Raw genomic sequence first — 144,179 nt, forward strand, 5'->3', positions numbered from 1 at the left:
TTTTGATTTTTGAAAGATGAAATTGAAATGCACATTAACTTAAAATTTGTTGAAATTGGAATTTGGTGAAATGTCAATTTGGAAAGATGAAATTAATTGAAATCAAAATTTAGGGATTTGAAGAATGAATTATTTTTTTAATTTTTTTTTTAAAAGGTGGTGACCTATAATATATTAGATATATTATGAAGAGGTTACATAATGTATACAAAAGAAAAATCAACTATCACTTGAATCTATTATAACCTACTAGATACAAAACTAGATGACCAACCTTCAAATTTGGATGAACACACTTTCTTGGTAATGAAGGTAAAGAAAATAATATTGTGACCCACTGATATATGATAATGTGCCCTTGCCCACCTTAATCAGACAGTACAAATTCTTACATGTGAGTAGGCTAAGCAAAAGATTTCATCTTTGTAGATGACATTGTCACTAATACACTTCTTGTATCGACAAACAAAAACAAAGAAAAAGCCCAAACCACAGGGGTTCATAAAGAATTTCTTGATTCTTGGGAGGAGGCAACATCCATTAGAAGCAGAAAGGAGGACTGAAATCCATGCGGTTCTACCAGAGCATGATCACAAAGCTCCTAAACTACAGTGAATTTTTCCACCACTATTGAAACCAATGGCTCCCCAATTTGAGTTGCATGTTGTTGAATCCATAGGAGGAAGAACTAAGGAGATGTGTAATTCAATCCATAAATGAAGGAGATAAAGACTGATCTTGCCACTGTGTTATACATGAAGTGGTACTTGTTCAAAAAACCACCCCACCAAATATCCCCTGCAAATAGGTCATAGCTATCCAACTGACTATTCAATTCCTCCCAAGTAAATAAAGTTGTATGCACAAAAGACCTCATTATCATCTTTGTGTAATCCTTTGATTGGGTAAGATCCATCACCATGGATGCTAGTCGTGAGGCAAATAGGATTGGGGTAGCCACCAAGTTAGCTACAATCCATTCTTCACCAAACATTATTCTCGCTGCCCACTCAATCTCTACACATGGCACTGCAATATCCTCAGACAGTCGTAGAGGATTGACATTTGTGTTTAACCCTCTACCATGAAGACTCTCTTGCTGTTGGATACAAAGAGCCATATTTTTTTCTTGAAGAAGGATTACTATACTTTGAAGAAAGAAAAACCAAACACAAAACCCTGGGGAAACATTATTGAAGTTTCAAATTTATATTTATTTGTAATGTTATTTTAATATAATGGGTGCTGGCCCTACCGAACTATTAACCTATCATATGCAAGTTCTTTCATGATAATATCATTTCTAGAAAAAAATTATGTCTGGTTTGCTTCATTTTCGAAGTTGGTGAAGTTGTATTTGTATGTGATAGGTTTCAATTTTGGTTTTGTTATTGGTTTATTCCCTACTGCACTGTTAAATTTTAAGGCATCATTGTTGGTAGGGCCCATGCAAGCAGATTTACAGAGTTAGTTTTGGTGAGCAACTTTGATTAATTGCTCAACTACGCAATGATTTGGATCGTCGAATAAATAGGAGGTGACCACTCAATACTATGGCTTACGAGGATGATAGATTGGGAAAACCCTTTCCTATGTGTCCTTTGACCTCTAGCATGCAAAATCTTATGTGTCCACTTAAGAAGAGACTGACATCAGCAGGGCCCATGCGCTGTGTGTGTAGCTGATGCTGTGAAGTTAAGGTGAATGAGCATCTTGATCTAACTACGCAACCGTGCGGTGATCTATTTATAATATTTCTACTTTTGAATATTTATAATATTTTTTAATTAATTGGGGTAGCCACCAGGTTAGCTACAATCCATTCTTCACCAAGAATTGTCCTTGTTGCCCACTCAATCTCTACACATGGCACTGCAATAACCTCAGATAGTCACAGAGGATGGACATTTGCATTTGGCCTTCTACCATGAAGACTCTCCTGCAATTGGGTACAAAGAGCCATATTTGTTGCTTGAAGAAGGATTATTGTACTTTTCAGAAAGAAAAACCAAACATGAAACCCTGGGGAAACATTATTGAAGTTTCAAATTTATATTTATTTTTAATGTTATTTTAATATAATGGGTGCTGGCCCTACCCAACTATTAACCTATCATATGCAAGTTCTTTCATGATAATATCATTTCTAGAAATAAATTATGTCTAGTTTGCTTCATTTTCAAAGTTAGTGAAGTTTTATTTGTATGAGATGGGTTTTAATTTTGGTTTTGTTATAGGCTTTTGCCCTACTATGCTATTAAAGTTTATGTCATTGTTGTTGGTAGGGCCCGTGCGGGAAGAGTTGCGGAGTTAGTTTTGGTGAGCAACTTTGATTAATTGCACTCCAACTAACTATTCAATTCCTCCCCAATAAATAAAGTTGTATGCACAAAAGACCTCATTATCATCTTTGTGTAATCCTTTGATTGGTTAAGATCCATCACCATGGATGCTAGTCATGAGGTGAATAGGATTGGGGTAGCCACCAGGTTAACTACAATCCATTCTTCACCAATAATTGTCCTTGGTGCCCACTCAATCTCTACACATGGCACTGCAATAACCTTGGACAGTCGCAGAGGATGGACACTTATGTTTGGCCCTCTACCATGAAGACTCTCCTGCAGTTGGATACAAAGAGCCATATTCATTACTTGAAGAAGGATTACTATACTTTGCAGAAAGAAAAACCAAACACGAAACCCTAGGGAAACATTATTGAAGTTTCAAATTTATATTTATTTTTAATGTTATTTTAATATAATGGGTGTTGGTCCTACCCAACTATTAACCTATCATATGAAATTTCTTTCATGATAATATCATTTCTATAAAAAATTTATGTATGGTTTGCTTCATTTTTGAAGTTGGTGAAGTTGTACTTGTATGAGATGTGTTTCAATTTTGGTTTTGTTATTGGCTTTTTCCCTACTGCACTGTTAAAGTTTATGTCATCTCTGTTGGTAGGGCTCATGCGGGAAGAGTTGTAGAGTTAGTTTTGGTGAGCAAGTTTGATTAATTGCGCTCCAACTGACTATTGAATTCCTCCCAAGTAAATAAAGTTGTATGCACAAAAGACCTCGTTATCATCTTTGTGTAATCCTTTGATTGGGTAAGATCCATCACCATGGATGCTATTCGTGAGGTGAATAAGATTGGGGTAGCCACTGGGTTAGCTACAATCCATTCTTCATGAATAATTGTCCTCGCTGCCCACTCAATCTCTACACATGGCACTGCAATAACCTCAGATAGTCACAGAGGATGGACATTTGCGTTTGACCCTCTACCATGAAGATTCTTTTGCAGTTGGATACAAAGTGCCATATTCGTTGCTTGAAGAAGGATTACTATACTTTGCAGAAAGAAAAATCAAACACGAAACCCTAGGGAAACATTAGTGAAGTTTCAAATTTTTATTTATTTGTAATGTTATTTTAATATAATGGGTGTTGGCCCTACCCATCTATTAACCTATCATATGCAAGTTCTTTCATGATAATATCATTTCTAGAAAAAATTTATGTCTGGCTTGCTTCATTTTCGAAGTTGGTGAAGTTGTATTTGTATGAGATGAGTTTCAATTTTGGTTTTGTTATTGACTTTTGCCCTGCTGCACTGTTAAAGTTTATGTCATCGTTGTTGGTAGGGCCCGTGCAGGCAGAGTTGTGGAGTTAGTTTTGGCGAGCAACTTTGATTAATTTTGTAATCCTTTGATTGGGTAAGATCCATCACCATGGATGCTAATCACGGGGCGAATAGGATTGGGGTAGCCATGGGGTTGGCTACAATCCATTCTTCACCAAGGATTGTCCTCGTTGCCCACTCAATCTCTACACATGACACTGCAATAACCTCAGATAGTCACAGAGGATGGACATTTGTGTTTGGCCCTCTACCATGAAGACTCTCCTACAATTGGATACAAAGAGCCATATTCATTGCTTGAAGAAGGATTACTATACTTTACAGAAAGAAAAAGCAAACACGAAACCCTGGGGAAACATTATTGAAGTTTCAAATTTTAAAAAACCTATTCGGGGAAGGAAAGCAATGTCTTTCCTACCACTCATGTGATACATCTCTGTTAATTTGATTTCCATGTCCTTTACCTTCCACATTAGTATGCCTGCTAGAGCCTTTAATAGAGTTCATTTAATACTTGAGATGAATTGAAGTCTATCAATTATGCAATTATCCCTATGGTAAGAGATATGCCTTAAGTTTTATATCCTTTGCAAGAATGGGAAGACTAATACTTGAATGATGGATAACCATGTGGCAACTTGTTTCATTCCCAAGATCCTATGGTGCCTCATATATTCCCAGAAAGATGAATACTCAACCTTTCATCATGTGGGAAAATTTTGAACTACAATAAGAAGCGTGTGAGCATACTGTTTATAGCAGGTGAACCTCACCTCGTACTCACATACCAACATTTGATTGCAAGGTCTAGATGTACTCCCTCCCTTCTTGTTGTAGTGCCATGCCAAGTTGGATGGGTCTTCATGATATGGTAAATGACTCGGCTCATGCTCTAGATTTATCCAAATGTAAAGATTCAATACCTACACTCACAACATGAAAATTGTTAGTGATAAAAAAATTTAAATTTTGGCCCTTTCCTCTTCCATCTGTTTCTTCAACTTTATGTGTTCCTGAATCTCCCTTGATGATAATATTATGCTTTCTGACTCATGTTCACACCCCATATTAGCCAAAATATCTGCCATGGCATTAGCTTCTCTATAGAAGTGATCAATCTGATAAGAATCTAGAAGGGTTAGCAATTCTTTGGCTTCCTGAATGATGTAGTCAATCTTCCAGTTGAGTTTTTGGGGTTTAATAAGTGCAGAGATTATATTCTGTGAATCCCCTTCTATGATAATATTCTTAACTTTCAGCTTAATAGCTAAATTGATACCAAATAAAAGGGCCCTTACCTCTGCCAAATTGTTAGTGCCATTTGGGATCCTTCATATCCTGCTATTATTGCATGCCCTTCCTGATCTTAGATGACACTCCCAATCCTTGAAATTCTCAGGCTCCCCCGAGCTGCTCCATCAAAATTTAGTTTCAAGAATTTTTGGGGGGATGTTTTCATCTTATTTCTTTTCTGTCAATCCTTTTTTCTGATTCCCACATCAAACTTCCCTTGAATGGGAGCTTTATGTACTTCCACTTGTTTAATATGTTATCATCCCATGATGAGAAGGAGGAGTTTAATCTTTTTTTCCTTGTTGTATAAGCATTGACTGATTCTGAGATTGTCATCTCTATTCTCTTCAAGATGATCGTAGACTTCCTATGCTCTAAACTGAAAATGTGTATATTCCTTTTCCACCTAATCTTCCATATGAGCATTGTTAGAGCCACCTCCCAAATAACTTCAAAAAGGGATTCTTTCTAATTCCTAGGTCAAGCATCAAATATTCCAAAGATGGAAGACTAAAGGGGGGATGACCATTCTAGTTTCTGCAATAATCAATGCCAACATTCTTGAGCCACTTGGCAACCTAACAACAAATAATCTGATATTTCTATTTCTTGGTTACACATGATTCATTTGAAAGGATAAGCGATTCTAAGCAGAGCTAGCCTATCACTAGTCAGTATTCTACCTTTAAGGGCTAGCCATGTAAAAGCAGCTACCTTTTGTAACCCATGGTCTTTCCAGCAGAAGGAGAATTTCCTTGATGAATGGGAGGGGTCCTGATTAGATAACTCTTTGTATCCTTCCTTAATAGTGTAATCTCTTGATTTTGAGGGAGTCCATATGATCATGTCTTTAGTGTATTTATAATAGAACATTATTTGCTTTAGTTCTACCTCAAGTTCCTTTATTTGCTGAAGCGAAGCAGGGAGATGTGAAAAGTCCTTCCATTGAGCTTAGCATTTACCATTTATATGTATGATAGCAAAGTACTCACTGACTGAATGACCCTAAACATATTGTATTATATTTTGTATGTCTTCTAATCCCCTGATATTATCCAATGGTGGATAGTTGTTCCAGGAATCTTCCCAAAATCTTGTTGCTCGTCCATCATGTAGGACCTAGGATAATTTTGGTAGCACAAGTGCTCTACATCTTATAAGGAAATTCCACATCTTGGAGCCATTGGGAAGGTCAAATAGTGTGAATATTCTTTCAAGTTCATGTGAATATAAATACTTATCTCTAATAATGGAATCCCAAATCGAGGTTGTGTCCTCGTATGGTTTCCATACCAGCTTAGTTCCCAAGGCAATATTTATATCTTCAAAGTTTGGTATACCGGCTCCCTCATACATCTTAGGAAAGCAAACCTTTTCCCAAGAAAGAAGATGGATTTTGTTTATTGGATCTCTATTCCCCTTCCAAAGAAATTTTTTAAGATGGGATTCAAGCTCATCCATGATCTTGAAAGGCATGGGAAGATCCAACATGATATAGTTGGGGATGAAGTCAATATCGTTTTGATCAACAAGATTCTTCTAGCTAATGAAAGCCAATTGTTTTTCTAGGAATCCATCTTATTTTTTTTTGTTGAGAGGATTGAATCCCAACACTAACCCCCATTCACCCCAAAGAACATAGGGATACCCAAATCTTTACAAGGTAGCTTTGTTGTTTTTTATCCTAAGATACTAGTCAACTTGTTTGAAAGAAATGGAGAACAACGAAAGATAAAAACTTTTGATGTAACTTCACTCACTATTTGGCTAGATACCTATGTCTATGACTGCAAAACTCTATTGATTTCCTTTGCTTCTCTAACTAATTCTTCCCCAAAGAGAATTGTGTCATTTGCAAACAGGCAATGTGTGACCACTACTTGTGTTTATGGAATATGAATCCTCTTCCAAACTGAATCATCCCTCCTTACAATTATCAATTTACTCAAATTTTATGCCATAATGATAAAGAGAGATGGAGATAGGGGATCTCCTTGTCTCACCCCTTGAGAAGAAGAAAAGAAACATATTGAGTTTCTATTCAAAAGGACCGACAACTTTGCCCCTGAAATGCATGAGAGGATCCAATTACTCCAAAGTTTGAAGAATCCAAACCTAATGAGGACTTGTTGTAAGAAATTCCAATTTACCCTGTCATATGCCTTCAACATATCAAGTTTAATCATCATTGCTTCAAGTTTGTGTGTCATGATTGAATGTATCAATTTGTGAACCTCTAATTCTCCCTTAGCTATTTCTCTACCTGGGACAAAGCCTCCCTACTGCTTGGAAATAATCTTTGGAATAACCTGAGCCAATCTGATTGAAATGACCTTTGAGATTATCTTATAGATCATGTTGCATAATGATATAGGCCTGAAATCAACAAAAGGTAGGGGATTGGACATCTTAGGGATTAAGACAATTAAAGTGGTGTTAAATTCTTTCAAGATCTTGCCATGTTTTCTTGATTCCTCCATCATTTTCCAGATATCTAAACCCATGAACTTCCAACATTTTTGAAAGAAAATTGCAGTAAATCCATCTGGTCCTAGAGCCTTATCTAGATGCATAGAAAATATTATTTCTCTTATCTCTTCTAAAGAGAAAGGTTTCATGAGAAACAAATTGTCCTGATTTGATATGAGGTGTGGGATATATTGCAGAATATCCTGGCTTTTTGAATAATGTTTTCATCCTCTGGGACCACATTTGTGAATAAATTTGAGAAAAAAGAGACCTCTTCTTGATGAATTTTGTCTTCATCTACAACAGTATCCGCAGACTCATTTCTGATTTGTGTTATAAGGCTGCTTGATCTCCTCATTTTTATGAAGGCATGAAAGTACTTTGTGTTTCTATCCCCTTCTTGAAGCCATGTCTCCCTAGAATTTTGTTTCCAAAATACTTCCTCTCTTGCCAAAACTTCTTGAAGCTGGGAATTGAGGATTGTTTGATGCTTGTATGAGTTCTCATCAATGCCAAACTGAATGATTTTCTCATTCAGGATTTTGATGTTATATTCAATTTACTTTTTGGTGTGAAAGATATTTTTGAAAATTGATATATTCCACTCCTTAATCTTTGTTTTCATCCATTGAAGCTTCCTACAAAACTGAAACATTCTACTACCATGAACAAAAGTTGCTGACATCCACCAATTCTGAAGTTGTGGTAGGAAGGTTACCTCCCTAAACCATATTTGTTGAAATCTGAACATTGGCATCCCCCTCCTCAAAATAGGGATCAATGGGATGTCAATTTGGAGTACAAAGTGATCAGAACCTGATAGAGATAGGATTTTATATTTAGGGACTCAAAACAAAGATGTCTAAACTGGACTAACAAAAAATCTATCAAGGTGATCTTCAATATGCATATGAGTTCCCCTATCTTCTATTGGTCGATGTAAAAGAATCATTAATTAGAGTACAATCCTTTTATGCACTATTACAAAAAAAGTCATTGAAAACTTGCATAGTCTTTTGCAGATGTGAGGTGCCTCCTAACTTGTCTTTTAATGAAATTACAACATTGAAGTCCCCTCCTATGACAAAAGGATCTTATGGAAAATTGATGAGTATTTGAGAAAGACTGTCCCAAACTGCCCTCTTACCTGCTATTGAAGTAGGTTCATAAATTGAAATGAGGTGGAAGGAACTTTTGACTGACACTATATTTATGTAAACATAGTTTGCCTTGGTTGAGATGAATTTTATCTTACCTATATTTGGTTTCCATAGGATATACAATCCTCCAGATGCTCCAATGGATTGAGATGATGAAAAATACCATTCTTTCCCCTTTAAATGGTTGGGCCTCCTCTTGAGTAGAAAATTTTGTTTCTTGGATCAAAATAATATCCACCCCACAATTCTCAACTTGAGATTTGATGAGACGTCATTTGTCAGGAGCATTTATGCCCCTAACATTCCATGTCACAATTCTCATTGTAAATTCGGAGAGCTCTCCACTCTCCTCAACCCTAGCCTTTCATCTAGTGTGGATTGCAACCCTGCTTTGATTTCATCTTTGGTCTTTTTTTCTATTCTTTTCTTTTTGGGAGGTCTACCCACTTTCCCTTTAGGTTTGGAAGCCAGAGTGATAATTTTTTTATCTTGTTTGGTAGATGGAAGACAACACTTGTGCATGGTCTTGCTAAATAGGGGCATTGAAAGTTTTCTAGACCTTTAGCACCTTTGTATGGCAATGAGAATTAATACCATTTCCCTCTAATAAGAGAGGTTACCTATGGAATCCATTTTTCAGCTCCTTCTACTTGGAAATGTTATCATAGATTTGTAATAAATCATCAATTTCTAGTGTAGAAGCTTCTTAGGATAGTTGTTCATCCAAAAACAAGGAGCATGCCTTATGAATCTGTTCTTCAATGATTTGCTCCTGATTGACAATGAAAGGTGAAGTTTTGAATAGAATTAGGAAATCTCTATTCATATCAAAATGAGAGGACCCCTACAACCCTAGACTACGTCAAGCAAGAAGGACACCATTTTTTGATTGCCAACCATTTGGCCAGACTTTGGAGTTCCTCCTATGAATGAGATGCAGCCTTGAGTGGAATGTATTACCTTCCTTGCAAGAGACTGATTTACATTTGTAATGTGAGGGAACATCATAGAAAGATCTGGATGTAAGATCAACATCCCTCCTTGTCTAATAAATTTACAAACAAGGATCCAATTGCTTGATCCACACCTATCTGAAGGTTAAAGATTGTTTTGAGCACTTCTCCCTATATAGATGATATTGAGGGAGTATTTACTTCTGATCCCAAAAGCTTACATTTTGTCTTCTGATTCTGGAAAATTTACTTGCTTACCCCTGTTAGAATTCATGATTGATGAATCCCACAAGCCCCTGCATGCAAATACCTACCACGTACAAGAGAAGAACCTACAAACAAGAGAGTGCAAGAATAATTAGAGAGAATTACAAGAAGAAATCAGAATTGAATTCTAACATGCCATAATGAATTATTACAATGAGATCAATCCTTTAATAAAGGAGTTCAAAACCCTAAAGCAAACCCTAAGGGGTGAATGCATGAAATAAAATAATTATTAAATGCCTAAAAAAGCTTCCTAAATTTAGCTTAAGTGAAAAAAGAAAAGGTGACTTAATTAATTAATCAATATGATTAAATTAATTAAGTAAATAAAACCTTTACTATAACACCCCCCCTTAAGATGAATTTAGGGAGTAGCCAAAAAGCTAAGTACATGAAAACAACTACATACAAAAAATGCAACTACATGCAACAATGCATATTTGGGTCTCGGCAACAAGGCCTGATGAGGCACCCAATCACAACAGGCATATCTCTGTAAAGTGGAGAAAGGGAGAAAACCCAGTGGGAAAAAACTCCTCTCCAAAAAGAGATGGAAAAAAGAAACTACAAGTGCATGTCTCAAAAGACTCTGTCAAGAACATGTGTATAACCAACCCCGCCATGAGTGATATTTGAGACTCCAAAGCCCCCCAAAATGATAGAACCCCCATGCCGATAGTCAAACCAATGTGTCTCCAATATGGAAGAAACAAAGGTTGCAGACAAAGAAGAGGATACCCCTAAATGGGAGGTGAAACTGGAAGGCCTGGATGATGCTCAAGGAGAATGCATGATGATGTTGTAATGGAATCCCCAATGATGGTGAGTCAATAGATGTGTTGAATCTGTCATCTAAGAGGGAATGCACATCCTCTAAAATATCCTCAACAACTAGAATAGGTGTCTCGATGCATGGAGATACAATGTCAGGCAATGGTGAAGAGGGACCCTGTTGAACAAAAGAAATCTCAACAGGAGGTAGAGGTGTAGAAGTCACAATACTAGTCTCGAGAACAACACACAACTTCAAGTGACCTAACTTCACCTCAAAATTCTCTCTTGAAGAAAGAGAGTGATTCTCCAACAGTGGAGATGGTCGACCAAAATGAGAGAAAGAGTACAAGTGGGAAGAATGATCAATTGTCCCTGTTGCAACAATATTGCCACTCACTCTCTCTAATGTGAACTAAATCTCAGGTGAACTCAATTGTCTTCCCTGTCCCATTGTGAGTAATTTGATAGATGGAGAGAAGGTTAGAGGATAAATATGGAACACATAATACATCATGAAATTTACCATCATCAATGTCAATAGAACATTTCCCACATACAGTCATAACAGTGTTGTTATCCATCAAAATGTGTGGTGTAGGAGAAGCCTGAAAAGATGAGAAAATATCCTAAGAAGATGACATATAATGTGAAGCACCTGAATCAGGTAACCATCTAGAATAAGGTGGACTAACTATGGCACATAATGCATGACCCTTACTTTTGTCCAGTCCATTTGTCTGAAATGAAGAAGAAGAAGACCTGTGAGAAGTAGAAGAAGAAGAAGGAATATCAATGTTGCTCTTTTGAAGAAGAGTTGTCAAATCTAAAACTTGTTTTGCATATCCATAAATCTTCTTCTCATAGCACTGAGACTCATCATGATTTGTCTTGTTGCAATAAGCATACTTAGGTATAGATTTTTCTTTGATTTTTCCCCTTTAGGAGGAGGTGGGCCAAAGGACTGTTGTGAACTAGAATCTTTCCCAAGCTCTTTGGTCTTCAGCATCTGTTTCTTCTTTTGTGGCTCTTGAGATGAATATATAGCCAAGGAATGGTTTTGTGATCCAGTGTGAGAGTCCAACAGGGATATTTTAGCCTTCTCACAAGTCAGACGATCACAAAACACCTCAAAAGTGGGCATGTACAAGAGAAAAAACTACAAACAAGAGAGTGAAATAATAATTGGAGACAATTGCAAGAAGAAATCAGAATTGAATTCTAAAATGCCAGAATCAATTATTACAATGAGATAAATGCTTTAATAAAGGAGATCAAAATCCTAAAGGAAACCCTAAGGGTTGAATGCATGAAATAAAATAATTATTAAATGCCTAAAAAAGATTCTTAAATTTAGCTTAAGTGAAAAAAGAAAAGGTGACTTAATTTTTTTTTGATGAATAGGCCTTCTCTATTAAGTATAAATATTAAATTACATTTTCACAAAAAAGGCCGGAGGATACAATATCACCCCGTGAGAGTCACACAGCCAGAAGTCGAAGTCAAAAAACAAAGCTATTCATCAAAACACTTCCTCAAGTGGCCAAAGTAGAGGCAGCTGAGGGAGGAGGATCTGGATCATCTTTCTTGCCCCATACATCACCAGGGTCAAGATTTGGGTCTGGCATGGACCACCCATCTTCACGATATTTTTCAACTTCTCCTTCCTCTCGCCTAGGAGGCAAAATTGCCAAAACTAGGCAAGGAAACTTGGAGGTGGTGGCAGAAGGCCACCCAAAGCCATCACCAGCAGGAGGAACCAAATTCATAGGAGTGGTAGAAGGCCACTCTGAGGTAGAGCCAAGATATGGAGGAGAAGCCAAGCAGCACCTCCACGCATCGTCTCTCCTGCTAGAGGAGTGGCAAGGACCCTGGGACCGCGAGGTCTGAGAACAGCGGGCGGAGGAACTGCGGCCATGACGATGGCCAAGGGGTGGAGTGCAGTCAATAGCGATAGAATTTGGCACCACTCTAGCAACCGCACAATGGGTGTTGCCCCAGTGCTGGAGGAGCTCCTGTAAGTGGCCCACCTCCACAACCACATTGTCAGCTTGTACCTGAATATGCATTAATACATTATTACAAATGAAAGATTTAGCATAAAGTGAGACATTAATATCTAAAGAGTTGTGAGTAAAAAGACCTGCATTTCTATCCTTCCAAAGAGTGAATAGGATCTCCATTCTAAAATAATGCCATATCTGGGAAAAATTGAAGGGGATTCTAGGCAAATCGCCAAGAAGAGCCATATGCCAAGAAAAGGACTCAGGCCTAAAAGGCCAAAAGAAATCATGGATCCAACTCCAGTACTATTGAGCTCTTCTATAGAACCAAAAAATGTGCATAAAATTTTCTAGGTGACCACAAAAAGAGCACCAAGGATCAAGAACCCCCAAATGCTTAAGTCTAGAACCCAAAGGCAGCCCTTGAAAAAACACATGCCAAGCAAAGTGTGCAATCTTGGGTTTGTTGGCAATTGACACTCATTGGATTCATATGTTGTCATTGATGGCAACAAGATTCTATTGAAGGCATATACCAGCATTTGGAGGCATACATCGGCGGATACCAACATTAGAGTATTCAGGGTCATCACCGGCACCGGCACTGGCATCCATCACTTTAGTGAAGCAGACATCAGTTTGGGATCCGAAATGTTTTATTTGTAAAAACATTTTATAATTATTGTATAGGTCTGACATTGAATATCTTTTTGTATCGTAAGCTTCCATAAGGCATCTTTTTTGTAAAGGGTATATAAGTCAGTCTATTAGGTCATTTTGTAACATGACAAGGTAGTAGAACAAGGTGATACGAAGGATATGTATGTAGGCCATTTGTATACGAGTGTAATATCATGCTATGATTAGTAGATGGTTTGTCAGGCATTCTTGGAGGAAAGGAGATACTGGTAGAAGGGTTTAGGGTTTATAAACTGGTACAAAATAGAGCTTGAACCGGAACTCTTTTGGAATTGCAAATGCATTTTGTGAGTTCACCAGTACTATTTTATCTTAGCAGAAGCTTGTAGTTAGTGAGACTCTTTTGTATTGAGCAGTGTGCTCTAGGCAGTATGCCTTCCTGCATGTGCAGGCCCCCATGCTATGTAATATATTTTATATGGCTAGTGAATTGATATCATGGGTCACAAATCCCACCATGGTTTTTCCTCTTTGAGGTTTTCCACGTATAAATTATGTGTATTATGGTGTTCATTCATGTGGCTGGTTTATTTACTTCATGTTATATGTTTCTTCATTTACCGGTTTATATGTGTATGTTATAAAAGGTTAAAATCTTGTATTACCAGTAGAACACTGATTCACCCCCCCCCTCTCTCAGTGTTCTTGGATTAATTGTATTCCAAAAATTGGTATCATATCTTGGTACCTTGGAGGAAGTTTAACATCTTGAGGAAGATCCTAAAACCAGAATCATTGAATATGGCTATGGAGAAGCAACTTGAGATGGCACTTGAGGATTATGATGTTGAAAGGATGAAGAACTTAAAACTGCAAGATGAATTGAATTCTGCTAATGAATTCATTCTTGTTCTGCAAGAAAGGTTATCATTTGCTCAAGCTAAGAGAATGGAACTTTTGCAAGACCAAGATGATGAAGAGAAAAATGTACTTAAGGAACAATATCAGAAACTGAGTCAAGGTAACATGCTCATGAAGAATGAAATGTAAGACCTGACTATGAGGTTATCAAAAGATATTGAGGATAGAAAGAAGAAGGAAGAAAATCTTGCTATATCTCTAAAGAGCAAATTTGAAGAATGTAGTACATTGACTAATGAGAATAATCTATTGAGAACTGATTTGGTACAATCCTGGAATAATAAACAAGAGATAGAGAGACAAATAATGACTTTGAGAGATGATCTAACTACTACAAGTGAGTATAAATAAAAATTCAAGATTAGTGTTGCACAGTTGGATGATTTATTGAAAAGACAAAGGCAAAGTGAAGATTCTAGAGGACTTATATTTGTACAAGGTGAAAGCTCCGGTACTGCAAATGAAGATCAGAAAACTAGTATGCAGAACTCATTAGATGAGAGGAAACCGGTAAGGCAATCTAATGCTTACAAATTCAATGGTATATGCTTTGTTTGTAATAAATTTAGGCACATGGCTAGACAATGTAGAAATAGAGAAAATCAAAACTATAATTCAGTTCCCGATCAATGTACAAATTGCAAGAAATATGGTCATAAGTCAGAAGATTGCAGAATGAATGTTAAATGTCATGCATGTGGAAAGTTTGGACATTTCAATAATCAATGTAGGTCAAGGAATGACACCGGATATGTCAAAGTAATTCAAAAGAACAATGTTACATGTTATGCATGTAACAAAATAGGTCATATTGCTAAGTACTGCATAAGCAAAACTACATCGGTTAGCAATGATAAAGAAAATGAGAAAGGAAAGCAGAAGGTAGATGAAATACAACAAGATCACACCAAAAGATGGGTTAGAAAATCTAAAGAACCAAGTGGAGATGCAACTACACCAGTAACTGCACCTATAACTCCACCGGTAGAACAAAGCATTACTGCACTGGCAGGACGTTCAACTAGTAACTAAGGCATACGCCTTAGGGGTTGGCAAATTCATTGCAAATATTTCATATTCCCCGGAAGAGATACTGAAGAGATCTGGAGAGTGGTATTGATCATTGATGAAGGTTTATCTGACATAAAACTCTAAAATCGACATCTAGTAGGGTACATTGCTAAGAATTTATGACAGTGATGAATTAGGGTTTACTCGCTGATAAAAAGGAAAAATGGACTCATTTTCACTCACCCAGCATTCAAGCAAACCAAAGTGAAGAAAAGACAAATCATAGGCGATCAAGAGTGAGCAAAGGCATTCCAAATAATTTTCAGCAGTCATTTGAGAAGTAATCAAAACCCCTCAATCGGCGATGGTTCTCCAGGTATTTCTTTGAAATGGCATGTGGATTATCATCTGCTCCTACTTTCATTGTGAATCCCATATTTTTTGAGGTTAAGGATAGGCTTAGGCCTATTTTCAAGGAAGTTCCCCAAATTGCTACGAAGGAAGACTCTATTGGCATGTTTTTGAAGGTTCCCGATGGCGTGGTTTATGTGGAAGATGTCAGGGCCTATATTCACTGCACCTTGGAGGATTTAGGCACTGAGTAAATCAAGGGAATGTACCAATCTATGATACTAGGTAGCTCCAGTATAATCAATCTAGAATATCAAATCATTGAGGATCTAGGGTTAGTCAAAATCTTGTATATACCAGAATTCAAGGATGAAGTGATCAGATATGTTCTGAGTAGGACCCATAATGAATTCATCTAGCTGGACCGGCCCCACATGATCACCAAAGAATCTATTCAGACGTTAATCGGCTTACCCAGAGTTGAACAGGAACCAGGTAAGAAGATCTCCAACACTGCAGTTGAGAAGCTCACTGATGCAACCCATGATGGAAGATCAATGAGGGTCAGCACCATTAAAGACATAGATGTGAAATTTTCTAGCATGATCATTCGATACAAGGTAACTCAATCAAGTTGATTGAACTCTGTTGCCAGTTCCTATATCCATGTTACACACCAAATGATTAAGAATAATGAAAAGTATGACTTGTGTGAATGGTCAAGGAGTGAATTAATGATTAATCTTGGCAAGATCAAAGGTGTTAAGAAAGGAACTTTCTGGTTTGGCAATCTTATTATCTGTTTGATGTTATATTTCATGAATGAGCTATCAGGTTTGGGAAAGAAACGTTGGGCTCATGACATACCGGTAGGTATGCATATCAAAGATGCAATCACCAGTATTGGTAGTAATAGGGATGAGAAGCTTTGGGGCTACTTCAAAACTTTTCAAGAGAACATGAGACTGAGGGAGAGAATCTCCAAACGCATTGTGGAGAAATACTCCACTGATATTTTCTTCATGGTAAAAATAGATGAGACGCTGATGGAAGTAGTGGAACCTAGAACTATATGGGTCACTGAATTGGGCTATGAAGTAGATGACAACATCTTGGAGCTATATGCTAAAATGTCGATTGATGCTCCTTTGGATGATAAGGCTAAACACTTTGGCACTGCAGAGGAGAAGGTTCTTGAGGTCAAAATTGGCTTCAACAAGAAAAGAAGAGAAAATAAAATAGACAAAATGACTGTATTTGTTCAGAATATAATTCATAGGATAGTTACAGAACTAGGTTCTTGATCTAAACTGGTAGATAAACCAGTAGCAGCTAGTGCTCCTAAGGTGCCTAAAACTTTCATTTCTTCTATCACTTCTGACTCTGATCCAGAGGATAATCAACTTCTTGCATTTAGAAGGTACAGAAGAAGAAAGCTGACAAGCCTCGAGTAGAGGAGAAGAAGGTGGAACCAAGGAGGAAGCTAATTAGAAAGGTAACAACTGCATCCACACCTCTAGCAAGGAAACCTACGTAGAAGAGGCAGCCTGCTCCATCCGCCCCTGCAACCCCCAGCAAGAAGAAAAAGAGTGTGATTGATGAAGCAATTGAATCTAGTAATGTTACCATCATCCCCCAAATGACTTGTGTAGAATTGATAGATGAGGAAACTAAAGATGGAATCTTGAAGAATGTGTCAAATTTCTATGAAGATTTAGATGATAATGAGCAAAGTGAAATGGAAGAAGCAATTTTGTTATATTTAGACATATATAAGAAGGCTTTGGTAGAGATTTTGAAGGAAATTCTTTTATCATTATATAATAAGTTAGATGCAAGGAGATTAGATGTAATAAGGAGGGATAGAGAAATTAAAGAAGTTGAACTTTTGAGTATGTGTGGCTCTATAAATAATGAGGAAATGAAAAGGTATATAGATGTTGCAAATAGAACAATCTTTAGCAGCAAAACCCAACAAATAGGCTTAATGATGGGTAGAGTCAATGAGATAATAAATGAGACCAGAGATGGTTGGGCTAAATTCTTCCAAAAGAATCCTAATTTTCTCACTTCTCAAGAGGAATTTTCTAAGGCAACTGCTCCCACCATTCCAGACAAATCTAAAGGGAAAGGAATTTTGGGAAGTTTAGATCAAATTTTGAATGAACCGGCAGATAGTCCTAAAACTGATGAAAGGGTACAGACTAAACCGGTAGAGACTACATTTGTACAGTCTTGGAAATGTAATATATATAATGTACAGGTTACATATAACATTATGGATAATACTCCACCAGTAGTAACAGATATTGCACCAAGTGGCAAAGCCACCGGTACAAAAGAAGATGAGAAAAGGGATACATCGGGAGAGGATAAGGAAGATAAGGAAATGGAGACTATACCAGCATTTGATTCCCCTGCAAAACTTTTGGCAACTGACACTTCTCAAGTTGAGAAGAAATCAATCACAGAGATGAGTCCCATAGAGCTAATGATGATGGCTACTCAAAAGCTAATGAAGCAAGGATCTGCAAACAAAGGAATAATAGACGAGTCAATAATAGTTTTACATAGATTGATTCCTTATCGTATGACTGAAAATAAAGGAAGCCCTTCTGGCAACCTTAAGGCATTGACAAGGCATATATCTAAAACTTTCACTCATTACAGTAGATTTCCGACAAGAAAGAACTTGAAACATTTACTCTGGCCAAGAAAGTCACTTTTGACCAGATTATTGAGACAGAGAAGAGGAAGGTTGAAGAGAGACTTGTACTCATTGAAAATTCTTTGAAATAGTGTACTAACATTTATAGGGTTTGTTGTAATATAGAGATTCTTACAAAAAATGTAGATAAGAGGTTAAAAGAATTACATGAAAAGATTGCTAATATTGCTAATTCTTTTGATGGACTAACTTCACTTACAACTTCCTTTGATGGAAAAAATTTGACTTTGGAGAACCAATTTTTTTCTTTTGAAAAGGAAAGAGACAAGATCATTCAGAGAGAAAGGAGTCTCAGAGGTTTGGTGAGTCTGAGATTGGATTCACTTGGTGTACATAAGAGGGAATGTATGGATATGCTTGTAAAGCCCACACCAGCAGAAGTCACTGAGAAAGAAACACTTGCACATTTACTGAGTGGACTTGTATCCATATCTAAAACATTCAAAACTAGTTGGGATACCTATGTACAGTTGCTAGAGAAAGATTATCCAGAAATCTTGAGATTGGTCAAGCTCTGGTAAAGTAATCTATAATTATTCTTTCAATTCTTTCACTGGTCTTTGGCATTGATGCCAAAGGGGGAGTATATGTATGTGAAAAATATGTATATATACATATATAATCCTAGGGATGGGATATCAGACAAATTATATTATAGACAGAGTCAATCAGCTTAGGGGGAGCATGTTTTAGTTGAACCGGCAGAGAATCCATTTTTCACATGAATGTTGCCATCAATGCCAAAGGGGGAGATTGTTGGCAATTGACAGTCACTGAATTCATATGTTGTCATTGATGGTAACAAGATTCTATTGAAGGCATATACCAACATTTGGAGGCATACACCGATGGATACTGGCGTTAGAGTATTCAGGGTCATCACTGGCACCGGCACTAGCATCCAGCACTTCAGTGAAGCTGACATCAGTTTTGTTTCCGAAAGGTTTTATTTGTAAAAACATTTTGTAATTATTGTATAGGTCCGACATTGAATATCTTTTTGTATTGTAATCCGACATAAGGCATATTGTTTGTAAAGGGTATATAAGTCAGTCTGTTAGGTCATTTTGTAACATGACAAGGTAGTAGAACAAGGTGATGTGAAGGATATGTATATAGGTCATTTGTATGTGAATGTAATATCATGCTATGATCAGTAGATGTTTTTTAAGGCATTCTTGGAGGAAAGGAGATACTAGTAGAAGGGTTCAGGGTTTATGAACCAGTATAGAATAGAGCTTTAACCTGAACTCTTTTTGGCATTGCAGATGCATTTTGTGAGTTCACTAGTACTGTTTTATCTTAGCAGAAGCTTGTAGTTAGTGAGACTCTTTTGTGTTGAGTAGTGTGCTCTAGGCAGTGTGCCTTCATGCATGTGCAAGCCCCCATGCTATGTAATATCTTTTATATGGCCAGTGAATTGATATTGTGGGTCACAAATCCCATTGTGGTTTTTCCTCTTTGAGATTTTCTACGTATAAATTCTATGTGTTATGGTGTTCATTCATGTGGCTGGTTTATTTACTTCATGTTATATGTTTCTTCATTTACCGGTTTATATGTGTATGTTATAAAAGGTTAAAATCTTGTATTACTGGCAGGAAACATTGATTCACCCCCCCCCTCTCAGTGTTCTTGGATTCATTGTATTCCAATAGGGTTCAGTGGTGGTGGACCAGACAACAAGAAACCTGAGTCTCCAGGAATTCTAATAAGACTGCAAGTGCCACCGCTGGTTGAGAATATGGACCATAGGAAAATGGGGAACCAGCCAGAGATAACCCATTTTCAGTTTGTAGCTGGTGAAAGGAGTCCAAAGATACCACTTCCAATATTTCCACCAAGGTCTGATAGACTGAATGGCATGGATATGTAACAAATGTGAGGGTAAGGCTGAAACCAGAAGATCCTAAGTCTATTGATCTAGTCGAGACAGATGAAACTAGACCTAGAGGTCATCCCATGACCGGAGGCTCATAGAAGCTCTGGAAAATAGATCCTTAGGTGTTTGAATGTCGTGTTTATGAAAACGCAGAGCACTAACACCCTGGATTTTGGCCAGTGGTAACCCTTGCACCTAAAAAAGAGGTGACCACTAGAGGTTGTGTTAATTCATGGAGATCCCATCATGAAAACCATCACCCACCCATCAAAACTAAGGGTTGATAGTTGTTGGCATTATGTGAACCAGCATGAAGACATAATGATATTGTATGTTGTCATTGATGTCAATATGTGATATGATGTGAACAGACACATGTGATAGGTGAGAAGAGAGAACCGGCATATGTATGAACCGGTATATATGCCAAAGTGAAGCGGCACATTTGGTCAAGATGAACCGGCATGTAGTTATGGGAATCGGCACATGGAAGCATTGTGTGACTACTGATTGATAGGTAGTTTCCACTTCAGGATTTCTAGTTGGACTACCTCAAGCCCATGTGACTCAATCGGTGATCTTTGTGTGATGAGTTAGTAGTATAATGAAGAATAGGTCGTGTTGCCATGTAAGCTCTGTGCGCGTGAAGGATCTTGCATGAAGAAGACTATTCCTATCTACTTCGGGAATGTATGAAGTTTGTCAAATGGTGATAATGCGTGATGGGTTATCAGCCGCCATGAAATCGGTGGATAATGGACGATGGAGAATGTCTTGAGATCGATTCAAGATTGGTGCATTTAATGCAGTATGATTCAACAGTCAGGATTGAACTGCTTGAATTGCTTAACCTAACAGGTTTAGGATTTAGGGTTTTTGCTACCGACCTGTCTGTTTCCTATAAGGTCAATGTTGTGTTTCTTTCTAAGGTTGTTGGCAAAAGTTGTGAGTGTGTATCCAAGGGAAGTGATACGTGATTCTTGCCAGACCAAAGGAGAGAAGAGATACCTGCAAAAGTGAATGTGCAGAAGGAGAAGAGGAGCCAAAACGGATCTGCATTAGCATTGAGTGCTATTACCAGATCATTGTAATTCCTATTGATCTTTAACCACTTCAACAGTTGTGAAATACCTTAACAGGGTAGCCTTAACTGGGCTTGATACAAATCCCCTAACAGGGTAGCTTTAACTGGCTTAATTCAAATCCCTTAACAGGGTAACTCGAAGTTAATGAGTTCTAAGAAGCTATAGAGCTCTGGAGATCCTTTAGCTATTGAGTTCTTAAAATCCTCTAACAAGGTAACCCTAACTGGGTTTAACCGTTAACCGGGTATTATAGCCAACCCTTAACCGAGTGATCCCTAACAGGATCGGTTCCTAGCAGAACCTATTGTAATGTCTTTAACCGGACAAGGCTCCTAACAGAGTGGACTTCTAAAGAGTTCAAACGAAACTTGTGGGTATTCATCCCCACTGTGGTTTTTCCTAGTTGGGTTTCCATGTGAAAAATATGTGTGTCATGTGTAATGCTTTTATCTTGTGATGCTTTGTTATTACCTATTGAGCATATGATGGTTCTATGTTTTATGCCTATCTATAAAACATATTGAACTAACTATTATGAATTTCTGATGTTAGTTTACCTATTCATGCATGAGAGTGTAATGGTACTATAGTATTGAGATAAGAGGAAAGCTTAGTGAGTGATCGATTTATGATTGTTTCAGTTATTCTGGGTATTGTCGGTTGCACTCTGTTTCAACCAGTATCCCTATTTGCCAGTCATTTGGAGTATTTGCTGTCAAACCAGTTTTGGATTGTATTTGTATTTGTACTAATTCACCCCCCCCCCCTCTCAGTACCAGTTTGGTACTAGTGGTTCATCATTGAGTTATCAACTAGTATCAGAGCACTCTAGGTCCTCTGTGTTGTAAGCTTAACCGCTTGAGGTAAAGATCCCAATCAAATGATGAAGAGGGAAGGTCCAAAGTTCAACAAGGAAAATTTCAGTATATGGAAAGATAGGATGAAGATATTCATCAGAAGAATGGGTGTTCAACACTAGAGTTATGTTGAGAATGTATATGTTGTCCCTACCGGTACTCTCACCAATGACCAAAAGAGAGAGATACAAGAAAATGGGCAAGTCATGGAAGCCCTCATTAGTAGTCTATCTGACATTGAGTTTATTGATGTTCAGGACAAGGCAAATCCCAAAGAGGTATGGGATGCTCTTGAAAATATCTATGGTGCTGATGAACATGTAAAACAGGCTAAGGAAGAAAGCCTAAGAGGGAAGTTTGAAGATATGCGGATGGTTGAAGGTGAGACCATTTAGCAGTATGGAATAAGAATCAAATCGGTTGTAGGAGAAATAAAGAGTGCAGGTGGGAAAATAGAAGATTCCACTGTGGTAAGTAAAGTCCTGAGATCCCTGTTATCAGTCTATGCAATAAGGCTTGCTGCTAATCAGGAGCTGAGATCAATAGAAAAGTCTAAAGTATCCTTGGACTCCATCATAGCCAAGTTAACAGCCTATGAGCTAAATAGTTTTGATGGTAGTGTTCAAAAGACTGAATCGGCATTTAAAGCCTCTACTATACCATCCAGAAAAGGATAAGAGGCTAGCACTAGTGGGGAACCTACTCAGAGAAGATAAATGAATGATGAGGAGATTTGGATGGCATTTGAAGCTCTCCTTGCTAGGAAGCTTCCTAAAGGAACCGGTAAATACAAAGGTAAGCTACCTTTGAAATGCTTTTCTTGTAACCAGATAGGACATATTGCTATAAACTGTCCTAATGGCGATAACAAGGACAAACCAAAAAGGTTTAGGAAATTCAAAGGAGAAAATCAGAGAAACTGTTTTGTGGCAGTTGATGAAGGTGTCATAGATAAGGAATCAGAAGATGAAGAGAATGAAGACATTGTGTTTGTTGCTATAAAGGAAGATGTGGCAGACAAGAAGGCTCTTGTCTCCCAGTTTGATAATTCCAATGAGTGGATCATTGACAGTGGTTGTTCTCACCATATGACTAGTGACTGGAGCAAGTTTCTATCCTTGGAGAAGTATGATGGTGGTGTGGTTCGCTTTGGCAATGATGCACCATGCAGGGTCAAAGGCAGAGGGTCCATCTCTCTAAATGGAAAGAGCAGTGCTGACAATGTGTATTGGGTTGATGGTCTCAGACACAACCTTCTAAGTGTTGCCCAGCTAAATGACAGTGGCCTCACTCTGGAATTCAAGAATGGAGTTTGCAGAATCAAAGGAAAAGATGGTAAATTGGTGGCCACTGGCATGCAGACCAAAGGTAACCTATTTCATCTGAATGCAAATATAAGTACATGTCTTATGGCTAAGCTTGATGCTAGCTAGATATCGCATAGGAGACTTTGTCATGTAAACTTTGATAACATTGTGAAGGCTAGTAAGATCAAGGTAGTTAGAGGGTTGCCAGTGCTAAGCAAACTGGATAATACCTTGTGTAGAGAGTGTCAATTGGGGAAAATGTCTTCCTCAACCTTTAAAGGTAAATATTTCACTTCTGACAACTTGCTTGATCTTGTGCATACTGATTTGTGTGGTCCTATGAAAACTAGAAGTGTGCAGGGTGATAGGTACTTCATGATTCTCACTGATGACAGCTCAAGAATGATGTGGGTCACATTCTTGAAAGACAAGTCTAAAGCTTTTGTGAAATTCAAAGCTTTCAGAGCATTAGTGGAGAAGGAAAGCGGTAAAAGGATCAAGTGTCTCAGAACTAATCAAGGAGGGGAATTCACTTCTAGTGAATTCAACAAGTACTGTGAAGAATTTGGCATCAAAAGGCAATTGTTAGCCCCCAGGACTCCATAGCAGAATGGCCTAGCAGAGAGGAATAACTAGACTATGGTTGAAGCAGCTAGAACCATGTTGATTCAAGGAAAGGTAGCTCACACCTTTTGGAGAGAAGCGGTGAGCACTGCAGTCTACACTATGAACCAGGTACTCATCAAGAAAGGTAAAGACAAAACTCCTTATGAGTATTGGACCGGTAAGACACCAGTGGTTAGCTACTTTAGGGTATTTGGTAGCAAATATTACATCAAGAGGAGTGAACATCAGAACAAATTTGAAGCCAAATGTGATGAGGGAATATTCCTAGGATATTCCACCAAGAGTGAAGCTTTCAAGTGTTACAACAATAGGACTCAGAGAATTATGGAAAGTATCAATGTAAGAGTTGATGAATCCTTTAAGAAAACTGAGAAAACTGGCAGTGAGCAAGCTATAAATGAATCGGTTGCAACCTTTTGGGAACCGGTTGTTAGTCAGCCAAGTACCAGTAACAGTGTTCCTGAACCGGTGAATGGTGATATTGATGAAGATGAGGATGAAGAGGAAAAGCAAGAAGAACCAGTCAAGACCATTCCTCGGTATGTCAAGTTGAATCATGATCCTAAGCAGATCATAGGAGATAAGGATGCATGAATCCTAAAGATCAGAGAAAACTCATCTATGATCTCTAAATTTGAGCCTAAATCATTCAAAGAGGCTCATAAAGATGAAGACTAGATCAAGGCAATGGAAGAGGAACTTGATCAAATAGAGAAAAATGGTACATGGTCCTTGGTACCCTGACCGGTGCATAAAAATGTCATTGGCACCAAATGGATGTTCAAAAACAAGCTGAATGAGGATGGCACAGTGATTAGGAATAAAGCCATATTGGTGTGCAAAGGATATACTCAAGAAGAAGGAGAAGACTATGGAGAAACCTTTGCTCCTGTAGCTAGATTGGAAGGAGTTTGTATGCTTTTTGCATATGCAACTTTTAAAGGGTTCAAAGTATATCAAATAGATGTAAAATCTGCATTCCTAAATGGTGTACTTGAAGAGGAGGTGTATATAGAGCAACCAGATGGGTTTTCCCTATCTGAAGACAGTGATATAGTGTGCAGGCTACACAAAGCCTTATATGGTCTAAAGCAAGCACCTAGGGCATGGTATGAGCGCCTACATTCCCATCTTGTGAAGATTGGATTTGAGAGAACAAGTGAAGATAGCAATATCTACTTGAAGTTTGAAGGAGATCAGATCCTGATCTGTGAGGTTTTTGTTGATGACATTATCTTTGGTGGCGATGACAAGATGAGTCATGAGTTTGTTGATGAGATGAAGAAAGAGTTTGAGATGTCACTCATAGGGGAAATTAAGTTCTTCATTAGACTCCAAATCTAGCAGATGAAAGATGGAATCTTTATCACTCAGTCCAAAGATTGTTTCAGTTATTCTGGGTGTTGCCGATTGCACTCTGTTCCAACCAGTATCCCTGTTTGCCAATCATTTGGAGTATTTGTTGTCAAACTGGTTTTGGACTGAATTTGTGTTTGTACTGATTCACCCCCCCCTCTTAGTACCAGTTTGGTACTAGTGGTTCATCATTGAGTTATCAATAGCTTCTCAAGCACACCAGATGCTTTTAACAACAAAAGTACCCTGGATCTGAATAGGGACTTTCATAATGAGCAGGGTTTGAAAACCAATCCCCTTCCAAGTTGGCCTATTGGCACAAAATCCTGAAGAAATGCAATGTTGAAGAAGGATTTTCCAAGACTCATCGCTAGATAAGGCTCTGATTATCCATATAGCACATAAGGCAAGCCCTTGTTTCTCGGTATAAATAAGGCCGAGCCCTCCGGACACCTCTAGAAGACAACAATACTCCCAAGTGACTCTGTGGAAACCCTTATGGTTAGACCTAGAGGCCCAAAGAAAAGCCCGCAGAAGTCTTTCCAACTTCATGTAAGAGGCCTTAAAAGGAGCCCAACATGAAGAGTAATAGACATGGGTGGTAGCCAAAACCTTTGAACAAATTTGGAATTTACAAGCCAAAGAGAGAGGCTTGGTATTCCAATAGGCCATGTTTTTCTCAATCCTGGCTAAAACGACATTCCAAATATTCACAAGTGAAGCTTGAAAGGAAAAGGGAATTCCCAAAAAGAAAAAAAATTTACAATGATGAAGCCATTTCCAGTCATATTGAAGAATCCAAGGTGAGGCACGAAGAAAAGACTACCCATAACATTTCGTCTTGTGCCATTGAATGACCGAACCAGAAGCCAAGCAAAAGTTGTCCAAACATTGAAGAGCACCCTGTATATTGTCTTCTTCCTCAATGAGAGTGAGGAATGAGTCATCCACAAAATGTCCATTGACAAGTTGAGAAGGTGACTCAGGCAGGGAGATACCACGTGCATGCCCAATAGAGATAGCATTAGCAAGTAAGTAACCAAACCCTTCCACCGCAAGAACATATAAAGCAGGAGCCAGAGGACATCCCTAGTGAATGGATCTGAAAAGGCCAAAAGCCTCAAACTATCGGTCATTAATGGTGATACAGGCCGAGGCATCCCCAAATAACATCTGGACAGACTGAATGAATCTGGGACCAAAGCCAAGGGCTTTGAGCATAGCCAAGATAAATGGCCACTCAATGCAATCATATGCCTTAGCGAAGTCAATCTTAAGAAAGATTGCCTATTGTTTAGAGCATCTGGCCCAATCCATCCCTTCCTAAACAACAATAATATTATCTAGAATAAACCTAGACATGATAAATCCAGTCTTCTCCAAACAAACAATAAGAGGCAGGAGATGACAAATCTTGAGAGCCAAGGCTTTGGCAATGATCTTATATGAGACATTGAGCAAGGTAATAGGCCACCAATTACAAATGTCCTTCGGGTCCCCAATCTTAGGGATAAATTTGATATTACCTTGGTTAAGCGTTGCTCCGAGGGATTGGTAATGAAAAGCTTCAAGGTAGAGCTTATGGAGGTTAGGACCAACACAAGGCCAAAGGGCTTTGTAGAATTCACAGGGGAAACCATCATGCCCAGGGGCTTTATCATTCGCTATAGAAAAAATGGCTTCCTTGAGATCATCAATGGTCAATAAGAGATCACAAAAGGTCTACTAAGACTTGGAGATCTGCTTGGGAACAATAGCTAAGCAATCTTGCAAAGCTTTGGCTCTGGTTGGAGAGTCTTTCTATGTTGTGAACACCTCATAATAACAGACAAAATCCTGCAAAATACCAGGCAACTCGATGAGAACAACATGCCCCTCTTTGATTTTATTGATCCCTATAGAGGTATGATGGGTGCACAAATCTAGGAAAAATTCTTTGGAGGCCCTATCGCCCACCTTGAGCCAATGTAACCTGGCTTTGATTTGAGCTCCTCTAGCAGAATAGCTATCTACAACTTGTTTCTGATGATGGAGATGGGCTAATTGAAGTTGCATGTTAGAATCAGCTTTTGTGGCAACATAGACATCTTTGGTGGTCACATCATACGATTGCCTACGGTACATGGCAAGCTGTCTACCATAAATGCACAAAAACCTTTCAGAGTGGGTAATGGTGTCATTCCACCACGCAATCCAACCAGTGTGATGATGAGGCCTTCACTCTAAATTCCAAACCCTTTGAATGTGGGCCATTGTGGTTTGATGATGTAGGAGAGACATGTTGAGGTAGAACTGCATCTTGGAAGGAAGTTGCCTAGCTAGTTTCCATTCAATGCTAAACTTTATGGAGAAGTGATCAGATAATGTCACATCAACAAGAGGAGTGATGGGCAGATCTTGATCTTCAGAAAAAGAAAAAAAAGATTGTGCAATTATCATAGCATGATCAAGCCTTTTAATAATTTTGTCAGAGCCAGTCTAAAATTAGACCAAGTGTGCCAAACCCCACCAAGGTGGCAACGATTAGTGTTGGGGTCAAAAAGACCCAACATATTACGCATATCGTACAAGGCTTCCCTCTCGCTAGTTGTCCATCAAAAAGGCAAAATTTTGTCCTTATCGGTCACAACCTCAACCATATTGAAGTCCCCACACATGACCCAAGTTGCAGGTGGTAGATTGTCAATAATCTAGGGCCATAGGTGTGATCTATCAAAAACATCATTGAAAGCATAAACATTAACAATCCCAATGGAATGATTATCAATTGATAGCAAAACCCATATAGTGCGCTACATGGGATCAAAACCGTGAGAAATAACTGCAGAGAGCCAACAAGGTGAGATGAGAGTAGCAACTCCACCTTGACTAGCTTCATGCTGGGAGGCAAAAAAAAGGCTATCCAGCCAAATAACACGGCATGCAGCAGTGAGCATGAAACCAGCAATTTTTCACTTCCTGAAGGTAGAGAACATCCATGCCTACAACACGTTGACAAACATCTCGAATAGAATACTTTCTGGTGAGGTCTGTGAGACCTCAAACATTCCATGAGATGTAATTTATAAAAAAAATTGCATATCATCCTCATCCCCAAGAGAGGAGAAGCTATTGCACAAAAAAATATGAACTGAGACCAGGAAGAGAGTCCCCACCAGAAATAACTTGTCATTTTTCCGAACCACCATTTCCAATCTCAACATGCCCAGAAGGGTTATGAGAACAATGCAGATAGTATGGAGCACAAATTGCAGACATAACCTGAGGAGTACGAACCTAAGGGGGTCAAGCGACACCCTCAAAAGAATCCTTCCCCTATTGGTTAGGGTTTGAAACTGAAGTGGGCAGTGTAGAGACTGCCTGGGTAGATGATGTCTACGTAGGAGGTTCCACTATCAGCTGGGAACTTGAACCGACAAGTGTTGTTTATGATAAAAATGGAAACAACAATATTGAAAGACTAAATAGATTCAACCATAAAACTCGATGTCTTTTTCATTAATACTCCAGAGAGAAGACAACAGAGGATCAGTAGAATTCTAGAGTGTAAGATTGCTGACCTTCCTACTACCTACCTTGGACTCCCCATGGGGATTGCCCCTCCTGATTCCTTCTGGAGTTCTCTAGTTGACAAATTTCACAAAAAACTTGCAGGTTGGAAAGGGGCCCTCTTAAGTCAAGCTGGTAAGCTCCTACTCCTTAAGGCTACTCTTCAAAGTATTCCTACTTATGCTCTTAGTCTCTTCAAAATTCCAGTCAAGTATGTTGAAGTGATTGAGAAAATTCAAAGAAGATTCGTATGGCCTGGGGTTAAGGAAAAGCAAAGAATGTCCTTGGTGGCTTGGGATCAGGTCTGTAGGTTGAAAAGTAAAGGTGGTCTTGGTCTCAGGAGGATTCATACTTTAAATGAATCTCTCTTGTCCAAACAAGCTTGCAGATGGTTTCATTCTAATTCTGAATGGTGCAAAATTTGGAGAAGTACTTTCTTCTGTCTTCTTCTCTCTCTTCTTTTCTTAATTCAGATTTCAGCATAAATGGATCCCATATTTGGAACCATGTTTCTAAATGTAAAGATGTGATTGCTAAAGGAGTGATATGGAAACTTGGAAATGGTAGAAAAGTTAGATTCTAGGAGGATCCTTGGCTTTTTGATAAAGCCCTAATGGACTCCTATGAATGGGCCTCCCATGCCCCTTCCTGTATTGGCTCTTTTGGCTCCTTAGTGGTAGATTACTGGGATGGGAACAATTGGCAGAACATTGATAGTATCCACCCTAGCCTTTCTAAGCTCAAGACCCATCTGTCTGCTATATGGCTGAATAATGAAGAGGACTCCCTAATTTGGAAACATGATCCCAAAGGTACTTTAACTGTGTCTTCGATGTATTGTGTCCTTTCCCCCCCCCCCCCTCCTATAAATCCTTTCTGGTCTAAAGTATGGATAAAAGGTCTCACTCCCAAAATCAATTTTTTCTTCTAGACTATCCTCCAAAATAAGATCCTTACCATTGACAACCTAAAAGGCAGAGGTTTTTCCCTTCCAAATAGGTGTGTGTTGTGCTTTTAAGAGGAAGAGTTTGTGGACCACCTTGCCCTCCATTGTTCCTTCTTAGCTTCTGTTTGGGAAAGTTTCCTCAAGACCTTTAGTTTAGCTTGGGTGTTTCCTAGTAACATCAGAGATTTGTTCTCCTCCTGGCAAATTCAATGGACTAACTCTTTTTTGAGATGTATGTGGTAGCTCTCTCTTCCTCACATTTTGTGGGATCTTTGGAAAGAAAGAAACAACCGAATCTTTAGGGATGTCTCCCTAAATCAAGATACTATTTTCCAGAAAATTCAAAGGGCTATCTAGGAAAATATGGGAATCATGGAGGTTTCTTGTTACTCAATGTAGCATCAGAATTAGGAATCATCAAAACAAGATAAGTAGATCAAAACATTAAACATGATAGCTCAATCATAAGAAAACTCATTGAAATGAACCTAATTCTAAAGCACATTCAATAGAGGTATGGAAACAAAGCATTCAAGAGTAAAATTATGCAAACCAGATGTAGAGTTGAATACTTCTTCCATGCGGCTCCATTGTTGTTCTTTCCTCTTCAATAGTTTTGTGGATCTCACCTACAAGTGCTCACACAATTGAAAGCAAAAAGGCTCAAGAGTACTAGAAACAAAGGTTCGGTAAATTGATAGAAAATTCAGACCAAGAATCAAGGTTATTAAGGATCAAGGAATCAAGGGATTCAAAGATCAAGGGTTTTGATTGAAGAAAATCATCCAATTTATAGAGAAATTGGAGAAATGAACAAATTAGCATGAAATGGATTCGAATAGAAATTCAAATCAAGAATAGCAAAGCTATGACATGTTGCTATGTAAAGAGGCTTGTGACAATTTTATGACAGATTTTATGACAAATTGCTATGTCAAGACAAATTCTATGACAAATTTCTATGTCAAGACAAGTTCTATGACAAATTGCTATGTCAAGACAAGACTCTATGACAAATTGCTATGTCAAGACAAGACTCTATGACAAATTGCTATGTCAAGAGTATGACACATGAAGCACAAAAATAGGGAGAACTAGAGACAAGTTAATTAGGTGGAATTTGAATTGGAAAATTAGAAAAATAGGAAATTGAATGAAAATAAGAAATGAGGAAAATAGGAACTTAGTGAATTAATTAATAATTTTTTCATTTATTAATTAATTCATTCACAAAGAGGAATAATTAGTCAATTAAATGATTATTTAATTGTAATGAGAAGACTTAGGATAAATAAGTAATTTATTAATCCTAAATGAAGAAAATGATAAGCAAGGTTAAATGATTAAATCATGAAACCTTGGAAGATGAATTAGAAATGCAAGGATGACAATTAGGTCTTGACAAAGGATAATTGATATCGATTTGATCATGATTTTGAATTGACAAATGAACAGTGTTGATAAATGATTTGATTGAGATTGGTTGACAAAAATCAATGACAAATTGACCAAATTGACATGATTGAAAAGGACAAGGATTGATGACGAATCGATCGCAATATGACAAGATTGACAAGGACAAAGATCGACCAAAATCATGACTGAATGTTGTCGACAAGACCAAATTCAAGGACGAGATGATTGAAGAATATAGAAGAATGACTCGATGTTCGCAAAATGATAAAAATCAAGTGCATGACATAGGAGAAATGTTAATGCAACGCAAAAAACCTAAAATGAGGCAATGCGCAATTGTTAAAGTATGACCTCGCAAGAGTTGACCATTTTTGGGTGTCTACATTTTGCCCCTCTTTGAGACAATGCGATTCTGAGCGTTGTTTCAAAGAACAATAACTAAATGCCCCAGACAATAATAATGACATATGCATGCCCCCTCGAGGAATTGGCCGGAAACATACGGAAAAGAGGCCAATTGATCGATAAAACTGATAGAAAATGATAGGAGCAAATAGATTGCCAAGACTGACAGAAGAAATGTTAGTAAGAAGAAATTAGACAGAGGACAGTTAGAGATGAAGAAAAACTTGCTTTCAGTAATGCACTTTGTAGGTGAGAACCTTTATTTTAATATAGCAAAATGGATGCGTAGCATCATGGCATGGAAGGCCAGAGCTGAAATGCAACCCTATTTGCGAAAGACAGACATAGCATAGACAAGCAACAATCACAATCAAAAGAAAGAGACCATGAGCCATCCTGGTCACTCTAAATCACTCAGTGACATCATCGAGCAACATAGGAACATGATCAAAGCCAAAGATAAATCAATAAAAAGATAAAATGCACAAATTCAATCAAATCAAACAAACATCTTGATCTTCATTGTCAAAAGTTGAAAGTGCTGATAGGATGATCATGCTGTCTGGTTTCAGGAAATGCGGTATCCCGTCTAAGACAGGACACAGTCTGGTTTCGAGTATACCACACCCTGTATAAGACCCATGATAGTAGAGACAAGGACAAATGATTTTGATGCTGATATTAGAGTGAGATGACAATTTGGATCAGTTTGAACGTTTGATTTTGATTGAAAGAGTTCATCTGGTTAAAGCATGATTTCATTAAAGCACAGTGTTTGATTGCGAGTCATTGGATGTATACTCAATGAGCTGTCGATGCATAAAGGAGTTATTTATTGACAAAGTGCAAAATGCCAAAGGAATTGTTTTTGGATTTTGATGTTTTGAAATATTTTTGTTAATTTTTTTCAGGACTTTATATGATTTTTAGAGATTTTTTCAGGACTTTATATGATTTTTTAGAGATTTTTTCAGTACTTTATATGATTTTTAGAGATTTTTGTTCAGGACAGTTTTCAATTTTTTATGATTATTTCAGGATATTTTTCAATTTTTATGATCTTTTTTCAGGACATTTTCAATTTTTATGACTTTTTTCAGGACATTTATTTGATTTTTATGGATTTATTTTGCCCCCAGTGTCTAGCAAGGCAAGGAATATGACAGGTGAATAAATAGGCTTGCTGAAATGTTGGTGGATAGAGGGAAGGCAAAGGTCTTTTATTATGGAGACAATGTGGATGCAATTTCCAAGAGCTATTGCGTGATGGGACAAGAGACTGGATATGACAATGTAAAGCAAGAACATGGCATGAGGGACATGTCAAGAGGTGTTTGAAACCATGTTTAAATTTTACGTTTTTTTGTCAGATCAAGATCAAGGAATGAAAAAGAGTGTATGGATAGTGATAAGATATGGATAGGATAAGCAAGACCAAGAATGGATAAGGGACATGGACTGAAGGTCGGGATTGGCTATGGGATAATGGTAGAAAATTGCAATAAGCCAGGGAATATGGATGAAAGGTTGTAATAAGCAAATGGATAAAGACCAAAAGCTATGATAGACTAAAAGCTGCAAACAAGATACATGATGCTCATGAAGATCGTCAGCCTTGTCAAGATCAAAGGTGGAAAGGGAAACTGGACATGAGAGACAATAGGATATGAAGGGTAATGACAGGGGTTCGATAGGATAATGGAACAATGAAGGACAAAAGGATATGAAGGAGGAAATCTGCCCCCAAGTGTGGTGTGCAAGAAGTTCATGGATTACACATGACGCCTGTTTGCCAGGTTTTCATCATGGTACTTGCCCAAGGCGCCTGTTTGCCAGGTTTTCACCAGTGGACGAATTATTTTTCTTTACTATTTTTTTCTTTGTCTTTTTTTTTTTCTTTTTGTATTTTGACTTTTTTCAATAGAAGACGGACACATGATAGGGGATGGAAGAAGGACTCAAGCGTCTTTTTATTTGGATACTAGCCTTGAAAAAAAATGGACCATGACCTTTAAAAGTATGCTCAAAGACGTTGGTAGGATAAGGACATGGACAATGAGATGAAACTAAGGCCAGGATTTATGCAAAGGATTGGATCAAAGGGATTGAAGGATGGAAAATATGCATTGGATAATGGATAGGGTATTGGAAGAATTGGGCTTGAGTGGATGAAAATGAAGGCAAGATCGACATTGGCACACACCTTGAGGGGTGATGGACTGATGGAGGAAAAGTGGGTGTTGGATATTGAGATTTTGATGGAGGAATAGCGTGGGATTTTGGGACATAAGGGCCCAAAATTGATGAAGGAGGTGATGGAGAAATAGACTTGGAATGTTTGGATGGAGGAATAGCAACTTTGGATGCCAAGTTGGATGTTTCTTTAGGCTTTTGTGCTTCAAGGAGCTTCTTAGGAATCCACATGGTTTTTGATTTTTCATGCTTTTGTGATTCCTTGGAGTGCATTGCTTGCACAAGGGATTTAGGAACCCATATATATTTTGACTTTTCTTTTTGAGCAATGGGCTTTTGTGGCCTTTCGGATTGTTCCTTTTCTTTATAGATCATATTGTTCTTTGTTTTGACATGTCGATTAGATTGGACATGTTGATCCTTGAATACATGTGGATTTCTAGACTTATGACTTTTATGCTTGGCATCCAAATTGCTTGGATGAGGGAAAGAATGTTGGTGTGGATGGGAATGATATGGAGGCCTATGGGATTGATGGAAGGTTCTCCAAGATGTGTGCCTTTGCTGATGTTGCATAGGAGATGGAGGGATATAGGGACCTAGAATGGATGGAAGCGATGATGGAGAAGGTGGACATTTGGATTTTGACTTTGAAGGGATACCAATGCCTTGAGTGTGAGCTCTGTAGCCATGACCATTAGTATACTCTTTAACATGAAGGGATTCTTGCTTATGGAGATCTACCCCTTTGCCTTTATCAATATTTTGACTAATAGGATACTCTTTTCTTTGGGAAGAAGACGAGAGTCCATTATGAGGTGGATGTGATATGAGAGAAATAAGGAGATCTTGAAGTGGATCGGATTGCACCAAAGTGGAAGAACCCATTATGCATGTAGGGGGTTCATGAACATCTTGCACTGACACGTTAGAATCATGAGGGGTATCAGGATCATGAGGGGGATTAGGATCATGTAGTGGACATGGCTCAATGACAGGCTCTTCAAGAGATAGAATGGGGGGAATAACGGGATCATCAAAAGAACTGAGACCTTGGAGTGGATATGCGGGATTAGGACGTGGAGATGGAGGGACAAGTGGATCTTGTGGAGGATCTGAAGCAATGATTTGATCTTGACAAGGAGGAAGATCATTGGAATCTTCTTTAAAGTTGCTTTGCTCTTGACTTTCAATGGGATCATCGGAAAGAATGGAAGGGGTATCTTGATCTTTCTGAGGAAGTGGAATATCAATGGGATTTGAAAGGACATTGTGTTCATGAAATGGAAGGGGATCATTTGGGATTGGATAGACTAAGATATCTTGATCTTGCTCGGGGAGTGGAATGTCAATAGGACTTTGGATAGGATGGACAAGAATAGGAGAATCATCATGAGTGTCTGGGAACATGGGATCCTGGTCAACAATTGGATGGGATGATATGGTTTTAGGATCTTGATGTTGATTTGCTTTAGGACTCATTTCTTCATGCTCTAAATTATCCTCTTGACATGGGGTTGGACTTTGGATATGCATGGGGGATTCAGACAAGGGATCAATGATTTGGCATGAAGGAAATGCACTTTGAACCTTTGTGATGGATTCTGGCAAGGAATCAATGCTTGAACATGAGGAAGAGGGACTTGGAATGGGGTCCTCTAAAACAGGTAATGGCAATAAAGTGCATGGTGGCATTGGGTCTTGTATTTCTGAAACATGAAAAGGATGTGCATCATGAATTGGATTATCATGGCAATCAATTATGGATAGCCCCTGGGTAATTGCATCCTCGGGTGTATTGTTTGATGAGGACAATATGGAAGGTTCTTTTGAAACTTCTAAAGGTGTAGGGATAGATGCCACTGGAGAATCAATTTGTTTACGAGGAGATGAGGCATTGCTAGACAAAATTGTATTATTTTGATCTTCTTCAAAGGACTCACTTGGTAGGTTCCTTAAGAAAATTGCAATAAAGCCACCTTTCTTTTTAGGTTTTGACATGGTTGTATTTGGAGTTTGAACTTGTTTGGCAAGAATTTGGTCTTGATCTGATGTCATGTTTTGATATTGGACTTGGTTTAATTGTTCTGACAGGTTTGACACTTGGCTTGGTGCATGTTGCAAGTTTTGTTGTTGAATGTTTGGTGGCAGTTGTTGACATTGATATGTTGATTGAACTTGTTGATATTCCACCATTGGTTGAACCATTTGTTGACATTGTATAGTGGGTTGGACATATTGTTGAAATTGGACCATTGATTGTGTTGGTTGAATATGTTGAACAATTGGTTGTGTCATTGGTTGTGATGGTTGAAAATGTGATTGATAGTAAACACCTTGTTCTTGTTGTGGAGGCACATAATGTTGAAATTGATGTTGTCTCCTTTCTTGTAATTGTTTCATCATCTCTATTTGCGAGAGGAGAGCTGGTATGTCTGATCGTTCAAGAAGAGATCTTACATCAATTGGCTCAATATTTGGATTTTGACCTAGAAATTTTTGAAACATTTTGGACATTTGAGATCTTATCTTCTCACTATTTTTCACTTTTTGCTCCAATATCTCCTTTTCTTGAGCTAGTTTCTCCTCTAGTTTTTTTATTTGGAGACTTGTTTCATCATGATAAGTTTGATTGATATTGCCTTGTTGTTGGGCTGGATAGAATCGTGATTGCATTGTCGGTTGATATGTCAAACTTTGTTGCATCATTGGTGCTTGGAACCTTGTTTCAATAGACATGTCACTTATGCAAATGCAATATTTTTTTTTTTTCAAGGATAATGTATGATATGCAACTAAATGCAAATTAAATAAATGAAAATGCAATCTATGTTTTTGGTTGTTTTAAAAGATTTTGACAAACTTTTGAAATGCAAATCTAAGAGATGGACCCTTAGGAAATTGAAATGATGTCTAGACCTCAAAGGACAAAAGGACTTAAATGACAAAGGACAAGATGACAAAAGGAAAAATGACAAAGTCTCCCCTATATGCTTGGAAAATATGGGAATCATGGAGGTTTCTTGTTACTCAATGTAGCATCAGAATTAGGAATCATCAAAACAAGATAAGTAGATCAAAACATTAAACATGATAGCTCAATCATAAGAAAACTCATTGAAATGAACCTAATTCTAAAGCACATTCAATAGAGGTATGGAAACAAAGCATTCAAGAGTAAAATTATGCAAACCAGATGTAGAGTTGAATACTTCTTCCATGCGGCTCCATTGTTGTTCTTTCCTCTTCAATAGTTTTGTGGATCTCACCTACAAGTGCTCACACAATTGAAAGCAAAAAGGCTCAAGAGTACTAGAAACGAAGGTTCGGTAAATTGATAGAAAATTCAGACCAAGAATCAAGGTTATTAAGGATCAAGGAATCAAGGGATTCAAAGATCAAGGGTTTTGATTGAAGAAAATCATCCAATTTATAGAGAAATTGGAGAAATGAACAAATTAGCATGAAATGGATTCGAATAGAAATTCAAATCAAGAATAGCAAAGCTATGACATGTTGCTATGTAAAGAGGCTTGTGACAATTTTATGACAGATTTTATGACAAATTGCTATGTCAAGACAAATTCTATGACAAATTTCTATGTCAAGACAAGTTCTATGACAAATTGCTATGTCAAGACAAGACTCTATGACAAATTGCTATGTCAAGACAAGACTCTATGACAAATTGCTATGTCAAGAGTATGACACATGAAGCACAAAAATAGGGAGAACTAGAGACAAGTTAATTAGGTGGAATTTGAATTGGAAAATTAGAAAAATAGGAAATTGAATGAAAATAAGAAATGAGGAAAATAGGAACTTAGTGAATTAATTAATAATTTTTTCATTTATTAATTAATTCATTCACAAAGAGGAATAATTAGTCAATTAAATGATTATTTAATTGTAATGAGAAGACTTAGGATAAATAAGTAATTTATTAATCCTAAATGAAGAAAATGATAAGCAAGGTTAAATGATTAAATCATGAAACCTTGGAAGATGAATTAGAAATGCAAGGATGACAATTAGGTCTTGACAAAGGATAATTGATATCGATTTGATCATGATTTTGAATTGACAAATGAACAGTGTTGATAAATGATTTGATTGAGATTGGTTGACAAAAATCAATGACAAATTGACCAAATTGACATGATTGAAAAGGACAAGGATTGATGACGAATCGATCGCAATATGACAAGATTGACAAGGACAAAGATCGACAAAAATCATGACTGAATGTTGTCGACAAGACCAAATTCGAGGACGAGATGATTGAAGAATATAGAAGAATGACTCGATGTTCGCAAAATGATAAAAATCAAGTGCGTGACATAGGAGAAATGTTAATGCGACGCAAAAAACCTAAAATGAGGCAATGCGCAATTGTTAAAGTATGACCTCGCAAGCGTTGACCATTTTTGGGTGTCTACACTCAAATAACTCCCTGGAGTCAAATATCTTAAGGGCTTGGAATATGAAGATCATTGATGGTCCTAATCTCAGCTACAATAAAAGGCTTGAAGCTAAATGGCAAACCCCTCCCCAAGGCTGGCTCAAAATAAATTTTGATGGTGCAGCTAAAGGCAACCCAGGTCCTTCAAGCTGTGGAGCTATTGTTAGAGATCATAGAGGAATCTACAAAGAGATGATTGTTGTCCCTATTGGAACCCAAACAAATCATAAATCGGAAGCTATGGCAACTCTTCAAGGCATTATCCTAGCCAAAAAATGGAATTGCCCCTATCTATGGATAGAAGGGGACTCAAATAATATAATAAAGTGCCTCAATGGGACTTCAAAACCCTCATGGTCAATTCACAACATAATCAATTCTGCTATTGACATCATTAGAACCTTTAAGAAATGCCATATCTCCCATATCTATCGGGAGGCCAACTGTTTTGCTAATTGGGCTGTCAATGTGGCGGTTAAAAATGAGACAATTACCATGTGGATGGGTGAGAGCGGACTCCCTGAAGATGTCAGACAAATCATAAGTGATAAACGATATAGAAGTACCCCAAAGACTCTTGATTGACAGGGTAATCATGAAAAGTACTCATGTAAGCACTTCGACTTATTTCTATAATGAGGAAATCACTCATTATAACATCAGTGCCATCAATACCTAATTTTTAATCAATCAGATCATTAAGGCCAACAACTCATATGCTTTATGGGTATTTGTTTTAGTTCCAAAAAGCTCTTTGTTTTACCAGCTCTGCAAGTTTCAAAATTTGGTTTTGAGAAGCGACATCATGGGCGGAAATAGGAGATGATATGAGCCAAGTAGTTGCAAGGAGTGGCAATAGAAGGAAGAGGTGTGGGGTATTTTGTAGAAGGGTGGTCTCTCGAACTTCATAAAGAGACTCCACGGCCATGATGGAATGGTAACTAGCCTCTTCTGCAAAAACTGGAAGAAGGGCATGCTAAAAATGGGTGACCAAATGGTGGAAATTGATGAAGATTTAATTGCTAAAGCTACGGGTCTCAACAGGGAAGGCTACAACTTCTACAGAGACAGGAAGGTCAGTAGGGAAGCCATTGAAAGGTACCCGATTACTGAGAAAGAGAAAAGATGACTGGTAAAGTTGAGCAAAGCCTATTACCCACCTAGGGCTTTTGCCAAACCCTGGCGGGAAATTCTCTTTGTTTTAATGCAATATATTACCCTAGATGGTAGGTTTACGAAAATCTATGGGTATCATTTTGTTCTGTTAAACCAATTTAGGCATAATGATAAGGTGAATTTTCCTTATTTCTTGCTTTTCTCAATGAATGCTTCCCTAAAAGCCTACAAAGAGAATCCTCTGGGTGATACCGCAATGCACCAAGGCCTTATGGTCCTCATTTATGACCATTTAAAGGCTAGTCAAATTAACCGGATGCAGCCCTCTGTGGACTCTGAGGAAGATATGTCTGATTCTACTTTTTCAGAGGAGGAGAAATCTGACAATGATTCCTCATCTGATAATGAGGATAGCTCTGATGATTTAGAGTATGAGAGTAGTAAGAAGAGGAAATCAAGACCCTCATCTTCTAAGGGCAAAAAACTTCAAAGCAAACCCTTGATCAGCATCTCTTCGGAAGAAGAGGATTCAGATTATTCTAAGGAGAAGAAGAACCCTAAAGGGTTGCTGAAGAAGAAAAGTAAAAACCAAGCCCAGACCCAGAAAAAACATAAGAAAAAAGAGGAGACTGGCAAGGAACCGGAAGCTGACAAGCAAGCTAGGACCCTGGAAGCCGAGCACAGCTTGGAAAAGGAGACATTGGAAGAAACTCTCAGGGCTGCCGACACTATCTCCGCCCTCCATATCCCTAAAGCTGAACAGGTAACCCCTAGAAAAGAGACTCCCCCCTATGGCCCTCCTCCCAAGGGCTTGAATGGTTTTATGAAAACAATGCAATGGCTCATTGATGGTTATAAGAAAGTTGTGGATGAGTATTAAAAACTATGCAACAGAGTCCTGATTCTGGAGACCATTAATATAGGAGAGGGGAATACAATGGTTGACTATATCAAGGATCTAAAAAACACTATTGCTAAAGTGGAAGACATCAAAGATGCTTTTAACCCCAGGTTTGATAAGATTGAAAAGGAGATGCTGGATCGAAAAAGCCTTGTGAAAACTAGTGAAAAAACACTCTCGAATACAATCACCAAAGTGGAAAAAATTGAGGAGTGCCTTAAGAATATTGTGGAGCAGAGCCTTAGTATTCTAAAAATCTTGGCCAATAATACTCATACCCTCATCAATAAGCTTGATGATGACAAGGAAATCCAGGAAATTGACCTGGATGCTAAAGGTACAGGGGAAGCTCAAGGTCCCAGAACCCGCACCAGAGGCAAGAGGAAGGAAAAGAAAATGAACAAGGATCTGGAAGAGCTAAAAGCTGTCGGGGCTACCTATGATGAGTTGGTGATAAAGGCAGAGGACCTGCTAAAGAAAATTGCAATGTAGCGTCTCCCCGGTTTCTTTGTTGTGTTTTGTTGTTCTTTTTGTTCGCTAGTCTTTTGGCCAGTCATTTTGTATGCGGACTTTTAATCCTTTTGCTGCTATTTTTCTTTCCATGATGTAATGGTTTCGGGTCCTTAAAACCTGTTTTTTATTCAATCAGAACAACAAAGGTCCACCATAACATATGAAGATTACTTAAGACAATGCAAATCAATAAAATCACAAAGATTATACCATCACATATCCAATAGGGTTTGGATCTCCATTCTTCCTATCTCCATTGATCTTGCTTGATATATTTGCTCTCAGACTTTATGTGTGCACAAGAGCTCAACAAATAATGGAAATTTGGTTACAAGTAGGCTTGATCGCATATGAAAGTTTGAATGCTAGTTGAGGAGTTAGGGTTGATAATGAAGGAAGCATCTCCTTATATAAAAGACACTATAATAAATGGAGGAATAAGATTGAGAGGTGTAAAAGATAAATGGTCGGCTAAGATTAGAGGGTAGGTAGAAGAAATAAGAAAATAATGAGAGGGTAGGTAGTGTAAGAATTAAGAGATGAATGACATGTGTCATGGGTAGAAAAGGCTAATGGATTAATTAAATAAATAAAGATTTATTTAAGTAATAGAGGAAGTGGGATCAATTGAATAAATAAGAGTATTTATTTAATTTAGGGGAAGGATAATTTAAATAAATAAATGTATTTATTTAATTGACAAATAAGGCTAGAACAGGATAAATGAATTTATTAAATAAATAAAGATTCATTTATTTAATAGAAGAATTAGGCTTAAAATAATTAAATAAAAAACTATTTATTTAATTAGACAGAGGAATTTTAGGTGTCTACATTTTGCCCCTCTTTGAGACAATGCAGCTTGTCGTGTTGTTTCAAAGAAGATAAGATGAACTGATACAAAGTTGCCTCGAGATGGGAATGATATGCCCCCTCGAGAGATTGGATGAAAAATGTCTGAAAAAATCGCAGACAATCTCTTGATAAGAAAGAATGGCTAGAAAGGAGCAACAAGATAGAATGGAGTGACAGAGTCATGGGATAAAGAAGACTGACTCGAGAGACTAGGGCTAGGGTAGTCTATAAGATAGACTACAAGGGAAAAGATCCTCATTGTCATCAACACACCTAAGAGATTAGAGTGTAGAGAGCAAAGAGCAATTAGCAGTCAGCAGCGATGGCATTGGTGCATAGATTCGATCGCATTCACCGATATCAGTAGATGTAGGAGAGCCAGTAAGTACCACAAAACCTCCTTGTACTTTGTTGCATAGTTTTTTGTCACAAATGCATGTTAGGTAGGGAAATAAATGCACTTTAGGTAGGTGGAAAAAAATGTCAAGTGGAGGGGAAAATGCCAAGACACGTCTGCATGGGTGCCAGGTACGTCTAGGTAGGCTAAGCGCATTTGTGAAGTATGAAAGCACATTTGTGTCATGAATGCACGTTTATGTCTTCAAGGTGGAATCAGCAGTTTTGTGATAAACATACATTGTTGATTGGATAAGCTACTGAGAGGATACACTCAAGCAGGTCCTCTAGGGAAGACTAGGATAGGACTAGGACTGACAATTCTATGATAGAACATACATTGCCAATCAAGAAACTACTCAAGAGGATACACTCAAGTAGAGGCCCTAGGATAGGATATAGCGAGACACTTTGTGATGAACAGGGAGTACCAAAAAAATTGACAATTCTGTGATAGAATATACGTTGTCAATTGGATCGGGCTGAAATTGACAATTCTATGATAGAACATACATTGTCAATTGGATAGGCTACTCAAGAGGATACACTCAAGTAGGTGCCCTAAAACATAGGATAAAAGTAGCACTTTGTGATGAACAAATAATGCTACTAGGATAGAGTGTCATATGATAGATATAAGAACTAAGGATAAAAAGTAGCACTTTATGATGAAAAGGGAGTACCACTAGGATTGACACAGTTGAGTTGCTTGACTATAAGAGGACCTACCTATGCTAGAGTCATGGGAGAGATTCCCTTCGACTCGGAGTTTATGACCATAGCTGACATTCAAGGATAGAGCAGCAATAGAGGCTATGGGCTTGTGATATATTATGTATGTGCCTGAGTTTTGGGTGAACATGGGATTGCTAACTACATTAGTTGAGAGATGGCACTCAGAGACATGTACGTTTCATTTGCCGATGGGTGAGATGACAGTCACCTTAGAGGATGTATATAGGATACTAAGGATATCGATCATTGGGGAGTTAGTTCCTTATGATCGAGATGGAGGTATGGATGCATTAAGACAAGTGTTTCAGGATCTAGGACTAGAGATGAGGGAAGGACATGTGGCGTGGGACACCATGGCAGCTACAGGATTGGCGCTACCAGCGATGCTGGCAGTAGTGATCAGTGGATTCCTCTGTCCGGATAGGGTGACATGAGGGTTGGAAGTGGGATGGGGGAGGACTGTGGAGACATTGGTGACTGAGCACACTAGGTTTGCATGGGGGTTGTGTCTATTGGAACACTTGTACTATAAGCTACATCAATTTGCATATCACGGATCAGTAGGATTGGGATGCAGAGTGACATTGTTGTAGGTATGGGCATATGAGAATCTGCCAGTTACATGTCTGATACACTTTAGAGGTAGGGGACATGGGCACAGCTATGTGCATCTATATGATATGATTACTTCTCAGCCACGGATTGGGAGGCTAGAGTATTGGCGCGGGGTGATTGATGAGATAGACAGTGTAGTATAGAGGCCTTACTTAGACTATGAGGAGTGGGAGGATGACACAGTGGAGCTGTCATATGTGTTCAGTAGTAGGTATCTAATCAGTCGGACACCATATATTATTAAGAGGCATTTGATAGACAGGGTATGCAGGTAGTTCAATAGCATACAGCAGATGCCATGGGGGTCGGGGATGTATGCACGGATCGTGAGGGATCAAGTGCATTTAGGGCCATTGTTGTCCTATGATCAGGCAGTGATAGAGCTTATAGAGATGGTTGCCATGCTTTGGGACATATGGGCAGATGTAGAGGATGCATGGATGGATGTAGAGTACACTGTATATTGGGGAGATCATTCATTTCCACGGCTGATGGATCCAAGAGAGTCGATAGAGGGAGACGGTGGAGGTGATGGAGATGATAGTGGGGATGGTGGAGGTAGATGTCAATGGTGGAGGTGGGGCATAGTGGTAGAGAGGAGAGTGGCTCATAGGAGAGAGGGTAGAGAGGAGAGACAGATGCATGTAGTGAGGGGTAGAGGCAGATTGCCATTACAGGTGCCAACAGCATAGGTTCTCAAATAGGTATAGGTTCCCAGATAGGTATAGGGATGGGGATAGGGATAGGAGTAGACATAGGGATAGGGTGAGGGGAGAGAGGAGGAGGATGAGCTACTATCCTTGAGGGAGATCTACTAGGGATAGCCAGATGAGATCTAGGATCTGGAGAGGGATATGGCTAGGCTTAGGAGACAGTTGAGGGACACTGAGCGGGAGAGAGATCAGGCTATTCAACACTATACAGAGGCTGAGACATCACTGAGGGCAGGCAGGCATGCAGCAGAGGTCACAGGGGTTGGATACACCTATGTTCTATGGGTGAGGGAGGAGATATGCTACTAGAGAGACCTATACTATGGCATTGTGCCACCAAATCAGTGGGCTAGGAGCTTCCGAAGACCATCGTGGATGACGACCACCACTGGAGGGAGAAACAAGAGACAGGCATCTAGAGGTGGGTTCATGGGTCCTCCACCACCACCAGATAGAGGGGGCAGGAGAGATGATCCTAGGGCGGGTCCTTCTAGGGCTCAAACTCTATTGAGGCCAGCCAGCTCTGAGGGAGGGAGTTCATCATAGCCTTAGAGGGCTCCCTATGTATCAGTTTGTACCATTTTGGATGATGACACATTTGGGTAATTGTAGCCATATGTATTTGACATCATTGTATCATGATACTTATAATTTTTGATATATATATATGAGATGATTCATCTTTGTGGAAGCTATATGCATGTGTACTTACGTGATGTTGCTTCTATGTGATGCATGTTTCTATGTGATGCTTATGATATGGATGCAAATATGTACATGATGAAATGCAATATTTTTATTTATTTATTTTATGTTTTATATGTCATGCATGATGCAAATGTGAATGTATGAAATGCAAAGGAATATGATAGTGCAAATAACTATTTACATGATGAGAATGTGAAATGTGCTAACATGTGTTGTGTGCAGGATGTGAGGCTATTGTGATATTTAAATGTATGTATGAAATGCTAACATGTGGTAATGCGGGTGCAAACTACATGAAATGCAAATATTTTTGGCCTGTCATTATACTCAGTCATGTGATAGTGGGCTACACAGACTCAAGAAGGACTATGGAGGTCAATCAAGAAAGGGGGATGGAAGATAGAAGATATGGAAGTGAAAGAGCTTCTTGTGCTATTATCATCATTGAGCTTTATTATGGCAAATAGGTTATGACAATCGAGGTATATGTTTGACCCAGAAAATCATTGTACCTATTTGCATGGAGATCAGACAGTCACAAACAAGGAATGCCCCAGTTCACACTAGACTCATAGTGTCCTCATATCCTTGGACAAGTCATAGCATTACTAAGAGACAATCCATAAGGAACAAAGAAAAATAGGTGACGATACCCCATCCTCGCCTTTCTAGTCAAAGACATCCTAGAGATAAAATTTATACTCAGAGACATCCCGAAAAAGCTAAAAGACATGTCACCAAAAGATTAAATCAAAAGAAAACCAAAACTCGACACCAACGTCCACTGTAGTCCTCAAGTTTAGTGTATCTTGTCACTTGTATAAGTCTATTTGATTGTGGTCATAATGTTTTCATTCACAAAAGGATAGATAGCACTGAACCATAATGTTGCCTGAATCTATTGAAAGATTTGATTTGTCGAAGCCCATTGTTGTTGTTGTGTCTCATTTAAAACTGACTGAATCCATGAAATTGATACTTTATTATAGAGAACACGGAACTTAATTATGGAACTGTCATGCAAGTGTTGCTTTATTGTGGATTGTGCATGGATAAACTGAAGAAAGATGGAAGAAATTGTACTCCTCGGAATGTGTGATGCTCTTAGTTCTATACCCATCACTAGACATAGGATTTTCCTTAGCCACATATAGGAGTTGATTTATTATGGATGGAAAGGGTGAAAAGGGGATTAATATGAATGGCTAACCAATCCTAGGTAGATCAATAACAAGCCATGATGGGAATGGGTAAGTTTATTATGGACAGATAGGTTGTGAGTATGTGCAAAGTGAAGGATGAGATTGAATCCTAAAGGAGCGAGGAGCAATGTCTCTACACATGGCATCGGTGACCTGGTTTTTACCATGGTACTTGCCCAGGGCGCCACCAAAGTGGTTCTCACCATTGGAGGAATTTATTTCTCTTTACTTTTTTCTTTTAAAAAAAAAAAAATTGTGTCACAAGGTGCCTGTTTGTCAAGTTTTCACCAAGTGATGATTTTTTATTTTTTATGATTTTTTTGTATTTTTTATATTTTTTTATTTATTTTTTTGTATTTTTGAATTAGGATATTCTAAAGAGCTATGTGTAAGACCTGAAAAAGGTGCATGATGTTGATAGGATCATCCAAAGGTTCGTCATCTATGGTTGAGAGCTGATATGCACCAGATCCATAGGTTGTTGTGATGATGTAAGGACCAAGCCAATTTGGTTTGAACTTGCCCTTCTTCTCTCTATCTTGCTGATTTTTGGGGTTTTCCTTGAGAACTAAGTCACCTAACTGAAATGTGTGAGGCTTTACCTTATGATTGTAACTGTGAATGGTTTGTTGTTGATAAGCCTTGAGATGATTAAAAGTAGTTTGTCTTCGTTCATCCAATAGTTCTAGTTCTTGTAAGCGAGAGACCTTGTAGTGTTCATCATTGATAATGTTATGCAAAGAGACTCGTAAAGATAGTAACTTGACCTCAACAAGAAAGATAGCTTTAGTGCCATAGACAAGTGAATAAGGTATGGCTCCTATAGGAGTACGAACACTTGTGCGAAAGCCCAAAGTACGGGATTAAGTTAGATATGCCAATTTCGACCATCGTCATCGACTGTCTTTTTTAGGATTTTAACAATGGTTTTATTACACACCTCAGCTTGACTATTACCTTGGGGGTAATATGGAGTGGAGAAATGATGGGTAATATGAAATCGATCACAAAGTTCACGAACATCCTAGTTTTTTAAGGGACGTCCATTGTCAATGATGATGGAAAGAGGAATACCATATCAGCAAATGATATAGTTGAGAATGAATGTAGCAATCTATTTTCCAGTGACTTATGTAAGAGGCATGACTTCAATCCATTTTGTGAAATACTTTGTGGCAGTGATAATGAATTTGTGGCCATTGGAAGAAGGAGGGTGAATCTTGCCTATGAGACCGAGTCCCCACTAACAAAAGGGCCAAGGAGTCACAATCAGTTAAGTTCTTGTGCTGGTGCATGAATAAGGTCTCCATGAATTTGACATTACTTACATTTCTTAACAAACTGATATGAGTATTTTTCCATATTGGGCCAATAATTTCTAGTCCTGATGAGTTTCTTGGCTAAGGTAGGACCACTAGAATGTGGACCACATATTCCTTCATGAACTTCACGTAACTCAATCTGAGCTTCGTCCCTTTCTAAACATCTAAGGAGAGTTCCATCTAGACCTCGATGGTATAGGATATCGGCTAAAATGACATATCGGGAAGATTGGTGAATGAAAGTGCGACATTTATTGTTGGATAAGTCAGGAGGAAGGGTGTTGTTATGAAGGTATGTGAAAATGGAACTGTATAACTAGGAATCAGGACCAACGACACATATCATCTCAGTAGGAGTGATCTCATACGAGGGAACCAAAAGGTTATCCACCAAGAACTCATAGCGGGTTTCATTCTACGGTAGATCGATCAGTGAAGCAATAGTAGCCATGGCATCTGCGGCTCGATTCTTCTCTCTTGGTATCTCCTCAAAGGTCAACTTTATGAAATGTTACTTGAAGTCATCTACCATTTTCTTGTAAGGCATTAATTTTTCATCCTTTATTTGGTAGTCATCGATTGCTTGACGAATTACTAGTTGAGAGTCCCCAAAAACATGAACTACAATCTGTAGTCTCGTTGTTAATGCCTTGTATTCTTCTATGTTATTAGTGCAAGGAAATGACAATCGGTATGATTTTGGAATGCAATCCCCTTGAGGTGTGATAAAGAGGATGCCAACTCTTGCACCGTGTTGGGTGTATGAGCCATCAAAGTACAGTTGCCAAGGCTTTGTGTGTGATACCGTCAAGATGGATTCATCTAGAAATTTTGAAGTTAAAGGAGTATTATCTATCATGGGTGCATCTGCTAACTAATCTATGATAGCTTGTCCCTTTATTTCTTTTGTGTCCACATATTCAATGTCAAATTCACTCAAGAGCATCACCCATTTGGCTAGTCTGCCAATAAGCATCGCCTTATTGAGAAGGTATTTCAATGGATCAATCCTTGCGACCAACTTAGTTTTATGAGTTAGCATGTAATGTTGTAATTTCTACGAAGCAAAAACCACGGCGAGACACACATGCTCAATTGGTGTGTAGTTTAGCTCATAATCAACCAAAGTACGACTAATGTAATATACTGCCTTTTCTTTGCCCTCAGCATCTTGTTGCACTAAGATTGCCCCCAATGTTGTTGATGTAGCTGAGATGTAGAGTAGAAAGGGTTGTTCTGGGACTGGTGGCATCATGACTGGTGGATTCAAAAGATAATCTTTGAGTATCTAAAAATCTTGTTGACAGTTATCATCCCATTTGAATTTGTTGTTTTTGTGTAGCAAGTGCTGAAAAAGGCTGACATTTACCTACAAGTTGTGTAATGAATCTTAGTATGGATTGGAGTCTTCCCTGTAAAGATCAGAGTTGACTGATATTTCTTGGTGGTGACATTTCGAGGATCACTTTAACTTTTGTTGGATTAGCTTCAATTCCTCTTTTTGAAACAATGAATCCCAGGAACTTCCCAAAGGTTACTCCAAAGACACATTTCTTGGGATTTAGTCTCACTTTGTATTTTTCCAACCGATCAAAAATGACTAAAAGGATGTCCAAATGTGTATCTCTATTAATTGATTTTCCCAAGAGATCGTCAACATAATCTTCTATAGTTATGTGCATGAGATCATGAAAGATAGTAGTCATGGCTCGTTTGTATGTAGCGCCTGCATTCTTTAGCCCGAAGGGAATGACATTCCAGCATAAAGTTCCCCTGGGACATGTAAATGTTGTTTTGTGCTTATCCTCGGATGCGATTTTTATTTGATTATAGCCAGAGAATCCATCCATCAAAGATAACATTGCATGACCTATTGTGAGATCTACGATCAGGTCGATGTTTGGCAATGGAAAGTCATCCTTAGGATAGGCCTTGTTGATCTCTCTAAAATTTCTGCATGTTCTGATGCTGCTATCCGGCTTATTGAATGGTACCAAGTTGGAGATCCATTCAAGATAATCAATTGGGCATATGAATCTGACATCTAACAATTTTTCAAGCTCTGCCTTGACTAATAATACCACTTGTGGATGCATCTTTCTTAATTTTTATTTCACTGGTTTTGCCCCCAGTTTAACTGTTAAATGATGCATTACTAAATCCGGATCCAGTCCAGGCATATCGGCATATGACCATGCAAAATTGATTTGTCACTTTGTGAAGAAACTTATGAACTTTGATCTTTCTCTCTCTATCAGAGATTGTGTCAAAAATATGTTGTGTGGAATCTCTTTTGTACCAATGTCTATTTTGATGGTCTCCTCTACTAACATGGATGATTTTTCTTCATATGATGCTGGGAGAATGTCGAGCCTTCCATCTTTGGGCATCTCGAAGAGTTTTTCACCCTCAGGTACATCCTTTATTTTTACTTTTTTGGGGTCAGACAGTGCAACAATGTGGTTTTCACCATAAAACCCATGATTTGTTTTTACTTTTACTTTTTTGCGACTAGAAGGCCCAACACCCTCACCAAAATATGTCATGTTGTTGAGTTCTATAGTGTATCCCACCTTATGGTCCCCAAGCGTAAGATCATCTCATATGCCTAAATAGTTAATAAAGGCTTCATCATTTTGGAATGTGTCGAATTGTAAAGGTCCTTCATGGTCCCAATCAATAAGTTGTTGGTGAACAAGGGGAAGGCCTTCAATGTTTTCAAAGTCAGCGGGTGTTAGGGTGCAGATACAGTTATATTCAGGTATGTCAAGGTAGTTGTCGAGGTCATCGTTGGCACTCTCCTCATCTATCTCAATTGTGAATGAGTCTAAATTGTCATCACTAAAGTCACATTTTGGAATGGGTGTCCTCATTCTTCGTGATTTTGACCTAGAACCTAAAGACAAAGACTATATGGGATCCTCAGGGGTTGTTTCTTGACCAACTCTAGATTTTCTATGAAATTCCTCTTCTATGGGTTCACCTAGTTCTTTGAATGTCTCAATGAGTTCATAGTCACTGGAAGATTTTTCTGAATCCCATTCCCATTCATTAGAGTCAGTGGAATAGTGACTCTCTTGTTGATCATTAGAAATCATGATTTGCAATGCTTCTTCTGATTTGTGAGTGTTTACTCTGGAAGAGATGAAACCAAGCCCTTTCGAGCACTGATTTTTAAATGTCAATTCTGGTTGCAAAGGTTGAGTGATACCTTCTTTTCTTAAGACAAGAGGACTTTTACCATCGTACCTAAACTTTTGTAGGATCTTGAATCGTTTGCCATATTTTTCACATGGTATCTTGATATGATCTTGTGTACCATCTTCAGGGTCTTTGTAAAACATTTTGTATAAGTCTTCTTCTTCCATTTCATTCCACTTTTGGAATATAGTAGGATCTCATTTTAGTGTAATGATCGATACCAGTTTAGAAGGATGTGGTCGTCCATATTCTTTTGGTGAACTCATAACTTGTCGCAAGTACATTGTTTGATTTAGAGTGTATTCACCCATGTCTTTGTCTTTATATTTCCCTTTAAGCTCACCTTTCTTTGATGTTGAAGGTTTCAATGATTCAGGATAAATATATGCAAAAGATGGGATAGCTTCTCTATTAACTGGAATTATTGTCTCTGGTTTTGGTTTCAAGTTATTGTGATATATAAATAAATTCAGATCACCATTAACAATTACTTCAACTCCATTATGAGAAAACTTAATGCATTGATGGTATGTAGATGGGACTGCTCTCATCTCATGAATCCATGGATGTCCTATAAATATGTTGTATGTGAGATCCAGGTCTAGGACTTGACAAACCACATCCTTTGTAACCGGCCCAACCTTGAGAGGTAAAGTGATTGTGCCCTTGGATGGACGCTCTTCATCATCATATGCCTTGATGGTAATTTTGTTTGTACCATTCATAGCTTTATCTGAATATCCCAATTGTATTATTGTGTTAAAAGTACATTTATTGAGACTAGCTCCTCCATCTATCAGGACTCATTTTATTCAATGTTTGTGTAGGAAGGCTTCAATGTGTAAAGGTGCATTATGTGGTTGGCTTACGGAGGCATCATCAGCTTTAGTGAATGTAAGGGAGTGTGCAACAGAAAGGTATCCCTCCATGGCTTGAAACTGGTCCACATTCAGATCAGTGGGGACAGTAATGTCTCTCAAAGTTTTGTCAAGAATGGCTTTATGTGTGGGGGATATGCGTAAAATCTCTAGGATGGATATAAGTGTGGGCATCCTCCCTAGCTGTTCTACCAGATCATACTCAGGTTTGGTTGATGAGGAAGTGGTGGTTTTAGCTGGAGAACCTTGCAAAGTGACCTTACCTCGACGGGTTGTGACATTACATTCGGAGGTAGATTCAAAAGAAGGTCTAATTCCTTTTAGGACAACTTTGGGTCTTTGGGTAGAATTTTTAGGCGTTTTGTCCTTTATGATAATGATAGAGACATAATTGTTCATCTAAATGTGATTAACAATTGAATCATAGTTATAGGATGCTCTGGTATAGTTAGTATGCTCATCTATGGCTTTGGCTTTTCATGGTTCCTTAAACATCTCATGTTCTTGATTGGATGAATGTCCTTCGATCTCAATGTCACCTCTATCAACAAGATCTTGTATGATGTTTTTCAGCCTGTTAGCACATATTTTTACAAAATATTTTTGTGCTATATATGGATGCTTTTTGTATATAGTTCCATCTATTGTTGGATTGTATGTACAGGATATATGTTGCAGTGTCTTCATGAAAAAGCATCACTTGGGCATATTCAAGGGAAATGTTAAGTATGATGGCATTCTCGCAATCCTCATGTTCACAATTAGTTTCATTGCAGAAGCACTTTCGGAAGATCAGCATAGAGTAGGGTTTTGAACATGTTCAGAGATGTCAATGGTGTGGGAGAAAAATTTCAGTATGGTTATTAAAAGTTGCATCCATGGAGAAGGGCTTCTTTAGCAAAAAATACGAAATTTTTTTTATCGGCATAAGTCATCTCGATAACATCGTCCAGGGAGAACAAAGTGTATTGATCGGAGTAACTCATGCCGATGGTGTTTCCTAAAAGGCATGAAAGGTGTGAAGAAGTGTGGCTTAGTGGTAATCCATCAAGGAGACTTACAGTGATGATATGATAAGAAGTCCGTGTCATCGGAGTAACATACACTATCGGCAATGATACCCGATGGGGTTATTAGTGGAACTCTTGCTGACAACCGATGGGGCAGTGTATTTATAGCGATGTCATCGGGTCATCGAGTCATCAGGAAGTACTAAATTATGTCACCCCAATACCAGATGGACAAAGTGGAGAAGGCAACTATATCAGAGAGACTTTCTTTGATAAAGTGGTACCAAGCAAGAAAGGGAGAAAGACTCATCAAGATAACATACATCATCGGGGACATGCGTATTGAGTTATCCCGATGCCTGATAAGGAAGATGAGCTTGTCACAGTCGAAGTGACTACATCGGGAAAACCTATGTCGATAGACCAAAGCAACCCGATAAGGAGAGTAAGGTGTAAAAAGACTCATCGAGATAGCTTACGCTACCAGAGAAACAATTTTAGAGTTGTGCCGATGCCCGATGGGTAGAATGCCATGAAGGGTGGATCTATCGGGGAGACTATAACTATCGGAAACAAGGAAAATATGCTACACCGATGCCCGATGAAGCAATCGGTAAAAGTTACGCCGATCAAAAAGAAAGTTAGATGTGATGGGACCATTGGATGAAGTATTAAGTGACTTATTCTGAAGTCCAATGGAGCGACTAGAGGGATAAACAGAAGGAGGTTTTATAGGAGAGACATACCCCAATTTAACATAAAGTAAAGTTGACTAATAGAAAGGAAAGGAGGATCCATCGAGATAAGTCAAGCCTTGAGGAAAAAAGGAAAATGGCCAGGGTGAGATCCGATGGACTAGTCGAAGTGACATATGTCGATAAACAAGACAAAAAGGTAATTGAAGGAACAAAAAATTTGGGTGGCACCAAGTAATTGAATTATTGGGTAGGGTTATGCCAACTAGCCATTAGAATGTCTGATACAATAGCCATTATTTAATGCTCACGCTCAGGTGGATTGGATCCGCACGAAGCAAATCTGATGAGTTTTTGATCATTATAGACTCTAGTCATTGCATATCTAGCATAAGGAAAGAGTTTTCATGCCAGAATTATTAACTGTTTCTTTAGTCGTCAACATTGAAGATGTAGACAACAAGCGTGGGTAATTTGAGAATTCAAGCATTTAATCATGGAGGCTTCTAATTCACTAGGGAAAAGAAAGGTCATAGATATTTCAGATACATAGTCTACTAAATAAAAAAAGACAAAGTCTATGGAGGGTGTGCAAAAGCAAAAGTTGAACTAGGACATGATTGACCAAATGGAGTCATCTAGTGCTAAGTCAAGGAGGTCTAAAACCTATTTTCTGCCCAAGGATCAATTGGAAGATAAGTACAAAGGGGTTGGAGATATCTAGACAACCATAAGGGGCCACGAATTGTTTCTATATCACTACTTGAGGCAGAACAAGGAGATGCCATTCTCGAACCCTTGGACGACAAATTTGGGCAGACTGGTGGTCCCAAAAAACATTTTGAATCTTAGATTATTAGAATTGCTTACCAGGAAGTACAACAAAGAAAAAAGATGCATCCAATTGCCCAATGGGGATCCATTCATACGGATATCTATCGGGTCTATTCAGGAGGTTTTTGGTGTGTGTTATGAGCCCTACATTTCCTTATCCTTTACAAACCTAGAAGGATAATATACCCAAAGGGACACCACTCACACGGTGTGGAATTTAGAAATTTACAAAAAGGAGAAGGGATGACTCATAGAGCAGGATGGTCCTCCTTTCGAAATTACTCTGTTCAGGCAATATTCGCAGTACACATATTGGGCATGCGTCCAGGTCTGTGGGGAAGAAGTTTCTAATGTTACAAGGATAGGCCCATTGGTGTTGGCTATAGACATTCAAATGCATGAGCCAAGGCCATTTGATTATGCAACTTACTTGAGAGAGAAGCTGCATGAAGGATTCATGAGTTTGCAAATAGAGCCTAACCCTACTTTCAAATTTTACTCATTGCTAATGCATATGGTTTTGTTTCATGGGTAGATGAAAGGTTTGTGGCCAGAAGAACTAAGGGTGACTCCCAGGAACAAAGATGGACAAGACCAGCCAGTTCAATTATGGGTATCCCTATGGGACTCGAGGTTTGACAAGTCACATTATGTGTTGTTTGAAGAATATTTTGTTAAGCCTTTGTATAGATTGTTTGGAGTGGAGTGTGATGGGTCTATCTCACCTAAGATCAAGAGATTCTTAAGACCCCATGATTTTGGGGACACCAGGGTCAACCACAATTGGGGTGACTGGTTTGTATGTTAGAATTTCACTTTTTGGGGGGTTTATGGTTTTGAGGGTGTTCCATATATGTCGCCTACATTAGTTCCTGATAGGAGTGCCTATTTAGAGATTGTTAGGCAACTTAGTATGTCAAATGCAAAACATTTGGGTGGTGCACACAAGCAGGTATTTATGCCTGGCACTTTGCATTTTGGAGATTTCACCATTGTATATACCAAGGCTTATGAGTGATAGAAAAGAAGTTGGTAGAGGAGTACAATTTGTATGGACACCAGGCTGGGACAAATTATGATCCAGAGGGATATATCCAACACTGCAGGCAGAGCCAGAACCTGGAGAATATTTGCATATACCCATGGAGGCTGAAGATTTATTTAGAAACAAGGAACGGGATGAGGTTGTTGTGCTTTTAGAAGAATTGAACCAAAAATTGGAAAAGTGGAAGTAGAGGCTTCAGGAACTAAAAGAAGAATGAGATTCTGAGAGTGGGTCTGATGAGAATATAGCTGTATCAACCCTTCGTACACCTAAATTAGAAGAAGTGGCAGAGAGCCATGAGCAAGCCATGGTGAGAATAAATGCCAACACAGATGTGAGAAAGGAAGAGCATGCAGCTTTCATTGCAGATGAAGTTTTTGTACAGTCTAAAGAGTTTAAGTCATTCTTGTACCATTACAAAGGGAAAAAGTTGAGGGAAAGCATCCCAAATGTTACCCCAGAAAATGAAGCAGAGATGATTAAAAAATTGAAAGAAGACATTGGTGCAGAAGTGGCCACAATGACACCACAGAGAGGGAGACAACTTCTCAGTGAGTAGGCATCATATTGTTCCCAGGATGGGACTTAAGTGCTTCTTTCATTTTTGACAGCTTGTTGCATTCTAATAGAAAGGATGTAAAATTAGACATACAGGGTGTTAATGACATTTTTATTGGATCGAGATATGACCCAAATGAAGAGGAAATATTGCTTTGGGCCCTATACCCTCCAAATAAAAGACCCAAGATCATAGATGTAGATAAGGCATTTGGGAAAATGATGAAGCTAAAAGTGGGAGAAGTTAATCCAATTATCACTGCAGATTTGGGGATTGACATTGCAAAAGTGAATAAGGCCCAAATGTAGTGGGTGTTAAAAGAGGGTCAAAAATATAATAATTTATATGAAGACCTTTTGAGAAGTCGTGGTCAAGAAGTACCATAGATAACTGATACTAGTTTGCAATGGAAAAAGAAATATGAAGACCAAATGAAAGAAAACATTAAGCTAAGAAAACAAATCAAGACTGCCAAGGTAGATGTTGCTTGTGTTTTGTTGACAAACAGGTTTGAGCATTTGTTGGAAGTTCTCAAAGAATTCTAGACAAATTGGCAAAAAACCTAGGATAATATGGCTTCTCATAAAAGAAGTTTGAAGAGGCTAAAGGCTCTATTGAAAGAGAAGAGTGGCGATGAGAAAATTATTGAGAAGATCCAAAGAAGGTTGAACAAGCATAAGGCATTTGGTGTAGACATTAAGCAGGAATTTACCGATTGTAAAGATATTGTTAGGTATGGTGTACCAGATATTTTGGATGATGCAAATCAGTTAAAGGACAAAGGGATTTGGATTGCAGAATGCCAAAATGTACTTAACACATCCCTTAATGTTACCTGGGTAGATGTTTTGGATTTGAAGGAGACGGGTGAGCAGATATAGATATCGGTTACCATGGAGATCATTGTTAGGGATACTATATTCAATGTTGGCACTCACAAGGACAACAAGTATTTGGAGCATATACAAAAGTGTGATACAATACTGGACGGCCATAACTAATTTTTATTATATTTTATGTCTAGTAGCTAAGCAGTTAGGTGTTAGGTTTTAGTTAAGTTTAGTTTAACAGGATTAAATGGTGTGTCCTTTCATTTGAATCCTTTGGCTTACATATATGTAGTGAGCCATTTTTGTATCATAAAGGAATGGAAAAAAATTATGCTGCTAGCTGGGCTGCAAGTGTTATGTTTTAGAAGGGTCTAATAGGAATGAGGATTTTATTATGTGCAAACTGAATATACTGGAGTATGTGTAAGTGCAGTTTTTGTGTACATTCTTATTCCAGGAGTTAATATAGAAGGTTTCATGTTTTTATCTTCAGATCATTGTGTGTAATTTTGTGTTTGATAAAATCATATGTCCTCTTGCTAAATCTTTTGGATTTGTTGTGATGTGCCATCACATGATGTTGTATTAAATGCAAAATTGGGTTTTATTGTTCATGCAACACATAATGAAACTTTCACAGTGATGGTCTTGTAACTATCTCTTGAATTGAGAGTGATTCTTGTCCACAAAGCTATTCATTAACTGTCAGATAAAGGCATTGTTCTGTTATTGATCTTTGCTGAATGAGTTTGTATGCATTAGGTCCTTATGAAAGAAACAAATCTTCTAATTTCTATAAGTACTACTCTTATTCATAATGGCTTAAATTCCTAATAGTAATGTTTTATATAACATAGCTATATTCACACTTATTTTATCAGTTTTAAAGGCATTCAATAAAAAGCATTTTTGTTAGCATAGTTGCAGGAAAACCTTTTGCCATCCCTACAACTGCTAATTCCCATAGTTTAAATTCACTCAAAACAAACCTCTTTTGTGCTTGAGACTATAAGGTACACCCACCTAGGTATAGTGGAGCCTAAAGTGCAAAGGGATTTGGTCTTCGACCATCCCTTTGCATTGGCCAAGGTTGATTGGATCAGCTGAGGATTAGGCAAGTCTTTGGCTTTTTAATTTGTGCTTTCGGGAACCAACAGATTGGCGACTCTACTAGGGAGTTGTCTTAGGAAATATTTAGAGTCTTTGGTGATTTGTTTCAGACTCTACTAGAGGAAAGAACCTAGAAGATTAATAAAAGATAGTGTTCCTCTTAGGAGGTGGTGACTCTACATTTAATACATGAATAATAGTTGGTATTTTGATAAAGTAAGAGAAACCCCTAGGCTTTTATCAATAAAATTAATGCAGGGGAGAAGGTCTCTACATAAGGGACAAGATAATCTTGTTCAGTTGAGTCCAAAGAAAAGATACAAAGAAAATAAATCAACAACAAGTATGGCATTCGGGGGTTATAAGAAGTTTCCTAGCATAAAGGATGGCTCTTCATCTGGTGATAAGTTTGAAAATCTGGAGGAAAATGTTTTTTATACCTTAAATGAAAAAGATAATAATGGTGGCCATGATGAAACCCTGACTGTTGAGGAACGGAAGTAAAGGCAGTGGGATGAAATCATACTTAAAATGGCTGACTTAAATGGAGATGAATCCAAAATGGCAAAGGCTCTTAGGAGGATAACCAGATTGGGTATTGCAAAAACTACGGTTACAAAGAGATACAATTCAAAGCCCTAGGTCATAAGGGATAGAAGACAAAAGTAAAGGTGAGGGAGGTAGGCCAGCAACTCCTAAATATAGTCCCCTCATATGAGAAGGATAGAGCAGCCTTTTGTAACTTTTGATAGCCCGTTATTAAATGGAAGTAGAAGATGGAGGGATGTGCATAGGGATCAAAGTGAAGAAAGGTAGAGAACCTACCAGGATAATGGAAGAAGAAATGGAAATGGGAGAAATGATGGGAACTGGAATAACACAAATAGGGGTAACAATATAAATAATAATAGAGGAAGTAATGGGTATGGCAGCAACCAAAATAATGGAAATAATAGAGGTAACAATGACAATTACGAAAATGGTAATGGTGGAGATAGAAACAACAATAATGGCAATGGAGGTAATAATGGTGGTGGAAACAATGGGAACAATGGTAATTATAGTAGTAATGGTGGATTCAACAGAGGAAATATGAACAATCAAAACAACAATCAGGTTGCCAGATGGCATATGATCATTGAAAGATACAGACAGTTGAATTTCATTGGCATTGTTGGTTATCCAAATTAGATCACTAATGATTTAAGATTAGGCATCCCTAAATTCTCAGGAAATGGAATTGATTCAGCAGAACATGTAGTTAATGTAAAAAATACCATTGAAGAATTTGAGGTTCCTCATGAGGATGTATTCATGAAATTGTTTGTTCAATCCTTGACAGAAGATGCGGGAGAATGGTATAGAAGCCTTCCTGGTGGATGTATTGGCAGCTGGCAAGGATTTGTAACATTTTTCTTGAAAGAATCTAGAGATCATAGTGATCTTTCATTTGCATCCCATGAATTAACAAGTATAAATAATAATCAAAATGAATCAGTAGTTGAGTTTAATAAAAGATTTAATAAAGTATTAAACAGAATACCCAGAGATGTCAGACTCGATGATTCATTTCTGGTTAACTTTTATTTGAGTGGTTTTGACAACAAAACCCATTATGAGATTTTGTCTCATAGACCTGATACTCTATAGAAAGCATTCAAGACAGCTGCTACCATTGAGAATAATAGGAAATTTGTTGGGAAGGTTACCAAGAGAGAAGATCCAAAGTTGTACAATTTCAAGGTTCCCAAGAAAGATGAGCTTACTCAGATCATGGACATGCTTAAGGACCTAAATGGTAAGCAAAACCCTAATGAAAAGCCACCATATAAAAACAACAAGCAAATGAATTACAATAGGCCGAGGCTACATGATATTCCATATAACACAAACTGGAAGGATGGGAAGCCAGTGAAGCCTAATGTAAGCAAAGAAACTCTTGATCCATTGAAGAAGGTCACAAATTTTGTAGATGAATATCCATGGTGTGATGTTTGTTATTTGCCTCATGTTGCAAAACAATGCATGATTGCCCAAGGTTTGATAGAGGAGGAAAATCATAATGAGGATTGTGAACCTATTGTAAATGTACTTTCATCTGATCCATATTGGGGAAGGGATGAAGACTCATCTGAGGGGGAGAATTTTTCTGATGTGCAGCAAATGAGAGAAAACCAGCATTATAGTATACAATAGGTCTTTTCAGATGATAATGATGAAGACATTCCAGCCTTGAGAAGATTGTTTCAGGATGATACAGTGCCTTCACTGAGGAATTTAACTGAGGAAGAAAAGAATGCCTTCACTATTGCACCAATAGAACAAGTTAAGAGCAATTATCAGCTGAGAAATATGAATGTAAATAATGAGAAGGGCAAGCCAACAAGTGGGTTTGCCAAAATTAAAAAACCAAATGGGAACAAAGACATCACTTTCAAAAGCAAGGATGCAAATGCCAAAAAGGGAAAGGAAAAAATACTAGAAGAGGCCAAGAAAGAAGAAATGCCAAAACTAATTAAGCCTATGGAGAGGAAGCAAGTAAGTAAGCCCACTTCAAATAGTAATTTATTCATGTCCCAGGCGTTGTCTCAAGTAAAGATATCTATGCCTCTGCTAGAAGTAATGAAATTTCCATATTACAAGAATGAGATGTTGAAGATTATATCTAATGTTGGAGAAGTAAGTAGGGAAGATCCTAAATCAAAAGAGAATCCTCCTGTGGTGTATCTTGGCATGTCTATTACCAAAAATTTCACACAGGTAGATCCTTTATATCTAACATTGTTCATAAACACAAAAATGCTAAAAAATTGCATGATACATTCAGGAGCAACAGTAAATATCATGATAGAGGACATCATGAAAGAATTGGGAATGCATGTTGATACACCTTATGGTAAGTGATATGCCATGGACAATAGGTCAATTCCTATAGTAGGAATTATGAAGGACATTGAGTTTAGATTCCCAGCCTGCCCAGACACTACATACAAGGTAGATATCACAGTTGTACAAGTGCCTATGAACTATGGGATGTTGTTCTCCAAAAAGTGGTCTAACTTGGTGGGTGGACATGTCCAGCTTGACTTGTCATATGCCACTATTCCAGTGAAAGGGAAAGAGGTGAGGATAAATAGAGAACCAAGATCTCCCCACCTCATAGAAGAAGTTGATCCTGATGAAGTGACTTGTTTTTGCCACTCAGATATGGACAACTTTCAGGTAAGTATTTCTAAACCTTTAAAAGTTGATAAAACTACATAAACGGTTAAACAAAATGAAATTTTAATTTGGAAATTGTATTTTGATGGTGTCTGTAGTAAGGATGAGAATGGAGCAAGAGTTGTACTTATTTCACCTAATGGAAAAAAATTTAAATACTCTTTCTTGTTAGCTTTTGAGTGTACTAATAATATTGTTGAATATGAGGTCTGCTTATTAGGACTTAAAATAGAAAATAAACATGGCATTAAGTTACTAACAATTTATGGTGATTCAGAATTAGTTGTTTCACAAATTAGAGGCAAATTTGCTACAAAAAATGCAAAATTAAGAAGCTACAGAAACGAGGTTTGGGATTACATTGAACTCTTCGAGGCTTTCTCCATCAGTTGGATTGAAAGGTCTAATAATATTTTGGCAGACTTCATGGCTAACTTGGCATCAAACACAATGATATCCCTTTTGATGATATTACCCAAGTAGAAATCAAGACCAGACCATCCGTCCTTGACAATATAAAGAGTTGGAAAGTATTTGATGATGACAGGGATTTGCTAAAGTTTATGTTTTGTGAGAATCAGTACGAGCATTAGTAGATTGATTGGAATGGACTTGTGGAGGACAAGGATGGCAAGGGGACTCTACTTGGGTAGGAGGTGTTGCATCTGAAAACAAATAAAATCCGAAAAGGATTGATAGAGCTTGAAAGAATGTTTGATGATAAAGATATAGAAAGTTCTAGACCTAATTTAGGAGGATGTGAGGATGTTGAAAAAATAAACTTGGGAAGTGAAATCAATCCAAGAGAAGTATATATTGGAAAAAATCTCACACCCAAAATCAGAACAATATTGATTAATTTGCTAAGGAAGTACAAGCATATTTTCGCTTGGTCATATGATGACCTTAAAGCATATAGAGAAGACTTGTTCCAGCATGAGATACCCTTGAAGCCTGATGCAAAGCCTTTCAGACAGAAGCAAAGGCCAATAAACCCTACTTTGGCTACCAAGATGAAAAAAGAGCTGATAAAAATGAGAAATACTAGTATTATTGAGCCCATAAGGCACTCGACATGGGTGTCCAATTTGGTCCTAGTCAGAAAAAAGAATGGTGATATCAGACTATGTGTGGACTTTAGGAATTTAAATGTTTCATCTTTAAAAGATAATTATGTTTTACCTAACATGGAGGCTCTTTTGTAGAAAGACACTGGAAATGAATTGTTATCTATGATGGATGGCTTCTCAGGCTATAATCAAGTCAAAGTTAGGGAAGCAGAAAAGTTCAAAACTGCTTTCACCACACCTTGGGGCACCTATGTCTATGCTAGGATGCCTTTTGGACTGACAAATGCAGGAGCTACATTCTAGAGGGCTATGGATGTAGCCTTTGAGGGGCTGATTGATTATATCTTGGCAGTTTACCGGGATGATATGACTGCTTATTCTAAAAAAGCAGAAGACCATTGTAATGACCTAGAAAAAATCTTTATTAGAGCATTAGAATATGGCATATCTTTAAATCCCAAAAAGTGTCATTTTGGAGTTACTGAAGGAAAATTGTTAGGTCATATTGTTTCAAAAGATGGTGTAAGAATCGATCCAAAAAGGATTGTTTCTATTGATAAGATTCAAATCCCTAAAATTGTAAAACCTATTGCTAAAATGTTGAAAAAGGGTGCTGAAATAAAGTGGAGTAATGAAGCTCTTGAAGCTTTTGTAAACATCAAAAGAGCCATTAAGGAAGCCCCTATATTAAAGTCCCCTGATTTCTTTAAACCTTTCCAAGTGTTTTCATTTGCTTCATTCCATACTATTGTTGTTGGGCCATGAACAACTAGTGGCATTCTTTAGCAAAACATTGCAAGCATCTGAGTTGAACTATGATTTAAATGAAAAACGAGCTTATGCTCTTGTTGTTAGAGTAATTGGGTCTTTACTTGATTAATTAAACATTATTTGTTTAATTCTTTAAGTTTCCAATTATCTTTTTACACTTAAGCTAACATTAGGTGCATATAATTAATTATTTTAATTAATTATTATGCGCAAACCTAGGGTTTTCCCTTTTTAGGGTTTCTTGACCTATTAGAGGTTTTTTTTTTTCATTGTATCATCTTTTCAATATACATTTTTCTGGTGAATTGGAGCTCTCTTTTTTGGAGAATATTTTTCCTGTGTTTTTCTTGTTCTTCAAATTTTGCTTCATTGCTTCTCCTTGTAACAGGTTATTCAGCTTGCAGAAGATCTTCAGGCTACTGTGGGGTTGTATTTCTCAACTCCTATATGGTATCAGAGCTCAGATCTACAACTACCTGTTCCTATTTTTTGAAAATTTTGCATTTGAAGCAGATATGGGGTTTCAAGCATTTTTTTGTGTGCTTAGGGTTAATGTTTTTTTTCTAAGCACTTTCGGCCTAAACGGACCTCACCATCGTTCTTAGAAGACCCAAAAACCCCTATAGTCATATAAAATTTGTCCATTTTTGACCCCTGAGCATCTGGGTGATTTTTTTCTCTCCAAGCCAGGCCGAACGGCCCTTGCACGCAAATCGAGAAAAAAATTTGAAGAAAAAAAATTGCCTTTTTACGGCATGCAAGCCGAACTGTTTTGATTTTTCAAAAAAAAAAAAAATTTTTTAAAATCAAACAAAAAAAGGGCCTTCAAAAACCAAAAAAAATATTTTATCATAATTTTGAGGGTACCGGACCTGACAGGTCGGCGTCGTACGGACCTGTCAGGCCGGCCCCACCCGGCGCCACAGGCCTCCGACTCCAGCTCTGGTAACACCCGCTGGCTTCTACTCCAGCTCCGGTGTGCAGGCTCTCACCGACCGTAACCTCCCATCGCTGGCGACCACAGATTCGCTCCGACGACGCTCCGGCACGACCCTTCCACCACTCCGGCGAGCCACCTCTACCCGGCTGCGCTCCGCTCCACCAGGCTGCGCCACCTCCGCCCGATCATTGTACCGCTCTGCCCCAGCAACACCTCCACATGGCCCGCACGCCACCTCCGCCCGGCCAGAGCTCCACCTCCGCCCGGAGCACCACCAGCCCCTCCTCTCTAGTCCTTTTGAGAGGGGGTTGGTTTTTTGGGCCTAAATCATGCATCCGGAGTCATATTTTCATGAATGAATAGGCATTGGAAAGGTGATTCCGAGCTGGACCTTGTGGTGGTGGACTTTTTCCTATATCTATTATTTGACTATGTTTTTTACCAGTCAAAGTTGGGCTTCTTTTTTGCACTTCCGGGGCCATAGAATGGGCAAACGAACTTCATTTTTCGAAAATGAATAGGCGTTGGAAAGCTCTCAGCATGCTCTATTAAGATTTGTGATTTTTTTTTCAGAATTTTCACTAGGTACATGAGATATCAGTTTGAATTTTTTTTTGCTTATGCACTACTTCCTTCTCAGTACTATGTACTAGGGTTTGGGTTTCTCCATTGTGGGGGGGGTGTTTTTTTTCTCGCTTTCTGTCATTTATCTCAAAAATAAAGAACACCTAAACTCTCAAAACAAACAAACCCTTCTGCATCTTCTGTCTATTCTGAAAGATCACATAATAAAAACAACCAACAAGCAGGTGCAGGTGCAGAGTTTTTTTCTTTGTGCTCATGGCAGATCCTTCAGTTGAGTTGTTGACTTCACACAACTATCACACCTGGAAGCCCCGCATCACAAGGCTTCTCAGGTCACGAGGGTTGTGGGCTACATTGGATGAGGTTCAGCCAGACCTTCACCATCCTTATGAGGTTCTTATGTACCGAAACAAGCTGGATGAGGCCATGGGTTTGATCACTTTGCATGTCTCCGACAGTATTTTGTTTCACCTTGATAAGTTGCTTACTCCTCGGGATATGTGGTTGAAGTTTGATTCTCTCTTTGGGAGGGTCAATGAGATTCGGGCATTACAGATTGAGGTAGAGTTGACTTCATTGTTACTGGATACCTTTCCCACTATTGAGGATTTTTTGAACAAATTCAAGACTACCAGATCTATTCTTCAGGGATGTGGAAAGAATAAGACTGATACAGAGTGCATTCATTTGATTCTTTCGAAGCTTCGGGGTCCCTTTCAATTTTTTGCCTCTGCTTTCTACTCCACCATGGATGGTTTGGGTACTAATTTCACCATGCCTAGCTTTGATGTCTTTTGTGAGCGCTTGTCTCGTGAGCAGTCTCATCTTTCTCAGTTAGATACACTCTCAGGCTCCAAGAACAAAGCATTGGTTGCTCAGTCCTCTAAGGAGAAGGAGAAGGACAAACAAAAGCAGAAACCGAAGCAGAAAAAGCCTTCTTCAGGTAGTGAGAATTCCTCCAAGCCTGCTCCTAAGTCTGATTCAAAACCAGTTCCTCCCAAACAAGGGAAATCTTCACAGTCCGGTGAGTCTTCCTCCAAGACTAAGAAGAAATCATCAGACACTTGCAGTTTTTGTGGAAAGGACGGACATCCAATTTCTAGGTGTTGGAAACAATTAGAGGCTTTAGAGGAAGCCATGCAGTAGCATCACATTTCCTCACCTCAGGCGTCTTCTCCTTCCACAGGGAAAGGTCATGCTCTCATTGCTAGAGCTTCAACCTCTGGGTCCACTTAGATTCTATATTCTGGTGCTTCTCACCATATGACACACACTCAGCAGTTGGTTACTTCTCTTGCATCTTGTGGTATTTCACAAATTGCAGTGGGTGACTCAGTTCAGTTTTTCGTCTTAGGTTCAGGTTCTGTCTCTTTGGATGGGGGTACTCTACAGGATGTTCTGGTTGTCCCTGACATCTCAACAAACCTCTTGTCCATTTATTAGATTTGCCACTCTGGCTCTGGTAAGATAGTTGAGTTCTCACCACATGATGTGGTTATTCGGGACCTCCATGACCCTGATTTGGTTGTGGGTTCTGGTAGTGTGGATTTTGCATCTCATCTCTATAGATTTGATGAATTTGAGCCCTCTTCGGGTACAGGTTCATCTCTCATAGCACATGCAGATTCAATGAGTAAGCTTTGGCATGAGCGATTGGGCCATGTCAATTATAGATATCTTCAGCAGATGAGTACACAGGCACTTGTTCTTGGGCTCCCACAGATTTCCTGCACTGATGGTGTTTGTCATGGTTGTGTTCTTGGCAAGAATCATAGAGATCCCTTTCTAAAAGGGAGAGCCTCTTGTGCTTTGGCACCCTTGGAGTTGATTCACAATGATCTCATGTCATTTCCCACTCCTTCTTTTTCAGGGGCCAAGTATGTACTCATGTTTATTGATGACTTCTCCAGACGCACATGGGTGTACTTTCTTAAGTACAAGTCTAATGTCTTTGATTCATTTTGAATCTTCAAGACATTTGTCGAGAAGAAGTTTGGCTGTTCTATTCGGCGGATACGTACAGATAATGGGGGGGGGTATGTGAATCGGGCTTTCAGAGATTTTTGCACTGAGCATGGTTTGCAGCATCAGTTTACTGTTCCCTACACCCCTCAGCAGAATGGTGTCGCTGAACGCAAGAACAGAACTTTACGGGAGATGGCGAATTGTATGATTCAGTCCAGGTCCACGGATTCATCTTTTTGGGTTGAGGTAATCAATTGTGCCAACCATATTCAGAATCGGATGCCTCACAAGGCTATTCGACATATGACTCCTGAGGAGGCTTGGTCTCATGACAAGCCTGATATTTCCTTTTTTCAGATATTTGGTAGTCAGGCATGGGCCTTTATTCCTGATGCTTAGAGGAAAGCCATGGAGTGGAAGAGCTGACCACTCATTTTTGTTGGCTACTATGAGGTTGTTAAGGCGTACAGGTTGTTTGATCCTGATTCCAGAGAGGTCCTGTTTCGACGGGATGTTCAGTTTGATGAGCATCTTCCCACAGTGGATACCCCGACTCCAGTGTCTACTCCTCTGCTTACTCCGGCCACTGCACCACTTCAGGATCTTTTTGAGGATGATTCTGATGATGGTGTTGATGATCCACCATCCCCACCTCCACCTACTCCACCTCAGATGCCCAAGTGGGCTCACCTTACTGTTGCAGCAGCAGGTCCTCTGGCTCATGACCCTTCACATACTCGTCGCACTCGTTCTCACACAATGGGCTCTAGTCTTTTGAGTCATGCTATTTCAGATGATCCTCAGAAGTTTTCAGAGGTGACATGTCACCCTGAGTGGGATTGTGCTATGGAGGAGGAGTATTCTTCTTTGATGAGGAATCATACATGGGATCTTTGTCCTCTTCCTAAGGGCAGAAAGATGGTTAGGTGTCGCTGGTTGTATCGCACTAAATATGTTGTTGATGGTTCCATTGATAAGTACAAGGCACGTCTTGTTGCAAAGGGTTTTTCATAGGTTGAGGGTATTGATTACTTTGAGACATTTGCCCCTATCGCCAAGATGAATTCCATTCGCTTTGTACTTTCTCTTGCAGCTTCTCAGCATTGGCCTATTTTTCAAATGGATGTGAAGAGTGTCTTCTTGCACGGGGATCTACAGGAGGAAATCTACATGGAACAACCTTAGGGATTTGTGCAGGATAGTTCTTTGGTTTGCAGACTTCGGCGTTCATTGTATGGTCTCAAACAGGCCCCTCGGGCTTGGTATGAGAAGATGGACTCTTTCTTGCTCTCCATTGGGTTCTCCTGCAGTCATTCTGATCACACCATCTACATTCAGCTTCTTGAGGGTGACATTTTGATTCTTGTGCTATATGTTGATGATCTTCTCATCACAGGTAGCTCATCCTCTCTGATTCAACATATTCAGCGTGCCTTGATAGATCAGTTTAAGATGACAGATCTCGGTCTATTGCACTATTTCCTTGGTCTTCAGGTGATTCAGTCTTCTGATGGGATCTCTCTCTACCAGCAAAAGTATGCTCTTGACATGCTTCAACACTTCGGCATGCTTGATTGCAAGCCTACTCCCACACCATTTCAGTCAGGGGTTGTTTTGACCACAGCTTGTCCCACTCCTTCAGTCGATTCTACACTTTACAGGCAGTTGGTTGGCAGTTTGTTGTACCTGACTCACACCCATCCTGATATTTCCTTTGTGGTTTCTCTTGTCTCTCGCTTCTCCCATGTTCCTCATGAGAGTCATTGGCAAGCTACCAAATGTATTTTGCGGTATATTCAAGGCACTAGTTCTCATGGCATTCATTATACATCAAGGGAACCCCACATTGTTGGCTACACTGACTCAAATTGGGTTGGTGATGTCACTGATCGGAAGTCTACTTTCGGCTTTGTTTTCTGTCTTGGCTCTAGTCCTATCACATGGTCTTGCAAGAAGCAGACTGCTCATGCACTATCATCTACAGAGGCTGAGTACCGCTCTGTTGTGCTCGCTAGTCAGGAGATCCTATGGCTTCGATAGTTGATGACTGAGTTTGGTTTTCCTCCTGATAGTCCCACTATTCTTTGGTGTGACAATCAAAGTGCTATTCATATTTCCTGCAACCCAGTAGAGAATCAGTGGACGAAGCACATTGAGCTTCACATGCATTTCATCCGTCAGTTGATTCAGAATGGTGTTCTCATTCTGGAGTACATTCCCACTTCTGAGCAGGTTGTAGACATCTTCACGAAACCTTTTGCATCACCGCGCTATCTTCAGTTGCCCTCTATGCTTGGGGTGAAGGAAGTTGTCCTTGGGGGGTCTTTATGAGGCCTTCCTTCCTTCTTCTTCTTTCAGCATGTTCTTTTATCTCTTTTTGGAGAGGAGTTTTTTCCCACTGGGTTTTCTCCTTTGTCTCCGTTTCATAGAGATTTCATTGTATTTGAGTACCTGATCAGGCCTTGTTGCTGGGACCCATCTTTCATGCTTTCAATAGTTGTTCTAGGTTTTAGCTTCTCCCTAAGTCTAGCTTAAGGGGGGGTGTTAGAGTAATTGGGTCTTTACTTGATTAATTAAACATTATTTGTTTAATTCTTTAAGTTTCCAGTTATCTTTTTACACTTAAGCTAACATTAGGTGCATATAATTAATTATTATGTGCAAACCTAGGGTTTTCCCTTTTTAGGGTTTCTTGATCTATTAGAGGTTATTTTTCTTTTCATTGTATCATCTTTTCAATATACATTTTTCTGGTGAATTGGAGCTCTCTTTTTTGGAGAATATTTTTCCTGTGTTTTTCTTGTTCTTCAGATTTTGCTTCATTGCTTCTCCTTGTAACAGGTTATTCAGCTTACAGAAGATCTTCAGGCTACTGTGGGGTTGTATTTCTCAACTCCTATACTTGTGAAAGTCATAAAAGCTTTTAGACCCTACCTGGTTGGTGCCATTGTTATTACATATGTACCAAATGTTGTTGTTAAAGACATCTTCAAACAATCAGAGACTACTGGAAGGAGGTGCAGATGGATAAACCAGATCCAAGAATTCAATATTGATATACAGATCACAAAGTTGGTGAGGGGTTAGGGTTTAGCAAAATTAATGGCAGAATCCAATCTTGAAGTAGCACAGGTAAATCAAATAGAGTTGGAAGATGCACAAATGAGAATTGAGAGGTGCCCTTGCTATACAAATATTGTTTATTACTTGAAATACATGAAGTGTCTTGATAGTTTAAATGATAGTCAGAAAATAACTTTAAAGCTTCAAACATCTAGGTATGTATTACTTAATGGAGATTTATACTGGAAAAATAGAGATGGTATTCTCTTATTGTGTCTAGATGAGTATCAAGCATCTAATATTTTAAAAGACTTACATGAAGGTGTATGTGGAGGCCATTTTTCAACCAAAACCACTGCTCATAAAATTCTTAATGTCGGTTATTATTGGCCCAAATTTTCAAGGATTGTCATGCTTATATCAAAAAATGTGAAGCATGTCAAAAAAATTCAAGGAAGCTTAAGTATAATGGAGCTATTCCTCTCATACCCATGCATATAGAAGAACCATTCCAGATGTGGGGTATTGACTTCATAGGAGAAATAGAAAACAAATCTAGTGGTGGGCATAAATGGATTTTGGTGGCTACTGGTTATTTTACTAAGTGGGTTGAAGTCATTCCCACAAGACGGGCTACAAGCAAAGTGGTGACAAAGTTTCTCTTGGAAAATATTCTGACCAGGTTTGCAGTACCTCGAAATATTATGGTGGACAATGGGATGTGTTTCAGATCTAAGGAGTTCTCTGATTTTTGTGAATAATATGGCATCACTTTGTCCTATTCATCACCTTACCATCCCCAAGGAAATGACAACCAAAATCAAGCAATAAGAACTTGTTGAAGATTATTAAAAGGATGTTGGGTTATAATAAAAGAGCTTGGGATTCAAAATTGATCTTAGCAGTATGGGCTGACAGAGTGACAACCAAGAAGTCCACAGGATTTGCTCCATATGAGCTTGTATATGGCAAAGAAGCAATATTACCCTTGAATAATTTGCTTCCAGTTTATAAATTTGTTACAGAGGAGTGTTCAGAGGAAGTAAACTTCATGGGGGACAGGTTGATGGTGTTGGTTGAGTTGGATGAGTATAGAAAAGAGGCTCAGGAAAGAAACATTCAGAGGCAACAGATGGTTAAGGATTTACATGATAAAAAGGCTTGTGACAAGACATTTGAAGGAGGAGACTCGGTACTTAAATGGAATGCTAGGGACCGAGACAAAGGAAAACATGGAAATTTTGATGCACTTTGGCTAGGACCCTATATCATCTTGGAAAAAAGTGGAGAAAACTCATATTACTTGCAGGACACTGATAGCGAAGTGCTGGAATTTCTAGTCCATGCTCAATACCTCAAGCATTTCTTCTGGTGATAATTAGGGAGTATTCTTGTATCATAGTAATATAGTTTTCCTTTTGTTTTTTGTTCTGCGTTTTCAATTTTCTATTTTGGTCTGTTTTCCTGAGATAGATGAGATCTTGCTATGTCCTTAAAAAGAACATACATCCCCAGAAAGAGCCATTGTAAGCACATATTTTCACAAAATATTTATGTGCTATATATGGATGCTTTTTGCATATAGTTCCATCTATTGCTGGATTGTATGTGCAGGAGATATGTTGCAGTATCTTCATGAAAAAGCATCACTTGGGCATATTAAAGGGAAATGTTAAGTATGATGGCATTCTAGCAATCCTCATCTTCATAATTAGTTTCATTGTAGAAGCACTTTTGGAAGATCAGCATAGAGCAGGGTTGTGAAAATGTTCAGAGATGTTCAGTATGGTTATTAAAAGTTGCATCCATGGAGAAGGGCTTCTTTTGAAAAAAATGCAAAATTTTGCTTATCAATATAAGTCATCCCGATAAGATCGCCCAGGGAGAACAAAGTGCATTGATTAGAGTAACTCATGCTGGTGGTGTTTCCTAAAAGGCGTGAGCAGTGTGAAGAAGTGCGGCTTAGTGGTAATCCATCAGGGAGAGTTACGGTGATGATATGATAAGAAGTTAGAGTCATCGGAGTAACATACACTATCGGCAATGAAGATAAAACGTTATCCCAATACCCGATGGGGTTATCGGTGGAACTCTTGCCGACAACTGATGGGGAGTGTATTTATAGCGATGTCATCAGGTCATCAGGAAGTCCTAAATTATGTCACCCCGATACCCAATGGACTAAGTGGAGAAGGCGACTATATCGGAGAAACTTTCTCTGATAAAGTGGTACCAAGCAAGAAAGGGAGCAAGACTCATCGACATAACATAGATCATCGGGGAGATGTGTTTTGAGTTATCCTGATGCCTGATAAGGAAGATGAGCTCATCACGGTCGAAGTGACTACATCGGGAAAACCTACACCGATAGACCAAAGCAACCTGATAAGGAGAGTAAGGTGCAAAAAGACTCATCGAGATAGCTTATGCTACTGGAGAAACATTTTTAGAGTTGTGTCGATACCCAATGGGCAGAATGCCATAGAGGGTGGATCTATTGAGGAGACTATAACTATCGAAAGCAAGGAAAATATGCTACACCAATGCTCGATGAAGCAATCGGTAAAAGTTACGCCAATTAAAAAGATAGTTAGATGTCATGGGACCATTGGATGAAGTATTAAGTGACTTATTCTGAAGTCCAATGGAGCGACTAGAGGGATAAATAGAAGGAGGTTTTATCAGAGAGACATACCCCAATTTAACATAAAGTAAAGTTGACTGATAGAAAGGAAACGAGGATCCATCAGGATAAGTCAAGCCTTGAGGAAAAAGGGAAACGGCTAGGGTGAGATCCGATGGACTAGTTGAAGTAACCTATGCTGATAGACAAGACAAAAAGGTAATTGAAGGAACAAAAAATTTGGGTGGCACCAAGTAATTGAATTATTGGGTAGGGTTATGCCAATTAGCCATTAGAATGTCTGATATGACAACCATTATTTAATTCTCACACTCAGGTGGATTGGATCCGCACGAAACAAATCTAATGAGTTTTTTATCATTACAGACTCTAGTCATTGCATATCTAGCATAAAGAAAGAGTTTTTGTGCCATAATTATTCATAGTTTCTTCAATCGTCAACATTGAAGTTGCAGATAAGAAGCGCAGGTAATTTGAGAATTCAAGCATTTAATCATGGAGGCTTCTGGTTCACAAGGGAAAAGAAAGGTCATAGAGATTTCAGATACACGGTCTACTAAATCAAAAAAGATGAAGTCTATGGAGGGTGTGCAAAAGTGAAAGTTGAACCAGGACATGATTGACCAAATGGAGTCATCTGGTGCTAGGTCGAGGAGGTCTAAAACCTATTTGCCGCCGAAGGATCAATTGGAAGATAAGTACAAAGGGGTTGGAGATATCTAGACAACCATAAGGGGCCACGAATTGTTTCTATATCACTACCTGAGGCAGAACAAGGAGATGCCATTATCAAACCCTTGGACGACAAATTTGGTAAGACTAGTGGTCCCAAATGTTTTTTTGAATCTTAGATTATTGTAATTGCTTACGAGGAAGTACAACAACGAAAAAATATGCATCCAATTGCCCAATGGGGATCTATTTATACAGACATATGTCGGGTCTACTCAGGAGGTTTTTGGTGTGTCCTATGAGCCCTACATGACCCTATCCTTTATAGACCTAGAAGGAGAATATACCCAAATGGACACCACTCACATAGTGTGGAAGTTAGCAATTGGCAAAAAGGAGAAGGGATGACTCATAGAGCAGGATGGTCCTCCTTTCGAAATTACTTTGTTCAAGCAATATTTGTAGTACACATATTGGGCATGCAGCTAGGTCTACAGGGAAGAAGTTCCTGATGTTACAAGGATAGGCCCATTGGTGTTGGTTGTAGACATTCAAATGCATGAGCCAAGGCCATTTAATTATGCAACTTACTTGACAGAGAAGTTGCATGAAGGATTCTTGAGTTTGCAAATAGAGCCTAACCCTACTTTTAAATTTTACTCATTGCTAATGCATATGGTTTTGTTTCATGGGCAGATGAAAGGTTTGTGGCTAGAAGAACTAAGGGTGAGTCCCAGGAACAAAGATGGATAGGACCAACTAGTTCAATTATGGGTATCCCTGTGGGACTCGAGGTTTGACAAGTCACATTATGTGTTTTTTGAAGAATATTTTGTTAAGCCTATGTACAGATTGTTTGGAGTGGAGGGTGATGGGTCTATCTCACCTAAGATCAAGAGATTCTTAAGACCCCATGCTTTTGGAGACACTGGGGTCAACCACAATTGGGGTGACTGGTTTGTATGTCATAATTTCACTTTTTTTGAGGTTTATGGTTTTGAGGGTGTTCCATATATGTTGCCTACATTAGTTCCTGATAGGATTGCCTATTTAGAGATTGTTAGGCAACTTAGTATGTCAAATGAAAAACATTTGGGTGGCGCACACAAGCAGGTATTTATGCCTGGCACTTTGCATTTTGGATATTTCACCATTGTACCTACCAAGGCTTATAAGATGATAGAAAAGAAGCTGGTAGACGAGTAAAATTTTTATGGACACCAGGCTCAGAAAAATTATGATCCAAAGGGATATATCCACCACTGCAGGAAGAGCTAGAACCTGGGAGAATATTTGCATATACCCATGGAGGCTGAAGATTTATTTAGAAACAAGGAACGGAATGAGGCTATTGCGCTTTTAGAAGAAGTGAACCAAAAATTGAAAGAGAGGAAGCAAAGGCTTCAAGAACTAAAAGAAGAAAGAGATTTTGAGAGTGGGTCTGATGAGAATATAGTTGTATCAACCTTTCATGCACTTGAATTAGAAGAAGTGGCAGAGATCCAAGAGAAAGCTATGGTGAGAATAAATGCCAACAGAGATGTGAGAATGGAAGAGGATGTAGCTTTTGTTGCAGATGAAGTTTTTGTACAATCCAAAGAGTTTAAGTCATTCTTGTACCATTACAAAGGGAAAAAGTTGAGGGAAAGCATCCCAAATGTTACCCTAGAAAATGAAGCAGAGATGCTTAAAAAATTGAAAGAAGACATTGATGTAAAAGTGGCCACAATGACACCACAGAGAGGGAGACAACTTCTTAGTGAGGCAGGCATCATTTTGTTCCTAGGATGGGACTTAAGTGCTTCTTTCATTTTTGAGAGCTCATTGCATTCTAATAGAAAGGATGTAAAGTTAGACATACATGGTGTTAATGACATTTTTATTGGATCGAGATATGACCCAAATGAAGAGGAAATGTTGCTTTGGGCCCTATACCCTCCAAATAAAAGACCCAATATAATAGATGTAGATAAGGCATTTGGGCACATGATGAAGCTGAAAGTGGGAGAAGTTAATCCAATTGTCACCACAGATTTGGGGATTGACATTGCAAAACAAAATAAGTGGGTGTTAAAAGAGGGTTAAAAATATAAGAATTTATATGAAGACCTATTGAGAAGTCATGGTCATGAAGTACCACATATAACTTATACTGGTGTGCAATGGAAAAAGAAATATGAAGACCAAATGAAAGAAAACATTAAGCTAAGAAGGCAAATCGGGACTGCCAGGGTAGATGTTGCTTGTGTTTTGTTGACAAATAGGTTTGAGCATTTGTTGGAAGTTCTCAAAGAATTTTGGACAAATTGTTAGAAGACCCAGGATAATATGGCTTCTCATGAAAGAACTTTGAAGAGGTTTAAGGCATTGTTGAAAGAGAAGAGTGTCAATGAGAAAATTGTTGAGAAGATCCAGAGAAGGTTGAACAAGCATAAGGCATTTCGTGTAGACATTAAGCAGGAATTTACCGATTGTAAAGATATTGTTAGGTATTGTGGATTATGTAGAGCAGTTAAAAGACAAAGTGATTTGGATTGCAGAATGCCAGAATGTACTTAACACATCCCTTAATGTTGTCTGGGTGGATGTTTTGGATATGAAAGAGACAGGTGAGTAGATGGAGAGATTGGTTACCATGGAGATCGTTGTCAGGGATACTGTATTCAACACCAGCACTCACAAGGATAACAAGTATTTGGAGCACATACAAAAGTGTGATACAATACTGGATGGCCATAACTAATTTTTATTATATTTTGTGTCTAGTATTTAAGGAGTTAGGTGTTAGATTTTAGTTAAGTTTAGTTTAATAGGATGAAAGGGTGTGTCCTTTCATTTGAATCCTTTGGCTCACATATATGTAGTGAGTCATTTTTGTATCATAAAGGAATAGAAAAAAAATTGTTGCTGGCTGGGCTACAAGTGTTATGTTTTAGAAGGGTCTAATAGGAATGAGGATTTTATTATGTGCAAACTGAATATACTGGAGTATGTGTAAGTGCAGTTTTTGTGTACATTCTTATTCCAGGAGTTAATATAGAAGGTTTCATGTTTTTATCTTCAGATCATTGTGTGTAATTTTGTGTTTGATAAAATCATGTCCTCTTGATAAATCTTTTGGATTTGTTGTGATGTGCCATCACATGATGTTGTATTGAATGCAAAATTGGGTTTTATTGTTCATGCAACACATAATGAAACCATCACAGTGATGGTCTTGTAACTATCTCTTGATTTGATAGTGATTATTGTCCACAAAGTTATTCATTAACTATCAGATAAAGGCATTGGTCTGTTATTAATCTTTGTTGAATGAGTTTGTATGCACTAGGTCCTTACCAAAGAAACAAATCTTCTAATTTCTATAAGTACTGCTCTTATTCATAATGGCTTAAATTCCTAACAATAATATTTTACATAACACAACTATATTCACACTTATTTTATCAGTTTTAAAGGCATTCATTAAAAAGTACTTCTGCTAGCATAGTTGCAGGAAAACCTTTGGCTATTCCTGCAATTGCTAATTTCCATAGTTTAAATTCACTCAAAACAAACCTCTTTTGTGCTTGAGAGTGTAAGGTACACCCACCTAGGTTTAGTGGAGCCTAAAGTGAAGAGGGATTTGGTCTTCGACTATCCCTATTCGTTGGCCAAGGCTGATTGGATCAACTGAGGATTAGGTAAGTCTTTGGTTTTCCAATCTGTGGTTTCGAGAACCAACACAGTCGATGACAATTTCTTGTTTTATGTCCCTTGCTCTTGTGATATTCATAGTACTCATCATCATTCCACCAATTTGGTTTGACCTTTGGCTCATATGGAGGATTGTCTGGAATTGTTATTATCTTGTTTGCCACTAGCTTCATAAAGCTGACTCAAGTGGTTCTCCCAATGGGGTGTATTTCCTTCATGGTTTTGAAGTTGTTTGAGTATTCACTTGATTGTTTGTAGAACTTGATCCTGAAAGAATGATTTTGGGTCTCAATGTGTTAGCATCAACAACACCATCATTTATTGTGTTCTTTTTTTTTCTCCAAAATTGTGGCTTGTGCTTTCCTTTAAAGTCCTCTTTGTTTTCTTTGAATATCTTAATTACTCCTTGTTCAATTAAGGCCTTTTCTATTGCTAAGCCTTTCTCAATGACATCCTTAAAAGTGGATAAACAAGCTTTCCTGAAGTCATAACCAATTTCTCTGTTGACATTCTGGGTGAACATCTCTACCATTTGTTTTTGTGGAATTTCACAAGAGCATCTGCTGGCTAGATTCCTCCATCTTTGTAAGAATGATGAAAAAGACTCTCCATCCTTTTGCTCGGTGTTGCACAAAGTGGTGATTGATATATCTTTCTTTATGTTGTATGAGAAATGTTGGATAAAAGCCTCCGCTAAGTCACCCCATGACTTAAATCCCAGGTGTAAGTTGGGAGAACCATTCCATACCTTGATCACCTAAGCTTTGTGGGAACAGTCTCATCAAGTATGTTTCTTCTGATGCTACCTCAATGCAAGTTGTGAAGAATTGTCTTATATGTGCCTTAGGGTCTCCTTTGCCTCTGTACTTATCAAACTTAGGTGTCATGAAATGTGTAGGAAAAGGAGGCATTGTAATTCTCTTGTCAAATGGATAGGGACATATGTCTCTCATTTTATAAGTTGTCTTTGGTGTATTTATATCCTCCATTTTATATTTTAGGTCCTTTATTTGTTGCTCCACTGGGTGGAGGAGGAGCATACTACATGTATGGATGGTACCGATCATAAACATGTTCATATGGAGGAGGTCTATAATGATGTTGTGTATAGGAACCACCTGGTATAGAGTCATAATGAGGAATGGAATATCTGCTTTGTCCATGTATATCATATTATACAGGCATGTCATGAGTTTTTTCTAGTGTGTTGCCCCCAAATTTGACATGGGGTCTCCTTGTCTCCAAATTTTGAGCATGCCTTTGGATATCTAATTGTTTTGAAGGTTGGTCCTTAGCATTGGTATGCAATTGAGTGTATTTATTTGCATAAGACTTCCATAATGGTCTGCGTAGACAGAGTTGTTCGTGAGATGCTCTTTCATGAGTATCATAAGCTTGACCATGTGTATTTGGGATCTCAGGTTTTTGAAACAAGGATGATGGAGACTCAAGCACAAAATGTCGTCCTCTTGTACCTCCACTATTAGGTCTCCTTTGATCCATGTTGAGTTGAGTTTCTTGCATAGGTCGATTTTCCACTATTTGAGATATGTCAAAATCATGAGGTATTTTAGTTCCACTTTGTGCCATCACTTGCAGGAAATATTGTCTATCTCTTCTCATGATTTCCTCAACCAATCTATTAAAATTGGGATCCATAATGGAGTCTTCCACTTTTGTTGAATGTATGGAAAAGTTGTCTATATTGTCATTATGTGTATCATTTTTGTTTGTGTTATCCATGTTCTCAACATTTTGAGTGTTTCTATAAGTGTCCATGTCAGATAATGTGGTATGATCATAATTGAAGAAGATATCATTGTCATACTCATAGGAACTCATGTTTGCAGACTCTTGAGCCTCTTTAGATTCTCTCCTATATTTTTAGGAACAGGTTTCAACCATGAACTAGGTCGTGACTAAGATGTGTGAGACTGGATGAAAATGAAAAAGTATGGAAGACCAAGAGTTGGATGGAATGTAAATGAATTTGAAGTGTACTTGTAATTTCCAAAGTGTAAAACCAAGTATGTATGTAGTAGAGTAGGTGTGACTTCCAAAGAGATGATAGATCTCTTGATGAGGTAAGTTGACCTTGACTCTAAGTAAGACCAAATGAGACCCAAAGGTGATAGACCTTGATGAGGGACCACTTAGCAAAATGTTGTTGTATGTATTGTGCTAACAAAATAATATGAGGACAAGCAAGTGACCTTTTGACTCAAGTTTAGATAAATGTGAATCTAATGTAAGGTGTAAAGCAATGATGAAATTTGTGAGACCCAGAAATAGGCTGAATGCTAGATGAAAACCCAGAGAAATAACCTAGGAAGCTCAATAAGTCTGAAACTGACTGCTCTTATTTTGTTGGACTGTAAGTTTTTCCAATTCTGAACATAGACGTGCATGTATACTTCACAGATGCGATTAAATGACACGGACATTTTTTGAACACTGCACATATGCATTTCTAAGATTTTGTAAATATAGTTTTGCTTATGATGACACAGACATGTTTCTATCCTACATAGACACGGTTAAATGATACAGACGTTGTTGAACACTATACAAACGTGTTTCCAGAAATAGTGCAATTTTTTCCAATGTGTAAAGTTGTTGTTGTGACCAAATCTGAATTTTTGACCATTTTTCGTGACAAGAGGACACAATGTTGATGAGGACTCAAGATGACTCAAGGAAAAGTGTGTTGTTTAATGTAAAAATGTTTTGCATACACTTGAAGACACAAAAGACACAATGTTTTGATGTTTGATCTTTGAATGTTTGAATGTTTAAAAAAAGACAAGCACAATTCTTATGGTTGGCCAGGACGATAGTTGTTGATCCCACATGGGGTTTCCCCTGGGGATACACTATTCAGAGCAGATACTTAGAAGCTTGACCCCACTGGATCCACCCTCGGCACTCACTTCTCCAGGGCAACCAAGCATCAATCCCCACAAAAACTTCCTGTGGCAAACTTTGTATCTCTACTAAGAACCGTATGTGTGTGGGCCGCTCTAGAGGTCCGACCTCCTACCCCAACAACTAGAAGGATTTTGGCTTTCTAAAACAAAAAGGTGCTAGTAAGGGCATCCGCTCATGTGGCCATACATGAGACACTTTCAGCTCTATAAATACAGAAGGCTCCTAGTCGGTAGGGGTTATGCCCTACAGCTGATCAAATAAATTTGATCATACAGGTTTATGGGGAGCCATAGTATCGGTATGAACTAATTAGCACACGTTACCCATGGCTTTCACCATGGATATAGTTATTTATAGTGGTTCGGAAGAGGTGGGTTTTCCTCGCTACCACTTGGGTCATTCTCTCCTCACTAGTAGTCCTAATGACCACACGAGGAGATAGGCCCTCTAGAGATTAAAAAAAAAGAGCCTATTGTTCAAGACACAAAAGAAACTGGTTCAATTTTAGTGCACCAATTGAAGTGTTTGGTAATCTATGAAAACAAAGCACACAATAAAGATAAAAAACCCTTGCCAAAATTCTGCAACAAATATTTGTTAGTAGTTTTGCAAGAATACCCCTCCTGCAAGCACACAAGTTAAGTAAATTTTAGATCCAAAAGACTTTGTGAAAAAGGGGTCTTCGACAAGAAGTGTTGCTTTAAGGACAAGATGCACCAATTTGTTAGCTTAGATCACAAGATGGTAGCCCGAATAAACTAGATCGGAAATCCAAATGACAAAATGAAGCCTTAAAACTGGAACAAAAACTAAAAAATGTGTAATAAAAAACACAGACATGATTAAACCTAACACAGATGCAGTTAAAGATCACAAACGCGCCTAAAACCCTCGCAGACATGATTCGGAAATAAAGACGTGACCCTACAATCTGCAAAAAAGTAAAATAATGTTGAACGCAAACGCGATTACAAAGGTCACAAATGCAGCAGAAAATCAAAAACATGATTCTGATATGCGCAGACGTGAAAATGTGAAAAGGTTGTTGAAAAATGTCAGATCTGCAACTTCAAAAACATAAAATCTATGACAAAAGATGTTAAATGCAAAAGGACAAGAGTCCCATCGGGCGTGCCAAAATTTTTATGGTAAAAATCAAAACAATATTGAAAGACTAAATAGATTCAACCATAAAACCCTAGCCTAACAACAACAAAGATCAACCATAACATATGAAGATTACCTAAGACAATACAAATGAATGAAATCACAAAGATTATACCATCACATATCCAATAGGGTTTGGATCTCCATTCTTCCTATCTCCATTGATCTTGCTTGATATATTTTCTCTCACATTTTATGTGTGCACAAGAGCTCAATAAAGAATGAAAATGTGGTTGCAAGTAGGCTTGATCGCATATGAAAGTTCGAATGCTAGTCGAGGAGTTAGGGTTGATAATGAAGGAAACATCTCCTTATATAGAAGACACTATAAGAAATGGAGGGATAAGATTGAGAGGTGTAAAAGATAAATGGTCAGCTAAGATTAGAGGATAGGTAGAAGAAATAAAAAAATAATGAGAGGGTAGGTAGTGTAAGAATTAGGAGATGAATGACATGTGTCATGGGTAGAAAAGGCTAATGAATTAATTAAATAAATAAAGATTTATTTAATTAATAGAGGAAGTGGGATCAATTAAATAAATAAGAGTATTTATTTAATTTAGGGGAAGGATAATTTAAATAAATAAATGTATTTATTTAAATGAGAAATAAGGCTAGAAGAGGATAAATGAATTAATTAAATAAATAAAGATTCATTTAATTAATAGAAGAATTAGGCTTAAAATAATTAAATAATAAAAATATTTATTTAATTAGACAGGAGAATTTTAGGTGTCTACAGGTGTCTTTTGGGCCGAAGCCAAAGAGTTTTTGCCTTTGCGAACTATAGTGATCCATTCATCCTTCTTAGCTCCCTCCATAGGTCGAGACTCAGACTCCTTAATAGGGGGTTTTATTTTCGAAATAGCCAAGGGACAATCCTTGATCTTGTGTTCCATTGACTAGAACCGATAACAAGTGTTGGGAAGGTTCAAATAAAGCACCTTCTGGGTGAAGGTATTGCCTCCCACTTGGATATCAACAGTTTCTTTTAGGTCGCGTGAAAGGTCGGCCTCAACGCAGACTCTCTTTTGAGGGCGAGCATTAAAAAAATGGTCTGGCTCAAGGAAAATAACTTTGCCAACACATTGAGCAATAGTTTGCATGAAAGGCCAACAAGGCAAAGGAAGACCAGGAAACTCAACCTAGACCAAGACTCACAACTTTTTGTCATCTGAGATAGAAAAGTCTCGAGACCAGCGTTGAAAACCCAGGAGGGAAGACCGAATGGGCCATGGCCCATAAGAGAAGATAGCCTCAACATGGGAAGGGTTCAAAAATTTAAACAAAAAGAAACCCTTCGTGAGACTTTGGATGCTATCGAGCTAGACTCCATGAGGAGACCAGGCTTTGGCGACCCAATCATGAAGCATGCTTTCAAGAGGGATCCTACCCACAAAATAGCCTATCAAAGTGCATTTTTCAAGCCACTCATGGGCATTATCAAAATCTTGAACAGGAAGCACAACATCAAGCGAGGACATACTCGTGAAATACCTTCAGAACAAATTTATGAGGGCACTTGTTCTGGGGCATCATGAGGGTCTGTTGCAGCAACTCTAGCACCAGCATCAACTGTTGAGCTAAAGTTGGTCGAAACCATAATAAATGCAAAAATCCCACAGTAAATGCGGTCTGAAAAAAGAAATATGTAATACGCAACCTCAAACCCTAGCAGAGCACATTCCCTCTCATTATTCCCCAAATTTTTCTATTAGATATCATATTCTCTAAAATAACTTTCTAAAATAAAGGTGACTTAATTAATTAAGTAAATAAAACCTTTACTCTAAAAACCCCAACTATAAATTCTTGCATGTTATTGCCTTCATTCTCCACTTTTATGTTTATCTCCCCCCATACTCAACAATTGACTTTGTCCCTTGCTCAGTTGGTTGCGGTGCATTGAAGTAACTTTGGGCCTTACATTTTTGGAAGTCTGAGTTGTGATATTCACAAATAGAATTATTTTGACATTCCAATCCTTGGCATTCTGAAGTTAAATTCCCTAGGACATTTGAGTGCTTTGTCTACTGAGGTTGGATCTTCTACAAGGAGGTTTTTTGACCATCTATCAAAGATGGACAAAATGTGAAAGGATTTGGGGAAAGGTTTGGCCAAGTCCCTCAAAAGGAAAACTCTTACAGAGAGGTGGGGATTTTCATATGGAATTAGATACCCATACGATTTGCAAACAATTCAATTAGATCCAAATCCCTATATTCTAAGGGAATGCCTGGAATGGAGATCCATGAGGGTGAAAATTTGATGATTGTTGTTCAATGATCAAAATTTAGGAACCAAAACATAGTAAACAATCCATAACCCTCAAAAAACCACCCTTTACATTTCTGAGCATTATCCCTAGCTATTTTTGACTTAATAATAGCAATACAGTAATCTGAGTCCTAGTCACAATAAAAGATTTGATCTATTCCCTCCCAATATTTCAAAGCCCATAAATCTAACTGAATAGAAGATGGGGAACGAGACCAAAACTTACTGATTAGAGCTTGACTCCTCGGGTCTGAGATTTGACTATCTAACAAATGTTCTGGAAGTGAGATTTTGATATTATCTTCCTCCTCATTTGCTACCCTAACTATTGGAGGATCTTTATCCTTAAACATTGTTAAATCATGTGAACACTCCTTTGAGGATTTCTTTGGAATCCATACTTTTGCAGAATTTTTTTTGAAGAGTCTATGATTCTCCTTATAGCCCCGGTGATGAGGAAAGGCAAACACCTTGTGATTCTCTTACCCAAGAAACCTATTATTTGGTTAGAAGGGAGGTCCTAGTTGGATAATATTGGGAAAAGTGGATATCGAACAAGAGCTGAAAGATCCTGACCTTTCTGGGGCAATGGGGGCCTTCCTCTTCCCAACAGGAATGTTGTTAGGGAAAGTTAAGGGCTGACTAGAAATAATCTATCATCAAGAAATAGGGTATCAAGAAAAACAAAACCATTCTCAGGTTGCCTTGGATGAAAATCCTTCTCTGAAGGTGCACCCAGATTTGAAACCATGTCTTCATCATATATGTCAAAGACTAGTTGTTTATGCTTACTAAGTTTAGGACCAAGGGTTTTCTAGTTTTGTTTGGAAAACTTGTAAGAACCCTTATTCATGGGTCTTGAACGAACCTAATTAAGATGGGGCAATCTACTATTGTACCATCCCATGTCATCAAAAGAGGAGTTTCTGCTATGATCTCTAATGTATTGGTTGTGCCATCTTCTATACTGGCCCTCACCACTGTCATGCTGCCTCTAAAATCCTTTGAACTGTCCTGCACCCTTCTACCATTGGTTTTTTGAAAAGCTTTTTCCCGTCCAACGGCCTCCGCTCAGAGCCATATAATTTTAATTTGAAGAATGAAATAATTAATTTAATAATTTCAATAAAATTAATTAATCATTAGAAATGAAATTAATTAAATAATAAAGATTATTTAATTAAGGAGTTAAAAACACAATTAATTAAATAATTAATATTTGAGAAAGGGATTAAATGATTAATGATTAAGAAGGTGGAAATTGAATAATTAGTGATGTGGATAATGATGATTAAATTAGTTCAGAAGAATAAGATTAATTAGATTAATCAAATAATTAAAGAATTATTTAACTAATAGGACGAATAATTAGTACATGATCGATGAGACATTTCTAGGTGTCTACAGTGGTAAAAGTTGTTTGTTTGCTCAGATTGATGAAAGTTGGTTATGGCATAGGAGGATGTGTCATGTGAATTTTGATTGCATGGTTAAGATAAGTTCTACTCAAGTAGTGAGAGATCTTCCTAAGTTGGTAAAGCCTACTAATCCAGTATGCAAGGAATGTCAATCAGGGAAGTAGACAAGAGTTACTTTTAAAAGAAAACAATATTGTTCTAATGGATTATTGGATTGTGCATACTAATTTGTGTGGTCCTTCTAGAGTAAGAAGCTTGCAGGGAGACATGTACATGTTGTTGATTAAAGATTATTCAAGGATGATGTGGGTTACTTTCTTAAGGGAGAAGTCTAAAGCCTTTGAGAAGCTCAAGATTTTCAAAACCATGGTTGAGACAGAGACAGGATTGAAGCTAAAGTGTCTAAGATTTGACATAAGTGGCGAATTCACTTTCTGTGAGTTCAATGCTTTTTGTGAAGAGCATGGAGTGAAAAGACATTTATCTGCACCTAGAACTCCTCAACAAAATGGTGTTGTGGAGAGAAAGAATAGAACAATTCAGGAAGTTGATAGAACCATGATGTTGGAAGGAAATGTTTTGCGTATCTATTGGAGAGAAGTTGTGAGTATTGTTGTATACACTCTTAACCGGGTGCATTTCAAAGGTGATACCAGTAAGAATCCTTATGAGTTATGGTTTGGTCATGTTCGTATAGTTAGATATTTCAGAATTTTTGGAAGTAAATGCTATATCAAAAGAGATGAATATTTAGGGAATTTTGATGCTAGATGTGATGAAGGAATTTTTCTTGGTTATTCTACTAAGAGCAAGGCCTACCGATGTTATAATAAGAGATTGAGGAAGATAGTTGAAAGTGCTAATGGAAAGTTGATGAAGGTAATGAGTATCAACCTAGATGCTATGGATATGATTTAGATGATCAAATTGATAGTTCTAATAAAGGAAAGCAAGTGCAAACCCATAACCTAATTCAGATTGTTCTGAAAAAGCCAGAAAATCAAGGAGAGAGTAGTGCTAGTGCAAAAGAATGAACTCAAGAGCCTGAAAATCAAGAAAATTCTAAGACTCCCGCATATGTGAGGTTGAATCACTCAGAAAATAAGATCATAGGAGATAAGAATAAAGGTGTGATGACTAGAAGAAGAATTGTTGAACAATATTGCTTGATTTAGAAGATTGAACCTAAAGATGTTAATGAATCTTGCAAAGATGAAAATTGGGTTAAAGCAATGGAAGAATAATTGAACCAAATTGAAAAGAACAAAACATGGATTCTTGTTCCTAGACCTAAGGATAAAAATGTAATTGGGATTAAACGGGTCTTCCGAAACAAATTGGATGAACAAAGTGAAGTTGTTAGCAATAAAGAAAGACTTATTTGTAAGGGATATTCTCAAATGGAAGGAATTGACTTTGAGGAGACTTTTTCTCTATTGGGAAGAATTGAAGTTGTTAAATTATTTCTTGCTTATGTTGATTACAAAGATTTCAAAGTTTATCAGATGGATGTCAAGTCAGCCTTTCTTAATGGTGAGTTGGAAGAGGAAGTTTATAAGAGCAACCAGATGGATTTCAGTTGACAGACCAAGGAGATATGGCATACAGATTGAAGAAAGCACTGTATGGATTGAAGCAAGCCCAAAGAGCTTGGTATGCCAGATTGGATAAGTATTTATTGAAGCTTGGATTCAATAAAGGTACTGTTGATAGTAATTGTAGACACCTAAAACTTTGCAATAGGGTTGTTGATTATTGTTGTATATACTCTTACCCCTATTCTTCCAATCAGCCTATTAATCAAATTAAAGATTTGATTAAAATCCTTTTCTTCTATCCTAGCCTATTAGTTAAACTAAGGTCTGATTAAGTACCCTAAGCCATTTAATTGAGTAAATCTTATTTATTTAATTAAAACCTCCTTTTTCCCTTTTAATTGAATTTATATTTGACTAAAATCCCTTTGCATTTAAATAATTCATTATTTATTTGTGAATAGTCCCCCCACTTGCAAAATCCTACAAATGAAAGTTGCACCCCTTTGGCTAAAATAAATATTTTATTTTATCTAAAAAAGCCCATTTCACTCCACTTGCATTATCCTACATTTTCCATTAGCATGCTAATATTCTTCTATAACCCCTCTAATCCCTCATTAATTATCCTACTTCTTCTAATTATGTCACATCCCTAAATTTGGGGGAGTCACTTCACCAAATTTGGAGAAAGTCTTCAAAATGTGTTGAAGACTTTATCTCTTTCAACAAGTTAACTTGTTTATTCTTCAAAAACTTTTAAGGCTATTACAAAAGCCTTGAAGGTTATCTACCTTCCAACAAGTTAACCTCCAAATTCTTCAAAGGTATTTAATGCCTCTTACAAGACATCACCCTAGCCCATGATGGTTGTCCCTTTGGCCATCCCTCAACTTTGTACAAGAGTTTACCTCTTGGAAAATAGTATACTCCCTTGGATAATAGAATTATCTAATGATGTTATCCCTTGAGGTTATCCCTAATGCTTACTTAGCAACTAATAATTGCTTAGCATCCTCTCAAGCCATCTCAAGGCAACATTTGTCAACTTGGGATTGGATTGAATTCCCCCCATGGATTGATAACTTTCAATCCTATCCCTTGTTAAGATTGCTCAATCTTGGCCATTCATTTCTCTATTTTCTCTATAAATACATCCCATTTCTTCAATCTAAGGATCCATCATCTTGCATCCATATTATAGTTATTTTGTTGTGCAGGTTATCAAGGAGCTCCAATTTTCACCCTCAAGCATCTAGGCCATCCTAATTGCATCATAGTTTAGATTATATCATGTTTTAGATTATCATTTAGCTTAATTTCATATCAATTCCATAGAATTCTTACATCTCATCTTCATCTTAGCTTATTTACATCACTTAATCTTTCAATTTGGAAATACACCTCCATCTTGCATATCATCTATCATAGTTCTTCATCCATATCATTATAATAGTTCTTCATATAATCACTAGAATCTTAGTTGCATCTATTTTGATCCTAGATCATTCTTCATCTCTCGTTCTGTAGGTTGACATCTAAAATATCAAGTGCTCTTCCAAGTGAGGGTCACCTTGAATCTTGAAGATCCTTGGAGATAGAGAACCATGAGATGGTTTTGAGCAATTTGATTTGATGAACATATTTTCTTCATTTAGATTTCTTGATTAATGTTTCATGGGTGCATTTGATATTTGCTTGTTGCCTTTCAGGCCTCCAACAAATCAGGTGCATATTTTTGGCATCCACTGTGGAGCTTGACCCCTAAATTTATCAAAATTTTAACATTTATGCACAGGTCCGGCCAAGAAATTTTCTAGAATCTTTTAGCGCATATGTGGTATGTTGCAGCGTGTTTATTCTCTATTAGCGTGTTTGATCTCTGTGATAGTGCATACGTTCACTATTATAGTGCATTTGCAGTACGGCGTAGTGCATTCACTCTCTATTTTAGCGCATTTGCATCTTTTGTCTTTTTCTGGTTCTAGGCAGTTTAGCGCATTTACAGTACGGTGCAACACATTCAATCTCTATTTTAGTGCATTTGCACTCTGTTTTAGCGCATTTGTCATAGAGGCAAAAAAATTTAATTTGGTTTGGCGATTTAGGCTTGTCTAGCCCACCAAATGATTGGGATTTTCACTAACTTCTTTTTTTGCAGGTTTCTAACAATTTCTTGCATGTTGGAGGAGTTAAATTAGGATTTTTTTATTTCTTTCTAGCTTTTTCAAAGTTGGGTAAAAATAATTCATGTTTCCTTTTTGGTAAAAATAACCTCACAATTTGGTTTTGGTTCTATAAAATAAATCAAACTTGTCTTTTGGACTTAAAAATAACATCAATTGCAAAGGTAAAAAGAATCACGAATCAAATTTTGATTTCTTGCAAGGTAGGAGCAAAAACACCTCAATTTGAGCTTAAAAATAACAACAAATCTTTCATTTTCTTGCAAAGGTAAAATTCACAATCAATCTTAATTTGCAAGTTAAAAAGAACAATCAACTTGTCCCTTTTTTGCAAATCGATTTACTTTATAGCAACGTGCTTTCATTTTGTTGACTGGGATTTCACTTTCCTAGTTAGAAAACAATTGCTACGTGGGACAAAAATAAACACCATGTTTGATTGGAGCAACATCTCCAATTAGGACTTAGAAAATAATTGCTTTGAAAAGGTAAAAAGATCATTTTATGCTTTATCTTGAGTGGTAGGTATATGCTCTCCCCTTAATTGGGTGACCAAAACGCCAAACCCATTCTTGTCATGCTTTATTTACTTTCAAGCATTTAAAACCTTTAGAGGGCCTGCCTTCCCGAAGCCTTGAGTGGGCTAGTGAGAAGGGTATGACCCAACTGGGCAATGACTAAAGCCAAGTTTACCAACCCACTATAATCAAATGTGGAGGCTAATGATAATCCCCTCCAATGGAAGTATGTATTTGATAGCCTTCCCCTAGTATCCTTGTGATGTGAAAAGCCTTTGTTCTAAAGGTTGGGAAACCTCTTGATTGAGTTTAACATTTGTCGTGCCAAACAAAACCTTTACTACAAACCATAGAAGTAGAAACTTTGAGCCGAGTCAGTTTCCATACATTGGCAATCTCATAGTGCAAGGGTGGGGAAGAATCCACCCCTAAGATCACTCACCATACATCTCCCAAGATAATTACCCAATTGAGGAGCAATCCATTTTGGGTTAATTTATTGAAAAAGGAAAAAAAATGGGTGCCCTCTAGGGGGTGACATGGTTGTTTGAGCTAAAGGAGTATCGAGCTATGGGCTATGATATTATTAGTGACCCTTGAATAAAGAGTCTACTTGGTGTGTCTTACTTTGTATCCAAACCAATGTAAACATTGAGGATTTAAACACATCCTTAAAAGAGCATAAACTAAATGTTTAGCATTAGGATGACCATTATCTTCATTTGTGCTATGTATTCTTGTCACAAATGTTAAAACATCTTGCAAAAATATCAATCAATCAACTCAAAAATCAGTTCAAACAAAGAGAAATTGTAGGCGAAGGAGATTTTCAAATCCAGTAAAGCACCTTTTGAGGTGGTTATCAACTTTTCAACTATATTTAGGCAATACTTTCATCCAGAAAGATTAGAGGAGTATCAAACCAAGTGATCACAAGTTATCATCCAACTATCTCAACAACAATACCTAGCTAGGTATTCAAGTTTGACAAATTTGGTTTCCATATTGGGAAAATTAATCCATATCATTTGATGTACTTTGTCATAGGAGCCTATCAAACAAACCCTCCATTCATACTAGTAAGCTTGAGTATCAAAATTAAGTATCCATATCAACCAACAACATCAACATTTTGATCCTTTGTATGACCACTCCCTGTATTTTGAGAAGAAGAAGTCTTTGTCAAAAGACTAAGTTGAAGAAGAGACAACCTAGTCCTAGGGAGTTTATCAAGAGGAGAAAGTTTCTCTACATCAACCATCAACTCTTTGTATCACATCATATCTTCTTACGTCACATGCAATTATATCTTCAAGGAAAAACCAACAAGTTTGACGAAGAGCCTTTGAGAAGTAGGGATTTTACTCAGAAGTTAGCATTCAGCCAATGTCTCAACAAAAGGGGAAAAATCAATCATGCCTTCTTTCCAAACATTTGCATCACTTACAACAAAACTAGACCCGAACCACTGACTCCAACAAGAGAGGAAGAAATACAAACCTCATTAAGAGAAGAACTCACTTATTTAGAAGTATATTAATGCCCGTTATCACTTGATCTCGGAAAAACAAAGATTCACAACTAGAATCAAGCATGAGTCGTAGGGAGTCCAATCTTTTTTATGAATACACACATATGGGGGAAGAGGAGATCACATAGGATCTCATCCAATAATGCCAACAAAGTGCCACCTTCCAAAAGCTCATGGAAAGGCTTATAGAATCAAACAAACAAAATACCTCCTCATGCTAAATAGTAAAGGAGTCAAGATTCCTAAGGATTTTGACATGGAGAATTCAAGGAATACCAATGAAAGAATCCCAGAAACAAGGGCAAGGACCTACACGTTCAATACATAGAATCAAGAGCACTTGGGAGAAGACGACACCCATGACCAAGACAACACCCGCAACTAAGACGATACCCGTAATCACAACAATATTAGTGAAAAAGGGGATGCCCATCATCAAAGGTTCAACGAAGAAAATGTTCTCTTAGACAACATCACACAACAACTTCAAGCACTCCAACGACAGATGCGGGACATGCAACAAGGGTCCATGAAAAGGTACTCTTTGGAGGACATTTGTCCTTATCCTTTTGATAAAAGATTAAACATGGTGCCCTTTCCACCAAACTCGAATATACCAAAGTATGACAAATACAATGGTAAGAGTGATCCTCATGATCACGTTAGGGAATTTTTCACTATGAGCTTAGATTTTGCGCATAATAACACTTACATGATGAGGCTATTCCCAAGAAGTTTGGGATGACAAATAATGGAGTGGCTTTAAAAACTCACACCTCCTATCAGGTCATTTGATGAGTTAGTGAACAAATTCATTTCACAATACTCCTATAAAATCCAATATGAGGTCATCTTCGGACATGTAGTGTCGCGGTTAGAACACTTTGTTGGTGAAGCAGCAACCAAGGTTCAAATCCCTGTTGGGTTGTTGAGCTTGCGGATTTGAACAAGTGAAGTGTGGGGATGAGGTCCCCCATTTGTGGCCTCATCGGTTCATAGCTCTGGGTCAAAAGTGTTTCTTGTGGAGTCGGAGGGCATGTCATGTTAGCGTCATCGGTCACATTAAAAAGTTTACCAGGCATTTCAATATATGTATATATATAAATATCCAATATGAGGTCACCATGCTTGACATATGCAATACAAAATAAAAGTAATGAAACTTTCATGTTGTTCTTACAAAGATGGAGGTGCATGGTCTCAAGGTACCCATGTCATGTGCCTGAAAAGGAGAAAATGAAAATTTTTATAGACAATTTGAATGACGAAATGAGTTATCAACTCAAAATACAATGTCTACCTAGTTTCCAAAAGTTGATCGAGAATGGCATTCAAGTAGAAGAAGCCTCAATCAAAAAGGGAACCATGAAATTCTCTAGGGAAGGTGCTAGTTCATCAAACAACAACACCTATAACAATCACTACAAAACAACTCGGACAAATTCAAGTTTTGGAATAGGAACAAGAATGTTGTTAATGATGGTGTGGTGGATGCCAACAACTTGAAATCCAAGCAAACAGTGCTAAATTTATTAGGTGGTACACCACCCAACAACAATCAAAGAAATATCAATTAAGGCACTAACAAATATTAGGGCACTACTTATCAAGGAAACAACAAAAATCAAGGAAACAACAACAATCGAGGGATCAATAACCAAGGGAGTGACACCAACACTCCACCTCCCCAATATCAAAGAACTTTTAATCCATTGGGACAAACCCTAGAACCTGCATTTCAAGAGCTCTTGGCAAACAAACTCATCACATTGCCAAACATATGCAATTTTGAACCCCAAGTAAAACCTTACCATGGTGGAATGACTCACACTATTGCGACTATCATCAAAACAAGGGGCATCGCACAAATGATTGCCTAAGGTTGAAAAACCTAGTTCAAGACATGATAGACAAGGGTGATATAATGATTGATGGCCATGAGACCAATGGTGACCATGAGGCATTCAAAGATCCCCTTCCTAATTATGACAAGGGAGGAGCAACAACATCCAACAACAAAGGATCCCGCATAAACCACATCTACAACAACGTTATTAATCACATATCAGCATATGACAACCAAGTAAATGTCATAAAAATCAAGGATAAACAAGAACATGCATCGGTGAATGTGACAACAAGGGCACACAAATATGTCTTGAGGGGGAGCACATCTAAAGCAACAACTCTTCCTAAGACTCAATACAACTTGGTAGACTAATTGCAAAAGACACCTGCCCAAATATCGATATTAGAGTTGCTCAAAATCTCTCCAACACATAAGGACATTTTGGAACAAGCTCTTACAGATACTATAGTTCCAAACAACTTGGACATCAATCGATTCCAAGCCTGGTGACACATATGATGGTGCCTCATAACCTATCTTTTTCAGAGCATGATGATGTCTCTTTGAATCATCCACACAACACCCCACTCTATATCAAAGCTCTCATCTACAAACATCGAGTAAAACATGTACTAATAGATGGAGGAGTTGGCCTAAATATATGTACCTTAAAACGTATCCATGCATTGGGCTTCTCAAAAAAATCTATTGATCCCAAAAAGAAGATCACTATCAAGGCATATGATGATGAAGAAATGTCGTCAGAAGGAATAGTGGTGCTACCCATTCAGGTAGGACCTGTGTAGAAGGACATAATTTGCCAATTCTTAGACATAGACCTGACATATAAGATACTCTTGGGTCATCCTTGGATCCATGAAATGCAAATGGTACCTTCTAGATATCATCAATGTCTCAAGTTCCCTTACAATGGACAGGAGATCTTAATATTAGTGGACACCAACCCCTTTCAGTATTGCAACACTATCAGGACAGCTCAAAATTTTCTAGTACCACACAACATGGAGGCCCGAGCTTCCTCATCATCCAATAATCAGGAAAAACTCAAGTATTTCTCCATAGACTTTGAAAAGAAGATGAAGATAAAAGATCAAGGCATGGGGGAATACTCTTTTTAATCCCTATGTCTATCAAAGTTACCAACTTTGCCAAGCTCTCATGGACAACCTTCAACATCAAGGCACAAAGCAGCACAACCCATCAAAAAATTTGATGGCAAATTTATCCAAGTAGGCACACTCGCAGAAGAATCAGAAGACAATGATATCTTCAATTGGCTATAGAAGGATGAGGAAGAGACACAAGCCACTGCTCTAGAGGTTACCATCGCGACATAACAATATGGTAATGGATTCACAATCATGCAACAAATGGGATACAAAGGAAAGGGACCTATTGGCAAGCACCAAGAAGGCATCATAGAACCAATTCAACCCCGTTCACAACTTACCAAAGATAAATCTAGACTTGGGTATGGCCAGCATATTCAACCTGTACAAAAATGAGATCATCATAATCCCCGATGGAGAAGAAATGTAACACATAACAAGGAATCATGGCAAGAAGTGATACACCAAGTAGAGGAAAAGGCAAACAAAGAACAAAAAGATGAAGAATGTGAGAAACAATAAGAGGAACTCTCTATTCAAAGAGAGGAAGCTTCCTATAAATAGATACATCACGTGTAAGCAATAACAGAACCTGATCAAGACAAATATGAGCAACAACAAGAAGAAATTTCCATTCAAAGGGAGGAGATTATTTATGAACAAATACAAAGAGTACAAGCAAGCACAGAACCCAAATCAACACAAGCAACAAAACTTGTATCAATTATTAGCGAACTCTTCTCGCCATACAATATTCCTATCAGATACAGTGGTGTAGCCTTAGAAAGTGATTCTGAAATAGACTCAAATGAATATGAATGGGCTACTTTCTCTGATGTCATTGAAGACATTTAGGTAGATACAATCCACACATATACACCCATACCCTATGAAGGACAAGGTTCGAGGTCTAGATCATTTGAAATTGGACCACTACATATCTATGAGGCTAGTGAGAACGAGCAACATCAATACGAAATAGGCAACATCAAAGAGAGTACCATCAAAGACCTTGATACCATCATAGACTTTGATACATCCAATAAATAGCTACAACAACGTCTCCATCATGACTCTTACATCGGCAGACCTTGACCCACCAAACGATTCCATACCTCTCATACATCCTAAACTTATAGACTGGGAACAACCTGAACACATTGATATACCAACCTTTCAAAACAATGATGCCATTGTCCAATACCTTTTCTCAGCCAACCCGAAAACATGCTCCACCAATGACTCTCATAACGAAGCTCTCAATCAAGGGAGTGTCAAGTCTCTTAGTCACAAAATGAATAAAATCAAAAATCGATCTAATGGTGAAAATCATTTAATGGCAGTATTAGATCATAAAAAAGTAAAAACAAAGGACGTATCTAATGGTGAAAACCTCTTTGAGGTGCCTGAAGATAAGAGACTTGACACTCTTCCCAAATATTATCAAGAAAGATCACCAACTTTGTTTGAGCCAACTCAATTAATCAATATCGGCACTGAAGAAGCAACAAGAACCATACATCTTGCAGAATCATTAACAGAACAAGAAAGACCTGACTTCATTAAATTCTCCAAGGAAAAACAAATCAACTTTGCTTGGTCTTATGCAAATATGCCAGGAGTTGATCTGGACCTCATTATGCATCACTTATCAATCGCTCCAAGAGCTAAGCCCATTTAACAAAAACTCAGAAAGATGAATCCACATGTTGTAAATGTATTTCAATTTTCAATTCAAGGTGCAAGTTATATTCAAGGTTATTTTTTAATTTTCAAGTATATGTTAATTCACAATATAATAAATAATAAATCTGATTATTATCTGGTATGTTGCAGATGGAGAAGGAGCATTTATAAATTTGGATGTTCTTCTCACAATCATCGATCAATATATATATATATATATATATATATATATATATATATATATATATATATATATATATATATGCCAATAAGGAGGATCAGGAAATACCTTGACCAGCCATGTCTATTAGACATGATTGATCAAGATATTACTTGATCGCACCTCTTCAACCATAATCGCGTTTAACTGATACCAATCGGTGTGCATATAATTAACAAGTTTAACCGATACCAATCGGTGTGCATATAATTAACACGTAAAATCGATACCAATCGGTACTCTGTGCTTTACGATTTGCAACCGATATTAATCGGTAGTTAGGCATTGGTTAAGAACCCGATGTTGATCAGAATTTGCATGCAAGATTATATATATATATATATATATATATATATATATATATATATATATAAATCGAAGAATAATCATCAAATGAAGGAATGATAACTGAAGTCTTATCATAGTATATCAATGAGATAGATGATTGAATGAGAGACTTCATTGATCTCTCATTCAATCATTTATCTTACCAAGGCTATCATGTAGCAACACTCCCTCTTAGCTAGGGAAGATAAATGAAAGACAACATATCTAGCATCACATTTCTCATGATGGTTAGTATTCCTTACGTAATATTACTCTCTAGGGGATCATATCACCTAGACATGTGACATGAAGTATCATCAATCATCTGATACAAGAAATCACATCACCTAAGCACGTGACATGAAGTATCACCTAAACACATGATACAAATGTTCATCACATCAACTTGTGATGACAAGATATCACCTAAGCACATGATATCCGTATTTCCTAAACATGCAATACTTTAAGAATAAGCACATGAGAATAGTTAAATTCTCAACTTATCCAAGTTGTGGTATGTTCACTAACATTTCATCCAAATGTTTTACCACAACACAGCCATGGCACATCCATGGAATACCAAAGATCCAACATGATAACTGGTTTTAACATCATAATATCGTCACCTTATAATGCCTACATACAAGTGTTTTATTATCTGAGAGATTGTCACCTCTTAGACATGAACACGGGGGGTTAAACCCATAAAAGTCCTAACATGACAAAGAAGTTTACAAATAAAACATCTTAATACGTATAGGAGTACAAAGTAAGTTAAATTTCAATCATACCAAGACCTTTTCTGAAGTGATCAACTTTCACCCTCGAAAGTGGTTTGGTAAGAATATATGTTGTCTAATCTCTTGCACAAATGTATTCCAACTGGATCGCATTCCTATCTACCATGTCTAGTACATAATGATATGGAATCTCAATATGTTTGGATCTGTCATGAAACACCAGATTCGCTAAAAGTTTTATACAACTTTGGTTGTCACAATGAATAATTGTAGTCTTCATTGGTTCACTGAATAACCCCACAAGCAGCTTCCTAAGCCATACTGCCTCTCAAGCAACCATGGAGACTACAATGTATTCAGCCTCAATGGAACTCTGTGCTACTGATGACTATTTTTTGCTAATCTGGGATATCATGGCTAAACCTAAACTGAAACAACATCTTGAGGTGCTTTTCCTATCAGTTACACTTCCAGCCCAATCTGAATCTGTGAATCCGTGTAAATCTAGTTCAACTCTCTCATATTTGAGACCAAGTTTTAGGGTACCTTGCAGATATCTCACGATATGTTTTACTGCTACTAGGTGTATCTCCTTTGGTTCACACATAAACTAACTCAAGGCATTAACTGCATAACAGATATTTGGTCTCGTATTTACAAGATACATCAGGGACCCAATCATTTGCCTGTATAGAGTAGGATCTGAGGGTTATGATTTTGTTGTTGCTTCCTTAAGTTTATGAAGGTTTGTTTCCATTGGAGAGGTCATGGGTCTGCAGTTTAGCATTCCAAATCTCTTCAAGATGTCCAAGGTATATTTACCCTGGTTCAGTATAATGCCAATGGAATTCTGCCATACTTCCAAACCTAGGAAGTAATGAAGGAGTCTCAAGTCCTTCATGTCAAATTCTCTAGCAAGGTCTTTCTTACACTAATCTATGAGTTGATCTTTCCCTGTAATTAACAAGTCATCAACATATAAAATCAATATCAGCATATCACCTTTGTCTTGTTTATAGTAGAGATTTGGATCTGCATCATTCTTTGAGAAGCCTAGCCCTAAGAGATAAGTGTCAATTTTTTCATACCAGGCCCTGGGAGCCTGTTTAAGCCCATAAAGAGCTTTCTTGAGTTTACATACATGAGATTTTGTATCATAAATCTCAAACCCTTTAGGTTGCTCTATGTATACTTCTTGTGCAATCTCTCCATTAAAAAATGTTGTCTTTACATCCATCTGATGTACTTTCCATCCTTTTGCTGCTGCAATGGCTAAGATTGTTCTTACTGAAGTATATCTGGCTACAGGTGCAAAGGTTTCTTCATATTCAATTCCTTCCTTTTGTGAGAACCCTCTAGCTACAAATCTAGCCTTGTGTTTCTCAATGTTGCCATCTACAACATGTTTGATTTTGAAGAGCCATTTGGAGGTGACAACAGATTTTCCAGCTAGCCTAGGAACAATCTCCCAAACATCATTTTTCATAATGGACTGGTATTCCTCAGACATGGCATTCTTCCATACTTGATTTTTAAATGCATCTGATACATTAGTAGGTTCATCTTTTGAAAGATCATTCATGAGAGCAACATAGTTGGTAAGTTTGTTAGGCCTTTTGCTTTCTCTAAAGGTTTCTAAAGGGGCAGCATACTTCTGAGCTTCTTCTACAGTTTTGGTGGCCCATAGTGGTCTTTTCTTGAAATTTTCTCTAGGTGGGTTTTGAGTTTCAATTTCATTTTCCTCAAGACTCTCCCTCTGAAGCTCAGGAACAGGGTCTTCATCTATGCTAGGGGTAGGGACATAGACTTTAGGTTCTATTGAGCTTTGGGCTCTTTTGAAGGCTAAGTATTCTTCAAAGATTACATCCCTACTCAGTTCAATATTCCTCTAACCAGGTATATAGATTTTGTAGGCCTTGGCAGTTTCACTATATCCTACAAGTATTCCCCTTTTTCCATAAGGTTCTAATTTTAATCTTTTCTCCTTAGGTACATGAATATAGATAGGACACTCAAATATTCTAAGGTGGCTGATATCTGGCTTTGTTTTAGTAAAGACTTCTTCAGGGGTTTTATCTTCAAGATGGGAGTGAGGACATCTATTTTGTATATATACAACAGTGTTGGTTGCTTCTGCCCAAAGATTGGTATTTAGATTCTAGTCAAGAATCATAACTTTCACATCTTCTACAATTGTCCTATTTTTTCTCTCAGCTACCCCATTTTGTTGAGAATTATAAGGTATAGTAAGCTCCCTCTTAGTCCCGGCATTTTTACCAAAATCTTTAAACAAATCTGAGGTGTATTCCCCCCCCATTGTCAGTTCTTAAGGTTTTAATTTTATTTCCTGGGTAGTTTTCTGTTAGTGATTTAAATTCCTTAAACCTATTAAGGATCTCTTCTGATTTTTTACATTTCATAAAGTAGATCCAAGTTTTCCAAGAGTAGTCATTAACAAATATTACATAATACAAAAATCCCCCTAAAGAAGGTACGGACATAGGTCCACATACATCAGAATGAACTAACTCTAAAACTTTGCTTGTTTTCCTAGTACTATTTTGAAAAAAACCCTTAGCATTTTTACCTAGGGCACATCCCTTGCATGCCCCTGAATGATATTTCTTTAAGTTAGGTAGGCCTGTGACAAGGTTTCCCATTGATGATAAAGCTCTAAAATTCAAGTGACCTAATCTTCTATGCCAAACTTCATTAGCATCTGTAGTTTCATGGATTATGGCTATGTTGGTCTTTGTGCACAACTCATACAAGTAGCCTTGTCTTTGACCAATGGTTTTAGCTTTCTTGATAGATGAATTCTTTGGCCAAGCCAACACTTTGTTGTCCATGAAGATCACTCTGTACCCATTATCCTCTAGTGCTGATATGGAGACTAGATTTCTTTTGACGCCTAGGACATATAGTACTCCTTTAAGTTGCAATGATATGCCTAACTTCAGTTTGTTGGTGCAGGTTCCAACTCCTTTGACTGGATGTGTGGATTCATCTCTGATAGTCACTTCCTCATCATTCTCCTCTATCATGGAGTCTAGCACCTCTCTAAACCTTGTAATGTGTCTGGATGAGCCACTGTCGATCACCCAGGAGTTAACCTTGTTTGATGCCTGGTTTGTAAGTGTTGAGTAGAGTACATACTTCTCGGAGTCATCTTCCCCTTTAGATTTTCCTGCTTTGGCAAATGTGGCTTGTTGTTTGGCACTTTTTGGACATTTGGCAACATAGTGACTGAATTTGTCACATCTGTAACATTGAATCTATGAAAGATCCTTCTTGAAGGTGTTCCTGCTTGCTTCTGGAAGATCTTCCTAAATTGTTTCTACTTGCTTTTCTTATTGGAGTTTGTATTTAGGACTGGAGGATCTTCATCTATATTCTTTTGTTTTATCCCTTTCTTATTTAACCTTGATTCTTCTTGGAGACAATCTGCCTTTGGCCTTTCAAACTTTGGAAATTTATCCCTTGCACTGATGCCTTGGACGAATATTTCCCATATACTAGGCAACCCATCTAGAGCAATGAGTGTTAATTCTTTGCTTTGGATCTCATATCCAAGGGTTGCTAGCTCATCCCTTAGGGCTGATATCTGCATGAAGTAGGCATTGACTGACTCCCCTTTGATCATAGCTATATGATTTATTTCTCTCTTTAAAGCCAAGGTTCTACTTGCATTGGACATCTCAAATGCATCTTCAAGTGCTTTGAACATGTTGTAGGCCATTTCATGTTTCTTTATGATGGGCATAATATTATTCCTCACCCCATCAACTATGATTTTGATGGCCTTTCCATTTCCCTCTATCCAAGTTGCTTTGTCAGGTTCAATCTCAGGTTCTGTAGTATCAGTTTTTACAAATGATTCAACTTTATTTTCTCTTAGAATCATCTTAATCCTGAACTTCCATGCTGAGAAGTCATCGCCTCCTCCGAGTCTATCTTTGAATCTGATAGTGCTAGCCATTTGAAAAATGTGATGTTGAATATATTCTTGTCTTGAATTTTCCACAAAATTGAATAGCCTTAGGTTCGAATTAACTTGGCTCCAATACCATGTAAATGTATTTCAATTTTCAATTCAAGGTGCAAGTTATATTCAAGGTTTTTTTTTTTTTTCAAGTATATGTTAATTCACAATATAATAAATCTGATTATTATCTAGTATGTTGTAGATGGAGAAGGAGCATTTATAAATTTTGATGTTCTTCTCACAATCACCAATTGATATATATATATATATATATATATATATATATATATATATATATATATATATATATATGCCAATAAGGAGGATCAAGCAATACCTTGACTGGTCATTTCTATTAGACATGACCGATCAAGATATTACTTGATCGCACCTCTTCAACCATAATCGCGTTTAACCGATACCAATCGGTGTGCATATAATTAACAAGTTTAACCGATACCAATCGGTGTGCATATAATTAACAAGTTTAACCAATACTAATTGGTGTGCATATAATTAACAAGTAAAACCAATACCAATCGGTATTTTGTGCTTTACGATTTGCAACCAATATTAATCGATAGTTAGGCATTGGTTAGAACCCGATGTTGATTGGGATTTGCATTCAAGATTATATATATATAAATCGAAGAATAATCATCAAATGAAGGAATGATAACTAAAGTCTTATCATAGTCTATCGATGAGATAGATGATTGAATGACAGACTTCATTTATCTCTCATTCAATCATTTATCTTACCGAGGCTATCATGTATCAACACATGTGGCATTGCTAGTCAAAGCTAAACTAAAGAAACTATTAGATCTCAGTTTTATCCAACCTATAGACTATGCAGAATGGATTTCCAACATTGTACCAGTCACCATGTCAGACAAAAGCATTTGAATCTTCACCAACTTTAGGGAACTCAATAAGGCTTGTCTGAAAGATGACTTTCCTCTACCAAGCATTGATACAATTGTGGATCTCATGGCAAGACACGCAATGCTATCCCTCATGGATGGTTTCTCAGGTTACAACCAAATAAATATAGCTTCAAAGGATCAAGATAAAACAGTCTTCACATGTCCATGTGGTACATATTGCTAGAATGCCATGCCTTTTGGTTTGAAAAACGTCAATGCGACCTATCAAAGAGCAATGACAACAATCTTCCATGACATGATGCATACTTTTATGGAGGATTATGTAGATGACTTTCTAGCCAAATCATTCACAAGAGAGGGACACCTGGACATTCTTGATAAAATCTTTTAGAGACTATAGCAATTCAATGTTAGATTAAAACCTAAAAAGTGTGTTTTTGGGGTCACATCTGGAAAACTCTTGGGGTACATTGTATCAGTAAAAAGGCATTGAGGTGGACCCTGCAAAGGTTCAAGAAATCATGGAAATGCCACCTCCAAGGAACATTAGTCAGCTATGATCTCTTCAAGGTAGGCTACAATCCATCAAAAGGTTCATTTCTCAGCTAGAAGACAAATGTCTTCCCTTCAGCCATCTACTTCATAAACATGTACCTTTCAGATGGGAGGACAAGTGTGCATAATCATTCCATCAGTTGAAGAAATATCTCATGAATCCGCCTATTTTGGTGCCACCAATAGTGAGCAAGCCACTCATTCTCTACATATCAGCAACAAAAGTGTCACTAGGGGCATTACTAGCACAGGAAGACTCAGTAGGAAAGGAAAGGGTCATTTATTACATTAGCAGGATGTTGAATGGCTACGAACTCAATTACACCTTCATCAAAAAACCTTTTTTAGATGTGGTGTTCACTTCCCAAAAGTTGTGACACTATATATTAGCTTGTACTATCAAGCTAGTGGCGAAGATCGACCCATTAAAATACTTACTCAACAAAGCTGCCCTCGCAAGGAGGTTAGCAAAATGGGTCGTGATCCTAAGCGAGTTCAACATTAAATACATAGAATAGAGGGCTATCAAAGGACAAGCAATAGCAAATCAACTATTAGAAGCACCACTACCAGACAAACACCCACTACATGCGGAATTTCCAGATACATATGTGCTCACTGTTACACTAAAGCAATGGATCGTATACTTTGATGGGTCCTATACACAACATGGATCAGGTGTCGGCATCTTGTTTGTCACTCCAAAAGGACACACAATTATGAGATCCTACAGGTTGATGTTCACATGCACCAATAATATCACTGAGTGCGAAGCTCTAGTGACAGGTATCAAAGTAGTCGTAGAGTGGAAAATTATAGAATTGAAAGTCTATGGGGACTCTCAATTCATTATCAATCAGATCAATGATGACTATCAGACAAAGGACGATAAGTTGATGCCCTACAAATGCATGGTGGATGATTTTAAGAAATACTTTGTACACATCACATTTTAGAAGATTCCAAGGCTAGACAACAAAGCTGCTAACACAATGGACGCCATTGCCTCGCTCCTACAAATTCCAGACAAATAGAATCGTTATGAATTTCTGGTGGAGCAATTGTTTTCCCCCGCTTATGACAATTAGAAATCCTGTCATCTATACCCTAGATGGTTCTAATTCCCCCCTCTATGGAAAGATCTACACCTACATAAAAGACAATACTCTTCCACCAGACCTATCTTGTAACTAGAAATGCATCTTCATTCGCCAAGCAGTCTGTTATACCTTAACCACTAATACGCTTTATCGCTGAGGTCTTGAAGATACTCTTCTTCGGTGCCTCGATCGTAATGAATCTAACTTTGCTTTACATGAGCTCCACAAAGGTATTTGTGGCACACATTCAAGTGGTCCTACTCTTGCCAAGAAACTTCTATGGATGGGATGTTATTGGCCGACAATAGAAAAAGAATCATATCAGTTTGCTGGAAAATGCCCTAAATGCCAGATCCAAAATAATCTCATGCATGCACCAACATAAGAGCTACAACCATTCACCACATCATGGCCTTTTTTTCAATAAGGACTTGACCTCGTAGGAAAGATCCATCCTTCCTCATCAAATGGACACAAGTTTATCATCATAACCACTGAGTACTTCACAAAGTGGATTGAGGCAGTCCCATTGACTACTGTTACTGGCAAGCAAATATCCTCTTTTATCCTAAATTATCTCATTTGTCGGTATGACATTCCTAGTTCTATTATCACAAATAATGGAACACCTTTAAAGAATCAAGATGTACAAGATATTTGTGAGCGATTCCATATCCAGCATCACTTTTCAACACCATATTATCCATAAGGGAATGACCAAGTAGAGGCCTCAAACAAAAAAATCCTAAAGATCCTCAATAAGATAGTGAATGATGCTGGTAAAGATTGGCATGTTCAACTCAATCCTGCACTTTGGGCATACAAAACAAGTATCCACACACCCAAATGAGCTACACCATACTCATTGGTGTATGGATCAGAGGCTATCCTACTTATTGAGGTAGAAATTCCATCACTTGGGGTATCATTGAAAGGCCTCATTCTAGATGAAGAGTATCGAGTCAACAGACTGCAAGAGCTAGAGTTGATAGACTAATATCAACAACATGCCTTTGATCATCTCAAGGCATATCAACAACAAATGTGTCAAAGGTACAATCACAAGGTCATACCAAGGGCATTCAAAATTGGTGATCTAGTGCTAAAAGAAAATCCCCAGAATCAACAAGATCAGGAAAAGAAGGGGAAATTTGAACCTAACTAGTTGGGACCCTTTGTCATCATATCAACTTATGGATTGGGGGCATATCAATTATCAACTTCATAAGGGGACGTACTTGACAAGCCAACCAACAACATCCATCTAAAGAAATTCTACACTTGAGTCGTCCAATGCACGGATCAAGCAAAAAAGAAAAATTATCAAAAAATCATCATTAGGGTGAAAACCTAGTAAGCAAATGCCTTGTGGCATAAAAAAATCAAAAAAGGAAAGAAAAACAACAACAAAATGAAAAACAAATTAGAAAAGTGCAATAAAAATAAGTGGTGAAAACCTGGCAATAAGTGCTATTTGTGACAGAACAACTCCTCTATCTATTAATACTCATATCATATCTTTGGCTCCATCTAATTTAATCCAATAGCCATCGCATAACACTTATACATGCGGCGTTATCTCGGACATACTTAGTGTAGTCACTGTCCTTGATTATCAAAATCAATTATCAAAATCATATCCCACCATGGCTTGGTGATAAGTGTACATATCCATATCAAAGTAGTATTGGCAGCAAGGGGCCATACTGACCTCGCTGGGGGCATTTTGCCTTGAGAGCTTAGACACCAGACCAAACACGTAGTAAGACAACAAGGATCAGAACAGCCAACAGTGAACATAGCAACATGCGAGCACAATCATCAAGGATATACATCAAGGACTTGAACTGATTTCAACTGAATAAAAGATCTATTTGCAAGATGTTTTATTTGACAAGAATACATTTTAGAGAAAATGCATGCTTACTTATGGTTGTTAATTTTTTCTCATCATATCTCCTAAAAAACTCAAGGATGTCTCAAAGAATAGAGAAGCAAGGAAGAAATGTGATGTTTTCTTTGTTTGTTGTTTGGGAGTGAAGCCTTCTACTATGAAAATTTGTCTTACAATATGATCAAGACACATATCACTGAGGACATTTCGGATTTGTATTGGACTAAGGTTAACTCTTGTTAGTTTTACACAAGCAACACTCAGGTCATCTTGGTTCAATTATACCTCGATGCTTGTGTCATTTTGCAATATCAAAATCCATGTAAGTTATGCTCAAGTCGTTATGGTTCAATTATACCATGATGCTTGTATCAACTTTCAACAAATCAAGGCTCAATGATGAAAAAAAAGGGAAGCACTAGCAATTTGATCAAAATAGATGACAACATTGAGAACGAGAATGCATATTAAGCTTTGCATTAGCTGCATTATCATTATCATTTTAATGTATATGTAATTACATTATCATGTTAAGGTTGCATTTAGATTGCATTATCATTATCATTTTCATATCACGTTAAGGTTGCATTTAGATTGCATTATCATTATCATTTTCATATCATGTTAAGGTTGCATTTAGGTGCATTATCATTATCATTATCATATCATGTTAAAATTGCATTAGATCACATTTTCATTATCATGGATCATTAGATTACATTCTCATAGCTCATTTCATATCTTGTCCTAATCACATTTAGTTACATGTACATTTTCATATCATTTTATGAGTGCATTAATTAAGCATTGCATTAGTATCATTTCACATCTCATATCATTATCATTATCATTCTCATTTTACATCTCATTTTCAATATACATCTCATATCATTATCATTTTACATCTCATTTTCAAGATACATCTCATATTATTATTATTTTATCAATAACCAGGATAATATATTGCTTAAAAAAGGAAAGATTGCATCCATAAAGTTGTCCAACAGCCAACCACTACATGGGGTCTCGCCCCTACAAAACCATCAAAACCCAAGAAAGACACCGGACCTACAAGTCCTACCACTTCAAAAAATGACCATACAAACATACTTCCCCACTCAAAACCCAACAAACCCAAGGAACCTACCTAACGAAACCAACCCAGGGCCTCTTCCCTTGAGAAATTCAGAATGCCCTAGCTGGGGCTTGCCACATGAGTCTCCCTCCCATCACCTAGCATGGTTCTCAGCCTGTCATCTCGAAGCGAGCTGCACTCCACCAACTTCGCATGCTTCCAAGGAATCTGATGACGGATCAGTGGCCTCCCGTCTTCATCCAATGGAGCCTCCGACCTGATTGGGGTCTTCTTACCACATATTTTTTCTCTTTCTATCAGTCCCAATTTTCACACAAAATTCACAAAATCCCTCCACCCCTTTCTTGCATCCTCTAGCTGGATTTCCACAGGTCAAGAAGCCAACCAAATCATGAACGACTGCATGCCCCCATCTCCACACCAATCCTCCACCATGGTTCTTGCATCATCTTCAAACCTTTGCCAATTTCTGCATTAGCCACCACATCTTCCAACCTGCCTGACCATTTAGGTCGCAACACCAAGGACGTTGCCTGCAGCACCTCCTTCGTCGACCCACCCACTGTCAAGGCCAATGCAACAAACAACGACAAGATGTTCAAATTAGTTCGAGGGCGACAATCAAACACCAGAAATTCCTCCCCAACCATCCAACCCATTGCCCTCCAAAACACATCCCCATCAACCCTGAAAACATTCAACAGCCTATTGCATGAAATTGGGCCATGGAATGCTAGCATCTGACCGTCAGTTGACAGAGAGAATTTGGCCTCCATCATACCTCTCACCCTCATCCAAAACCTGCACACACTAACAAAGCCAATACCCAAAATTGCAAAGTGCCAGGAAACCAAGAGCTAAGTCCCTAAAATAGGGAGCGTCACCACAAGAAATAATAACTCCACACGTAGCACCTCAAACCAAGCATCATCACCTAATCAGCCCACCAATAGCCTCCATCATCACTCTTACGCTGCCAATGCAACTTTCGACAAGATCGTAGATTACAATCCATGAGGGACATCACTTTCCACATATCCAGTGTCAAAATCAAACCATACCAAGCTCAAAAACACAACTCGGGTTCTCTTCCCACATTTTAAGCAAATCAAACAAAATCATGAGGACATACATTTCGTAGGTCTTCAAATAAATTAAAGTTGCTATCCAAAGAACCATTTGCTCCCACATTCAAAAGCTTGTCAGCCTCTACATTTGCTTCCCTCAGAACATGTGACACCTTGAAATCTTCAAACCCACAAAGAAGGAGATTCTTTCTTCTAATGTGTTTGTCCAATTGCCATGCCTCCATGCGACCCCTAGCTATCCTATTCACCAGAATCTGAGAGTCCCCCTTCAGGGGAAGTTTCTTCACTCCCAACTTCTTAGCCAGAAGAATGGCTTCTATAGCCGCTTGACACATGGCTTCATTATTCGAACCATCCACCAACCTTTTAGCCCTAATGGCTAGAGTGTTTCCACAATCATCCTGAGCTATGACCCCAACTCCTGAGACCCCGAGATTCCCCCTTGAAGCTCCATCAAAATTGATCTTAGTTGAACCCTTATCTGGTGGATCCCACTCCTGTCTTATTTCACCCTTCCTATGAGGATTATCCCTCAGAAGCCCATTAGTGGGCCTAAATTTAATCAAAGGCCAACTCACCAAGACTCCAGCACCAAACTGAGTGAAAGGAGACTTTGCCAAATTAACCTGGGAAGTAGCATTAGTAACTAATTCCAAGATTACCTTCTCCAACCTTATCAGAAAGTGATCTGTAGTTTCCGCTTTGTCCTCAAACAGTCTTTGGTTCGATTCTTTTCAAAGTTCCCATATAACAATAGAAGGCATTGTAAAGCGGAAAAATCGAACCCTAGTCGTCCTCCCCTCCCCAACTCCGAGGAGGGAGAAGGGAGAGTCACTAGGGTTGATGGTTTTCACTTAGGAGGGACTTTACATTCAAAAGAGGGGTTGAAACCCACAAGATCCAATCCCACGCAATGCAAGATTGGATTCTATATGAGTTTCAAGGGTTGTGATAGCAAGGATACCCTCTTTTGTAAAGAATGTAGATGGAAAGATTGAACTAGGAATGCATAGAAAGTGATAAAGATTCGCTTATAAACTGAGATAGGGATATAGGATGAAGCTACGGACCTGGAATTAGCAGTAAAATGTCGATACGGCGCTGTCCTACAAATTTGAGCAAAAGTTGACGGGACAATGGCGCCCGGCGTGCACACGGTCCTCCGAAAAATCCGCGAAACGAAGGGGGATCTGTTCGTCTCTGCACAAGGATTCCAGATCTTCAATTTCAACCACGTACCTGCAACCTACACACAGAAAAGCGAAGATGATTGGGGGGGTTAGGGATTAGGGGTTTGCCCTTAGGTCAAACCCCGGTTTTGGAATTAACCAAGAAATGAGAAATGCTGTAAATGTAAAACAAGTACTAATACCTTGTTGTAAGGATGTTTGTATCCTTATATGCGAAGGTATAGATGTTGTTGTTTGTTGTATGTTGTATGTTGTATGTTGTATGTTGTAGCATGTAATGTGTTTTAAGTGATCTCCTCTTCAATGGTTGAATCCTTGTCTTGAATGCAACACTTAGCCTTGAATGGAGACTTAGAATGATCAATTGCTTGAAAGAATGCTTGAATGCTTGAATGCTTGAGTATAGTTTCCATGCTTTTTCCATCATGTTGAATGAAAGAGGAAAATTTAGTTTATATACTTGTCAACTAGGGCTGATAGACTGATTTTCCCGACCTTAGGCCGACCAGGAAATGTTAATTTTCCAATTTGCAAAAAAAAAGGCCCGAAGTCCCATAGGAGACCGGGCCCAAAATAGGGCCAGGGACCAAGGCGCTGGGCACCATGGTCCTATGGGACCAGGGCACTGGGCGCCATGGTCCTGAAGGACCAGGGCACTGGGCACTCTGGTCCCACCTCCCGGGACAGCAGGGTGCAAGGAGGATCAGGCCAGGGTGCTGGAAAAATGCAGTTTTTGGTGTCATGAGCAAGTTTCGGGGTCTCCATTCAGGTTGCGTGTTGCGTCACCATCGTGAAGACCCAAATGCGGTTGAAATTGCAAGTGTCACAATTTTAGGACGCTACATTTAGCCCCCACTTTAGCGGGAGTATAAGCGTACGCTCATACTTCCGGTAAAGTACAAGGAAACAACATTGAAAAAATTTCACCACGTCAAGGAGGCAAGATACACCAAGCCCCCAGTGGACTAAGGATCTTACGACTTCAATTGACAAAGTAAAAGGGAAGATCACGAGGGAGAACCATGACTGTCAGTAGTAAGGTTCCCTCACTATGAGTCATGCAAGAAAGATATCAAAAATTTTCAAGGCAAAGCTGAATTTGTCAAGAAATTTTCAAGTATCTTGAAAAGATATAAACGGGATGTATGCCCCCCTACATTAAAGCGATCGCACATGCCTCACCAGGGGTGATTGCTTTAAGGTAGTGATACATATAAGAAATGAGAAAGGAGCACGTTATCACAAGGATTTAGCCCCCAAGTGTGAGATAAGCCCAAGGATAATAGACACAAAACACAAAGCACGAGGTGACTTCGCTTTCCTCGGGGTCAGTATGCTATATGATAATTCATGTATATCATATGTATGTATGCATAATTGTTCTTCATTCCCCAATCAAGGAAGGTCACCTAGAAGAAGGGAACACATGTGTCTTTTGAGTCAACATGAGAGAGATCAAGAGATCTCAATGCTTTGCATCGTCCTCAAGTAGACAACACTAAGGACAACAAATAGAAGAATGAGAATAACACATAGAAGAAGTAACGAAAGAGAGGAGGAGAGAATCTGCTATGCTAATGAAACTAGTCTAGCACGTCATCTACCCCCCGATCTTGCTGATCAATGTTTTGGGAAGGCAGGGAACACGCTAGAGGAGGAACATCCAACACAGCAGATGGAGCTATCACAAGATCCAAACAAGGGCTATGTTCATATCCCAAGCCACGATGTTCTTGTCTAGGAGCTAGGACAAGTGCTTTAGAAAATTCGTTAGATAAATGGTTATCAATATCAACAAGTTCATATTCACTATCAGAATGAACAGGAGAAGTAGCATTTTCATCATGAATAACATTTTCATCTATATCATCATCAAGATTTATAAAAATAGGATCTTTAACTCGCACAGGACCAAGACCATCATGCATCTTATGTTTAGGAGATTTCGGCTCAATCGTCGGCTGAGGAGAAAATGGAATAATGCTTGTTGAAGGTGTTTTTGGGGATTGCAAAGTTTGAGCTCTAAGACGACGCTTTCGCCGGCGTTCACGTGCAGAACGATTTCGTATAGTCTTAGTAGGAAGTTGAGAAGATTGAGGAGGAGGAATGTTCTCATCCTTATCACTTGGGTGTTTAGGTTGTGGTCTCTTAGGCTGAACAATAGGAGAAGAGGAAGGTCTCTTCTCTCCATAAGAGGAAGGAGGAGGAACTGCTCCATATAAAGGAGGAATATTTGGTTTTGGAAGGAGACCCAGTCCATCATGACGAGGAGGGATAGGTCTACTTTTAGGAAGTTTATTAATCATAGGCATAGTCACATCCATAGGGATGGGTTGGGAATCTTCTTGAGGAAAGACATTAGTTTTATCTTTCAAAGGAAGAACTTCCTTCTCAAGAATGATAGGAATGTCAAGTTTGGGTGTTCTAGGTTCACTTAGAGATAGGATCATATTTGTTTTCCACTTTTGATAAGATTTGAAAAGATGATCACTTCGCGGAGGAAGAGATTGGAATTGTTTAGGCCAAAAGTAATCAAGAGGAACGCTAGAAGTTCTTTCAGCTGGTTTAAAGAGACTATGATTGATAGTAACAACTTCACCATTATGGGGAAATTTCAAACACTTGTGAATAGGAGAAGAAATAACTTTCATGGAAGATAGCCAAGGATAGCCAAGCTTCACACGAAATTGTTCGGAAGATGGAATAATAGCAAAGTTCACATCAAGGGATTTGTTACGGACCTCAATAGGTAATGTAATAGAACCAATTGCACGAGAAGAAAATGCATCAAATAGTTTCACAACCACATCTGTTTTTTCATAGATAACTTGATTCAATTGCAAAGTAAACAGAAATTCTTCAGTAATGACATTAACCATACAAGAAGGATCAATAAGCACTCCACGGCAAGGTGTGTTCTTGACTTTTGCAACTATATATAGAGGACCATCAGGTGCCCTGATAGTTTCACTGGAATCAAATGTGATGGAAGGTTCTTTAGGGATTTTCTGTTGCTCTACAAAGTTAATCACATTCGGAGTCATGGACACAAGATCATCAGGTGAGATAGAGGAATCAGTAGTATCAATCGCATTAGAGGTATGAGAAGGTAATGGATCAGTGAAAATCTGAAGATTTTGGTTAGGAGGAGCTACAGATGTATTGCCTTTATCATTCACTCCAGAAACAGAGATAGTATTATTATCAATCAAATCTTGAATTTTCCTCTTTAAAGCAAAACATTTTTCAATATCATGCCCAGGTTGACGATGAAATTGACAAAAAGATTTGTTATCAAAATAAGGTGAAGTAATCTTTGCAGGATCAATTTGCCTTATAGGAGGAAGAGTAAGCACATTTTGTTCCAATAACTTATTCATAATACTATGCAATTATTCATTCAAAGGAGTAAACTTTCTTTCTTTCTTGAAAAACTTAGAAATAGGAGACACACCTGATGCTGTATTCACATTGTTGTTGATGATGTTTTCATTGAATTTAATGGACTCTCTGTTCGGTTTAAACTTCCCAAATGGTTGTTGACTACTATCACCCTTATCACTCGGAGTCATAGGATGTGATTGTTCCATTTGACTCACAGTCAGTTGATAATTGTGAAGAGTTGCGCACAACTGTTGGAAAGAAGTAAACTCAGAAAACAGGAGTTTTTCTCTAATGTCTTTTTGTAAATTAGAAATAAAGATTCTTTGAATATCATTGTCAGGCCCTGGAAAAGAAATTTGAGCATACAAATGCTTATATCTACCAATGAAATCAGTCACTTTTTCTTTAACACCTTGTTTACAATGCATTAAATCAATCAAAGTAACTTTAGGACTTATATTGTTTTGAAATTGTTGAATGAAAGCATTTGCAAGTTGTTCGAAAGAAGTAATAGAATAGGAAGGCAACGAGCAATACCATTGTAGGGCTTTGTCTCTTAATGTTCTAGTAAACAATTTTGCAAGCAACCTTTGGTCATAAGCAAAATCAGTACATATTGTTTGAAAGGTCTTAACATGTGTTAGAGGATCACCCTTACCATTATAAAGCTCCAAATGCGGAATTTCAACATGTTTAGGGGGAATAGCTCAAACAATGTCAAGAGAAAGCGGACTCGCAACATCAAATGTGGGCACACTAAACTTAGATTGATTCATAGAGGCAATTTGTTGCTGTAAAGAAGAGACAGTTTGTGCAAGATTGTTAATGGTCGCTTCAGTCGAAGAGTTCATATTAGACGTGTTAGATTGTGATGGAGGTGTTATGTTATTGAAAGAAGGTAGAGAGTAAGGTGGTGGGACACTATGATAGTTAGTCATAGGAGATAATTGGACAGGAGGAACACTACAAGGAGGAATGGAATGATTAAACGAGTTGCCCCCTTGTGTCATGTTCATTTGTGGTGATATAATAGGAACACTCATTGAAGGAATGAATGAAGAAGTTGGATTGAATGAAGGAAGAGGGTTAATTGAAGAAGAGGGATTGCCCCCATGACTAGAGATTATAGGAGGAATGTCTTGTGTTGAAGTAGTCATTATGTTTGATGTAAAAGTAGGTATACTAGCAATAGGAGTCGTCAAAGGAATAGAATGATTGTCTTGAGTAGGAGGTTGTGTATAACCTAAGGTTTCGGCACAACTTTTCATAGGCATCACATTTGAATCCACAATGTGTGCAATACCATGCAAAATATCAATTCCATTCTTATCACTTTGAAGCATACGTTTTAGACCCTCAATTAAAGGAAGAGCTTGACTATCAGGGTATTCTTGAGACATCCATTGTCGAAAATCGTCAAATTGGTTATCCAATTTTGAAAGTTGTTCTACAGAAACCTCATGGAGAGATTCTTCATCATTAAGAGGATTAGAGGAATTACCCATGTCCTCGTTAAAAAGACCATTCAAATTAGGTTCCATCTCCTCAGTAATTAAACCTTGGAAGGACTTAATTCTAAGGCTTCGTCTAACGGGAATAGTGTAAGTAGGACTTATTGTTGTAAACTCATGCACTAAAGAAAGAGAGAAGATTTTGAATTTTAGAGGTAGCAAATTTCAGTAAAATCAGCCAATCTTCTAGATTTAAGTTGTTAAATACAATCAGGACAATCTCCCGAAATTTCGGAAAAAATGTCTGGGACCGTGGCGCTCGGGGTGCACACGGTCCTCGCAACTTTTTTCGAAATTTGCAGGGATGAAAGTTATGATGATTTTACAGCTAACTTGAAAAAATTGAGTGACTTTACGATCTGTAGATAGGCCAAATTAAAGTTGCAATCTCAAAATTGAACCCTACCAAGATTGTCGAAAAATGCAAAAATTTGAATTTTGAAAAAGAGAGGGAAACTGAAATTTTGAATTTTATGATTTTAGAGGGAATACCAAAAGCAATGCAAGTTTTGAAATTTGAAAATTTGACTCAATTTCACGCAAAATTCAATTCTGAAAGCGGAAATCAAAGTTGTTGTAATTAAGCACTTAATTTCAAAAGTCACAAATTGCAAAAATTTGAATAAATCACTGAAATTTCGAATGAATGATAACACACTTTTCAGATTTAGGACAGTAAGAAACACAATTTTGACACAAATTTCAATTTCAACAATTTTTGAATGATTAGAAGCCTCAATCCAAGCAATCACTAGACCAACTTTGAATGTAATTTTGAAGGTGTTAAAATTGATAAAATCAGCCAAAATTCTGGATTTTAGCAGGAAAATACAGTAAGATCTCGCTCCCGAAATTTTGGAAAAAATTTCGGGGACGATGGCGCTCAGAGTGCACATGGTCCTCGCAACTTTTTTCCAAATTTTCAGGGATAAAAGATATTGTGATTTTATTGCGGAATCCAAAGTTACAGCCGATTTGGAGGTGTTTTGATTAGTGAAATTATCAGTCAAAGGTTGAATCAAGAGGGTTTCAAAAATTAGGGTTTTGACACTTAACCACTTAATTTTCAAAATCAAAGCACAAATATGAATTGATAATTTGTAATAGAAGGGCAGATCTGAAACAAGCATCAACAATTAAACATTTCACAAGTTTAATTACTTAAAAAGAAAATTTAGGGTTTTTATGCAATTAACCTCTAAAATTTTGCCAAAGATCAAACATGGAAATGTAATCAAGGAATCCAATTTTTAGATCTAACTATGAATAATCAGAAAGGATGTTCACGTCGGGTTCACCAAAATGTAAAGCGGAAAAATCGAACCCTAGTCGTCCTCCCCTCCCCAACTCCGAGGAGGGAGAAGGGAGAGTCACTAGGGTTGATGGTTTTCACTTAGGAGGGACTTTACATTCAAAAGAGGGGTTGAAACCCACAAGATCCAATCCCATGCAATGCAAGATTGGATTCTATATGCGTTTCAAGGGTTGTGATAGCAAGGATACCCTCTTTTGTAAAGAATGTAGATGGAAAGATTGAACTAGGAATGCATAGAAAGTGATAAAGATTCGCTTATAAACTGAGATAGGGATATAGGATGAAGCTGCGGACCTGGAATTAGCAGTAAAATGTTGATACGACGCTGTCCTACAAATTTGAGCAAAAGTTGACGGGACGATGGCACCCGGCGTGCACACGGTCCTCCGAAAAATCCGCGAAACGAAGGGGGATCTGTTCGTCTCTGCACAAAGATTCCAGATCTTCAATTTCAGCCACGTACCTGCAACCTACACACAGAAAAGCGAAGATGATTGGGGGGGTTAGGGATTAGGGGTTTGCCCTTAGGTCAAACCCTGGTTTTGGAATTAACCAAGAAATGAGAAATGCTGTAAATGTAAAACAAGTACTAATACCTTGTTGTAAGGATGTTTGTATCCTTATATGCGAAGGTATAGATGTTGTTGTATGTTGTATGTTGTATGTTGTATGTTGTATGTTGTAGCATGTAATGTGTTGTAAGTGATCTCCTCTTCAATGGTTGAATCCTTGTCTTGAATGCAACACTTAGCCTTGAATGGAGACTTAGAATGATCAATTGCTTGAAAGAATGCTTGAATGCTTGAATGCTTGAGTATAGTTTCCACGCTTTTTCCATCATGTTGAATGAAAGAGGAAAATGTAGTTTATATACTTGTCAATTAGGGCTGATAGACTGATTTTTCCGACCTTAGGCCGACCAGGAAATGTTAATTTTCTAATTTGCAAACAAAAAGGCCCGAAGTCCCATAGGAGACCGGGCCCAAAATAGGGCCAGGGACCAAGGCGCTGGGCGCCATGGTCCTATGGGACCAGGGCACTGGGCGCCATGGTCCTGAAGGACCAGGGCGCTGGGCGCTCTGTTCCCACCTCCCAGGACAGCAGGGTGCAAGGAGGATCAGGCCAGGGTGCTGGAAAAATGCAGTTTTTGGTGTCATGAGCAAGTTTCAGGGTCTCCATTCAGGTTGCGTGTTGCGTCGCCATCGTGAAGACCCAAATGCGGTTGAAATTGCAAGTGTCGCAATTTTAGGATGCTACAGGCATAATCTTCCAAATAGCAGCAAAGATTGAAGACTTACCCAAAACTGGCCAAGATTCTAGCCAGTCACACAAATTCTCTGCCATCGGTCCCTTCCAGTTCAGCCTCTACAACCCAAAATGCCAAGCTTCCTGGGCAAACTCGCAATTTAGTAGAAGGTCATCCACATCTTCCTCCTCCTTCCCACAAAGCACGCAACAGAATGGGCCTTCAAACCCCATTTTCTTGAGTCTATCTCCTGACAAAATCTGCTTATTGCCTGCCAGCTAGGAGAAGGCACCCACCTTCGGTAAACACTCTTTGTTCCAACAAAACTTAGATTCCCAAACCTTCTTCCTGCCTTTTGTCTCCAATAGAGTATACCCCAGCTTGACAGAATAACTACCACTCTTGGCACCACACCAAATTATCTCATCCACTTCCCTTGAGCACGACACCTCTCTGTTGTTTAGGATATTCCTCAGCAACCTTTCATTTGCCTCCAAGTTTAAAACATATGGTTCCTTCCAGTTCAAATGTTGGCCCAACTCAGACAATTCATGAGACAAAAAATCACACACTTTGGTACCCCAAAGTTGAGCAGTCTTTAGCTTAATTCACTGGGGGACCCTGGAATCTAGTGATGGGCAACCGTCCCAGGAATCCTGCCAGAAACATGCCTTTCGCTTGTCTCCAATCTGCCAAGAAAGATGGTTTGTAATCAAAATCCTGCTATTCACCAGAAAATTCCACAAAGCTGATCCTCTCGGGGCGTTTTCAACTGTGAGAATCCTCTCCCTATCACCACTATCCAAATACTTAGCTTGAAGAATTCGGACCCACCTCTGCTCCATCTTGCTATACATTTGCCAAACCAACTTATCCCCCATCGCCTCATTGATTAGCCTCTAGTTGCAAATCCCCACACCACCTCCCCCTTTGGGTTTGCACACTTTGTCCCAGGCCATTAACGGGATTTTATCCTACTTCTAATTACCGTTCCACAAAAAATTCCTCACCTTCTGCTACATATTCTTAATGATTTTTCCTGGGAGTTTAAAACAAGCCATGGGGAAGATTGGCATAGCTGAGACAACTGTCTTTAGCATCAAAAGGTGGCCAGCCAAGGTGAGCCACTTACTTTTCCAACCCTCCATTTTTTCTTTGCAACCATCAAGCAAATCTTTCCAAATTTCTCCCTTACCTGCTCCAACAAAGAGCAGCATTTCGAGGAATTTCCCAGGTAGTTGACCAATCCTAATCCCAAATAATCTTGCTATAGACCTCTGAGACCCAACTTTAGTGTGGAAGAAAAAAATCTCTGATTTTTGCCAATTAATTTCCTAACTAGTAGCGCAACTAAATTTGTCCAACACCTTCTTCATCACCGATGCTTCTTGCATGGAGGCTACTCTGAAAAGACAAGTATCGTCAATAAATTGAGAATGTGTTGTAGAATCCACCCCCCGAGCTATCTCAATACATTTCCACAGCCCCTGAGAATGCTTTCGAGCAATCGAACGCCCAAGAACTTATGCCATTAAAATGAAGAGAAAGGGGGATATTGGATCCCCTTGCCGAATGCCCCGCGAGGTGGGAAAAAAACCTTGGGGATTGCCGTTAACTAAAACCAAAGCTGAAAACTACATAATCATACTAGAAATCCACTTAATCCAAGACTTACAAAACCCAAACTTGGATAACACAACCACCAGGAAAGACATATCAACTCTATCATAGGCTTTCCAAATATCTAACTTTAGAATCATTCTTCTCTGTCTACTCTTCATGGCCATGTGAATCGCCTCATGAGCCACAATAACCCCATCCATAATATTTCTCCCTGGGGTAAATCCACTCTTTTCACAAGAAATCAGTTTATCTAAAATCAATTTAAGCTTGTTTGCAACAAATTTTGTGATGATTTTGTAAATGGTGTTACACAACAAGATCGGGCGAAACTCCTCAAATCCCTCTCGCTTATCTTTCTTAGGAATAAGCGCTACCAAAGTATAGTTAAATTATTTTAGAATAAAGCCCCTAGACCTTGACTCTTCAACCACTTCCAGCAACTCCCCACCAAGCAAGTCCCAAAAGAACTAGAAAAAGAAAGCTTGAAAACCATCTGGGCCTGGTGCTTTCTCCCCACCCAAACCAAAGACAATAGCTTTCACTTCCTTGAGTGAGACTAGTTCCTCAAGCATCCTATTATCCTCCCTAGAGACTAAGGGAGGAATTACCTCCAAAAACTCAGCTTGCAAACTGCCCTGACCAGTCCCACTCTTCCTCCAAAGATTCCCAAATAAATTAACCACCTCCTTGCTGATCCAGGCAGGATCCTCTATTAGGGTCCCATCCACTAGTCTCGGGGAAAGTATTCTATTGAGACTTCTCCTAGCTTTCACCGAACTATGGAAAATTTTGGTGTTTCTATCTCCAGCTTTAAGCCAATTCTCGTGCAATTTCTGTTTCTAGTAAATCTCCTCCCTGTGTAGAACTTCACCATATCTACTAAGCAGGTCTTTCTCTGTTAGATAATCCACTTCATCCATCCCTTCAACCAAGACTTTCGAGTTCAAGGCCCCCAAATCTCCTTCAATCCTACATTTTTCATCAAAGATATTACCAAACACATCCTTGTTCCAAGATTTCTGTTTCTGTTTCACATAACTAAGATTTTAAAAGAACTGAAAGGCCAAGAATCCTTCCACCACCGAGGCCTCCTTCCACCAACAAATCACCTAATCTCTAAATCCCTGCTCCCTTAGCCACATATTTTCCACCTTGAAGGGACACCTGAGCAGAACTCCATCCTTCTGCACAACCAAGGAGACCGGGAAGTGGTCTAAACTTGAAATAGCTAAAATTTCCGCCTCAAAAACAAGGGGTGCCAAGTTTCAATCCCTTGCAAGAAAGAACCTATCAAGTTTCTCAGCAATGTTGGTAAAGCCCCGTCGTCTATTGGTCCAAGTAAAACTCCTCCCTTTAGCAGCCACTTCAAACAAGGCATTGGAGTCCACAAAGGTCTGAAAATATGTTTGAGTCTTGCCCATCCTTCTCACCCCTCCACGTTTTTCTGAGAAGGAGAGAGTGACGTTGAAATCCCCAACAATAATTGTTAAGGCCGGCCTCACCTCCTCTAAAAGCTTGGAAATATCCTCCCACAACCAACGCTTCTCCTCAGCAATAGTGGGACCATAAATGTTGATTAAAAAACAAGTAAAGTTCAGAATCCTTGAATTCACCTTTACCATCTACCAATATCTAGAACTTGATACAGCATCCACCTGAACAGCCAAGGGATTCCACAAGATGCCTAACCCTCTTGAAGCCCCCTCTGAATCCACAAAGAAACCAGACCATCTCTTTCTAACACCAAGAACTCTAGCTACTTCTCCACTACCTAATTTAGTTTCCTGAATGCAAATAACTTCCGGCTTCACCTGATCAAAACCTCTTTTGATCAGGCATCTCTTGTCAGGGGCATTGCAGTCCCTGACATTCCAAGTAAGGAACTTCATTACTACCCAAGAGAGAACAAGTCTCTCTCGGATCTAAGCAGTCTTGTCTGGCCCTTCATGTTGTCTGCTTCCTCAAGAAATTTTTGCCTATTTTTCCTACCTCTCAAATTCCCTTTGGACAACTTAGCAGGATTTGTTTTAGTCTATTTAATGGTCCTTACGTCTGTCTGTCCTACCTCTGCAGACAGCCCCAAGGAATCATCGCTCAACCCATCCTCCTCGTCGGACTCCAACTCCACTGAGAAACCATACTCCACCTTGACCGAGGACATGTGGATGTCTTTAAAGTTGTTTGCCTTATCCTCTACAAACCCTGCACCAACGACAGAACTCTGGTTCACCAATGGCTTACCATTCATTCCATCCACTAGGCCCTCCTGCCCAGACTCAGAAGTAGAAAAGAACCTGTGTTGGGAGGGAATCCCCCCTCCTACTGCATTATCTTGAAGAATAATCCCAAGACCATCCTCTGTGGCCGTACTATTTTTATGGAAGCAAACATCCCCACATTCCTCTCTAGTTGTTTGACACACATGAGACCCATCTGCACATCCTGTCAGAAGCTGATGATGATCCAAGGAAGTCTCTCCCAGTGAGCCATTCTCAATCACAACTATCTCATTTCTAGTAAGAACAGAAACCTTGACTTGATTAACCATCAACTCCTCATATACATAGCAAGAAGCCAAAGGTGCTTCGTCCCCACCTATGTCTAATGCACTATGAAGACGCTTCCCAACCAGTGTTACAACTTGATCGAAGCCTAGTGTATACGATGAAAAATGGATACAAACAATGTTGAAAGACTAAATTAATTCAACCACAAAACCCTAGCCTAACAACAACAAAGATCCACCATAACATATGAAGATTACCTAAGACAATGCAAATCAAATGAAATCACAAAGATTTATACCATCACATGTCCAATAGGGTTTGGATCTCCATTCTTCCTATCTCCATTGATCTTGCTTGATATATTTGCTCTCAGATTTTATGTGTACAAGAGCTCAACAAAGAACGGAAATGTGGTTGTAAGTAGGATCGCTTATGAAAGTGCAAAGCGTAATGTAGTCAATTGATCAGTCAGGGGTTTGATAATGAAGGAAGCATCCTCTTATATAGAAGACACTATATGAAGTGGAGGGATAAGATTGAGAGGTGTAAAAGAGGTCGGCTATGATTAGAGGGTAGGTAAAGAAAATAATAAAATAATGAGAGGGTAGGTAGTGTATGAATTAAGAGATGAATGACATGTGTCATAGGTAGAAAAGGCTAATGAATTAATTAAATAAATAAATATTTATTTAATTAATAGAGGAAGTGGGATCAATTAAATAAATAAAGGTATTTATTTAATTTAGGAAAGGATAATTTAAATAAATAAAGGTATTTATTTAAATGAGAAATAAGGCTAGAAGAGGATAAATGAATTAATTAAATAAATAAGGATTTATTTAAATAATAGAACAATTAGGATAAAATGATTAAATAAATAAAATATTTATTTAATTAGACATGAGAATTTTAGGTGTCTACATTTTGCCCCTCTTTGAGACAATGCAGCTTGTCGCATTGTTTCAAAGAAGATAATATGAACTAATACAAGTTGCCCCAAGATGGGAATGATATGCCCCCTCGAGAGATTGGATGAAAATGTCTGAAAAGATCACAGACAATCTCTCGATAAGAAAGAAAGGCTAGAATGGAATGACCAGATAGGATAGAGTGACAAAGTCACAGGATAAAGAAGATTGACTGGGAAACGAGGGCTAGGGCTAGGGCTAGGGCAGTCTATAAGATAGACCATGAGGGGAAAATATCCTCATTGTCATCCACACATCCAAGAGATCAGAGTGCAGAGAGAGAATAGAGTTGCAGCAGTTAGCAGCGATGGCATTGGTACATAGATTCGATCGCGTTCATCGATTTCAGAGGCCAGCAGATGCAGGAGAGCCAGTGAGTACCACAAAACCTCCTTGTACTTTGTCGCATTAATTATTGTCATAAATGCATGCTAGGTAGTGCAATAAATGCACTTTAGGATAATGTCAAAAACGTGTAGGCGCGTCTGCGTTGGTGCCAGGCGCGTCTATGAATTCAGTAGCGTCTATGTCAAATGTGAACGCATCTATGTTGTGCAGACATGTTTGTGAAATGTGGGTACGTTTGTGTAGGGCAGGCACGTCTGTGCAGAGCATAGGCACGTCTGTGTATTTCAGGTGCGTCTATGTAGAGCAGGCGCGTTTGTGCAGTCTATAAGCGTGTTTATGTCATGAAGGCGTGTTTGTGTCTTCAAGGTCAAATCTACAGTTCTGTGATGAACATACGCTGCCGATTGGATAAGCTGTTGAGAGGTTACACTCAAGTAGGTCCTCTAGGGAAGACTAGAATAGTAGATAGGGCTAGGTTTGACAATTTTGTGATAGAACATACGTTGCCAAATAGGAAACTACTCAAGAGGATACACTCAAGCAGAGGCCCTAGGATAGGATAGATCAAGGCACTTTGTGATGAACAGTGAGTACCAAGACATAGTACTTTGTGATGAACAGGGAGTACCAATAGGAGTAGCACTTTGTGATGAACAGGAAGTGCAAATATGAGCAGCACTTTGTGATGAACAGGGAGTGCAAAACTTGTAGTGCTTTGTGATGAACAAGGAGTACCACTAGAATAGATAGCAACACTTTGTGATGAACAGTGAGTGTCACTAGGATAGATAGCAACACTTTGTGATGAACAGTGAGTGTCACTAGGATAGAAGCAACACTTTGTGATGAACAGTGAGTGTCACTTTGACTGACATGATTGCTTTGCTTGACTACAGGAGTATTTGCCTATGTTGGAGTCATGGGAGAGATTCCCATCGACTTAGAGGTTACGACTAAAGTTGACATTTGAGGACAGGTCTGCCATTGAGGTTATGGGTCTAAGATACATCCTGTATGTGCCTGAGTTTCGGGTGAACATGAGTTTGCTGACTACGCTGGCTGAGAGATGGCACTCTGAGACATGCACATTTCATTTGTCAATGGGTGAAATGACAGTCACCTTAGAGGATGTGTACAGGATACTTCGGATACCGATCGATGGGGAGCTGATACCCTATGATCGAGATAGAGATAGGGAGGCCCTGAGATGAGTGTTCCAAGATCTAGGACTGGAGATGAGGGTTGGACACGTGGCATGGGATACCATGACAGCAACAGGACTAGCACTACCAACAGTGCTAGGAGGAGTGATCAGTGGGTTCCTGTGTCCAGACAGGGTGACACAAGGGTTGGCTGTGGGCTGGGGGAGCACCTTTTAGACACTGGTTACACAGCATACCAGATATGTCTGGGGACCGTGCATGCTAGCACACTTATACTATGAGCTGCATCAGTTTGCTTATCATGGATCCATAGGATTGGGCTGCAGAGTTACATTGTTGCAGGTGTGGGCATATGAGCATCTGCCGGTTACCCGACCGATACATTTTAGGGGCAGGGGTCATGGACGTAGCTTTGTGCATTGTATGATATGATTACATCACAGCCACAGATTGGCAGGTTGGAGCATTGGCATCGAGTCCTGGATGAGATCGACACTGTGATATGGAGGTCGTACCGTGAGTGCGAGTAGTGGGAGGATGACGCAGTGGATCTACCTTATACCTTCTGGAGCAGATATCTGATTGGGTGGACGCCCTATGTATTGGAGAGATAGTTGGTTGACAGGGTATGCAGGCAGTTTGGCCGTATTCAGCGGATGCCACGGGGTTCCGGGATGTATGCTCGGATAGTCAGGGATCAGGCACACTTTAGGTCGTTGTTATCGTATGATCAAGTCGTGATGCAACTGGTAGAGATAGTGCCGATGTCATGGGATATGTGGTCAGAGATTGAGGATGCAGGCATGGATGTAGAGTACATGGCATATTGGGCTGAGCATCCCTTTGCACGACTAACAAACCCAGGGGAGCCTCGAGATGGAGATGGTGGTGGGGATGGGGATGATGATGGATATGGTGGGGGGAGAGGCCGACGAAGGAGGCGGGGTGTAGTTGGAGAGAGGGTGGGGAGGAGAGATAGGCTCGGGTGGTGAGGGGTCACGGTGGATTGCCACTACAAGTGCCAGCAGCACAGGATCCTAGACAGGTATAGGGACAAGAGCAAAGGTAGGTACAGGCAGAGGTACAGGTACCAGTACATGTACATGGGGAGCCATAGGCAGAGGCACAGGGGGCCGAGGAGGAGGAAGATGAGCTTCTTGAGCTAAGGGAGATCTGCCAGGGACAGGCAGATGAGATCCAAGACATGGAGAGGGAGATAGCTAGGCTCAGGAGGTGACTGAGGGACACAGAGCATGAGCGGGATCAGGCTATCCAGCACTATACTGAGGCTGAGACAGCACTGAGGGCTGGGAGGCAGGTGACAGAGGACACAGGGGCTGGATATGCCTATGTTTTGCAGGTAGGAGAGGAGATAGGTTATTGGCGAGACCTATACTATGGGGCAATGCCACCAGAGCAGCGGGCGAGGAGCTTCCGCAAACCATCACGGATAGCGATGGCCACGGGAGGGAGCCAGAGGAGACAGACATCCAGCGGTGGGGTTATGGGTCCTCCACCACCACCAGATAGAGGGGGCAGGAGAGATGATCTTGGGGTGGGTCCTTCTAGGGCTCAGACTCCATTGAGGCTAGGTGGCTCCGAGGGAGGGAGTTCATCATAGCCTTAGAGGGCTCCCTATGTATCAGTTTTGTACCATTTTGTATGATGATGTAGACACCTCGGGTGATTTTGTAGCCATATGTATTTTGACATCATTGTATCATGACACTTTTGATTATATCTATATGAGATGATTCATCTTTGTGGCAGCTATATGCATGTGTACCTATGTGATGAGATGTTTCTATGTGATGCTTATGATGTGGATGCAAATATATACATGATGAAATGCAATATTTTTGTTCTTTTATGTTTTATATGTTATGCATATGCAAATGTGAATGTATGAAATGCAGATGGATATGATGATGCAAATAACTATTTACATGATGAGAATGTAAAATGTGCTAACATGTGTTGTGTGCAGGATATGGTGCAATTTGATATCTATATGTATATATGAAATGCTTATCATGTGATAATGCGGGTGCAACTACATGAAATGCAAATATTTTTGGTGTGTCATTATACTCAATCATGTGATAGCAGGCTACACGAACTCAAAAAGGACGATGGAAGTCAATCAAGAATGGGGGATGGAAGATAGAAGATATGAAAGTGAAAGAGCTTCTTGTGTGTTATCATCATTGAGCTTTATTATGGCAAGTAGGTTATGACAATCGAGGCATATGTTCGACCTAGAAAGTCATTGTACCTATTTGCATGGAGATAAGACAATCACAAACAAGGAATGCCCCAGTTCATACTAGACTCATAGTGTCCTCATATCCTTGGACAAGTCATAGCATTACTAAGAGACAATCCACAGACAGCAAAAGAAAAATAGGTGACGATACCCCATCCTCGCCTTTCTATTCAAAGACATCCTGGAGATAAAAATCTCTAGTTAGAGACATCCTGGAAAAGCTAAAAGACATGTCACCAAAAGATAAAATCAAAAAAAAAACCAAGACTCGACACTAACATCCATTGTAGTCCTCAAGTTTAGTGTCTCTTGTCACTTGTATAAGTCTTATTTGATTGTGGTCACAATGTTTACTTTCACAAAAAGGATAGATAGCACTGAACCATAATATTGTCTGAGTCTGTTGAAAGATTTGATTTGTTGAAGCCCATTGTTGTTGTTGTGTCTCATCTGAAACTGACTGAATCCATGAAACTGATACTTTATTACGAAGAAGATAGAACTTTATTGCGGATTGGCGATGCAAATGTTGCTTTATTGTGTATTGTGTGTGGATAGACTGAACAAAACTGGAAGAAATTGTACTCCTCGAAACATGTGATGCTCTCAGTTCCACACCCATCACTAGACGTAGAATCTGCATTAGCCACAGATAGGAGCTGATTTATTATGGATGGAAAGGTTGTGAAAAGGAATATTTTTTATTATGAATGGTTAACCAATCTTGGGTAGATCAATAACAAGCCATGATGGGAATGTTATGAATGGATAGGTTGTGAGTGTGTGAAAAGTGAAGAATGAAGGAAATGGAATCCTGAAGGAGGGAGGAGCAATGTCTCTACACATGGCGCTAGTGACCCAGTTTTCACCATGGTACTTGCCCAGGACACTACCGAAATGGTTTTCACCGTTGGACGAAAATGTTTTTCTTTACTTTTTTTTTTCAATTTTTTTTTTGGGGCATTTTTTTTTTTTTTGGGCATTTTTTTGCTTTTTTTTTTGCATTTTTTTTTTAAAAATTTTTTTGTATTTTTGAATTTGGGATACTCTGAAGAGGTATGTTTAAAACCTGCGAAGGTGAATGTTGTTGATAGGATCCTCCAAAGGTTCACCCTCTATGGTTGAGAGCTGATATGCACCAGATCCATATGTTGTTGTGATGATGTAAGGACCAAGCCAGTTTGGTTCAAATTTGCCCTTCTTCTCTCTGTCTTGTTGATTTTTAGGATTTTCTCTGAGAATTAAATCACCTACCTCAAATGTGCAAGGCTTCACTTTATGATTGTAGTTGTGACTCATTCGTTGTTGATAAGCCTTAAGATGATTAAAAGCAGTTTGTCTTCGTTCATCTAATAGTTCAAGTTCTTGTAAGCGAGAGACCCTGTAGTCTTCATCACTGATAATGTTTTGCAAAGAGACTCGTAAAGAGGGTAACTCGACCTCAATAGGAAAGATAGTTTCAGTGTCGTAGACAAGTGAATAGGGTGTAGCTCCTATAGGTGTGCGGATACTTGTGCGGTAAGCCCAAAGTGAGGGGTTAAGTTGGATATGCCAATTACGGCCAACGTCGTTGACTATATTTTTTAGAATTTTAAGGATTGTTTTATTAGACACCTCAGCTTGACCATTACCTTGGGGGTAATATGGTGTGGAGAAGTGATGGGTAATATGGAAGTGATCACAGAGTTCACAAACATCCTAATTTTTGAAGGGACGCCCATTATCAGTGATGATGGAAACAGGAATACCGTATCAACAAATGATATAGTTGAGAATGAATGTAGCAATTTGTTTTCTAGTGACTTGTGTGAGAGGCATGACTTTGATCCATTTTGTGAAATACTTTGTGGCGGTGATGATGAATTTATGACTGTTAGAAGATGGAGGGTGAATCTTGCCCATGAGATCGAGTCCCCACTGACAAAAGGGCCAAGGAGTCGCAATTGGTTGAAGTTCTTGCGCTGGTGCATGGATGAGGTTTCCGTGAAGTTGACACTGCTTACATTTCTTGACAAACTGATATGAATCTTTTTCCATATTGGGCCAGTAATATCCAGTCCTGATGAGCTTCTTGGCTAAGGTAGGACCACTAGAATGTGGACCACATATCCCTTCATGTACTTCACGTAACGCAATCTGAGCTTCGTCGCTTTCTAAACATCTAAGAAGAGTGCCATCTAGATCTCGACGATATAGGATATCAGCTAAAATGGTGTATCGAGAAGATTGGCAAATGAAAATGGGATGTTGGTGATTGGATAGATCAGGAGGTAGGGTATTGTCACAAAGGTATGCAAAAATGGAACCGTATAACTGGGACTCAGGACCAACAACACTAATCATCTCAGTAGGAGTGATTTCATATGAGGGAACCAAAAGGTTATCCACCAAGAACTCATAGCGGGTCTCATTTGGTGGTAGATCTATTAGTGAAGCAATTGTAGCCATGACATCCGTGGCTCTATTTTGCTCTCTGGGTATCTGCTCAAAATATATCTTCATGAAATGTTGTTTCAGGTCATCCACCATTCTTTTGTAAGGCATTAATTTATCGTCCTTTGTTTCGTAGTCATTAGTTGCCTGACAAATCACAAGTTGAGAGTCCCCAAAAACACGAAGTTCCTGGATCTTCCACTGAACTGCAATCCATAATCTAGTTGTTAATGCCTCATATTCCACTATGTTATTAGTGCAGGGAAAGGATAATCGATATGATTTTGGTATAGAATCCCCTTGCGGAGTTATGAAGAGGATGCCAGCTCCTGCCCCATGCTGTGTGTATGAGTCATCAAAGTATAGTTGCCAAGGCTTTGCATGCGACATTGTTAAAATGGATTCATCTAAAAATTCTAAAATTAGAGGAACATCATCTATCATGGGAGCATCTCCTAATTGATCTGCGATAGCTTGTCCTTTTATTTCTTTTCTATCCACATATTCGATGTCGAATTCACTCAAGATCATCACCCATTTGGCTAGTCGCCAAGTAAGTGTTGCTTTATTGAGAAGGTATTTCAATGGATCGATCCTTGCAACCAACTTAGTCTTATGAGTTAGCATGTAATGTCGTAATTTCTACGAAGCAAAGACCACAGCCAAACATGCACGCTCAATTGGTGTGTAGTTTAGCTCATATCCCACCAATGTGCGACTGATATAGTATACTACCTTTTCTTTGCCCTCAGCAACTTGTTGTGCTAAGAGTGCCCCCAGTGTTGTTTAAGTAGCTGATATGTATAGTAATAGAGGTTGATCCAGAACTGGTGGCATCAAAACTGGTGGATTCAGAAGATAATCTTTGAGTATCTGGAAAGCCTGTTGACAGTTATCATCCCATTTGAATTTGATGTTTTTATGTAGCAAGTACTGAAAGGGATTACACTTATCTGCAAGTTGTGCTATGAACCTTCGTATGGACTGGAGTCTCCCTTGCAAAGATCGAACCTGACTGATATTTCATGGTGGTTGCATCTCTAGGATGGCCTTGACTTTTGTTGGATCGGCTTCAATTCCTCTTTTTGATACAATGAATCCTAGGAGCTTCTCGGAGGTTACTCCAAAGACACATTTCTTGGGGTTTAATCTTACTTTATACTTTTCCAACCGATCAAAGACGATTGAAAGTATGTCCAAATGTGTATCTTTGTCTATTGATTTACCCAAGAGGTCATCAACATAATCTTCCATAGTAACGTGCATGAGATCATGAAAGATAGTAGTCATGGCTCTTTGATATGTAGTGCCTACATTTTTTAGCCCAAAGGGCATGACATTCCAAAAGAAAGTTCCCCAAGGACAAGTGAATATTGTTTTGTGCTGGTCCTCGAACGTGATTTTTATTTGATTGTAACCAGAGAATCCATCCATCAAAGATAACATCGCATGACCTGCTGTGAGATCAACAATCAAGTCAATATTTGGTAATGGAAAATCATCCTTAGGACAAGCTTTGTTGATGTCTCTGAAATCTATACATATTCTAATACTACGATCTGGTTTACTGACAGGCACTAAGTTGGAGATCCATTCCAGATAATCAATTGGGCATATGAATCCAACATCTAATAATTTCTCAAGCTCTGCTTTGACTAATAATGTGACTTATGGATGCATCTTTCTTAATTTTTGTTTCATTGGTTTTGCCCCCGGTTTAACTGTCAAATGGTGCATTACCAAATCCAGATCCAATCCAGGCATATCAGCGTATGACCATGCAAAGTTGATTTGTCATTTTGTGAACAAACTTATGAATTTTGACCTTTCTGACTCTGTCAAAGATTGAGCTAGGAATATGTTGTGTGGAACCTCTTATGTGCCAATGTTTGTTTTGATAGTCTCCTCTACCAACATGGATGACTTTTCTTCATATGATGCTGAAGGAATGTCGAGCCTTCCATCTTCGGGTGCCTCAGAGAGGTTTTCGCCCTCAAATACGTCCTTTCTTTTTACTTTTTTGGGGTCAGACAACGCCACTATGTGGTTTTCGCCATAAGACCCTTGATTTGTTTTTATTTTTATATTTTTGCGACTGGAAGGCCTGACACCCTCACCAAAATATGTCGTGCTATTGAGTTCTATAGTGTATCTCACTTTATGGTCCCTAGGGGGAAGATCATCTTGTATGCCAAGATAGTCAATAAAAGCTTCATCATTTTGGAATGTGTCAAACTGTGCAGGTCCTTCATGGTCCCAATCAATAAGTTGGTGGTGAACAAGGGGAAGACCTTTGATTTCTTCGAAGTTAGCAGGGCTAAGAGTGAAGATGCAGTTATATTCAGGTATGTCGAGGTAGTTATCAAGGTCATCATTGGCACTCTCCTCATCAGTCCCGATCATGAACGAATCCAAATTATCATCACTAGTAGCGCATTCTGGGACAGGTGTTCTCATTCTATGTGATTTCAACCTAGGACCTAGAGGCAAGGACAATATGGGATCGTCTGGGGTTGTTTCTTGACCAACTTTGAATTTTTCATAAAATTCCTCTTCTTCTGTGGGTTCATCTAGCTCTTTGAATGTCTCGGTGAGCTCGTAGTCACTAGAGGATTTGTCTGAACCCCATTCCCATTCATTGGAGTCTGTGGAATAGCGATTCTCTTGTTGAATTTTGGCAGCTTTGATTTGTAATGCTTCTTCTATCCTTTGAGTGTGGACCTTGGAAGTCATGAAACCAAGTCCCTTCGAGCGTTCCTTTTTGAATGTCAATTCAGGTTGTAAAGGTTCAATGATGCCTTCCTTTCTTAAGCCAAGAGGGCTTTTGCCATCATACCCAAATTTTTGTAGGATCTTGAACCCTTTGCCATACTTTTCACATGGTATGCTGATGTGATCTTGTGTATCATTTTCAAGGTCTTTGTAAAGCATTTTGTATAAGTCTTCCTCTTCCAGTTCACCCTATCTTTGAAAGATAGTAGGGTCCCATTTGAGTATAATGATAGATACCTGCTTATTAGGATGTGGTCTTCCATATTCTTTTGGTGAACCCATGACTTGTCGTAAGTAAATGGTTTGATTCAAAGTGTATTCACCCATGCCCTTGTCTTGGAATTTTCCTTTAAGCTCACCTTGTTTTGAGGTCGAAGGTTTTAATGACTCAGGATCAATGTATGTAGAAGAAGGAACAGCTTCGCGATTATTGGGAATGATGGTCTCAGTTTTTGGTCTCAAGTTATTGCAGTATATGAATGAATTAGGATCACCATTAGCTGTTATTTCAACTCCATTACGAGGAAACTTAATGCATTGGTGGTATGTAGATGGGACCGTCCTCATTTCATGAATCCAAGGACGTCCTAGTAATATATTGTATGTGAGATCTAGGTCTAGGACTTGACAAGCCACATCCTTTGTAACTCACCCAACTCTGAGAGGCAAGGTGACTATTCATTTGGATGAACGCTCTTCATCATCATATGCCTTGATGGTAATTTTGTTTGTAGAATTCACAGCTTTATTAGAATATCCCAATTGTTTAACAGTGCTCAATGTACAAATGTTCAGACCTGCTCCTCCATCTATCAGGACTCATTTTATTCAATGTTTGTGTATGAAGGCTTCAATGTGTAAAGGTGCATTATGTGGTTGACTTACGGAGGCGTCATCAGCTTCTGTGAATGTAAGTGAGTGTTGAACAGAAAGGTATCCCACCATGGCTTGAAACTGGTCCACGTTTAGATCAATAGGGACAGCAGTGTCTCTCAAGATTTTGTCAAGAATAGCTTTATGTGTGGGGGATATACGTAAGAGCTCAAGGATGGAGATTAGCGCGGGTGTCTTCCCTAACTGTTCTACAAGGTCATACTCAGCCTTGGTTGATGAGGAAGCTATGTTTTTAGCTGGAGCACCTTGCAAAGTGAATTTACCTCGACGGGTTGTAACATGACATTCAGAGGTAGGTTCAGAAGAAGATCCAATGCCTTTTAGGACAATTTTGGGTCTTTGGGTAGAATTCTCAGGCGTTTTGTCCTTGATGATAATGGTAGAGACATAATTATCCATTGAAATGTGATTGATAGTTGAATCATAGTTATAAGATGCTCTTCTATAGTTGGTTTGGTCATATGTGGCTGCAACTTTTCCCTTGTCATGCTTTAGGAATGGTTCCTTAAACATCTCATGTTCTTGATTGGATGAGTGTCCTTCAATCTCAATGTCACCTCTATCAATAAGATCTTGTATGATGTTCTTCAGTCGATGACAATTTCCTATCTTATGACCCTTGCTCTTATGGAATTTGCAATACTCATCATCATTCCACCAATTTGGTTTGACCTTTGGTTCATATGGAGGAAAATCTGGAACGGTGATTACTTTGTTTGCCACTAGCTTCTTGAAAACTGACTCAAGTGGTTCTCCCAATAGAGTGTACTTCCTTCATGATTTGGAAGTTGTTTGAGTATTCACTTGATTGTTTGTAGAGCTTGATCCTGAAAAAATGATTTTGGGTTGCACTGTATTTGCATCAACAACACCATCATTGACTGTGTTCTTGTTTTTGTTCCAAAATCTTGGCTTATCTTTTCCTTTAAAGTCATCTTTGTTTTCTTTGAATATCTTAATGACTCCTTGCTCAATTAGGACCTTTTCTATTGCTAAGCATTTTTCAATGACATCCTTGAAGGTGGACAAACAAGCTTTCCTTAGGTCATAACCAATGTCTTTGTTAACATTTTGGGTGAAAATCTCTACCATTTGTTTTTGTGGAATTTCACAAGAGCATCTGCTGGCTAGATTTCTCCATCTTTGTAAAAATGATGAAAAAGATTCTTCGTGTTTTTGCTTAGTGTTGCACAAAGTATTGACTGATATGTCTGTCTCTATGTTGTATGAGAAATGTTGGATAAATACCTCTGCTAGATCACCCCAAGACTTAATTCCAGGTGGGAGTTGGGAGAACCATTCCATAGCTTAATCACCAAAGCTTTGTGGGAATAATCTCATCAAATATGTCTCTTCTGATGCTACCTATATGTAAGTTGTGAAAAATTGTCTTATGTGTGCCCTAGGATCTCCTTTTCCTCTATACTTATCAAACTTAGGCGTCACAAAGTGTGTAGGAAAAGGAGGCATTGGAATGCTCTTGTCAAATGGATAAGGACATATGTCTCTCATTGTGTAAGTTGGCTTCGGTGTATTTATGTCCTCCATTTTCTTTTGTAAGTCCCTGATTTGCTGTTCTAAATTGCTCTTAGGTGGAGACCGACTTCTTGGACCATACCCCATGCTTGAGGCACCAATTGGAGGAGGAGCATGTTGCATATATGGATGATATTGATCATACACATGTTCATATGGAGGAGGTCTATAATGATGTTGCGTATATGGACCACTTGGTATAGAGTCATGATGAGGAATGGAATATCTGCTTTGTCCATGTATACCATACTCTATAGGCATGTCATGAGTTTGTTCTAGTGTGTTGCCCCCAAATTTGACATGGGGTTTCCTTGTGTCCAAATTTTGAGCATGCCTTTGAATATCCAATTGCTTTGGTGGTTGGTCCTTAGCATTAGCATGTGATTGAGTATATTTTTCTGCATAGGACTTCCATAATGGTCTGCGAAGGTGAGTATCATATGCTTGACCATGTGTGTAAGGGACCTCTGGTTTTTGAAACAAAGATGATGGTGATTCAGGCACCATATGTGGTCCTCTATTGCCTCCACTATTAGGCCTCCTTTGATCCATGTTGGAGTGAGATTGTTGCAAAGGTCTATGTTCCATTATTTGAGACATGTCAAAATCATGAGGTATCTTGGCTCCACTTTGTGCCATCACTTGTAGAAAGTATTGTCTATCTCTCCTCATTATTTCCTCAACCAATCGATTGAAATGGGGATTCATAATCGTGTCTTCCACTTTTGCTGAATGTACGAAAAATTTGTCCATGTTGTCATTATGTGTATCATTGTTGTTTGTAGTGTCCATGTTCTCAACATTTGGAACGTTTCTATAAGCATCCATGTCAGGTAATGTAGTATGATCAGAATTGAAAAAGATATCATTGTCATACTCATAGGAACTCATGTTTGCGGACTCTTGAGCCTCTTTAGTTTCTCTCCTAGATTTTTGGGAATGAGTTTCAACCATGAACTAGGTCTTGACCAAGATGTGTGAGACTAGATGAAAATGGAAAGAGTATGGAAGACCAAGAGTTTGGATGGAATGTAAATGAATCTGAGGTGTACTTGCAATGTCCAAAGTGTAAGACTAAGTATGTATGTAGTAGAGTAGGTGTGGCTTCCAAAGAGATGATAGTTTCTCTTGATGAGGTAAGTTGACCTTGACTCTAAGTAAGACCAAATGAGACCCAAAGGTGATAGACCTTGATGAGGGACCACTTAGCAAAGTGTTGTTGTATGTAGTATGTTGACAAAGTATGATGAGGACAAGCAAGTGACCTTTTGACTCAAGTTTAGACAAATGTGAATGTAATGTAAGGTGTAAAGCAATGATGGACTTTGTGAGACCCACAGACAAGTTGAATGCTAGATGAAAAACCCCAGAGAGATAACCTAGGAAGCTCAATAAGTCTGAAACTAACTGTTCTTGTTTGCTGAATTATGAAAGTTTTCAATCCTGATCACAGACGTGCCTATATACTTCATAGATGCGCTTAAAGGACACAGATGCTATTCTGTCAAACACAGACACGCTTAAATGACACAGACGTGGTTCTGTCAGACACAAGTGTGTTTCTGAGATGTTGCAATGTTGCTCAAAAGACACATACGTGTTTTTGCCCTTCACAAACGTAGTTAGATGACACAGACGTGATTCTGTCAAACACGGGCACACTTCTGCAAAATTTGTGCAATTTTTCCAATCTGTGAAATTTCTTATTATGACCAAATCTAAATGTTTGACTGTTTTTCCATGACAAGATGACACAGTGTTGATGAGGACTCAATGTTTGCAAGTGTTTAGACTCCAAAATGACTCAAACACAAGTGTGTTGTTTGATGTAAAATTGTTTTACATACACTTGAAGACACAAAAGACACAATGTTTTGATGTTTGGTCTTGAATGTTTGATTGTTCAAAATAAGTCAAGCACAATTCTTATGGTTGGCTAGGACAATAGTTGTTGATCCCACATGGAGTTTCCCCCAAGGCTACACTATTCAGAGTGGATACTTAGATGCTTGACCCCACTGGCTCCACCCTTGACACTCACTTCTCGGGGCAGCCAAGCATCAGTTCCCACAAAAACTCCTCGTGGTGAAGTTTGTATCTCTACTAAGAACCTTATGTGTGTGGGCCGCTACCAGAGGTCCAACCTCCTGCCCCAACAACTAGAAGGATTTTGGCTTCTAAAACAAAAAGGTGCTAGTAAGGGCATCCACTCGTGTGGCCATACATGCGGCACTTTTAGCTCTATAAATACAGAAGGATCCCAGCCGGTAGGGGTTACGCCCTACAAATGATCAAATAAATTTGATCAAACGGGTTTATGGGGAGACATAGTGTTGGTATGAACTAATCAGCACACGTTATCCATAGTTTTCACCATGGATAGTTATTTATAGTGGTTTGGAAGAAGATGGCTTTTCTTTTGCTACCACTTGGGTCGTTCTCTCCTCACTAGTAGTCCTAATGACCACACGGGAGATAGGCCCTCTAGAGATTAAACAAAAAGAGCCTATTGCTCAAGACACAAAAGACACTGGTTTAATTTTAGTGCACCAATTGAAGTGTTTGCTAGTCTATGAAAACAAGGCACACAATAAAAATAAAAAACCCTTGCCAAGATCTTGCAAAAAAGATCTATTAGTAGTTTGGATTGTTTGAAATAATCACCCCTTCCAGCAAGCACACAAGTTAGGTAAATTTTAGATCCAAAAGACTTTGTGAAATAGGGGCCTTCGATAAAATGATTTTGCTTCCAAGACAAGCTGCACCACTTTTGTTAGCTAGATCTGAAAATGTTAGCTCAAAATAAACCAAGTCTGAAATCCGAATGACGAAAAACTAAATCAATAAAACAAAAAACACAACAACCGAACACAAACGCAGTTGTCACAGACACGGACGCTACCAAAATACACAAACGCGCCTAGATCTGACACAAACGTAGTTGTCACAGACACAGACGCTGCCAGAATACACAAACATGCCTAGATCTGACACAGACGCATCTCCTGAACGCAGACGCGCCTAAAGACCTCACAGACACGACTACGGAATACAAATGCATTTTCGGCAATCTGCAAAAAAATAAAATATTGTTGAATATGCAGAAGCGGTTCCAGATGTCACAAACGCGGCAGAAAATCAAAAATGCGATCCGAAAGTGCGCAGATGCGAAATATCAAAATATTGTCAGAAATGTTAGATCTGCAACTTAAAAACACAAAATCTGCAATAAAAGATGTTAAATGCAAAAGGGACAAGAGTCCCACCAGGCGTCCCAAAATGTATACGGTGAAAAATGGATACAAACAATGTTGAAAGATTTAATGAATTCAACCACAAAACCCTAGCCTAACAACATCAAAGATCCACCATAACATATGAAGATTACCTAAGACAATGCAAATCAAATGAAATCACAAAGATTTATACCATCGCATGTCCAATAGGGTTTGGATCTCCATTCTTCCTATCTCCATTGATCTTGCTTGATATATTTGCTCTCAGATTTTATGTGCACAAGAGCTCAACAAAGAACAAAAATGTGGTTGTAAGTAGGATCGCTTATGAAAGTGCAAAGCGTAATGTAGTCAATTGATCAGTCAGGGGTTTGATAATGAAGGAAGCATCCTCTTATATAGAAGACACTATATGAAGTGGAGGGATAAGATTGAGAGGTGTAAAAGAGGTCGGCTATGATTAGAGGGTAGGTAAAGAAAAAAATAAAATAATGAGAGTGTAGGTAGTGTATGAATTAAGAGATGAATGACATGTGTCATAGGTAGAAAAGGCTAATGAATTAATTAAATAAATAAATATTTATTTAATTAGTAGAGGAAGTGGGATCAATTAAATAAATAAAAGTATTTATTTAATTTAGGAAAGGATAATTTAAATAAATAAAGGTATTTATTTAAATGAGAAATAAGGCTAGAAGAGGATAAATGAATTAATTAAATAAATAAGGATTTATTTAATTAATAGAAGAATTAGGATAAAATGATTAAATAAATAAAATATTTATTTAATTAGACATGACAATTTTAGGTGTCTACACCCGGATCTGACTCTGAATGAACTGATAGCTACTTTATAGCCTCTGACCCTACTAACAACTAGTCCTCTGAAGCTTTGTCTGCCCTTCCCTTGCCCTTCTGTCCTGCCTTGCAATCAAGTTCCTCATGCCCCCATTCTTTGCAGGACTTGCACTTCACCATGATTTCTTCAACTTCAATCTCTTGCCTCCATAAGCCCTCTGGCAAATGAATCTCAATGGCCTTAGGGAGCCCCAGGTGTGGTTTCCACATGATACAGATACAGGCATACATACATGAATTCAGTTTGTCAATAGCTTCATCTGATTTGATAAATTTCCCTAACTTATCACCAATAACCTTTAAAACTTCCTCCTTCCAGTATTCATGCGAGAGATTGTATAGTCTGATCCAAAGAAGTATCTCCTCTATGGTGGCTTGTTGGGGATCAAAGTTGGGTATCCAATCCTTGATGTAAAACCCTATCCCCATCATCATGAATGGCCCATTGTTCATCGGCTTGTTTTTCTCCTCTTCTGACCCAACTATGATAAGGAAAAACCCATTTGTTAGGGTTTTGATCTTATAGTGGCCCCCCCACTCCTCATCAACCCATTTCATGAGATTGGAAAAGGGCGGCCAATCCCCTCCCCACTTAATGAAGAAAGCTTTCACGTTCAAGACTTGAACTGATTCCTTCCAAGCCTCTGAGTCAATGCAGATGTTGATAGTTCTCTTATCAAATGTCACCGGAAACTCACCAGAGATAGGGTTATCCATTGGAGCTGGAGACTTCTTCCTCAATCTATCCTCCATTTGTTTATTGCTCCACTTCGAAAAGTTCAGAATCTGAGAGTGCCCCATTTGTTTTTATCCTTCTCAAAGGGGAATCTGGCTTCACCAAAACTACCTCCATCTCTCCTCCTCTGGCCCACGTCCTACCACTACCACTAATTTGCACGTGGTGGATGGCATGGTCGCCTATTTTCCATCCACCTAGAACCATTCTCCCATTCTCGTGATCGAAAATCGCCGCCTCCTGCAAACCCTAGCTTCCTCTTGTGCTCCATCTTCGATACTCTTCAATTTTTTTATTTTATTTTTATTTTTTAATACATCTCATATTATTATCATTACCATTCTCATTCTCATTTTACATCTCATTTTCAAGATACATCTCATATCATTCTCATTTTACATCTCATTTTCAAGATACATCTCATATCATTATCATTATCATTTTCATTTTACATCTCATTTTCAAGATACATCTCATATCATTATCATTATCATTTTCATTTTACATCTCATTTTCAAGATACATTTCACATTATATTATATCCTAATCAAATTGCATCATCATTATCATTTCATATCAAAGTGCATTCACATACATGAGCATTACCACATTGAATCAAAAGCATACAAAAAGAACAAACACGTGTTAAATGCATTCACATATTCATCCATGTAAATTCATGCATCACATTTAGCAATACAATAAAAGGCATGTACATTCATCATATCACCTGCAAAACATATAGTTAAGCATGATCATCAAAACATCTTAAGCATATCACCTTCAAAACATGTAGAAGCATATCTAGCATCACATCATCACATAGGCACTCATCTACATTATCAAAGCAAAAGTCATATAGATCATGCATATCATATAGCTCATCAGATAAATGCATCCATAACATGTAGAAGCATATCTAGTGTCATATCATCGTGCACATGTGTGACCCATGCTGATCCAAAGGAAAATCAAAGATATAAGTCAGAATGAATCATCAATGAAATAATAAATGTCTGAAGTCCCTGGATATCACATCAATAACAAAGTACATGAATCAAGAGACATCAATGTCAATCAATCAATCAATGTGTATCATATCAAATCAATCAAAATATAATAATTTACATCTTGAGGGAATTATCAAAGATGCAATGATGTGTGTATGTAATCAAAAAAATACATCAAGGGTACATCATCATCACAAAGGAGGCTAAGAGTGGATGCCTCCTAAATCTGACTGCCTGGCCCCTACACCTACACCGCCACTAGGAGGATCCCTCCTAAGACCAATCACACCCTCGCTATCTCCTCATCTTTGGGAGCCCCCGCGCTGAGAATTGCTAGCATAGCTAGGGGCACGTCGATATGGGAGCATGGGCTGAAAGTACAAAGTCCTATAATATGCAACCCACTCTATCTGATAAGTGAGACTCCTAATGGTATCTCCTGTGACACCCTATGCATCTTCCTGTTGCAATGTCTAAATTATCTCCTCTATGCGGCCTCGCTGCTCTATCTTTGTATCCCTCGCAGTTGTCAACTGTGCCACCTGTGCCTGTAGTCGTGTGATCTTTCCCTGTGCCTGTACTAACTGAGTTTGAAGGCATTGCACTAAGGACTACAATCCTGCTATCGATGTCTGCTATTGGTGTGAGGGCATTGTAATCCGAACCAAGGGAGGTTGTGGTGCCTTTGGGACCTGTGCTGCTGATACCCATGAGGAGCTCACTTGTCCTATGGCTGGTGGGGGCAATTCTATCCTCCTCTATCATACCAAAGGTTGGACATCCTCCTCATCATCATCATCATTAAAGCCCATGTCACCAAATCCTACCCTCCCACCACCCAGCTCCTCTAACTCCATCTCCTCATTGGATCCATTATCAGAACTCTCCTCCTCATCCCCACCTCCAACTGCTGCCATGGCCTCTAGATGTATAGGCCCTCCTCAACCTAGCATATGTTGCCAACCACCACCCCTAACCCTCACCCCATGGCTTCTGGATCCTCCTCCCCTCCTATCTCCACCATCATCCCCACCTCAACCCAACTATTCTCTGCCTCGACCTACTCCCCGATCTCCCCCTCGGCCTCTCCTCCCTCTCTCCAAACCTTGACCTTGTTGGCCCCCTCGTCGTCCTCCATTTCCACCATTATCATCAACAACAACAACAACCTCTAGTGGTGGTACTGGCTCTCATGGCCTTGTCAATCGAGGGAAATGATGGCTTGTCATATATAGGGGATAATCCTGGTGCATCCCCGCATCAGTCACTGTCGGCCTCATATCCCAAACAACAAAAGGAAGAGAAAAGAACTCTGCATGGGCTATGGCGTAATCTAATGGTGGCCCCCACTCCGCTCTCTCCTTGTACACTCTCGCGTACAAGGTTGTCCCTCGTGGCATCGGTTGTGACCGACCAAACTGTTGATATACTCGAGACAAGAGGATTCTCTCTACCACATAGGGCATCTACCCAATCAGATATTTGCTCTATAAAAAAACTGGAACCTCTATGTCATCCTCTGGCCATGGCTCACAATCCAAGTACAGGCACCAGACCACTGCATCCATGTCATCTAAAACACGACTCCAATACTCTAGCTTCTCGAGAATAGGCTGAGAAGCTGCCTATCTGTACAAGTAAAGATAGGGGTACCCAACAAGTTGAGATATCTGAACAATGGGGCGCGTAATAGCTATATGCTCCCAAGCCCAAACCTAAAGCAATGTGCACCCTGCTGCTAGACTGGACCCCTGATCCCTGCCATATACTATCTGGTGTAGCTCATGATATAGGTGGGCCAAAACACATATCCCCCATGCATAATAGGTCTTCTCTCGTACCATCCGTCGAAGCACACGACCCCATCCAGCTGACAACCCATGTGATCTCCTATCAGGAAGGAGGAAACCACAGACCAATCCAGCTATAACTGATGGAAGTGGGTCATATTTGTCCACCATCTCCTGCCAACCCACTGAATATCCAACAATATGAGGATCACCAAAAATCTGCCACAGTGCATCAGTTCCTCCAATCTCCTTCACATCATATACTACTAGCTCGCCAGTGATCAGAATCTGGAGATTCCAACATCCTCAAAAGTGACTGCGATATCTCATGTCAACAAGTGAAAGATGTTATGCTCACTATGCCATTGCTCAGCCAAGGCTGTCAGAAGCGTTTTGTTATTCCGATAGGAAGGCATGAGCATCGGGTGTATCAATCTGTATGCCTCAAGCATTGCTTGATCATCATCTGTCAATCGACCTCGCAGGGAGAGTGTCTTCGGGTATCGCTCCTGAAGTTGGATAACATCTAGGTCTACCTATATCAACACATGAGTACCATATTAGTGTCACATATTCTAAAGAAATCAAGCATAGTCGCTCAATCAAAAAGGGGCACCTACCAAAATGACAATAGTCACGATATCACACAAAGAGTTCCAAATCAGACACTCTTAACAACTAAGTGGGTTCAACTTAACCTATCTATGGAAACCATGAATCATATCAAAATCAAGATTCGTATCGAAATCAAGAATCATATCGAAATCAAGTCTCATATCTAAATCAAGAATCATATCAAAATCAAGTATCATATCACAATCAATAGAATCAATCAATCCAGGACACATATCAAGCATCATATCAACCTACTAACCCATATTAACAAGTTTGACCCATATCAAAAAAGTTTGACCCATATCAACAAGTTTGACCCATATTGACAAAGTTTGACCCATATCGACAGTTTGACCCATATTGAATCAATTTGACTCATATCGACCAATTTGACCCATATTGACCTTTGACCCATATCGACCAATTTGACCCATATTGACAATCAGTTTGACTCATATCGACCTTTGAACCATATTGACACTCGACTCATATCGATAATCAGGATCCATACCAACGTGACCCATATCGAATTTGAACCATATCGACCTGCCTCATATCGAACAATGATTCATACCAACCCTAGACCGACTTTTTGACATCACGCATCTCAATGGACGTAATTGACGCATATCAACCCATCGAAAAGGTGCAAAACATCACAACAAGCCCAAAAATATAATTTGCACATGTTAAATTTTTAAAAAAATTCAACACTGTCACAAATGCGCTAAAACAGTCGACAAATGTGTTATACGACTTAACAAATGCATTGTACAATCAAACAAATGTGTTAGTTAAATTGACAAATGCGATGTACAATCAAACAAATGCGCTAATTAAATCGACAAATGCACTACGAAAGAAAACAAATGCACTATGTCGTATGACAAATGTGCTTCGAAACATGACAAATGCACTAAAACATTAAAAGGTAAAAAAATAACACAGAAAAAACCCTTCCGTACGAGAGAAAATCAGAAAAATCTAGCCTAAAAACATGAAAATCTAGCTAAAAAATCACAAAAGAGGGTTAGCAATTCGAACTTACTGTTAGGTCATACTCTGCTGGTCACTGGTAGCATCGGACTCACTCAAATCGATGTTTGTGATAGGGGGGATCCATTTCTTCTCTCCTTTAATCCCTCATTAAGTAGCCCACTTCTTCTAATTATGTCACATCCCTAAATTTGGGGGAGTCACTTCTCCAAATTTGGAGAAAGTCTTCAAACTGTGTTAAAGACTTTATCTCTTTCAACAAGTTAACTTGTTGAGTCTTCCAAAACTTGTAAGGCTCTTCCAAAAGCCTTGAAGGTTGTCTACCTTCCAACAAGTTAACCTCCAAAGTCTTCAAAGGCATTTCATGCCTCTTACAAGACATCACCCTAGCCCATGATGGTTGTCCCTTTGGCCATCCCTCAACTTTCCACAAGAGTTTACCTCTTGGACAATAGCATGCTCCCTTGGATAATAACATTATCCAATTATGTCATCTCTTGAGGTTATCCCTAATGCTTGCTTAGCATCCTCTCAAACCATCTCAAGGTGACATTTGTCAACTTGGGATTGGATTGAATTCCCCTCATGGGTTGATAACTTTCAATCCTAGCCCTTGTTAAGATTGCTCAATCTTGGCCATCCATTTCTCTATTTTTTCTATAAATAGAGCCCATTTCTTCAATTTAAGGATCCATCATCTTTTGCATCCATATTATAGTTATTTTGTTATCCAGGTTATCAAGGAGCTCCAATTGTTCACCCTCAAGCATCTAGGCCATCCTAATTGTATCATAGTTTAGATTATATCATGTTTTAGATTATAGTATGTGAACGAGTTGTTGAAGAAGTTTGGTTTAGATGATTCAAAGCCAGTTGGTACTCCTATGGTGACCAAATGTAAGTTGAAAAAGGATGATGATTCTTCGAAAGCAAATCAGACTAGATACAGATATATGATTGGTGGATTGTTATATTTGACTCAAACTAGACCAGATATTATGAATGTTGTATATCTTGTTGCTAGATTTCAAGCTGATTCTAAGGAATCTCATGTTGTTGTTGTTAAAAGAATATTTAGATATTTGAAAGGGACATTTGATTATGGTTTGTGGTATCCTAAAGAGGATTATTGGACTTTGAGTGCTTTTACTGATGTTGATTGGGCCGGAGATGTGGATGACATAATTAGTAGTAGTGGTGGTGCATTTTTCTTGGGACATAGATTGGTTTCTTAGATGAGTAAAAAGAAGAATATTATTTCTTTATCTACTATAGAGGCTACGTATATTTCTATTGCTAGCAATTGTACTTAGGTGGTATGGATGAAGCACGTGTTGAAGGATATCAGAGTTGTTTATGATGAGCCTACTACTACATACTATGATAATTATAGTTCTATCAAAAATTCTAAGAATTCGGTGTTGCATTCAAACACTAAGCATATATCAATCAAGTTTCATTTCTTGAGAGAAAAGGTGAATGAGAAGGAAGTCATATTGGAGTATGTATCTACAAAGGAAGAAATTGTAGATATCTTCACGAAGCCTTTGCCTAAGGATACTTTTGAGTATTTCAGAGAGAAGCTAGGGGTGATTGCCCCTCCTAACAAGAACTAAGATGCATGGATTTGCATCAGTCCGATGGATTTCACAGTCATATCTTGTCATCCAGATTGATGAGTGGTGGCTGATACTCAGAGGAAGTAGTTAGTGTTGTGGTTCAGATGTTTAGTTCTGTGATTTTGTGGTGCAAATATATGCCTTTTTTATTGATTTCAAAGGGGGAGAGAATCATGTGAAAATTTTTATAGTGATCTCAGGGGGAGAGATTATCTAGTAAGGGGGAGAGAATATTTGTAGTAAGAGAGAGAGGTTGATTTCTTTGTCATTGATTGCTTTTCACATCATATGTTACCATCAATTCCAAAGGGGGAGATTGTTGGGATAATGTGCAAATATGTGTTTGGATTGGTTGAGTGATGTATTGTCATTGATGTCAACATATTCATCTACGTGTTCCAGTATTGCAGTTAGATTATGTGAGCTGGTTTGGCCAATATGTTGCAGATGAGTTGTTGCGGATTAAAGAGTTTTGAGCCAAGTATCTCTGGTTGATTCAACTTAGGTTTTAGTGGTTCGCATGGTGATTTGATCAAGTTATGAGATCCAGTATTGTGGTTGGTTTCTCTGTTGTTTGGTGTTGATTAGTGCTCTAGGTTTTGCTATGCATTTCTCTGGTTTGCAATATCTTGGTTTGCAAATTTGGAAGAGTGTTTGGGACATTCTGGTGTGTTCTCAATTTAGATGGTTTGTGATTTATAGGTCCGCAAATGAATCTTTCAATTTGACAGTCAGTTCAATTAGTGTTCTTGAAGTTCGGTATAATCATGATGAAGATTCTAGGAAGTGGTATTGGTGTGGTTGTTTATGTGGTAATTCATGGTGCTCATGGATGTTTTTGGATCGTGTCCTATTTGTATTAGTGGTCCGCATTGATTGTTTTGCTCGCTATTGGTGAATTTCCTTTATCTGGTGGTGTTCTTCATGTTCTTGGTTGACATGATGATTGTAGCGTGTTGAGGATGTTTGGGGCATAATTCTTGGAGGTGTTTCATGTTCAAGGTGTTGATTTAGGTCCATACTATGTCTTAGCTGACATTGTTTTGATCCACATGTAATATTGTAGTGTGTATGGTTATATCTTTGTAATTTGTGATGTGTGGTGAGACGACCTTGAAAGATAGGTTGATAATTTGTATAATTAAATGTAATGCCCATGTGAGAGAGTGATCTGTGTGTGCGAATAATGCTTTGATATTTCGGAAGTAGTGAAGTAGTGCGAAGAAGTGTGAAGAAATGTGAAGGAGAAGAATATGTGTTATGTGCTTAACCAAAACTATAACCAGACATGAGGAGATGCTATTTTCTCAGTTCATGATCTTTCAGATGTAATCCAAATGTGTTTGTAAGGCAGTGAGTCTTTCCTGGGTTGTAGCCCTTTGTTTTTTTTTAGCAGTGAGCTCTAAGAAGTGTGCCCGAAAGCATGTCCATTCCCCATTGTAATATTTTGTATACTTCTAACAAGGTATCATCATATTTTGGGTAGGTTCACACTATGGTTTTTACCTTGACTGGGTTTTCCACATAAAAAATCTTGGTGTTATGTGTGTTATTGATGTGGTGTTGATTTATGCTTTCATTGTTAATTATCAGATCTAAAATTGTGTTTGAGTTAAGAAAATATTTTGAGAAAACTGGTTCACCCCCCCTCTCAATTTTCTACCTTGTTGCCAACAATGTTTTGGTCTAGAGCATTCATGTTTTGACCTAGAAGAGTTTTGGTGTATAGATGTTGTGATTGGATTTTATCGAAAGACTCTTTCATGTATTGGTCAATGATCTAGGTGCTTCTTTTTGGTCCAAAGCTTCTTTGTTGGTTTTGTTTTTGGTTCAGATTAAGATCAATACATTTCCTATTTTGGGTCCAGTTGTATA

General features: G+C 38.5%; 1 protein-coding gene across 1 annotated transcript; it reads right to left on the bottom strand.

Annotated features, from left to right (window-relative positions):
- Positions 1-135,556: 135,556 nt before the first annotated feature.
- LOC131067358 (uncharacterized) lies at positions 135,557-136,339 on the bottom strand. Its single transcript, XM_058002324.2, has one exon. It carries the CDS (start codon positions 136,337-136,339, stop codon positions 135,557-135,559), a length of 783 nt encoding a protein of 260 aa, XP_057858307.2.
- Positions 136,340-144,179: the final 7,840 nt, after the last annotated feature.

The sequence above is a fragment of the Cryptomeria japonica genome, chromosome 6 (assembly GCF_030272615.1).
Source record: "Cryptomeria japonica chromosome 6, Sugi_1.0, whole genome shotgun sequence".
NCBI classification, from domain to species: domain Eukaryota; kingdom Viridiplantae; phylum Streptophyta; class Pinopsida; order Cupressales; family Cupressaceae; genus Cryptomeria; species Cryptomeria japonica.

Bases quoted from the DNA above. Each gene is read 5' to 3' on its own strand.
- LOC131067358 (XM_058002324.2), bottom strand. From the start codon at position 136,339: ATGGGGCACTCTCAGATTCTGAACTTTTCGAAGTGGAGCAATAAACAA.